The sequence below is a fragment of the Dasypus novemcinctus genome, chromosome 9 (assembly GCF_030445035.2).
Source record: "Dasypus novemcinctus isolate mDasNov1 chromosome 9, mDasNov1.1.hap2, whole genome shotgun sequence".
Classification (NCBI taxonomy): Eukaryota; Metazoa; Chordata; class Mammalia; order Cingulata; family Dasypodidae; genus Dasypus; species Dasypus novemcinctus.
This window is the reverse complement of record NC_080681.1, coordinates 31,939,452-32,083,630: the sequence shown is the minus strand read 5'-3', so window position 1 is coordinate 32,083,630 and position 144,179 is coordinate 31,939,452. Positions and strand designations below refer to the sequence as shown.

Here is a 144,179-nt window from a genome sequence, read left to right as displayed (position 1 = left end):
CCACCCCAAGAGATAGGTATTTTTATTCTCATTTTATAGATGAGAAAATAAGTCTCAGAAAGGTTGAGTGACCTGGCTTTTCCCAAAGCTCAGAAGGGCAAAGGTGGACTTTGAACTCAGGCTGTCTCCAAAGCCTATGCCCTTAGTCCATGAGGTGCTTCAGCCTTCCCTCAGACCCCAGGTCTTCTCTGGCAGCATTCCCATTTTTTCTCCCCTACTATTTTTCTTCCCTATCTGTCTCTGGATTACTTCACCATTTCAAGGTGGTCGTTTATCCATAAGCTATGTTTTATGTTCTCCATTCCTGCTTTCAAAGCCCTCCATAATTTGACCCTACTCCACATTTTAGGGTATCTTTCACCACTCCCGTGCCCAAGCACTCTTCAGCAGCTAGCTGGCTCCATTTACCCTCCAAGCCACTGCCCTGCACCTCTGTAATACTTTCCTTCAGTGGCTGAGGGATTCTCCTCCCTAAATTTCCCTCTTAGCTCCCCCTAAGCCTCTCCAGCCTCCTAACTCTGCCAAGTCCGGCAAAGCCTTACTCTCTCCATAAAGCTTCCCAACCCCCCAAACCTACAGTGACTTCCTCCAAGGTTAAGCACTGGTTCTCTGGCTCCCTGGTATGGCTGTTAGCCATGTGTTGTTTTATGACACCCTTAATATTTCTGCCTTGGTTATTTAATTTTTCATGTGCTAGTGCTTTGTCTCTACAATTAGATTGTAAGCTCCTTGAGTGCCAATTTTTCAATCCTTTGTGATATTTCTGTTAAGACCTAGATAGTGCTTTGCACACAAAAGGGTTTCAGTAAATACATTGGTTTCTGTGTGATTATGTTCATGCCAGGTTGATACCTAGCAACCTTATCCAGGGTCAGACTAAAGCACAAGTGTCAAGGACCTGAAGTTAATCTTTCGTTCCCACCACCTCACTCTTGGGACCTTCCTTTCCCTCCCGTAAGCCACACAAGACACCCAACTCAAGCCAACCCTTGTCTGGTGGGGCATATATCCAGGCTAGCAATGCTCACCCTCCTTTCTACTCATGGGGCTCCTGAGGCAATCTACCACAGTGGTTGTGTATGTTGTCTCCAGAGTCACATTGCCTGGGTTTGTATCCCAGCTCTGCAACTTCCTAGCTGTGACCTGCATAAACTACTTAGCTATTCTGGGCCTCAGTTTCCTCATCTGAAACATGGGGGTAGTAGTACTTTCAATCATTCACCCATGATTTGTTGAGAGCCTATGATGTGCCAGGCTTTGTTCTAGATGCTAGGCATAAAACAAAGATTCACCTTCACAGGAGCTTACACTCTAGTGGAGAGATTTAGACAATAACAAGTCAACAGCATGTCAGAGAGTGGTTGCAGTGGAGAAGGATAAAATGGGTGGGTGAAGCACTGTCGTTTTAAATAGTGTAATAAAGTGACTTCGGAGCACAAACCCATACGGTTACTGAGAAGATTAAATGAATAAACTAATGTAAGCACTTAAAACAGTACCTGGCACAAAGTAAGTGCTGAATAATGTGTCATTAGTTGGTGCAAAAGGAAATGCAGTTTTGGACCGTGAATTTTATATCATTATAACTAGGCTCAAACATATCTTTATTAATCAAAATAGGAACCATTACAATCAATACATTTTTGCCAACAAGAAATAAATTTGTTTATTCCTGTAGCATGAAAATCCATTTTTAGGAGTTGACGAATCCTTGGAAAGCATTTTCTGCATCCTGCTGGAAGCATTTTCTCGGCAAAAAGTTGCCGAGGTGCTTGAAGAAGTGGTAGTGGTTGGCAAGAGGTCAGGTGAATATGGTGGATGAGGCAAAACTTCATAGCCTAATTCATCCAACCTTTGAAGCGTTAGTTGTGCGACGTGCCATTGGGTGTTGTCATGGAGAAGAATTGAATTGGACCCTTTCTGTTGATCAATGGTGGCTGCAGGCATTGCAGTTTTCAGTGCCTCTCATCAATTTATTGAGCATACTTCTCAGATGTAATGGTTTCCCCGGGATTCAGAAACCTGTAGTGGATCATACTGGCAACAAACCACCAAATAGTGGCCATGACCTTTTTTTGGTGCAAGTTTGGCTTTGGGAAGTCTTTTGGAGCTCCTTCTCAGTCCATCCACTGAGGTGGTCATCCCCGATTGTCATATAAAATCCACTTTTCATTGCATGTCACGATCCGATCAAGAAATGGTTCATTGTTGTTGAGTAGAGTAAGAGAAGACGACATTTCAAAACGACGAGTTTTTAAATTTTCATTCAGCTCATGAGGCACCCACTTAGATGGCTTTTTCACCTTTCCAGTTTGCTTCAAAAGTTCAATGACTGTAGAATAGTTGATGCTGAGTTCTCTGAAACTTCTTGAAGCAGGCTAATAAGATAGGGAATCAAAAGACGGATCTGGAACCTGGATATTCCCCAAGGACTTTATCATTGGGCCTTCCTGGGAGATTGATGGGAGGGATTATCAATCAAAATGGTAAACACCTGGAACTCCTCCCCTGCCCTTAGCAAAAGGGTGGAATAGTTAACAGTTCAAAAAGGCAGGCACAGGGCCTATGCTCTCTTTTGTGCACTTTCTTGCCTGTGGACCCCTGTTCCTGCCCTCTGCACACTGCTCTTGCCGTTTTTCCTCTGCCATGTGGCCACGCAAGTAAACCTGGGCATTTATAATCTACAATGGGGAATTGTAGCCTGTAAATCAGCCCACGTTATCACTTTTCAGCCCCTTCCTCTCTACCTGGGACCCCTGATCTGTTCTTTTCTCCCATTTCTCTTCCCTCCCTACCTGAATAAATTACTGGCCTAACTCATCCGACATGCTCTTGAAATTTATTTCTGTAGCATAGTCAAGAACCTAAACAAAATTTGGTAACATTCTTGTGTAGTTTAAGAGAATTAGCTTCAATGATTGCTCTCAGTTGGTTGTTGTCAACTTATAATGGCTGTCCACTATGCTCCTCATCTTCAAGGCTCTCTTCTTTGCAAAACTTGAACCACCACTGCACTGTACATTCATTAGCAGTTCCTGGGCCAAATGTGTTGTTGAAGTTGCAAGTTGTCTCCCCTGCTTTATGACCCATTTTGAACTCAAATAAGAAAATCACTCAAATTTGCTTTTGTCTAACATCATTTCCATAGTCTAAAATAAATGACAAGTAATAAGACATTAGCAAAAAAACATAAAGTGAGAAATGCACATTAAAATAATGTATAACATAACCACAGTTATTTAAGAATGTATGGGAAACGGACTTGACCCAGTGGTTAGGGCGTCCGTCTACCACATGGGAGGTCCGCGGTTCAAACCCCGGGCCTCCTTGACCCGTGTGGAGCTGGCCCATGCGCAGTGCTGATGCGCGCAAGGAGTGCCGTGCCCGCGTAGGGGAGCCCCACACGCAAGGAGTGTGCCCCGTAAGGAAAGCCGCCCAGCGCAAAAGAAAGTGCAGCCTGACCAGGAATGGCGCCGCCCACACTTCCCGTGCCGCTGACGACAACAGAAGCGGACAAAGAAACAAGACGCAGCAAATAGACACAGAGAATAGACAACCGGGGAAGGGGGGGGGGAATTAAAAATAAATAAATAAATCTTAAAAAAAAAAAAAAAGAATGTATGCCGATATCAAACAGCAAATTGCAACAATGCAAAACCGCAATTACTTTTGCACCGACCTAAATTGATATTAGGTATTACTAAGGTATGTGAGATTTTTTCTTTTCTCTTTTTCTCTTTTGGCAAACAGAAAACCATCATTTAAGTGTCTGTTTAATAATTTTTAAACAGAAAAACACCAATTAAATCATTCATATATATAATTATATAATTATAATTATATCCTCCCTGGGTTGTCCATGTTGGGAAGGGTCTGCTCATATTTAAGGAGTCTGTGACTGATTTGGAATAAAGATTGAAATCTCTAAAGATGAATCTGCAATGGTGACACTCAGGCAAGGGCTCAAGCCAGAGAGTAGGAGATACTTTAGGACAGAAAGCACCTTCCCAGATCATTTCTCCTACTGTGCCTGTTACTAAGGCCCACTCTGCATTACCTGTGAAAATATTTGTACCTTAGTGATAGATGCATAGACTGTTTCCTACTCTTGTCTCTTTTCTGGATCTTTTTTTGCAGGAATAGCCTGATTACCGGAAAGAGGTCTAAAATCCTAAATATATAACCTATATTAAGTAATGGGCTTTTGCACCTTATAAAAAATTTACATAGCTGCAGAGAAGTCAGTCTTTGGAAGGTACTTTTTGTGCTGGGCATGAGCATCTTTTCACCCACCACAAATACTGTAATTTCACCAAGTCTTTAAAGGGTCAACCCCAAACCCAGAACACAGCACAAAAATACAGTTGAAGGTTATGCTTGAGCACTCAAAGTCCAGCAGGAACCCCAATTTCTGCAGAAATCAGTCAGGGTACCTACCGATGGGGACCAGCCCGACTTGAACCTTTGACCAACACTGAGGGGTCTGGAGTGGGTGATTCTGCCATCCTCCCTGAGACTCACCACCACCCTACCCCAGGATTCTCCTAACTCAGCACCCTGTGAAGTTCAGGGTTCAGAGGGTCAAGGTCTCCTGCAGGAGCCAGGAACAGAGCTTTCTCTGATCTCCTTATCCAGGAGATAATTGATAAGGGCAGGGTCAAGAGACAGCTCTGTGAAGTCAGGGGCGGGTACCTTGAATTTCTGTTAGAAATAGTCCTTGGATACAAAGAGAATTCAGGGAGGGGATTAAAAAACATATGCTGTGATAGACAGGTAGACCGACAGAGACAGACAGACAGACAGACAGACAGATAGATAGATAGATAGATAGATAGATAGATAGATAGATAGATAGATAGATAGATAGATTTTAAAAGGGAGCTGAGGTGGCTCAGTAGTTGGGCACCTGCTTCCCATGTACAAGGTCCCAGGTTTAATCCCTGGTACCTCCTGAAAAACAAAACAAACAAAAAAGATGTTTATCTCCATGCACAGCAAAACTACTGCCTCAAAGGCTAAAGGGACCCGTCTTTCAAGTTGTAGAAACTGGGTGGTGAAATGTTAGGACCATTTGAAAAACAATAAAATATCACAGAATCACATTCTGGCACTAGGCTGCTACACCTGAGTGTGTCAACAGATGTTTCTCCATGAGGAATGCTAATAGCTACCACTGAATAACAGGAATTAGCATGGGGGAGGGGAGTTAACATGCTTATTAATTTTTTTCCCAGCAAATATTCCTCCTTTCCCTCCCTCCCCTAACCTACTTTCTATCTGCGAATTTGCTATTTCTAGTCATCTCTTAGAAGTGATAGCATACAATGTTTGTCCTTATGTGCCTTCCTTATTTCCCTGAGCATAATGTTTTCAAGGCTTTTCCATGTTGCATGTCTCAGAATTTCATTCTTTCTTATGGCTGAATAATATTCCATTGCGTGGATGAACCACATTTTACTTGTTTTCACCTTCCGGCTATTGTGAATAGTACTATACACATTGGTGTACAAGTATTTGTTTGAGACCCTGTTTTCACTTTCTCTGGCTATATACCCAGAATTGAAATTGCTGGGTCATTTGACAATTCTTTTTAACTTTTTGAGGAACCACTGTATTGCTTTCACGGTGGCTGCACCATTTTACATTCTTACCAACAATGCACTAGAGTTCCTATTTCTCTATATCCTCTCCAATACCTGTTGTTTTCTGTTTGTTTGTTTGTTTGCTTTTTAATAATAGCTTTTGTTGTGGCTTTTTATGTGTAGGTTCTATACTAAGCACTTCACACACCTTATGATTGTCTCAACAACCCAATGAGGTAGGGTACTATTACTAGGTCTATTTGTACCTTTATTAGATCAATTTTACAGAAAAAGGATCAGTCTGTTTCTTCAGACAGTTTAAATATTTTACCTGATGTCATCCCTGTAGTTAAGTGTCAGAGCTAGATCTGGAGTAGGCAGTCTGATTTCAGAGCCTGTGTGTTTAACCACTGTACCAGTCTACTGACATTGAGCCCCCTGCAAAGGAGCAGCTTCTAACTCAAACTGGAGGCAGGGATCAAGGAAGGCTTCTGGTGTACTTAAGCAGAGTGGAAGTGGGAAACTATTGTCTGGGAGAACACAGTGGGAAGGGCCAGGGCCAGGACAGAAAGGCCAGAGGCTCTAGAGACCAAAGAAGGTCCAGGTAATTGCAAGTACTTTGATATGGCTAGAGAAAGGCAGTTGACTGTTGTTGACAAAGATAAGGCTGGAGGAGCAGGCAGGAACCTGTTCCTGAAGGGCCTTTGATGTCCTGCTACAGAGTTTGAGTTTCTTCAGGAAAGTGGAAGTCACCTGTAATTGACACCTGTGGTTACCTAACCATCCACTCACCTCTGCCTCCTTGACAAGCAGAACCCTCTTTTCAGATCAGAAAATCTACCTCTGCATGGCCCTGTACTTTTTGGAGACAACCATGGAAATCCTAGTCCCTTGCCAGTGATTTAGGAAGGGGTGCCAGCTCAATTCTGGCCCATGAGTCATGAGGAGGTGGGGGCCCTGGGATAGGCTTCCTGGTTCTTATAGAGAGACACAGGGAAAAAGAGGGTCTTTTCTGCAGCAGTCATCTTACCAGTCTGAAGAGGCCAGCCTGAGAATAACAGAGGAGAACGAGGGAAGAACTTGGCTCCTGTAAGAGTCATTGTATCACTGAGTCAGCCAACTTGGAGCAACCTTCCCCTGGCTACTTGTTGCATGAGATGATAAATGACCTTCTGGTTGTGCCTGCTGAGCCAGGGCTTTCTATTTCTTGCAAGTGAGAAGCATCCCAATCACCTTCATTATCAAAACATTTTAAGCAGGTAGTCCCATGAAGACATTGGTATGTTATAAATATTTTTCCAGAAGTGTGGGGAGGTGGATTGGAGAAAGAAGCTGGCAGAAGTGATACTGGTAAGGAGAGAGTTGTCTCTCCTCTTGAAGGGAGCCACACAGCTGGGTTTTGTTCCAAGCCGTACCCTTCCTAAGTGCTCCATCAATTCAGCAAGGAACTGGCAAATATGCCCTGAGCCCCCTCAGGTTTAGTCAGCTTGGAATAGATTCTCTGAGACACAAAAGTATATGACACTGTGTCTGCTTCCAAGGAGCCGACAATCAAGCTAGGGAGGCAGTACACACGAAACCCCATCCAGTAACACAAGATAAAACATTTGTGAGCTAAGTCTATGCCTCATAGTATGTCACCTCTGAGCGTCTCCTTAGCCGGCAGCTCCCCTAGCACACACGCAGCCGGCAGCGCACTAACCACAGGAGTCTGTCTTTGACAACTCTCAGTGTAGCTGAGAAACCCAGGCAGGAATATGGCATACTCCTCTTTGCCTGGCTTTCAGGAACACTGAGCAGCTTCCATTGGCATATTCTCCCTCCTGTCTGCAGGGAGATCATGCATTTTGCAGGTGTAATCTCCTCCCCTGTAGAGAAAAGCAACCATGATATTTCAAATTTAGTTTCTGTGGTGCCTTGGACTCAGGTACAACAGAAAAAAAAAAAGGTGTTCTTAATCCATCACTGTAGCTGTGAGCCCACAGTAAACAGGACCTTGTAAAGATGCTATTTTTAGGTGAAGTGTGGACAACTGATTTAGGATGGGTCTCAATCCTATTACTGGAGACTTCTAGAGAAGGCTGCAGGGGAAAAAGCCACAGGGAAAGGAGCTAGAAGTCAAAAGTACCAGGAAGAGAAAGGAGAAGACATGGTCATGTGCATGACCATGTGATGACAAGGCCAATGACCCACTGATTGCCAGCAGCCAGCCCCAGGAGGCCAGTCTTCAGGCAAAAAGTACCACATTGCTGATGCCTGGATTTTGGATTTCTCCCAGCCTCAAAACTGGGAGCCAATAAATTCCCATTGTTAAGCCAACCCACTGTATGGTGTTTGTTTTAGCAGCTAGGAAACTAAGGCAACATCTCTTCATGGAGAAAACCAGAGGTCATCTTGGCAATGGAAAGCAGTATTTCTTCTGTGGAAGGCAAACACGGTCACACTCCCTGCCTTCCTGCGTTTTCCACCTGACCCTTCTCTGGGGAATCCAGGGGCCCCTGTACCTGAGCTCAGCTAGCTGCAGTCCCTCTTTCCCCAGGGCAAATCTGTTGAGTCAGCAACCACTGGCTGGGTACCTGCCTCCTGGCCCCCAAATGATGGAGAGCAGAGGAGAAGGCTTCGTTTAAAGGGCACGCCAGAGGAGAGAGGTTTTTTCCTGCTCTTTCTGTGCCACATTTCCGTTCTGGGCAACCCGACTCTCTAAATCTGTGCCTACTTCAAAATCCAACAAAAGCCCCTTATCTACTGGCAGGCCAGCCCTCACCTGCTTCCCCAAGCACAGTTCCAAGCCAGTGGAACCATTTTTTCCATTTTTTTCCCCCTTGGATTCATCTTCCAAAACAGAGAGTGAGAAGGAAATTCTCTCTCCAACTCTTGACACATAGAAGGAGCTTAATAAATACACAGTGATTTGGGGAAGGAAGAGAGGGAGGGAGGAATGCCGCTTTAGGGACTCCAGAGCAAGGGATTCTGGAAGCTCTGAAGCTAGATGTCCGGGGCTGGAGGAGGGCAGGTGGGGGAAGGCAAAGCATCAGGGAGGAGCTGGCCGGGGCTCTGGGGAGAAGGCAGGCAGATGGCAGGGAGCTCGCAGCTTCTCTGGCCAGTCCTGGACACTGCACATTGGCACCGCTGAACTTCGGTGCTGGCCCTGGACACATCAGAGACGCCCTCTCTCTTGTCTTTATTCATACTGCTTCTCTACCTGGTCTGCTCTTTGCTCCTCTCTTCCACTTTGCTAAATTCACACTCCTCCTTCAAGTCCAGGTACAGATTTCCCCTGAGAGCTCTTCCTACCTTTACCAGTGGACGGGGACCCATTCTCCTGGGCTGCCCATCAGCCTTTGCTCACATTTCTTGGTGTAGAACTTGACAGGGGATATTTGCTTAGGGTCCCTTCCTGTCACAGCTTCACTCGTCAGTGCATTCATTCATTCTTCTTTTCTCAGGGACCTACTGTGTGCCAGGAATTGATCCAGCAGTGATCCGGAGAGACTCAGCTCCTGAGTGCCGTCAGGTAGTTCACAGTCCAGCCAGAGGGAAGAAGACTTCAAAGGCAATTACAAGAGTGGTTTAGGGAGTAGGTGTAGCTCAGTGGTTGAGCACCTGCTTCCCAAGTACGAGGTCCTGGGTTCAATCCCTGGTACCTCCTTTAAAAAAAACCAGTGGTTTATAATTTGAAAAGGAAAGACAGGGTTCTTATTTGGATTTGGAGAGATGGTCAGGGAAGGAAGGAAGGAAGATTTGAGCAAAAACTTGAAGAATGAGGAAGCCAGAGGCAGGGAGAAAGATGTGTGTGTGTGCATGTGTGTGCAAGTATGTACGTAGGGGTGGGAGCAGGGTCTGTGTTCATTCTGAGCATGTGACTGTGCAAAACCTCCAAAGAGAAAGAGACACAAGTCACCCAGGAGCAATGGGGCCGGTGGAGGGAAAGAGGCTGGAGAGTTAGGTGGGCAGGGATCTCGGAACACCAACTCCAGAGAAGGGGGCACTCCTACATATGGACTTTTGTATTCCTGGGGCCCCACAGAGTGCCAGGCACATGTCATATCAGGTGCCCAAAAAGTGTTTATTGAAAAATTAAAGAAAACAATTTAACTAAAGAAACAGAATTTAAATGAGACATGGCATGTGATGAACAAAACAAAACCACCTCTCACGGGCCAGCTGTGCACCATGAGGGCCGTTTCAACCTTTAGTTGGGAGCCCAGGAAGTGCCACCTCCATCTGGCTGGCACAGGGGCAGGCTTTTGATGAAGCACATATGGCGTGATTTGAATTGGTCGGATCTAGGAAGACAAGTGTGTCACTTGTCCAAAGCAGGACTCTCTGGCGCCCGTGGGCGGAATCTAAGCGACATCTGCCTGGCTGGGTCTTTGCCTGGCAAGAGGGCCTGGCTAGACCGAGACTCAGGCAGGGGTCGTCTTGATGCCACTCATCAGAGAGGGGCTCTCTCTGCTACTCCTTCAGAGAACTGAACCTCCAAGAATTGAAGCATTTTAGACCTAGGGAGGACCCCAGAGACAGCTGCTCAGTCCCTAAAATTTTACAGACGTGGACAACTGATGCTCAGAGAGCCTTACCCCAAGTCAGTGGCAGGACCAGGCCAGGTCTTGAGGTCTCTTGAGATTACATGCCCAGGTCTCTTATAAATATATCTTGGGGAGCTGGTGTAGCCCAGTGGTTGAGCACTGGCTTTCCACATACGAGGTCCTGGGTTCAATTCCTGGCCCTGGTACCTCAAAAAAAAAAAGTTAGGGAAGCGGATTTGGCTCAAGCAATTGAGCTCCCACATACCACATGGGAGGTCCCAGGTTCGATTCCTGGTGCCTCCTAAATAAGACGAGCAAGACAGCAAGCTATGTACATTTTTGGGATTCATGGCTTATGTTTGTACTATTGGACACACTCATGGTCCACAACAGGGTTCATTGTGTTATACAGTCCCATGCTTCAGCTTTCCTTCTAGTGACATACACAACCCTTTTAACCACAATCATACCCACATATCAGTGTTCTAAGTTACACTCACTATAATGTGCTACCATCACCTCTATCCATTCCCAAACATTTACAATCAACATGATTACAAATTCTGCACAAAATAAGCATCAGTTTCCCATTCCCTACCTTCATTCTATCCTCTGGTGACCTATAGTCTAGATATTAGCTCCTTGCATTTGCTTATTATATATAGTTCATATTAGTGAGATCATACAATATTTGTCCTTTTGTGTCTGACTTAGTTCACTCAATATAATGTCCTGAAGGTTCATCCATGTTGTCACATGCATTAAGACTTCATTTCTTCTTTCAGCTGACTCATACTCCATCACATGTATGTATATACCACATGTTGTTTCTCCATGCATTGGTTCATAGACACTTGAGTTGTTTCCATCTGTTGGCAATTGTGAATAATGCCACTATGAACATCAGTGTGCAAAAGTCTGTTTGCATCCCTGCTTTCAGTTCTTCTGAGTTATACCTAGTAGCGGGATTGCCGGATCACATGGCAGTTCTATATTTAGCTTCCCAAGAAACCTCCAAACTGCCTTCCACAGTGGCTGTACCATTCTACATTCACAATAGTGAATAAGTGTTCCTATGTTTCCACATCCTCACCAACACTCAGGGTTTTCTACTTTTTTAAATAGTGGCCATTCTAGTAGGTATGCAATGATATCTTACTGTAGTTTTGATTTACATTTCCCTGATAACTAGTGATGCTGAACTTTTTTCATGTGCTTTTTACTCATTTGTATTTCTTCTTTGGAAATGTCAAGTCTTTGGCCTATTTTTAAATTGGGTTGTTTGTATTTTCGTCCTTGAGCTGTAGGATTTCTTTATATATCCTGGGTATTAAACACTTATTAAATATATGATGAATCAGTTTGGTATTGTTTAAGAAATCCAAAAATAGATATTGGATTACATTTGTGGACTGGTCTGTTCCTCTAGGCATATTAGATTTTTTTTCAAAGATTTATTTTTATTTATTTCTCTCCCCTTCCCCGTCCCAGTTGTCTGTTCTCTGTGTCTGTTTGCCGTGTGTTCTTGTCCACTTCTGTTGTTGTCAGCGGCACGGGAATCTGTGTTTCTTTTAGTTGCATCATCTTGCTGTGTCAGCTCTCCATGTGTGCGGCACCATTCCTGGGCAGGCCGCACTTTCTTTCGTGCTGGGTGACTCTCCTTACAGGGAACACTCCTTGCGTGTGGGGCTCCCCTATGCGGGGGACACCCCTGCGTGGCACAGCACTCCTTGTGTGCATCAGCACTGCTCATGGGCCAGCTGCACACAGGTCAAGGAGGACCAGGGTTTGAACTATGGACCTCCCATGTGGTAGACGGACGCCCTATCCACTGGGCCAAGTCCACTTCCCTAGGCATATTAGATTGTACTGGATTCAGAGGTTTCATTTTTACTTGATTAAATTGCTTTGATTGGGCAGGGACTCATAGAGAAAACTACACGGCAGAAGAGTTAGTTGGAGTTTTGATATTGGAACCCTGGGAAGTAAACACACAGAAAAGCAGATATGTGAGGAAAGAGAGAAGGCTCCATCAGACACAGCAGAGGCCCCAGGAAGAGAGAGAGCCTAATAGTCTACAGCTGTCCTTGTGGAACAAGCAGAGCAGCTGAGCCTGGAGAGAAACAAGCCCTGGGAGAGAGACAAGGTTTATCCCAGCCTGCAGCTGATACTGGAAGAAGCTGGGACCACAGAACCTTAAGAGGAAGAGAAAGGCTGAACTCTTGACAGACGTTGGCAACCATCTTGCTTTAACACGTGGCAACAGACTTTGGTGAGGGAAGTAACTTATGCTTTATGGCTTGGTAACTGTAAGCTTCTACCCCAAATAAATACCTTTATAAATGCCAACAGATTTCTCGTATTCTGTATCTGCACCCCTTTGGCTGACTAATACATGTGATTTCAAAACATTTTCTCCCATTAAGTAGGCTGCCTTTTCATCTTCTTGGCTTTGAGACACAAAGTATTCACTTGTGATAAAGTCCCACTTATCTATTTCTTCTTTCACTGCTCATGCTTGGGTTATGGTCTAAGAAACCACCTCTTACCACAAGATCTTGAAGACGCTTCCCTATGTTTTCTTCTAGGAGTTTTATGGGCCTGGTTCTTATATTCAGGCATTGGGAGGCATTATAGGAGGCATTGGGAACCAAATCAGGGACCTCCCGTGTGGTAGGCAAGAGCCCAATTACTTGAGCCACATCTGCTTCACTATAGTTAACTTTTTAAAAACTTTTTTTAAAAAAGAAGTTTTAAAGTACAGAAAACGTACATGGAAAACATATAGGGGATTCCCATATACCCCACCCATTCCCCCTCTCACATTTTCCCCTTTTAATAACATCTTACATGAGTACGGTACATTTGTTACAATTGATGAACAAATATTGAAGCATTGCTACTAACCATGGTCTATAGTTTACATTATGGTTTACATTTTGCACTTTACAATTTTATAGATTTTGACAAAATGCATAATGGCCCGTATCCGTCACTGCAAAATCATGCAGAAAAATTCCAGTGTCCTAAAAAAATACCCTAAGTTCCATCTATTCCCTGCCCCCCACCAGAACCGCTAGTAGCCACTACCTTTTTATCAGTGGTACGAGTTCTTCTGTTACTACAATAATAAGAAGTCTACTTTGGTCCATGGTTGCATTCCTTCCTTACCTTGGTTCATTAGTCAATCTTGAGGATTTTAGGATGGTGATGTCTATTCTGCTTCAGATTGAGAGGGAGTGGTCTTGTTTTCATTTGTCTTGAGATATTTGCTGATGTCCCCTTCAATTTCTTCTTTGACCCATACTCTTCGTTTAAGAGTGTGCTGTTTAACCTCCATAGAGTTGAGAATTTTCCAGTCCTCCATCTGTTATTGATTTCCAGCTTCATTCCATTATGATCAGAGAAAGTTCTATGTATGTTTGCAATCTTTTTAAAATGTTCGAGATCTGTTTTGTGACCCAACACATGGTCTAACCTGGAGAATGATCCATAAGTACTTGAGAAGAATGTATATCCTATTGTTTTGGGGAGCATTGTTCTATATATGTCTGTTAGGTCTAGTTCATTTATCGACTTATTCAAGTTCTCTGTTTGCTTATTGATCCTCTGTCTACATGTCCTGTCTATTGATATGAATGGGGTATTGAGGTCTCCAACTATTATTTTAGAGACCTGTATTTCTCCCTTCAGTTTTGCAGTGTTTATCTCATGTCTCTTTGGGCATTCTGGTAAGTGCATAAATATCTATGATTTTCATTTCTTCTTGGTGGATTACCCCTTTTATTAATATATAATGTCCTTCTTTGTCTCTTGTAACAGATCTGCATTTAAAGTCTATTTTGTTTGACATTAGTATAGCTACACCAGACTCTTTTGGATTACTGTTTGTGTGGAATATCCTTTTCCAGCCTTTCACTTTCAGCCTATTTGCATCCTTGGGTCTAAGGAGAGTCTCTTGTAAACAACATAAAAATGGATCATGTTTTTTTTAATCCATCTTCCAATCTGCATCTTTTGATTGGGGAGTTTAGTCCATTAATACTCAATGTTATTACTTTAAAGGCAGTACTCACTTCAACCATTTTATCCTTCAGCTTTTATATGTCCTATCATACTTTTGTCTCTCTTTTTATCCTTTCAGTTACCTTTACTGATAATCTTCATTTCTACATTCTTCTCTTAGCTTCTCTCTCCTGTCTTTACTTCTCAGCCTGCAGAACTCTCTTTAGGGTAGGTCTCTTGTTAACAAATTCTCTCATTTTTGTTTATCTGTTAATATCTTAAACTCTACCTTATTTTTGAAGGACTGGATACTTGGTTGGCAGGTTTCCTCTTTCAGTGTCTTAGATATATCATACCACTGCCTTCACACCTCCATGGTTTCTGTTGAGAAATTGGTACTCAGTCTTATTGGACATCCTTTGTATGTTATGAATCACTTTCCTCTTGCTGCTGTCAGAATTCTCTATTTTTGGCATTTGACATTCTGATTAGTATGCATCTTGGAGTAGGTCTATTCAGATTTTTTTTGGTTTGGAGTACATTTTGCTGCTTGGACATGTATTTCATAAGAGTTGGGAAATGTTTGGCTATTATTTCCTCTAATATTCTTTATGCCCCTTTTTCCTTTTGTTCTCCTTCTGGTCACCTATGTCATGTATGCTTGTGCTCTTCCTGCTGTCATTCAACTGCCTGCTCAATTTTTTACATTCTTTTTTCAATCTGATCTTCTCTGTTTAATTTCAGATGTTCTGTCTTCTAGCTCACTGATCCCTTCTTCTGCCTCTTCAAATATGCTGTTGTATGCCTTTAGTGTATTTTTTCATTTAAAAAAAATTTATTGAAGTATATCAGTCACACATGAACATACATAAACAATAAGTAAATAGTAAAGTTTCTAAACTTACCAAACAAACAAACAAACATGCATAACATCATACAGGACTCCCATTTATAACCCCACCACCAATACCTTGCATTCTTGTGAAACATTTGTAACAAATTATGAAGGAAAATCATCAAAGTATTACTACTAACTATAGTCCATATCTTACCCTCTAGTGTATTTTTTTTAGGAGGTACCAGGGATTGAACCCAGGACCTCTTATATGCAAAGCAGGTGCTCAATCACTGAGCTACATCTGCTTCCCAATGAGAGTTGGTTTTTTCATTTGTTTTCAGGAGGTACTGGGGTTTGAACCCAGGACTTCATATATGGGAACCAGGCAATCAACCACTTGCTTAAGCCACCTCCGTTTCCTGCTTTGCTGTGTCTCTCATGTGTTTTTCTTCTTGGTCTCTTATTGCATCATCTTGTTGTGTCAGCTTGCTGTACCTGCCTGTTGTGCCAGCTTGCTGTCTTCTTTAGGAGGCACCAGGAACCGAACTATGGACCTCCCATCTGGTAGGCAGGAACCCAACTGCTTGAGCAACATCCACTTCCCTCTAGTGTATTTTAAAGTTCATCTATTATGACTTTGTTCCCATAAAATCTGTTATTTTTCTTTGCATGCTTTCAGATTTGTCTTTATGCTCACCCAGTATCTTCTTAATATCCTTTATTTCTTTAGCCATCTCCTTGAATTGATTTAGGAGATTTGTTTGAACATCTTTGATTAGTTGTTCCAAATTCTGTACCTCCTCCAACTTTTTAAATTTGCTCCTTTGACTGGGGCATATCTTCCCGCTTCTTAGTATGGCTTGTAAAATTTTTTACTGCTGTCTGGGCAGCTGATGATCTTGATGATTTACTTTGAAGGTTTGTTTCTCTCTTTTGTCTAAGATTTTGTTGTTGATTGGCTTTGTGTTAATGCTCTTCTTTGACATGTGGTTCATCAGTATTACCCAGCCAACACAGGGCCAGGAACCCATGAAGGGGTGCATACCAGGTCTAAAAGGCCTGGGGGGTGGGAGGGAAAAGAAAGATGCCCCAAAACCTTTAATTCTGCTGGCTATATTTTCCTGGTCTTCCTAGCAGATGGCACTTTTCAGCAGCCTATTCCCCACAGCCCTCAAGATGGTATCCTCAGTTCTCTTCCAGTTCCACCTGACATGGGCTGAAACAGTGATGCAGTGGCTCTCAACCAAGATGGGTTGAAACTGTGGGATCAAGCAGTCTAAACTCACTGGCCAAAAGTTGGATCAGCAGTGAGCTGTGTCCCTCCCTCTGCCTGTTCCTGGCGAAGTGGACTCTGTGGTGATCTCAGTCTGCAGCTGCCTGTATGACAGAAACCAGATGGCTCTATGCTGTTTGCCCTGAGAATAGGGGATGGGTGCCAGCAGCAGCAGTGGCCCGAGTTACACACAGATCCTCACCTCAGCCTCTCCATCTCTTTATCCTGCTCCTTCCTGGATGCTGCCCAGTACTCCCCTGGCCTCAAGAGCTCCAGAACAGCCATTCTGGATAGTTTCTGTCTGTCCTCTAGCTATTTTTTCTGGAAGAGAAGTGAGACCTGCAATTCCTTAATTCTTCATCTTCCCAATGTCCTTGAGAACTATACATTTAACATTAAAGGTCTCCATAGCCAAGGATGACTAGGAAATACTGTGTTTGCAACAGAATCTTTTTTTTTACTATTTTTACTTTATTTTGTACGTTTAATAACTGAAAATATAAACAATAATTTAAAATAAAAAGAAAACATGTCTTTTTTTATCATACAATATGTTACACAATACATTTGTTTCATAGTAACACAATCATACAGTGTTTGTCCTTTTGCATATAGCTTGCTTCACTCAGCATAATGTCTTCCAGGTTCATCCATGTTGTCATATGCTTTACAACTTCATTTCTTCTTACAGTGGCATAATATTCCTTTGTGTCAATATACCATAGTTTGTTTATCTATTCATTGGTTGATGGACACCTGGGTTGTTTCCAAATTTTGGCAGTTGTGAATAATGCCGCTGTGAACATTGGTGTGCTGATGTCTATTTGTGTCACTGCTCTCAGTTCTTCTGGATATTTACCTGGTAGTGGTATTGCAGGGTCACGTGGCAACTCTATATTCAACTTCTTTAGGAACTGCCAAACAGTCCTCCACAGTGGCTGTACCATTATGTATTCCCACCAACAGTGAATAAGTGTTCCTATCTCTCCACATCCTCTCCAACACTTGTAGTTCTCTGTCTTTTTAATAGTGGCCATTCTGATAGGTGTGAAATGATATCTCACTGTTGTTTTGATTTGCATTTCCCTAATCATTATTGGTGTTGAGCATTTTTTCATGTGCTTTTTGCTGTTTACATTTCTTCTTTGGACAAATGTCTACTCAAGCCTTTTGCACATTTTTAAAATTGGGTCATTTGTCTTTTTATTGTTAAGTTCTAACACCTCTTTATGTATCCTGGATTATTAAACCCTTATCAGACATGTGATTTCCAAATATTTTCTCCCATTGAGTAGTCTGCTTTTCATCTTTTGACAAAGTCCTGTGAGGTGCAAAAGTGTTTATTTTTGAGGAGGTCCCATTTATCTATTTTTTCTTTTGTTGCACGTGCTTTGGGTGTAAGGTCCAAGAAACCACCATCTCCTACAAAATTTTGAAGAAGTTTCCCTACATTTTATTCTGGTAGTTTTAGGTCCTGGTTTTACATTTAGGTCTTTGATCTATTTTGAGTTGATTCTTGTATAGGGAGTGAGATAGGGGTCCTCTTTATTATTTTGGTTATAGATATCCAATTCTACCAGCCCCTTTTGTTGAAGAGACTGTTTTGTTCCACTAACATGGACTTGGTAGGTTTGTAAAAGAACAGTTAGTGGTAGAGATGAGGGTTTATTTCTGGACTCTCAATTCTAATCCACTGATCAATGAGTCTATCTTTATGCCAGTACAATGTGGTTTTTGTTGTTGTTTTGTTTGGTTGGTTTTTTTTTGAGTTAGGCCAGTAATTTATTTAGATAGGGAGGGAAGAGAAATGGGAGAAAATAACAGAGCAGGGGTCCCAGGTAGAGAGGAAGGGGATAAAAAGGGATAAAGAGGGCTGATTTACAAGCTACAATTCCCCATTACAGATTATAAATCCCCAGGTTTATTTGCATGGCCACATGGTAGAGGAAAATTGGCGAGGGCAACACATAGAGGGCAGGATGGGTCCATAGGCAAGAGAGCAGGGCAAGAGCCACCATGTAGTTTTTACCAGTGTGCTTTGTAATATGTTTCCAGGTCAGGCAGAGAAATCCCTCCCATGTTGCTCCTCTGTTTTAGAATGCTTTTGACTATTTGGGTACACATTCCCTTCCAAATAAATTTGGTAATTGCCTTTTATAATTCCATAAAGTAGGTCCCTGGAATTTTGATTAGTATTGCGTTGAATCTAGAAATCAGTTTGGGTAAGACTGACATCTTCATGATATTTATTTTTTCAATCCATGAACATGGAATGTCTTTCCATGTGTTTAGGTCTTTTAAAATTTCTTTTAGCACTGTTTTGTAGTTTTCTGCATATAGGTCCTGTACTTCTTTGGTTAAATTAATCCCTAGGTAATTGAGTCTTTTTGCTGCTATTGTAAATGGAATTTCCCCCTGATTCCTCCTCAGAATGTTCAGTACTAGTGTACAAAAACATTACCGATTTTTTGCATGTTGATATTATATCCTGCCACTTTGCTAAACTCATTTATTAGCTCAAGAGCTTTTTTTGTGGATACTTCAGAATTTTCCAAAAACAAGATCATGTTATCCATAAACAGTGAGAGTTTTATTTCTCTTTTCCTATTTGAATGCCTTTAATCTTTTTTTCTTGTCTAATTGTCCTAGCTAGAACTTCTAGTACAATACTGAATAAGAAAGGTGACAGTGGGCATCCTTGTCCTGTTCAGTATCTTAGAGATAAAGCTTTCAACCTTTCCCCATTGAGTACGATGTTGGTTGTGGGAATTTTTTATATGCCTTTTATCAGATTGGGAAATTTTCCTATCTTTTGAAGTGTTTTTTTAAATCAAAAAAGCATGCTGGATTTTGTTGAATGCCTTTTCTGCATCAATTGAAATGATCATGTGGGTTTTTTCCCTTCAATTTGTTAATGTGGTGTATTACATTGATTTTCTTATGTTGAACCAGCCTTGCACACAAGGAATAAGTCCCACTTGATCATGATGTATAAGTCTTTAGATATGCTGTTGGATTCAATTTGCAAATATTTTGTTGAGAATTTTTGCATCTGCATTCATTAGAGAGATTGGTCTGTAATTTTTTTTCTTGCAGTATCTTTATCTGGCTTTGGAATTTGGGTGATGTTGGCTTCATAAAATGTGTTGGGTAATTTTCTTTCCTCTTCAATTTCTTGGAAGAGTTTAAGCAGGATTGATGTTAATTCTTTTTGAAATGCTTGGTAGAATTCACCTATGAAACCATCTGGTCCTGGAGACTTTCTTTGCTGGGAAATTTTTGATGATGGATTCAATCTCTTTAAATGTGATTGGTTTGTTAAGTTCTTATATTTCTTGTAGCATCAGTCTAGGTTGGTTGTACATTTCTAGGAATTTGTCCATTTCATCTAGGTTGTCTAGTTGGTTGGCATACAGTTTCTTTAATATCCTCTTATGATTTTGAGTGGCCAGTTGTAACTTCCTCCCTTTCATTTCTGATTCTATTTATTTGCATCTTCTCTCTTTTTTTTCTTTGTTAGTCTAGCTAGGGGTTTGTCAATTTTATTGATCTTCTCAAAGAACAGCGTTTGGTTTTGTTGCTTTTCTCTATTTTTTTTTTTCTCAATTTCATGTATTTCTCTTCTAATTTTTATTATTTCTTTCCTTCTGCTTGTTTTGGATTGGTTTGCTGTTTTGTTTTGTTTTTTCCTAGTCTCTCTGGTTTTTCAGTTAAACTTTGAGTTTGGCTCTTTCTTCTTTTTTAAAATAGGCATTTAGGGCTATAAATTTCCCTTTCAAGGCTACCTTTGCTGTATCACATAAGTTTTGATAAGCTATGTTCTCGTTTTCATTTGTCTCAATATATTTACTGACTTCACTTGCAATTTCTTCTTTGACCCACTGATTATTTAGGAGTGTGTTGTTCAGCCTCCACACATTTGCAAATTTACTTTTTTCCTGTTTTTTATTGATTTCCACTTTCATTCCATTATGATCTGAGAAGGTGCTTTGTATAACTTCAGTCTTTTTATATTTATTGAGAAATGCATTGTGCCCTAACATGTAGTCTATCCTGAAGAAAGATCCATGGGCACTTGAGAAGAACGTATAACCACGGAGTTTAGATGCCTTGTTCTGTATATGTCTGTTAGGTCTAATATATCATATTGTTTAAGTTCTCTGTTTCCTTATTGAGCTTCTGTCTAGTTGTTCTATCTAATGATATGAGTGGGGTGTTGAAATCTTCAACAATTATTGTAGAGATGTCTATTTCTCCCTTCAATTTTGCCAGAGTTTGTCTCATTTATTTTGGGACACTTGGATAGGTCCATAGATATTTATGACTGTTATAGATTCCTGGTGGATTGTCCCTTTTATTAATATATAATGGCCTTCTGTTTCTCATAACTTTTTTGCATCTAAAGACTATTTTGCCTGATATTAGCATAGTGACCTCTGCTCTTTTTTTTGGTTACTATTTGAATAGAGTATCTTTTTCCAGACTTTCACTCACAGCTGGCTTGTATCCCTGTGTCTAAGGTGAGTTTCTTGTAAGCAGCATATTGATGGCTCATGTTTTTTTTATCCATTCTGTCAGACTATATCTTTTGATTGGGGAGTTTAATCCATTCATATTCAATGGTATTACTGTAAATTCATTATTTACTTCCACCATTTTGTTCTGGTTTTCATATGTCATATATTTTTATCTGTCATTTTACTCATTTGGTTATCCTTTCTCTATTCTTTCTTCTTTACTCTCTTCTAGGCCTCACTTGCCTGTGTTTTTCTTTCAGGTTCTACAGCTTCCTTTAATATTTCCTGAAAAGGTGGATTCTTTTTTTTGCAAAGTTTCTTTCTTTTTTATTTTTTTAAAGATTTACTTTTATTTATTTAATTCCCCTCCTCTCCCCCTGTTGTCTGTTTTCTGTGTCTTTTTGCTGCATCTTGTTTCTTTGTCTGCTTCTGTTGTCGTCAGTGGCACAGGAAGTGTGGGCGGCACCATTCCTGGGCAGGCTGCACTTTCTTTCACGCTAGGCGGCTCTCCTTACGGGTGCACTCCTTGCGTGTGGGGCTCCCCTACACGGGGGACACCCCTGTGTGGCAGGGCACTCCTTGTGCACATCAGCACTGCGCATGGGCCAGCTCCACACGGGTCAAGGAGGCCCAGGGCTTGAACCGCGGACCTCCCATGTGGTAGACGGATGCCCTAACCACTGGGCCAAAGTCCGTTTCCCGCAAAGTTTCTTAGTTTCTGTTTGTTTGTGAATATTTTGCACTCACCTTCATATTTGAAGGACAATTTTTCTGGATAAAGAATTCTTGACTGGCAGTTTTTCTCTTTCAGTATCCTAATTGTATCATACCACTGTCTTCTTGCCTCTATGGTTTCTGAAGAAAAATCTGTGCTAAGTCTTACTGGGCATTCCTTGTATGTGATGGTTTGCTTTTCTCTTGCTGCTCTGAGGATTTTCTCTTTATTTTTGACATTTGGCATTATGAATAGTATGTGTCTCAGAGTAGTCTATTTGGATTTATTCTGATTGGGGTATGGTATGCTTCTTGGACATGTAATTTCTTTTCTTTTGTGAGATTTGGGAAATTTTCAGCTATTATTTCCTCAACTACTCTTTCTGCCCCTTTTCCCTCTCTTCTTCTGGAACTCCCATGACATGTACGTTGTTGTGTTTTGTGTTGTCATTCAACTCTCTGAGTCCTGGCTCAATTTTTTCCATTCTTTTCTTTCTTCAATTTCAGCTGTTCTGTCTTCTGTATCACTTATTCTTTCTTTTACCATTTTGAACCTGCTATTGTATGCCTCTAATATGTTTTTTTTTAAAGATTTATTTATTTATTTAATTCTGCCCCCTCCCCCGGTTGTCTGTTCGCTGTGTCTATTTGCTGTGTCTTGTTGTCTTGTTTCTTTGTCCGCTTCTGTTGTCGTCAGCAGCATGTCAAGTGTGGGCAGCGCCATTCTTGGGCAGGCTGCACTCTCTTTCGCGCTGGGGGCTCTCCTTAGAGGTGCACTCCTTGCACGTGGGGCTCCCCCACGCGGGGGACACCCCTGCATGGCACGGCACTCCCTGCGGGCATCAGCACTGTGCATGGGCCAGCTCTACACGGGTCAAGGAGGCCCGGGGTTTGAACCGCGGCCCTCCCATGTGGTAGACGGACGCCCTAACCACTGGGCCAAGTCCGTTTCCCTCTAATGTGTTTTTGATCTCATCTATTTTGTCTTTCATTCCCATGAGTTCTGTTATTTTTCTGCTCAGTATTTCAAATTATTCTTTGTGCTTGCTCAATGTCTTCTTGATGTCATTTATTTCTTTAGCCATATTGTCTTTCAACTCATTCATTTGATTTTGAAAATTTGTGCACACCTCACTAATTAGTTCTCTCAAATCCTTTTTCTCTTTGGAGGCTTTGGTATATTCCTTTTCTTGGGCCATGTCTTCCATTTTCTCAGTATGGCTCATAATTTTTTGCTGATGTAGCAAATTCTTGCTGATTTGATTAGGATGTAGTTTACTCGGTTGTTCTTTTGTAGGGATTTATTGGAGAGAGGTTGTGTGCTAACATTTCTGTTTGATTCTTGGTTCAACTGGATTGTTAGGATTGTCCCTGCTAGTTGCTCAAAACTGGGCTCTGGACCCAGTAACTGATTGCAGACCTGCTTCCTAGGGCCTTGGGGAGGGAAGGTATAAAGGCCAGAAAAAACCTTTCTTATTTTTAATTTTCTCATGTACACTTCCTTGGTCTGCCAGCAAATGGCGCTCTGTGACAGCTCAGTTCAGTGCCTGGTTGGATTGTACCTGTTGCAATACAGTCTGGATCAATGTGATTGAGCTTCCTGTCTGGAGGTTAAGAGCCTTGTAATTCAAGTTTTCTCAGAAACAGTTCTTAGCCTTCTCTGGCAGCCCCCTCCCTTTTCTTGGGTAGGAAGTAATTCCACTCCCCTCTGAGTCCTCAACATTCACTCCCAGTTAGTAGAGAAGGGGATTGGGAGGGTCATCTTTAACCCCTTGCTAATTCCTGAGACAAAAAATGGCAAGGCCCCATCTGGCCTGGAAGGGCTCCTGGGACACAGCAGACCAAATTCGTGGGTCAGAAGTGCGGTAAGCCTTCAGCTGTGTCCCTTTCTCTCCCCTTTCCTGGGGTGATGGGTCCCTGGAGCCCTCTTTGTCTGTAGCTGCAGGCCCAGCGGCCTGTGAATTCTAACAAGTCTTTAGTGTGGGGGATGGTGTCAGCAGCAGCAGCCGCTGGTTTCAACTCACAGTTCCGTCTTCACGATTCCCCTCCTTTGTCCCTCTCTCCTCTGGGCAGTGTCCAGCCTTTGCCTGGCGTCCTAAACCCTAGAAGATCTTTTTCTAGGCTGTTTCAGCCTGTCCTCTAGCTATTTTTCTGGAGGAGAAGAGTCCCATATCTTTCTAGTCCACCATCTTCCCGGACGTCCATAATCTTAATCTGAGTTAAAACCACATGTTTAAAGGCAACCAAGGACTGAGAACAAAATGCCCATCTTTCTCAGCTGAAGTCTCTGGGACATCTTTCTCAGCTGAAGTCACTGGGAGAAGAATCCCTGCTTCATTGATCTCAGATGCCATTGACTGTAGTTGGGACCCCACAGCCTCCTACTTAAGACTCTTCCACTCTCAACCAGTATCTAGAATCTGAGATGTGACTCTTGGAATTGCCGCCAACAAAACAACTAGTTTGTCTGAGTCCTTGCATTTACATTATTTTCCCATATCTCTTCTTACCTTCTTTCTCATAAAGAACTCCTAACTTTTAACTGGGTACATAGTTGTCTGGAAGAAAAATCATATTTCCCAGCCTCCCTGTAGGTAGGAGTTGCCTCTGTGTCTAAGTTCTGATCAATAGCAGGTAAGCAGAGGGCTCGTGAGTGTAACCCTAGGGAAATAACTGAAAGCAGTGGTTCTCAACCTGGGGTGATTTTGTCCCCTGGGATATTAGCAGTGTCTGGAAACATTTTGGGTTTCCATACTGTTTTGGAAGGTCTAGAATTTTGAGTGCTACCTTGACATTTTTGAGTCTCACAGAGCCCAAAGGCCTAACCATGAGCTCCTCTGTCCTCTGTTCTCACCCACCCTAGGGGGAAAGGGTTCCCACCCAGCAAGTCACCCTACTAGCCAGATCAGCTGCACAATATCTGGTCTTCAACCTAATGGATTTCACTCCCTACCAGCCTGTGGAATTATTCAAACAAACCAATCACATTCTCCCACAGGAACCAGGAGTCATCTTGCCTCTTTTTTTAAAAAAAGGATTTATTTTATTTAGTTATTTCTCCCTATCCCCTCATTGTTTTCACTTGCTGTGTTGGTTCATCCTACTTGTTTCTTTAGGAGGCCCTGGGAACCGAACTCAGGACCTCTGATATGGGAGGCGGGTGCCTAATTTCTTGAGCCACTTTGTTCCCTGCTTGCTTTCATTGTGTTTTTTCTTCTTGTGTCTCTTGTTGCCTCATCTTGTTGCATCAGCTTGCCATGCCTGCCTGTCATGCCAGTTTGCTGTCTTGCTGGTCCTCTTTAGGAGGTACCAGGAAACTCTGCTCTCTGCTTTGTTGTGTCTCTCATTATGTTTTTCTATTTGTGTCTCTTGTTGTGTCAGCTTGTCGCACCTGCCTGTCACACCAGTTTGCTCTTTTTTTCGGGAGGCACTGGGAACTGAACCAGGAACCTCCCACGTGGTATGTGAGCCACATCTGCTTTCCCCCCACCTCTTGTTACTATAAAGCCTGCCTCCCACAACCCCTTCTTACTCTACTCCTGAGTGCAGTCACCTTGGGGCCCTGCATGGCAGGGTGCCAGGTGGAGTCTTTGTAACTAATAAACCTCTATCTCATCTGTCCAGTGTCAGATATCATATGATCAGGCATCTCACACCATTTAGGGCAAGGGATCCCTTCTTCACCAACAGCGTGAATAGGAGGTGGTCAGAACACATACCTGGAGAGGTTACACTGGCATCTAGTGGACAGAGGCCAGGGACGCTGCTAAACATCTTACAATGCATAAGACAGCCTCTAGACCAAGCATTATGTGACCCAAATTGTCAATGGTACCAAGACTGAGAAACCTTGCCTTAGAGGAACATGTTTATCCTGATACTTCCTCTTTACTGCTGACTGGAGTGTTGACACGATGGCTGGAGGCTGAACATTCAACCTCATGCTTTGACCACGAGGTGAAAACCGCATGTCGAGAATGATGGAACAAGACAGAGGGAGTGTGGGCCCCTGATGATCCTGGAACTGCCAGACCAGCTATGGAAAACTTAACATCCAGGCTTTGTTTCTTGAAAGAGAATAAAGTTCTAATTCATCTAAGCCTCTGTTATTTTGGGTTTTCTAGTACTTGCAGCTGAACCTAATTCTAATCGATAGACCTTCACTCCTCTTCCTCCATCTGTACTCCCACCAACTTCCAGTCTCTGCCCACCGAGTTCCTTTCTGGACTCCTCTCTTTGCACTCCTCTGTTGCACTTAGCTACCAAGTAGGCCTTCCCAGAGAAACAGGGTGAAGGGCTGGATCCTCCCTTCATCTCCTCATTCCTTCTGATTGTTAGTATTAGAGAACTGGATATTAACTGGCCCTTTCCTTTCTGGGCATTTTAAAGTCTGCTTTTGGAGAGCTGAGGAAAAAGTCATGGGGACCCTGACCATTAAAGTAAATTCAGTTATACAATCACACTGTTAGGGATACAAGAGTAAATCATTTGCATTCGAGGGCATGCATTCCAGAACAAGCAGGAGCCAGCATATTTCCTTCCGCTTTGCTATTGCTTACCTGGCATCTTGAAGATACAATAAAACTCATAGAATGGCTCATATCAAGGGACAGTTGGGCAAGGACCAAAGAAGAGTAAAACAAGGAGCATCCCAGTGGGTCTCTGGGTCCTTTAAATGAACTGGGATAAATTCTGAATCTAGTCTTAAATATCTGAGTCACAAGCATGCCTAATGTGAAGAGGAAAGTTTCCAATTCAGCTAAAGTAAGTTAAGTGTGAGAAGAACAAAGTTGAATCACTTCTACTGTCCTCCTTTTCAGAGAGTATTTGTTGATTGGGGGTGGGGGACCAGGGGAAGATATGGCCATCATATTAAGAGAGGACAGGAACTGATAATAAAGAATTTGGAAGCCAGTATCCAAGGTGGCCCCCCAAATCCCCACCTCCTGGCATTCCCACGATTGTGTGGCTCCCTCTCAGGGTTGGTCTGTGCAACAATAGAATATGGTAGAAGCGATGGTATGTGACTCCCAAGTTTAGGTCATAAAAGACTTTGCGGCTTCTGCCTTGCTCTCTCTCTCGCACCACTCCGGGGAAAGCCAGCTGCCGTGAAATGAAGACACTCATGCAGAGTCTCTCTGGCCTTTTGGAAAGGTCTACACAAGAGGAACTGAGGCCCCTTGCCAACAGCCACGTGTGAGTCATCTTGGAAGTATTTCCTCCAGCCCCCGTCAAGCCTTCAGATGACTGCAGCCTCAGCCAGCCTCATGAGGGAACCCAAGCCAGAACCACTGAGCTAAGCTGCTTTCTGACCCACAGAAACTGTGGAACAATAAATTTTGTTTCAAGATGCTAAATTCTGGGTTAATTTGAAAATGTAACAATAAGTAACTAATACAGATACTTTATTGGCATGTCAGTGTATGCCATCAGCTCGCTTAATCCTCATGACAACTTGTGAAATAAGAATGATTTTCTCCATTTTAGAGGGTATGAAAACAGGTTCAGAAAGGTTAAGTTATTTCCCAGAGTCACATAGCTGCTCTCAACGCCCACTAAATCATGTTGCCTCACCTCCGGCTGGAGGATTTTCTCTGCATCAATTAGTCTGGGAGCCCACATTTGGTCATCTCCTAACTCAGGTCCTATGTCCTGCCCCTCAGTCTGACTCAGGAGGAAAGTAGGCTGAAGACTTTCTTCTACCTTTCTGGAATGGAGTAACAAATGATGTTGGACATCATTAGCAATATAACTTCTCTTCTCCTGTTCCCTAGTCACTGAGAAATAAAAAGGCATAGTTTTCTTTTGAGGTCATTTTTTGAATCAATAAATTATATTGGTTCTGAGCTTTCTGATGGAGTTCTGAAGGCTTAATTTATCAATTTAAAAAACATTAATAACAGAACCCTGAATACTCAGAAGGAGAGTACAAACACCTAAACCTTAAACCAGCACTTCTCAAACTACACTGCCCCTGAATCACCCAAGGGTTCTACTAGGAGTGCAATTCTGAATTAGCAGGTCTGGAGTGGGGCCTGCGGTCCTGCATTTCCTATAAGCTCCCAGGTCATGCTGATGCTCCTGGCCCATGGTTTGCACTTTAGTGGGAAGGGCTGAAAGCACTGTTTCCCAAACTTAGTTGTACATGGAATCATGAAGGATTAAAAAAAATACTAAGTGGGAAGCGGACTTGGCCAGTGGTTAGGGCGTCCGTCTACCACATGGGAGGTCCATGGTTCAAACCCCGGGCCTCCTTGACCCGTGTGGAGCTGGCCCATGTGCATTGCTGATGCGCATAAGGAGTGCCTTGCCATGCAGGGGTGTCCCCCGCGTAGGGGAGCCCCACGCGCAAGGAGTGCGCCCCGTAAGGAGAGCCGCCCAGCGCAAAAGAAAGTGCAGCCTGCCTAAGAATGGCGCCGCACACACGGAGAGCTGACACGACAAGATGGCCAACGGAAAGAAACACAGATTCCCAGTGCCGCTGATAAGGATAGAAGCAGTCACAGAAGAACACACAGTGAGTGGACACAGAGAGCAGACAACTGGGGCGGGGGGAAGGGGAGAGGAAAAAAGTACTGAGAGAGCAGATGTGGCTCAAGCGACTGAGTGCCCGCCTCCCACATGGGAGGTCCTGGGTTCTGTTCCCGGTGCCTCCTGAAAACAAAGAAAAACAATAAGCAAAACAAATGAAAACAACAACAACAATAACAAAAAACCAACTCAGGGAGGCCAATGTGGCTCAGTGGTTGAGCACTGGCTTCCCACATATTAGGTCCTGGGTTCAATCTCTAGGCCCTGGTACTTCAAGAACAAAACAAAACAAAAAAACCCCAAACAAAAAAAAAAAAACTGATGTCAGAGTTCCATGCCCAGAAATTCTGATTTAATTGGTCTCGGGTTTCATCTTGAGCACCAGAACTCTAACGTGCAGCAGAACTTAGGACCACTGGCTTCACAAGCCCATTTCTAGTTGCTCATTGGTTTTCTCCTAAAGTCTTCCCTCAGAGAAGCAGCTGCAGTGTAGGGTAACTGTGAACTTGAGGACAGGTGCCCAGATTCAATCCTGCTGCTCTTCCTGGAGTTTACCTCCCCATCTGGGGTCTGACACTATGATTCCGCCTAGCTCAGAGGTCATTCTGAGGGTTGAGTTCACATACATATGGAGAACTCAGAATAATGCCTGGTACAACGTGTTATGTCATTATTATTCTCAAGTCTTAAAGAATTAAGGCTGGTTGAATTGACTAGATGCTTATCCGTTGTGAGGCCAGGAGTGGGTTCCAGACACCTTTCCCTGTAACGCACTAGTCAGGAGTCATCCTAGTAGTTTGTTGACAACTTAAAAGGAAGAGAGATGCGTCTGAGCAGGTGGAAATTAAGACAACCTGTAGCAGTTTGATATTGTTTATGAATTCCAAAACTAGATATTGGATGATGTTTGTAAACTGGTCTGGGCATATTAGAGTGTATTGACTTCAGAGGTTTCACTTTTACTTGATTAAATTTTTTTTTTTTTTAAAGCTTTATTTAATTCCCCCCCACCCCCACCCCGGTTGTCTGTTCTCTGTGTCTATTTGCTGTGTCTTGTTTCGTTGTCTGCTTCTGTTGTCATCAGCGGCACGGGAAGTGTGGGCGGCGCCATTCCTGGGCAGGCTTCACTTTCTTTCCCGCTGGGCGGCTCTCCTTATGGGGCGCACTCCTTGTGCGTGGGGCTCCCCTACGTGGGGCACACCCCTGCATGGCAAGGCACTCCTTGCGCGCATCAGCACTGCGCATGGGCCAGCTCCACACCGGTCAAGGAGGCCCGGGGTTTGAACCGCGGACCTCCCATGTGGTAGACAGATGCCCTAACCACTGGGCCAAGTCCGTTTCCCCACTTGATTAAATTATAATTAGGGCTTTGATTAGGGCCACCAAGGGGGCGGTGACTCACAGAGAAAACCCCACGGCAGAGGAGACAGTGGGAGTTTTGACACTGGAGCCCTGGGAAGTAAACACACAGGAGAACACAGAGGCATAGAGACGGCTCCACAGACATGGCAGAGGCCCCAGTTAGAGAGAGAGCCTGATAGTCTATAGCTGACCTAGTGGAGAGAACAGAGCAGCTGAGCCCAGAGAGAAAGGAACGGGGCGAGATGAGACTTATCCCAGCTTACAGCTGATATCTGAAGAAGCTGGGACCACGGAGCCATAAGAGGAAGAGGAAGGCTGAACTCTCATGGACATCACCCGCCATCTTGCTCACCGCGTGGCAAATGACTTTGGGTGAGAAAGTACCTCCTATGGTATCTTAAGTTGGACTGTTTCTAGGGCCTGGTAGTTGTAAGCTTCTATCCCAAATAAATATTTTTTATAAAACCCAATAGATTTCTGGTACTTTGCATCAGCATCCCTTTGGCTGACTAATATACAACCCATCCCCAAATGGGCCACTGAAAGCAGGAATTAGGGCACTAAAGATCAACTTCTACTTTCACCAAATCATGCAGGCAACATTCACGGAGTTCCCACTGTTTACAAGGCATTGTTGCTAAGCCTTGGGGAGAATTACAAAAGAACTAGAAAGCAAAGATGTTTAGCTTTGGAGCGCTTCCAGTCTAATGCAGATGAGAAACCAGGCATGTGGTCAAAGAGTTTCCTTGTTTCCTATGGGACTCATTCATTCATTCATCAAGCACAATATAAAGGAGCTTGCTATGAGCTAGCCACAATACTAGGGACTGAAGTTGTAAAGATGAAGAAAAAGGAGAAGATATGGTTTCTTCTCCCTAGATGCTTATAGCCTAGGAGAGGAACTAGAAAATCTAACAGAAAATTAAAGAGCTTCAAAGGTGCTTTGGGGACCCAGAAGAGGGACATTCTTCTATTTGCCCACCAGACTAAGCTAGAAAAGGATGCCCGGAAGTTCTTGCAGAAGGCAGCAAGCCTGATCAATCCTGAGGTCCTTAGCCTTGCAATTGAAGTGCTTGGGACCCTTGGCTCATCAACTTGCTCAGCCTTATCTCCTAACATGCCTCTTCCTGCCTCTGGGATCAGTAAAACTCATTTCTTGTACCCACCCCAGCCTCTCCTGTCCCTGGGATTTTCCTCAAGATTATAAGGTATATGAGAGCAAGGACAATGTTTGTCTTCTTCACCACTGTGTCCCCAGAGACTGGCAGAGTGCCTGGCATTTAGCCATGCTCAGTGATTAAATGTGCTCTGTGCTGGCTCAAAACCTACTCAGCCTTGGAGACCTAGGTCAGGCCTGGCCTGGGTCCAGCCGTCATGGCAGCAGAGAAGGGTGACTGCCACCTAGAGGACAGCCCTTTCTCTTTCCTGAGCCCTACTAGACTTGGAAGTCTGGTCAGCAGCCCCCGCCAGCCAGTCACAGGGCCTGGAAGGGGTGCTGCTGCCTGCCTCAGACATGACATAGCAGCTTCTGCCTCAGTTTCCCTTGGTGACTAGACCCCTTTCCCTGAAAACCAGCCTACTAGTCTGAGACTTTCAACCAGCCCAGCTCTTCCCAAGCCCTCCTCAGGCTGGATTGTGCTCCCTTTATCCTCAGCTGTGACACTTGATCTCTTGTGACTGGGTTGATGGCAGAGAACCATGCGACCAAGTGATGTCCGACTGGCTTTGTCACTACTGTCCTGGACCCAGTGACCTACTCCAGTGGCATCTGTTGGCAACAAGGCCAAGCTTGCCACACTCTTTTTTAAATTTTTTATCATCTTTTTAAGAAAAAGATATATAGATCGCACAAAATGTTACATTAAAAATATAAGAGGTTCCCATATACCCCCACTCCCCACCCCCCACCTCTACTCCTCCCACATCAACAACCTCTTTCATCAGTGTGGCACATTCACTGTATTTGATGAATACATTTTGGAGCAGTGCTATACTGCATGGATTATAGTTTACATTGTAGTTTATACTCTCTCCTAGTCCATTCAGTGGGTTATGGCAGGATAAAAATATGGAACGCTTCATGAATTTGCATGTCATCCTTGTGCAGGGGACATGCTAATCTCTGTATTGTTCCAGTTTCAGTATATGTGCTGCCAAAGTGAGCAGAGCTACACTCTTTAAGACAATGTGCATTGGATTGCTCAACCTCCACCATTTTCCCAGCCTTATCCTACCTTCTTCCTCTCATTGTTCCAGGCTGTTTGACCTCCGAGCAGTCCTTGCATATAAATCTGTCCTCAGTTAGTTTTAGCCCATTTCAAAATGCAGTTTCCCCCCCTAACTCCCTCCCTCAGGATGTAATGACTCTCTCTCCCCTGAAGTCCCATCCCATGGTAGCTGTACCTCATTAGAGACCTTTTTACCTTGCATCACAGTAATATGTGTATTTGTCATTATTTCTATTAGGCTATAAGTCAGGCACTTGTCTTTTTCATCTTTGTATGTCCCTAAGGTCACAGTGGACCTGAGACCCTCAATCACTGCTTGCAGAAGAGATGCAGAAGTCATAGGAAAACACAAAGTACAAATTAAATGAATATCGTCATCTCCCTGACCCTGAGGCCCCATTCCATTCAGCCTGCTTGTCATCTCCTATATTAATCATTCTAAAGCACAGCCTTTCTCATGCCTAAAGAAACTAGTAGCTTCCCAATGCCTGCCCCATGAAATCCAAGTCCTTATCCTGAATCAAGCTTGCCCCCATCCCCTCTGCCACATCTGACCTCAATCCACCCTGCCCAACATTAGCTCCTGCCACTTCCTGCCCCTGCCCTCAGCTGTGCTTCCATCAGGACCTGTTTATCTCTCTTTTCTGCTTTTGTCCTGCACATTTTTCTTTTTCTTCTCCTATTCCCATCTTGCCACCTAGAGTAGTGTGGTTAGTGACCTGGCTGAAACTCAGCACGAAGACTTTTTAGGATAAGAAATGCCATCATTTAAATGTTGTGAGCAGATTTGGTCTGGCAAGAGATGTGTTTCCAAGAGTCCTTTGGGGGTGGATTGCACCCTTGTTTTGGGAAAACCAAGTGGTTGAACAAATGAAAGCAAGAATCTACCCAAGAATCTTGATGAACCATGAACCTGATCATGTATGTTTTCAGTCTGAGAAGCTAAGTGTTCTGTTTGATAAGGTTCTCCATGTGCACAGTTGAGTAGAGTGGGCTAGAGAGGTAGAGAATATTTCTTGGGTTACAACAACTTTAATTGATGCTGTCTCTGAACTTTGGGCTGTTCCTGTCAGATGTGGGGGTTCCTTTTTTGTTGTTGTTGAGAGCTACTTGCTAATAATTTTATTAAACCATTAAAGACTTACCCTGTGCCAGGACTGAGATGAATCCTTGCAAGGATGAAATCCTGCAATCTTCACAACAACTTCACAACTCTCTAGATGAGGAAAAGAAGACTCAGAGAAGTTAATAATCCTCTCCAGCAAATAAGAGGAGCCAGGATTTGAATACTAGAAGTCTGAATCCACAGCCTGTGCTCTGAACATCTACTACCAGAGGATTTTTGTTTGTTTCTAAATGTCATTCTTTTAAAATTTCTTTTAGGGGTATGTTTTATAATTAGTACGGTAGTGAGTGCTTATTATTTGAGGGTGCATACTAAAAACATTTTACTGGTAGGAATATCCAATCACTTTTTTTTTTTTTTAAGATTTATTTATTTATTTTTCTCCCCTTCCCCACCACCCCTCCCCCGCCCCGGTTGTCTGTTCTCTGTGTCTATTTGCTGCATCTTCTTCTTTGTCCGCTTCTGTTGTTGTCAGTGGCATGGGAATCTGTGTTTCTTTTTGTTGCATCATCTTGTTGTGTCAGCTCTCCATGTGGGTGGCACCGTTCTTAGGCAGGCTGCATTTTCTTTCGCGCTGGGCGGCTCTCCTTACAGGGCACACTCCTTGCACGTGGGGGTCCCCTACATGGGGGATACCCCTGCGTGGCAGGGCACTTCTTGCACACATCAGCACTGCGCATGGGCCAGCACCACACGGGTCAAGGAGGCCCTGGGTTTGAACCTTGGACCTCCCATGTGGTAGACGGACGCCCTAACCACTGGGCCAAGTCCGCTTCCCTCCAATCATGTTTTGTCACTTTTTCATATGTGTCTTGCATTATTTGCTTCATATTCATAGGTTGGATTTCCCCTAGTAATTTAGTCTCTGGGCAGGTAGGGATTGTATCTTAAATGTTCACTCTATCTCTCAGAAGGCCTAACTTTTACTCACTGAATTGAAGTGTTACTTCACCAGCCTTATCCCTCTGGTGTATAGAAAAACTAGTGAAAATATAGTGGCCTGGCAGATTTCTAGAGCGTCTGTGGAAGGCTGAAACTACTCCCAAGCACTGGGAATAGAATAACATAATAACTATCACTAAAAAAAAAAAGTTAAAAAAAATTCTACTGTACAAACACAAAAATGTTATCACAGATTCCCAAAGGTGTATAATGGATTTGAACTCTGGAACACCAAACTGAAGTAGTGTTTAATTTAGGGCTTTGCTGTCCAGGGAAATCGAATTCCGTTTGGGAAGAGATTGCTGGCAGGTGGTTATAGTCCCTACTTTGGCTCCCTCTGTTGGTAGGATGAAAGCGGGAAGGAAGAGGTCACATTTAATCAGAATTCTTGGTTCAGGTTGTATAATGGCTGCTGTTTACCGCTTGTGCTGTTTCTCTTGAGAAGAGGGGAGGCAAATCCCACTGGATCTTTCTTTGCAGACAGTAACCAAATACACATTTCCATTCCTTTTACATACTAACATTGCTGCCTCTAAAACCCGATTCGCTATAAACTGCCTATTAATTATCAGAGAACCATTAATTACAAATAGTGGGCTTGTTCTGCAGTGACTTCCCAATCTCTTAATTGTAGAAGGTAAAACGTACAACCTTTATTGCTCACAGCGTGATTCATACAAGCCTGGCTTTCCCATACTGGCCATTAATCCTGTGTCTTGGTTATGTATTCATGTCTTTGGTTTCAACTCATGGAAAGATCAAATATCTCGATTTTTTGGTCTGGCTCAATAAAATTTCCTAAAGGACAGGCACATTTTCCCTTACCATGTAGTTTCTTTCCCAACTTTCTCTTCCCAGAACTTTTATATATGAGGCTGTATTATGTAATCATGTCAGTGACTCATCATTTGAGATTTGGCTCCAGTGTCCCCATCTAGAATTGCTCTGGATGGTATTCCCACACAGGTGTTGAGCATCTCTCTTTTTCCATTTGGTTGTGAGCAACTCCAGGAACCAGAAGAGATGCAACCAGTGTCTGGTACATTGCAGAGTTCAAAAAAGGTTTTGTTTAAATAAATATGATTTAAAACCTTATCCTATTTTAAGGGCTTTTTTTTTTTTTTTTTTTTTTTTGCGTAGGAGAATTCCTCTTGCGTGCAAGGTTTTATTTCATTTCATTTATTTCATTAATTTCAAAGAAGGCAAAACAATGTTATAGATAAAATGCTTGTGGCCAAGGAACTTCATTTACATTACGGTGGAATGAAACAGACAGACCTGGCATTAGTCAGGGATCTGCCACGTACTGTTTGGAGAGATGCTCATCCATGGTGGTCATTAGGGTTCCTGCGTGCTCTTGTTGAGTGTTCCAAGGACGCAAGGCCGTGACCACACTTTACTTTGGCCATTTCTAAGTGTTCAGTTTGCAGTATGCAACCTTGAGGGATGAGGTAGTGTCTCCCTACAGGACTAAGAGCAGACTTGCTTACTGCTCACTATAAAATAATGGGTTTCCCAGGCCCGGTGATCCTCTCCTGTAACGCAGCCCATTTTGTGGGCAAGCATCCATTTGGACTCATTTGCTTCATCCCTGTGAGAACTGGGTTCAGGGAACTAATAGGAACATGCTGACACTCTGCATACTGCTTTTGCTGTAAGTCTTTCAGATCTGACCCAGGAGTCTTGTGTGCTCTGTCAGTACCCAAGAAATTATGACAAGCTGTTAGTTTGTGAGAAGGGTAAAATATCAGACTCTTCACAGTTTGTGACACTAGAAATTCAACCCACACAAGTTAACCTCTCAGCTGCAGCTTCCATTCTTTATATAAGATATAGCTTTTTTTTTTAAAGATTTATTTTATTTCTCCCCCCCCCCCCCCCCACTGCCCCCCGTTGTTTGCTCTCTCTGTCATTCACTGTGTGTTCTTCTGTGTCTGCTTGTACTCTGATTAAACCGCTCCAGGAACCGATCCTGAGACCTTCTGGAGTGGGAGAGAGATTACTCTCTTGCGCCACCTCTTGTGTTTCCATTCTTTATAAATGGAAGGATAATACCTACCTCCTAGGACTGCTGTAGGGGTTAAACGGAAATGTGAAAATCTCTACCATGATTGACTTCCTTTTCCCTCTTTAGAAACAGTGGCAGAAACGACTTTGCTTTCCTGTCTGATCATGTTGGACAGGGAGGAAAGGAGTGGACCAGAGTGAGCTGCAGCTGACCCGGGTTGTGGAAGAGCCTAAAACATAAGCACAAAGGCAGCTCCGCAATTGCTCCTTGGGTGGGGTTCAGAAAACCAAAGGCCGATTGGAGCGGGGGCCACGGGTTCTGTATTACAGTGGCGGTTGCATAGCAACTATACCGGGTTTAGATCGTCTATTTCGAGTGGCTTCCAGGTCGCGCCGATGGGCATTAGTGGGGTCCCGAAGAACCCCGGGCCAGCCATCCGCTGCACCTTGTCGGCCGCACCCTTCCGGACTCAGCAGCCTCCCTCCGCCACCAGGGAGCGCCGCCGCGCTCGGGCGCGCGCTCTCCGGCCGCACGCGCTCCGCACACGCATGCTCCCTGCGCTACCACGCGCGCTGCCACCCTCGCGGGCTCAGCCGCCCACGCAGCCGCGTGCCCGGGGCGCGCGGGATCGGGCCGGCTGCGCGGCACCCGCGGACGCAGCTGCCGGCCCTCCTTCGAGCTCCCGGAGAATGCTGCGTTACGGGGCGGGTCGCCCCCCTCAGTCCACCAGAGCCCGGATACCTCACAAATTCGGCTCTGGGTCTGTGGGGAGCGAAATGCAACCCAAACCCCGTTTTACCGAACCCCTCGCAAATAAACACGCACTAGCGCACACACACGTCGCCGGGGCCCGCGCTCGCAGCTGCTGCCCGACCCTGGCAGCGAGGGAAGCGCCCGCGGCCAAACAGGTCCCAAGGGGCCGCGGCTCGGGATCAGCCGCTAAATGTGCGACGCGAGTGCGCGGCGTCACCAGCCAGTCTCAACTGCACAACGGCCGGCCTGGGGACTGCGTCCTGCAGCGCCAGGGTCCGGGCAGGGCGCGACCGGCCGCGGGAGAGACCCGGTAGGCGGGGGCGCGAGCGGCCGGAAGGGAGCCGGGGAGGCGGGCGGCCGTGATTTATTTATCTGGCGCAGTCGAATGCCGCTGCTGCCCTTGACCGAGACCGACCAGTCAGGACCCGGCGGGCCCGCAGCCGCCCTTAGCTCGTGGGGTCGCTGACCTCCTTAAGAGGCGGGAGCAGGGCGAGGACGGGTGTCAGCTGCACGTGCCAAGCGGCGGCGGCTCAGGCCCGCGGTGCTGTAAGCTCGGCGCCCCGGCCTCGGCGGTGCAGGCAGCGGAACAGGCGGTAATAAGGGCGCGGGCAGTCGCCTCTGGCTTAATATGGCAGATGCGCGAAAGCTCCAACAGGTGGCTCCGTGGCGCAATGGATAGCGCATTGGACTTCTAGAGGCTGAAGGCATTCAAAGGTTCCGGGTTCGAGTCCCGGCGGAGTCGCATCTTCCTTTTCCTTTCCTCTGTTTTCTACCCACGCCGTTTCTCCCCTTCATTTCATTTATCCTAAACGCTATAAATTGGCTTCATTCCCTCCTCCTTCCCCGCCGCTGCACTCGGTCTCCGCGGCTCTTTTGCAGTTGGCGCCTCGCGTAGCTCCCTCGCTGTCTTAGCTTCCCCAGACTCCATCATTGCGGGACTGGGCCTGGGCCCCGTCGACTCCAGAACTGCAGCCCGGTCCTGCGGCGAGCGGCCTGGGCGGCGGGGGCGACGAGCCGAAAGGAAAGGAGGCGACCTCCGTGCGACGCCTCGCCCTCTCGGTGTCGGGCGGGGATCTCGTTCCACAGCGCCTTCGGTTTCGGCTTAGAGGTGAGCGCTGCGGAGGCCCGAGTCTCGGGTATCAGGGAAGCGTCGCCCCCGCGTCCCGGGGCAGAAACCTCCACGCTCCGAACGCGGCGGTGCACAAAGGAGGGATGAGAAAGGCGCCCGCGCCCCGCAGCGCGCTGTGCGGGCCGACTGCCGCAGCAGCGCGCTGTGCGGGCCGACTGCCGCAGCAGCTCCGAGGCTCTCATTGTTAGCACGCACCGGAACGCCCGGTGGGATTCTGTCAAAAATGCAGATTTCTGGGCATCACCCTGGGACTCTTAATTCAGTCGATCTGGGGTGGGGCCCAGGAATCTACATTTCTGATAAGCAAGCTCCCCTCCCCCTTGATCACTGTGCAAAAGAGGTCCGAGGTCCGCTGTGTAACACGCTCTGCCAGCCACTTCCTGGAGGGCAGGAGTTACTACCTATCTATCTTGCACGTCTAACAACTCATATCTTTACACAAGGTTGGGTTTTGAACTCACTAAACAAATAAATTAATGAATGTAATTTTTAAAAAATTCTTTGCAAGAAGGAAAAAAGCGTAATATACGCGTTAGAAAATCCAAATGGTCGAAAAAGGTACAAGGAAAAGGGTCCCTTCCTGTGTCCCAGGTTCACATTTCCCTCCCATAAGCCATTCGTGATAATGGTTTCTTGGATTTATTTTCAGATTTATTTTATACACGCGTCTGCATTTTATATCTGTATCCTTAAAAAAGACAATTGGTAGTATGCTAAACTTGCTTATTTCACTTATTAGTACATGTAGAGCTACCTTGTTCCTTTGGACATTTAGATGTCCTGTATTTTCCTATTATGAAAAATGCTTCAGTGAATATCCTAGTTCTTATATTATTGTACGTAAGTACAAGTGTATCTGAAGGATAGATTCCTAGGACGTTGAATTACTGGGTCAGAGGTTTGTGCATTCTTTGACAGACATTGCCAAACAGCCCTAATAAATGATTGTATCTACAAGTACTCTCACCAGCAGTATGTGAGAATGCTTGTTTCCCCACAGCTCACATATTATCAGACAGGTGAAAAACGGTTTCTAGTTATTTTAATTCATGTCTTTTCCTATAAATGATGTTGAGTATCTTTTTATATATAGGACTATTTGTTTCCTCTTCCTTTCTGTCTGTTCTTGATTTTTGCTCATTTTTTAATTGTGTTGGTCAATTTCTTAACAGTTTGTAGTTCTTTACATTTTAAAGAAACCAGCTCTTGATAATATGTCACAATTATTCTTTCCCAGTTTATTTGTCCTCTGATTTTTGTTTATGGCATTTTGTTTTTTCTTACAGAAATTCATTTATTTGAATTTTTCAATCTTTTCTTTTATGGCTTCGAAGTATGGGATCATACTGCAATCAGATTATTAAATAATTTTCTCATCTTCTATTTCAGTGCTCTTATGGCTCTATCTTTGCATCATCTGGAATGTAATTTTGTATAGGTAATGGAGTGGGAGTTTTGTCCCAGAATCGTTGACAGAGAATAATTTTCCTTTTCTTTAGTAATTTGAAATGGTACCCATTATCAATTACTAAGGTCCCATTTGCATTTGGGTTTCTGGATTTTCTCTTCTGTCCCGTAGAATTGTTTTAATTCTCATTCTCCAGAATTGTGCTGTTGTAATATCTAGTAGGGTCAGTATTTCCTTCATAACTTTTTTTTTAAAAGGTTTTTTTCTGTCTATTCTTGCATCATTATTTTTACCATATAATGATAATGGCACTTGTTAAATACTAAGTACTATTCTAAACAAATAAATAAAATAAATCTTTAAAAATTATATATAGCCCTTCAGTTCAAAACCACAGTGAGACATTACTTTACACCCACTAGGATGGCTATAATAAAAAAAGACAAACAAATGTTGGCAAGGATGTGGAGAAATTAGAACTGCCATACAATGCTAGTGGGAATGTAAAACAGTGCGGCCTCTTTAGAAAATAGTTTGGCAGCTCCTCAAAAAGTTAAACATAGGACCTCTAGGAGAGTGGATGTAGCTCAGTGGTTGAGCTCCTGCTTCCCATGTATGAGGTCCCGGGTTCAATCTCCAGTACCTCCTAAAAAAAATTAATTATAACAATTGAAAAAAGCTAGACATAGGGTTACTATATGACCCAACAGTTCTACTCGTAGGTTGAAAACATACGTCCATAGAAAAACTTGTACACTAATTATTTTCATAGCAGCAATATTCATAATATTTGCACTTGCGAAGTGAAAATTGATGAATGGATAAACAAAATGTGGTATATCCATACCATTTAAGTGGAATGTTACTTGGCATTAAAGAGGAATGAAGTACTGATTCATGCTGCAACATGGATGAACCTGAAAACAATATGCCAGATGAAAGAATCCAGACACAGAAGGCCACATATTATATGATTGCATTTTTGTATGAAATGTCCAGAATAAGCAGATCTCTAGAGACAGAAAATAGATTGGTGGTTCCAGGTGCTGAGGGCAGGGAGGAATGGAGAGTGACTGCTAATGAATACAGAGTTTCTTTTGGGGGTGATGAAAATGTTCTGGAATTAGTGGTGGGGGTTGCACAATTCCATGAATACACTAGAAACCACTAAATTGTACACTTTACAAGGTGAATTTTATGATATGTGAATTATATCTCAATTTTAAAAAAGAAAGAGTTTTTCCATTAACTTTGTTTTGTCTAGAAATATATCATCCACAAATAATGATAATTTTACCTTCTCCTTTCTAATTTATATGTCTCACATTGTTTCTCTTGTCTAATAGCATTAGCCAGTACCTCCAGGAAATGTTAAATAATTTTTCATGGTAGTGGTGATGGCAGACATCCTTGTCTTGTGCCTGACTGTTACAGGAATGCTTCCCCACTAAGCATGATTCTGGCTTTTGGGTTGGCATACACACACTCTCACTTGTTTTATCACTTTAAGATAATAACTATTTATTCCTATTTTTCAATAATGTATGGAGATTTTCCCCTTTGATCCATTAATATTGTGCATTATAGTGATAGATTTCTGAGTTTTCTACCCTTCTTGCTTTCCTGAAATGAATCTCACTTGGTTGTGTTGTATATTTACCTTAATTTTTGAATATCTTATCTGTGATTTTTGCATATTTAAAAAGACTGCCATATAATTATATGTTATCAGTTATAATGATCAGGTCTCATAAAATGAATTGCAAAATGCAGTGTTGTGTGTAATGGCTCCAAACTGGAAATAACCAAGATACCTATCAATAATGGTCTTTTGAATAAGGTTTTATAGAGCCATATAAATGCAAACTTTAAAAAATGAGGAAGAGCCATATAGAAGAAAGTCCAAGATTTTTTATATGAAAAAAACTGAAATGCAAGTGACTATGTTTAATATGATTCCATTTGTGTTAAATAATAATTACCATAGTAATACCATGTTTACTACTATGATTGTGTATGCAGAAAAGATATCTGCAAATGGTTAACTGTGGTGGTTTCAGGGCCGTTCTGGTGTGGGAAGGAGTTGTGCCTTGAAGGGAAGGGGCTTTCCTTTTTACTTCATACTTATTTATAATACTTGCTGGTTTTTTTCCCATAATAAGCCCATCTTAACCTAGTAATAAAAAATTAATTCAAAAAAAGGTAAAGCAAAAAAAAAATCCTAGTGCTAATGAGGAAACAGTATCTGTACCTCTTCCTTAGGTCACATTCAGGTCAGCAGCCCTGCTGACACTGCTCACCCATAAAGATTTTCTGAACTCGATTTAACTAACATTTATGGACCTCTTACACTCTGCTATATGCTGGGTCTCAGTGATAAGCCCTCTAAGGAGTCCACCTGTTAAGCACCTCTAAGACCTCTTCCTGTTAAGGTGGAGTAATGTATAAATGTAAACAAAACATTTCTTTGCCGGGTGATTCAAGCAAGGACCTGAAGGTCTTGTATGCCAAGTTAAGGAGGGTGGACTTTAAAGGCAATGGAAAGCCACTGAATAGTTTTTAGCTGGGAAGCAGTATGATTAGATGTGTGTTTTGTTATCACCCCTCTGGCTGCAGTGTGGATAACAGGCTGAAATAGGACAAGACTGGACCAGAAGACAGTTGGAGTCAAAAAGGTAGGAAATGATGAATCCTGGCTCTCCGGAGGTAGTTTGGGGTGAGGGACAAGTATACGGACTGGAGAGATTTTAAGGGAGGCAGAATTGGGGAGACTTGGTGAATTAAGAGATATATGGGGAGAGGGAGGGAGGAATTAGGCATGACTTCCATTTCTGCTTAAGGCAGATGGGTGGATGCTAGCATAGTCACTGAGACAGCAGATGGAGGAGAGAGGAGTGGGGGGGGGGGAGCCATTCAGATTCACACATGTTGAGTTTGAGGTCTCTGTGGGACATCTGGAGATGAGTAGTTGGCCAGTGGATGTACAATGCCAGTCACATAGCAGGTACTCAATAAATATTTGTTGAACAAAAGAATGCAGGATGGAAGGGAACTATAGTGTTGTAGAATTTGAGAGAGGCTCAATTATTTGTGTATAGAGAGGCCAGGACTCAGGAATGATTTTGAGAAGGAAAAATGGTTTATTGACGGCCGGCCAGACTCGGGAGCTTTCTGTTTGAATCCCGAGCCCTGAACAAGATTTTCAAATGTTTTTTATACAGAGAGGAAAGGCCAAATGGTCCCTTTGTTTCAGTTCTCAATAGGCTTGAATTAGCATATATATCTTCCACATCTTAGGTAAGCTTTTAGCATGGACTCCAGACATTCTAGATAAGCTTTTAGCATATTTGGTTTGCATTTCCCCTGAATACTTAAAGTTTATAGACCTTGCATTGTTAAACTGTTTCCTGCTCACCAAGGGCAGGACTGCAGCCTTTTATCATCCCACACCCAGAAGTCACAGATAGTTTAGGTTATCTCTGAAGAGACAAAGAGCCTTCCACCCATAGCCCACATCAATAGGTAGGTAGATACAGAGAGAAGGAAAAGAAGAGGAGGTCTGGAGTTCAGGAGACAGATGCAGGCTTGAGCTTTTAAGATTCGTTAACTTACAGGTGGCACATAAAATGCTGGAGTAGATGAGATCATGCAAGGAGAGTGTAGCGTGAGAAGAGATGAGGACTGAGGAAAGATACCCAGAGCATGGACATTTGAAAGATAGAGGAAGAATGAACAGCCCTTCAGAGATAACAAGAAACAGTAGCCAGAGAGGTAGGAAGAAAACCAGGAGATGTTATTCCCAAGGATAGAAGATCCAAGAACAGATAGAGCAAGTTTCTGCAAGGAAAGGAGTTGACCGGAACACGTGCTTTATGCCAGCAACTTTATTTAACCCTTGCCATTTCATTATTACTCCAAATCCTATGAAGTATGAATTACTTTTTTTTATAAATGAAAAAAATTTAGATCAAAGATAGTCTGGGAGTGAGGTGAAAGAATTAGCTTAGGAATGACAGAAAAATGATTTGTCCCCTGAGGCGAGTGGGGGAGGGCAGAGATAAGGAAAACCGTGAGAGTGGAGAAGGGAAAATGGAAGGATTCATGCCTGAGGACCTATTTTCTTTGTGTTTTCTTTTACAGCTCTACCTCGGGTATGTACCCAGGACTGCAGAAAGGTATTGACAAAGTGGGAGTTGCCTGGAAGGGTAGAGAACACTCTCATCCCAAGGTAGCATGTTGCTGCCTGTGGCCAGCAGATTCTAAAGGACTGGGGGCCAGGAGTGGTTTCATTTCAGCTTCCTCCTGACACTGCCACCGTCTCAGTCTCTCAGCATGTCTTCTATATTTTATAGCCTTATTCACCTTCAACTCAGTATACAGTTGGTCCTCGTTATTCACGGACTCTGTATTTGTGAACTTGCCTCCTTTCTAAAATTTGTGTGTAACCCCTAAATCAATATTCATAGTACTTTTGCCATCAATCGCCGACAGGTGCAGAGTGGTGAAAACTTTGAGTCACCTGATGTGCGTATTCCCAGTTGAGGTTGAACAAGGCAATGCTTCACCTTTTTTTTTTTTTTTTGGCTAATACAGTAAACACGTGTCCTTTTTGCAGTCTGTTTAGTGTCATGGTTTTTGGATTTTTGAGCTTTTTGTTGGTGATTTCTCTATTTAAAATGGCTCCTAAGCGTAGTGCTGAAATGCTCTCTGGTGTTCCTAAGCGCAAGAAGGCTGTGATGTGCCTTACAGAGAAAATACGTGTGTTAGACAAGCTTCGTTCAGGCATGAGTTACAGTGCCGTTGGCCGCGAATTCAATGTTAATGAATCAACAATACGGTACATACAGAAAAGAGAAGAAGAAATTCGTCGATCTGTACGCGAAGCTGCTCCGGAAAGTGCTAAAGTAACATCTATAGTACGCGCAGAAGCTATGGAAAAGATGGAAAAGCGGCTAAATTTGTGGATTCATGAGATGACGGCTGATAAAAGGAGTGTAGTGGACAGCATTGTTGTGAGGCTGAAAGCCAAAGAAATTTATGGTCATGTTACCCAGGGTCAGGAAAATGTTAAACCCTTCTCAGCAAGTGCTGGCTGGCTTGCACGTTTCAAAAGGCGATATGGTGTGAAAAATGTTAAACTTCCAGGTGAGGCAGGTTCTGCAGATCAGGAGGCTATGGAAGAATTTAAAAAATACCTAGTAAGTATAATACAGGAAAAGGGTTATGTGGAAGAGCAGGTGTTCAATGCTGATGAGACAAGCTTGTTTTACAAGGACGTAGGCAAGCGAACCTATGTAACACAAATGGCCTCCAAAGCCCCTGGCTTTAAATCATTCAAAGACCGTGCCACTTTACTATTATGTGCCAATGCCAAGGGTGACTTTAAGTGCAAACCTCTGATGGTGTACAGAGCCCAAAATCCACGAGCGCTTAAAGGGAAAAACCTCAATTGTATGCCAGTCCATTGGAGGTGGAACAGAAAAGCCTGGATGACATCTGACATATTCTGGGACTGGTTCCACAACTGCTTCATCCCAGAAGTTAAACGCTATCTCCAAGGCAAAAACTTTGCCTTCAAGGTTTTATTAATTTTGGATAATGCCCCAGCCCATTGCCGTGAAGAACTCGAAAACGCTCACCCCAGTGTAGAAGTTCTTTTCATGCCCCCAAGCACAGCGTCTCTCATCCAGCCCCTTGATCAGGGCATAATAAAAGCTTTCAAGGCATACTACATGGGGGAGCTTTATGGCAAGGCTTGCGAGGCTCTCAATGCCAACAAGGAAATCACCATGATGGAATACTGGAAGGCTGTCACTATACGCAATGTTATTGATTATGCTGGCACAGCCTGGGACAGCATCAATCAGGCTATTATCAATAATTGTTGGAAAAATATTTGGCCAGACTGTGTAAAAAATTTTGAAGGCTTTGAAGGTGTTACGGAAAATATAAAGAACAGTGTCAAAAACATAATGCGCCTTGCATGGCAAATAAGTGGAGAAGGCTTTGATGACATGAAGGAAGATGATGTGGAGGAAATTTTGGCAGAGAAGGCAGTAGAACCCACCAATGAAGACCTGGATGATATGGCAAAACAAGGCATGAGAGTCAGTGATGTTGAAGATGGCGATGAAAATTGGTATAAGACTCCAAGAATTGTCCCTCTCACAGCAGCCAAAATATCAGAATGGAATTCAGCCTTGGAAAAAATTTGCAATGACATGGAAGAATGTGACCCTATACTTGAACGCAGCCTCAAATTTAAGCACCTAGCTTCCAGTGCATTTGTCCCTTATGCAGAGATGCTTAAAGATTTGAGGCGAAAAGCCAGGCAGACAAAGCTGATGCAATTTTTTAAGCCAGTTCTGGAGGGAAAATCACCGATGCCATCCACAAGTCGTGAGAGTCAGACTCCTGAGGTAGAACTGCCAGATGTCTGTATACCACCCTCACTGATATCTTCCTCTTCTGCAGAATAATCCCTCCCTTGGTTTTTGTGGGCAAGCCAAGTTTGAGAGGTTTAACCACAGTGCACATCCTGCAGCTCCATCAAAAGTAAGATTTTAGTTAATGCTTTTATAAAATTTGAAATGTTCACTCTGCTAAGTTTTTCAGGACTTTATTTGCATTACTGTAGTATGCAGTATGCATTTACTGTGAGCACTGTGTATATGGACCATGTATGTGTGTACAACTGAGTAAAAGAGTAGGATCACAATTGATTGCATTAAGACAAAAATGCTGTAATTGAAATAGTTTATCAGGAATATTGCATGTGATTATTTCTAAGAAATATATATTAAGGTGTCTTTAAACAGAATGTACATAAAACAAGGCTATGTATTGATTGGTTGACAAAATGTGACCTGGAAGCTCACAGGAACTCACAGGAACTTAACCCTGTATTTCTCCAAGGATCAAAGGTTTAGTATTCACTAATTCATTGTTTTCAGAGACTTTATAAAACATAACTACTGAAGATAACAGATGTCAACTATATGTTCTCCTCATCTCCATCCAACATCTCCCACCCTTAATAAAGAAGGCCTGCCTTCAGGGAAGCTGAGTCCAATTTCCCACCTTGCTTGGAAGAGAGGATTACAGGCCTGCCCCTAAATGAAAAGCTCTACTAGGTTTAGTGGCAGTAGCTAGAAAAGCAGAAGTGATTGTGCATGGTTTCTGACCTGTTATTACAGCAACAGTGTCCATTTGTAAATATACGGCCCCAGGAATATCTGGGCTCATGTCAATTTGTTTAGCAACTCCTCTTTCCTTAGGAGAGGTGACTAGGAAGGAGGCAGGTGGAGATAGAACTTCCCAAACACGCATCGAGCCCTTTTAACCATGCTAGAGCTTTCAGGGCCACACAGATGCACAAGTGTGAAGGCCATATTTTGGTTTTATAGTAATTCCTGTGCTAAACTATTAAACTGAGGAGAAATTTCAACTGACATGATGCTTCTAAAAGAAAGTGTTACAAGGCAACAGGCATATGAGGGAAGTGTCTTAGACCATTCAGACCAGCTCAGCCGTCAACTGAATGTGGCCGAGTGATCCCTGATGCCACATGGAGCCCAAGAATCGCCAAGCCTGAATTCTGGCTAAATTCAGCCCGAATCTCCTGCCTGAATTCTTGACCCTCAAAATTGTGAGATAATAATAAAAGTGGTGGTTTTAAGTAATTAAGTTTTGGGGTAATTTGTTATGCAAGTGATAATTGCCATATACTATACACCACCTGTGTTATCACCTATACCTAGAATAGTTATGCCGTTCTGTTCTTACAGTTTGTGTTCAGCACTTACTGATAGCACTTTCCATTTCAGAACCTCTCCCTTGTTATCTAATTTCACATTTCATACTACATTTTCAGGTAGTTAGTGGATTCAGATAGAGCCTATATCTATCAACTGTAGTTTCCCATCTATTGTTTCTTACCCTGGCTTCATCTAACTTTTCCATTCTCGTTTTCCTGTTCTAATCTCCTCATTTAAAAGAACAAGACAAAGAATTAGTTGTAGGTGGTTTTTTAGAAGCTGTCATAAAAGCTTTTTGGAATGAGGTATATATAATAGAATATTTAATCATCTTTCAGGAACTTCCTAGGGTATTTAAGGGCCCTTCTTCATTAGCATACCCTAATATAGCAGCACTTGGTATGTTTTATGCTTTTCAGTTGAGGAATAAATTTCCTTTTAAAATAGTTCCAGTAAGTGAACCAAGTTTAGTGACACAGGCCAGTCACTAAAATCTGCTTTTCAACAGTTGCTGTGCTTTTAAGCACTATAAACACATATTGATCTGTTAACTCAAATAATTTGAGAAATGATTTGTAGGCTAGGAACATTGAGCTAAAGTCTTAAATAGACTTCTTTCTGGCTAATTTTCTACCTTCTGACCTTTATTTACATTTTTAGATACTATTTATTGTTGAGGATTTGAAAATAAGATCACATTTGAGATGAAAAAGCATTATTTCTAAGGGTTTTAACTCCTTATAATAAATGTTAATACAGGTGACTTTAGATACTTTTTAGTTATCAGTTGATTTCACTGAATGAGGGAAATACTTCACTGTGAGGATCTCTCAGGTGGTTTTTTAAAAAAGACTTGTTTTCCCCCACCCCCTTGTTGTCTGCATTTGCAGTGTCTCTTGTTCTGTGCTGGTCTTCCTTTCAGGAGGCACCCGGGACCTCTGACGTGGGAGGGAGGCGCCTAATCGCCTGAGGCACCTTTGCTCTATGCTTTGTTGTGTCATTGTTTTTTCCCTCAAGTCTTGTTCCATCATTTTATTGCCTCAGCTTGCTATCTTGGGGCTTCCTGTGTGGTAGGCAGGAGCTCAGTTGCTTGAGCCACATTCACTTCCCTCAGGTGAGTTATTAACGAGAACTAGATATAAAATTTAGGTTCAGTGCTCTTTCCCCATCACTGTCTTATAATCCAGAAAGCTCTAACTGCTGCTTTGCATGGAAAATATTAAAAATTACTAACCATGTTTTCCCTGGGAAAAGCACTATAATATTAAAATCATTTTAAAAATTTCTTCTAAATATAAGAATAACTGCTTTGGCAGCTATTACTTCATGAACTGATTTTACACCCAAAAATAAACTGCAAAACTTTGTCCTAACTGTAGGCTTTGAAAAAGTAATTCAACTTGTTCCTGCTTTAATGAGCCAGAAAAGTGAAAATTATACAATAGATAAGAAGCTAACTCACACTTGAAGCCTCAGAATAACTGAGCCACCTCTCAGTTGTCTATGCAGGGAAGCATTATACAGAATGATTTACAACTTTGAAGAAATGTTCTATTGACAGTGTTTCCTGGAAGAATGTGTAAAGGGTGAATTACTTCACTTTATAATTTTCCTGTTTTGATATTTAATTCTCATACTGGTCTTATTTTACCCCGTAGAAGGCAAAGCATCATATTCTTGAAATAAAAGCAGCTTTTCTATAAAAGGAACGAGCAGACCCAGATGCTTCCGTAATTCCACCTATAAATGTCATTATCAGTTAGGCTATTTCTAGATTGCTTATGATTCCAAGCAGTATCTATAAAATATGAGATTTCATATGACATCTCAACAGTAATATGTTGGGAAAATAGAAGTCCAATAAATAATGAAATAAAGGAGACTACAATTAACCAAGAAGCATTCATGACCAAGTATATTTCTTTGGTACCAGAAAGGCAGCTTGATGGATACATAATCCTTGTACTATGGAGACAAGCTGTCCAAATCAAAATTATATTTTCTCTTGGAACATGACACTGAATCTGAATCAAATCAATTATTCTATTTTATAGTTGCCAAGGAAGAAAAATAGCTCTTCTGCTGCTGCTACCTTTGGCCCAAACTTTCTAGGTGGTTTATTTTTTAAGTCCTATTTATATCCTCCCCCAGACTTCATTTAGTCCTTTGATCTTTAGCTAAAATACATTTGTTCTGAGAACACTTTTTGTAATTCCTTTGCTTTCAACGATCACTTCTATGAGAAACAAATCTCTATATTCCAAGTTTACCAACTTTGCAGTCAAATATGGGGCATTTCTTGTCTATCAATCGCCCCTATACATGTTCACACACACAAACTACACATTAATTACAATATTATTTATGTATTATGATTGTTTTAAATGTTATTTGAACATACTAGCAATGTTTATACTTTCTAAATATCTTTTAATTCAATTTTCTTTACCAAAAATTGAAAACTTTACAAAAATGTTAAGGTTTCTTTACTTTTTTTCCCCCCTTAAAGCGCTAAAGCCTGGGTGATGATCTCTCAAATCAGCTTTTTCCAAACAGAAATCCCTATATGAACAGGGCCAGTCTTCTTTAAATTAACTTATGTAAAGGTGTTAGTTTTAAAAACATCTTTAGTAAATAAATAAAAAGGAGATGTAAAATATTGTGGTTTGCTTGGTGAATCTTAGTTGCGAAATTTCTTCTTCTTTCGGAATTTCTTTCCTGCTGCATTTGCTGCTCTTTCAGCCATGATTTCTGAGTACTTCCTTCGGTTATACCTGGAAAAAGAAAAATCAAACCTTGAAATTCTAAAGTACAACACATAGACATTTTAAGTTGCCAAAATTACCTTTTTTGAGGCTTATAAATCTCAAAAATTTTAATATTTTTACTACCCATTTATTCTTCATACTAAGTTGTCACCATTAGTCAGGTGACTAATATACTACTAACATACTAGTTGCAGATAGCAGTAGATGAGACTGCTGTAGTCCTTACAGTGGGTGGACTTTTGAAAATTTTCAGCCATCAGAGGCCCATGCACTATATCTACTATACAGGAGAGCTATCAGACGTCAGATGCTTTGAACATTTTTGTGAGATAAAATATAAAAATGAGGACTAAGCAAAATAAATAAAAACAAAAGTCTACATTTACCTTAGAACCTTAAAAAATGTAACATACTATACAGAGCAGTGGTTTTCAAAGTGTGGTCCTATGATGAGACCCTTTCAAGGACCTATCAGGTAAAATCTATTTGCATAATAATATTAAGGCATTAGTTGCTTTTTCACCCTCATTTGCTCTTAATCCTTGAGTGTTTTCCAGAGGCTACTAGATGTATTACAGCACACAGAAGGCAGAAGCAAATATAAGGCTTCAACTATCCTTAATAAACCAGACATTAAAGAGATTTTCACTTATTTGTTCTAAAGTATCTGTTAATATGAAATTGGGTTATTGCTTTTAAATGAATTGGTTTTAATTTCCATGTGGTAAATACTGATAGATATATAAACTATGAAAACCAAAGTTCTTTAGGTCTTCAATATTTAAATGTGTAAAGGATCCTAAGACAAGAGGATTGCTGTTATGGACTTTATTTCCAGCGACATAGTAGCTAGGAATGTCAACAAAAGCAGGGTTGTCAGTATACAATAATTAAGAATTAAACCTCTAAGGATGAGGATTAACTATTATTAGCAGCTCACTCAAACCCACAAGAAGTCAGCTACACAGCAACAACCCTAATGTTAAATTAAAAATGAATACTAAAATCCACACACAACACAGAAACACATTTTCTCCTTGTGTATTACATGTACTACTTCTGTACATGTACACTTACACTCACAAACATATGATGCCTTAAGTATGTTTAGTCAAATTCCCTGTCTCAAAGTACTGAGACCATAAAATTTCTTGAGGAGAATGTTGCAGAGGGGATTAAAATATTCCACAGGCAAACTAGTAGTGTTTCACAGTGTGGTACATGAATTTAAGGCAACTGACTATTCAAGTAATGAGTTTAATGTACATTAGGAAAAAATTATGAAATGGTATTCAAATGACTAAAATACAGGAAACAATCCACTGATAGACAACCTCTAACATGTAATTTTGACTTTCATTCTACTAAATTTCTAGTCTCCTGTCCCAACTTCCTTATTCTAGGATGATTTTTCAGTGAAAACACTATCAACATGGCTGTAATTTCTGAGACTGATAATCAACAAAGATTAGAAGATGTAGATCAATTTTTATTTACAACAAATAGTCAACACTGAGGTAAGCAAAGACTCAGCTTGCACCATTCCACTGTGGGGATGGTGAGATAGGCTTGAGAAATATTCAGGAAAATTGAAGAAACCATGTTACACTCAGAATATGGGATTCAAGAGGAAAGGAAATGTGAAGGACTTGTCCTAATGGATGGGTGGGGGTGCTGTTCATTCACTGAGATACAAAAGCACTGCGAGAGAACTAAGTTTCACAGGAAGGGTAAGGTCAGGAGAGACCACAAGTTAATTCTTAGACATACTAACTTTGAGGTTCCTTTGGAAGCAGTTAGGTGTACGGGTCTGGACTAGGTAAACATTTAAAGATCTGGACTAGATATACATTTGGAATTCAACAGTATGCAGACTAATTCAAACTCTGTAGGGATGAGCTTTCCAAGCAGGGAATGAGTGAGAAAAGAACATTGTTTATTTCTAAGTTTTTTTTTTTTAGAAAATTACTTAGAACCATTAAATACTTACATAATACTTTAAATTTGTTTTCCATGTTATGGAACTACATTTTCTTAAATCCTTTACGTATTTTCACCTTTGCTATTAGAACAGTCCTGAAGTTCAGGAGATGTTTCTATGTGACATATGCTTTTAATTTCTCCCCTCATATATATATTCAGCTACTTTATAGGCACTTAAACATACTCAGATTGCTCTCATAGTAAAAATCCTCTAAGTCTACACTTACTTCTAGGCCTACCACTCTCTTTCCCTTCAAAATCAATCTTCAAAGAACCACCTCCAGTGGTCTCAACTGAGAGAGCTTTGATTTGGCCTTGTAGGGTGTATATCTGGAAATAGCTGGAGATATTTTGGTTATCTGAATGGGGGAAAGGGGTACTGCTACCATATAGCGGGCTAAGCACCATGCAATGCACAGGACAGTCGCCCCCAACAGAGAATTATCCAGTTCAAAATGTGATAGTGCTGCTGTTGAGAAACTCTACCATAACACATTTACAATTATCTGAAATTCTGAAAAGTTGATGCATATTTTTAAAGGAAACATACATATTACATAGTGAAAAATAAATTCCTTTACCTTCTGAACTCAGAATCAGCCAACAGTTCTTCCACAATAGTTCTTTTCCTTTGCTTCTTGGGAATTCTTGAATGGTAGAAGTCAGCTGGATTGTCAACAATGGTTCCAATCTACGAACAATTGATCGAAATAATTCACGCAATACCTGAATGCCAAGTTGCTTTCATATTTCACAGTAGCTTTTAACAAAGTATATTTACGGAACAGAATGGAAAACAAGCTTGCTTTATATCAATATCAAAACTGGTTTTGCTGTATTTTTAAGCAAAAATAAATCCACCAATCAACCAGCACACTGGTTCTCCTAATGACAGTTTAAGAGTTTACAATAGATCCAAGACTCCTTTTTATGCAATTTAATGCTTTTTCTTAAATTATTCTTTTTCTTAAATTATTTTTTTTAAAGAAGCTTTAGATTACATAACTGTTACACCAAATATAGGAGCTTCCCATATACCTCTCCTCCTCCCCTTCCCACACTTTTTTGCTATTAACATCTTTCATTAGTGCGGTACATTTATTACAAATGACAAACACATATTGAAGCATTGCTACTAACCACGGGTTATAGTTTATGTTATGGTTTATACTTTGCACTGCACAATTTTATGGGTTTTGACAGAATGTATAATGGCCTGTATCCATCATTGCAATGTCATGCAGAACAATTCCAATGACCCCAAAATGCTCCATCTCACACCTATTTTTCCCTCTTTCTCCCCTTAGAACCTCTGGCGACCACTGCGCCATTATATCAATGTTACAAGTTCTTTCCTTTACTAAAATAAGTCTACTTTAATCCGGTTACATTCCCCCCCTTATATTCATTCCTCAATCCTGAGGATTTGGGGATGGTCATGCCCACTCTGCTTCCAGATGAGAAGGGGAAGACCAGTAATTCTTGATGAATAATGTAGCCAGAGAAGAAAAGTGGGACAGATAAAGACACTCTTTTTGCCTAGTTCCCCAATTCAATGAAATCAATATAGAAATTCTACTACACATATATTTGATCATCTAGATTATCATAAATTCTGCCAATTTAGAACCTACTCAGTCATCCCTCTGCATTTGTTCATTCAATTCAACCAACTAAAACTTAGGGAATGCATACTATGTGCCAGGCACTGTGCCATGTGTTACAGAAACAAAGACAGAATATCTGGCTCTTGGTTCATACTAGTGAAGAATCCATAGTCTTAAGATCAACAGACAGGCAACCAGAAAATTAGAGCACAACCTAATATATCCTGAGCAAAGTACTTGTTCAGAAGACTAAGTGACCCAAACTCTACCTAAGGGAAGCAGGAAAGGTTTCACAATGGATGATGTTTGAGGTTGGATTTGAATGGGTAAAATTTCACCAAGCAAACAAGATGAGAAAGGCAGAATAAAGGACATGCGAAGTCAAAGAATGCAAGGACTGGTATGTGCACATTCAGAGAAGGCAACAGCTGGGTGCCTTGAAACTTAAAAGGGATATATATTAAAAAAAAAAAAAAAAAAAGGATATATGACAATAGAAGGGCTGGTGAACTGGGTTTTATACAGATTATGTGAAGGGTGACAGAAAGAGACATAGACTATATCCTATAGACCATAAAGAATCATTAAAGGTTTCTAAGCAGTGGTGTAATATGGACAGATTTAAGAATAGAGGACGAGCTACAATGAAGCGGATGGATCAGGAGAGGGCACACCTGGAGGCAAAGGACTATTCCAGTAATCCTAATGAGTGACAAAAAGTAGTCCAGAAGAACGAAATGGCTTTCAGAGGTAACAGATGATGACTCAACTGGGCTTTCTTCTGGAAACAATGAAAACCAACTTTTAAATGATGTGTGGAAGCCGCCTAGGTAAGTTTCTCTACCTTGAAAAGAGGAACGGATTGGTGCAAATGACTGCTGCTTGCCTTTTCCATCCTGCATGGATTCTTGCTCCTAGGCTAGTACTATTTACATATGATATTTTATAGGTTCAGTAAATTTTAGAGTTGACCTGGAAACCCAGGTAGCCTTTGTAATAATGACTCTCTATGAAAATCCCTTACCAGCTGGTGGCTGTCTGAATGGGAATCTGGCATTATATGGCCTAAGTAGATATGATCCATACCTTAGGTATATACATTGTAAAAATCAATCTATTTCAAAAACAAACAAAAATACTACTATAATGCTTTCCAAACTAAAACATCACCACCATTATGCTGCTTGCTTCATACCTGGAAATACTTGGGGAAGCCGTCTCTATCATTTTTCTTGTAAAATCTTTTTGGGTCCATGCTAGCTCTCATCTTCAGTGCTTTGAGATCATTTTTAAGTTCATCTGTCAATTCTGGAGCTTTCATACCAAACCAGCCACCACCTGCTGTTTTTTGTCGCTCTTTCTGAAATTCAGATTTCAAAAGTAAACATTTTATCTTTATTCAGCAAAGATTATAAATTAGACCTCATTTCTCCCAAAATCATACATAAAGAAAATTTTGTGAATTCAAAACAAATGATGTTACTTTACAGACAGGATTAGTCTCCAGATTCCTCATCTTTTCATAAGAGTAATTATGTAAGGAAATTCTCTTGTAAATTAAATATAGCATTATTTCATAATAAGGGTTCCTTATTTTATAGGCAAATTGCTGACTTGCTGGGGAGAATAACCCACAGTTCCAATGTTTATTGTCTAAAATAGCCCATATTTAGATAATGGATAATGGATTTTACATAAACATTAATGGTTTTACTCAAACCATTTACTTTGTTCAGAAACTTGCATTATTGCTAAAATAAAACAAAAATTACTTTTCTTTTGAAAACTTCTAGCACGTTGACCTCCTAAGTCCTCGTGATCAGTACCTCTAAGACAAGCCTGTATGTATCCTGGATATCAAGTGTTTTTAAAATAGAAAAAAAAAAAGCAACCCCTCTGTATACTGTTTTGATGCAAAGATGTAAATAAAAGTCCATATAAAATATGTTTATGGAATATCTTATGGGCCCTTAGACATCTATGATAATTTTCTTTGGAAATTCATATATATAAATATATATTAATATGTTTAAGTGACATTTTAACTGCAACCTGAAAAAATACAAACACATCTTAACATTCTAAATAGTTACTATACTTACTTTCCGTTTTTTCTGAAGTTGAAGCTTGGATTCACTATATGGTGGGACACAGTAGTTTTTTTCAAAATCAGGTGTAATAACGGTTTTCTGGAGAAGCTATAAAATATTAAATTGGTTTTTAAATATCAGAATATTAATAATTTTTCAACATTTGACTTAGATGGGAAATACCCTCCATACTAAAGACTACTCCAAATATATTAACCTTGGGAAGCAGACTTGGCCCAATGGATAGGGCATCCGCCTACCACATGGGAGATCCATGGTTCAAACCCCGGGCCTCCTTGACCTGTGTGGAGCTGGCCCATGCGCAGCGCTGATGCGCGCAAGGAGTGCCCTGCCATGCAGGGGTGTCCCCCGCGTAGGGGAGCCCCATGCATATGGAGTGTGCCCCATAAGGAGAGCCGCCCAGTGTGAAAGAAAGTGCAGTTTGCCCAAGAATGGCACTGCACACATGGAGAGCTGACACAACAAGATAACACAACAAAAATAAACAGAGATTCCTGGAGCTGCTGGTAAGGACAGGAGCGGTCACAGAAGTCACAGAAGAACACACAGTGAATGGACACAGAGAGCAGACAACTGGCGGGGGGAGGGAAGGGGAGAGAAGTAAATAAAAATAAATCTAAAAAAAAATATATATATATAAACCTATTTTATACTACACTCATACTACTGCAAGGTTGTCCCTGTCCTTAAATTTGTAAATTTTATCAATTAAAAATGTTTTAGGGAAGCGGATATGATCAAGGGATTGAGCTTCTGCCTACCACATGGAAGGTTCTGGGCAATTCCTGGTGCTTCTGGGAAGGTGAGCTGGTACAATGGGCAGGCACGGCAAGCTCATGCAACAAGATGACGTAACAAAGAGACACAAAGAGGAAAGACGATGAGAGACATAACAATCCAGGGAGCTGAGGTAGCTCAAGCGACTGGGTGCCTCTCTCCCACATGGGAGGTGGTCCCTGGTTTGGTACCTGGTTCCTCCTAAAGAGAAGATGAGCAGACATGGAGAGCACATAGCAAATGGACACAGAGAGCAGTCACTGCAAACAACTGGGGGGGGAGGGTAGATTAAATAAATAAAAATAAAATCTTAAAAAAAAAAAAGTTTTAGGAAACAAACTGAAGGATTATTTTAGGGAATCTATAAAGTACAGGTGATTCATCTCAAATTTCTTTTTCTAATCTGAATCTACACATATCAAATTTACATCAGTGTTCACTGGTATTTAATGGTTTACAACTGGAAAATAAAGACAACAGAAACAATGTCTTAATTACCACAGAAATTCCTGAAAAAGTCCTGACTAGTGTTTGAAAGTTCTTTCACGGTTGGTAAGATAGCTTCTTCTGGTCTGAAAACTCCAGGGAAATAATAGAATAAAAGCAATATAAATTTTGATTAAACTACGTATTTTTTATGTTGTGTAAGATCATCTTTTCCATACTCTCCATACTCATCTGCACCTATCTTTTGCAAACATTATCTTAGATGCTCTTTCAAAATCAATTCATATATAAACTTCATTGTTTAATAGCTAAATGGCAGTGTATTTTAGTTATATGCAATTTTTCTTTTGACATTTAGTCTTAACAGTTTATTTTTCCCATTAAATATTATAAGCATCATTTGCACAATGATTATTTCTATAAAATGGATCCTAAAAGATACCATTTAAATTCTGATAGATACTGCTAAATTGCCTTGCATTCAAGTAATACAGTTTAAACTCCTACCAATAGATCAGTGCCCCTTTCTGTACACCTCCACCTGCACTGATATTTTCTTTTTGTATATTGTTAGTGGTGCCTAATGACTGTTTTAATTAACTTGCATTGATCTTTTCATGTATTTATTAAGTGCATGACCTCTTCTCTTAAATACTTGTACTGTTTTTGTTCTTTTTCATTTTTCTATAGGGTTGTTTTCTTATTAATTTGTAGGAATTTATTTTCTTAGTGGTATTAACCTATGGTCTTTTACCTGTCTTTGTTGTTGAGGTGTTTACTTTTGGTCATATATGTTTTTAAGTTTTAGATCTGTTATATCTTTTCCTAAATGATTTCTGCATCTTTATTTTTACTTGCCTACGATGATTAATATTGTTTGGGTGATGAAAAGGAGCGTCAGAGTATTTTCCCAGTACAAGCAGCAAATAATACTGCTTCTTAGCCATCAAAATAGTTGACAGGACAACAGCTTAAGTGTTAGTTTGGCCTACAACACTTGAAATGATGAATTTCAGAAACTAATAGCCAGGCACCCACTTCAGGTTTAGGTCTAGAAATTTCTGGGTAATAGGATAGCAGCCTAGGCTTTCCTATCAATCATAAAAGGTAACATGACATTTATTTTACCAATAGTTAGTAATTATGAACTTGCTGTGTGTCAAGTATTAAACTAGGCTCTAGGACAGGGGTTCTCAGTTGAGAGCAATTTGGCACTGTCTGGAAACATTTTGATCTGGAAATGCGGACAAAGGGCTACTGGCCAGAGATGCTGCTCAGTACCCTACAAAACACTGGGCATGTCCCACGACAAAGAACTGTTTGGCCTAAAATGAGAAACTCTGTTTTAGGGATATAAAGATAAAAGATGGTCCATCAACAATTCTATCAAACCACCTATAAATCAGATCATATTGGGGGTTAAGATGTACAGAGGAGGTGGGGGGAAAGGCTTGGGGTCAAGGTATGTTTCCCAAAGAGCAGGGTGCTATAGTAGTATGCAATTGCAGGAACACAGCGGGTGGACAGATGGGGCTAGAGGTACAGCGGCACTCTGAAGGCTCTGAAGACTTAAGTAGAAGAAGAGTATGGTCAAATTTGTGTTTTCAGAATTCTAACAGGTACGGAGGATGGTTTGAAGAACAAAGAAAGTGGAGGTAAGATCAATAAAAAGCCTAAATGAGAAATAAAGCTTTATTTGCACTATCCAGTGACAGTGGGGATGAAAAGACAGGAACAGAGCAGAAAGATATGTAACAGGTATAGTTCTTGAGGCTTGGTGACTTGACTGCAAAAGGAAGACAGAATTTGGTATCATTAGCCTGCTAGAGAATACAAGAAGAGTAGTTCGTTCAGTTAGGAAAGAGAAGGGGAATCAGTGAGGTCAAGTGCCTGAGGCCATCAAAAATGAACAGATAATAGGCACCTAGACCTAAGGTTAAGAGTCATCAAGGCTAGAAAATATAGATTTAGGAGCAAACCATAAAGGTGATTGATAAGGCTGGGTCTGGATAAGGCTATCCTGACAGTGATTCCTTCTGAAATTATATGTAAATTTTTTGTCTGTGCACATGTGCATTTTTATCTAATGGTGGGGGAAAAGGGTGAACATTCACAGCTTTCAGATCTGCAAAAAGGGTTGAGAACAGTTAAGATCTACAAATATAGAAAGAAAAGAAAATGGGAGTAGCTGTAGCTCAAGTGGTTGAGCACCTGCTTCCCATGTACAAGGTCCTGGGTTCAATTCCTGCTACCCCCCTTAAAAAAAAGGGAAGAAAACAATTCCTGTCATCATTGGTAAGTGCAAGAACAGAAACAAGAATTCTTTATTGCCTTGTTTTCAAACATTTTTTATAGATAGGACTTTCTTTTTTTAAAAAAATGAGCAACAATGTTGTGGAGAGGGGGGGAAATAAGGGAACTTGTTAGCCTAATATGGTTCCACTCTAGGGGAATTAAACTTCTAGAAGTACCTGATTAGTTCATGTAACTTACCTCATTTTTCTTTTTCTCCTTAATCTGTGTTAGGGTTCTTTTAGACTGTAGTTTGTCTGCATTGAAATTAATATACAAACCACCCAATTGCTTGATACTCAGACCAGGGTCTATGTTGCTGCTTGTCAACTTCAGACTGAAAGAGAAATTATGATCAAGTAATGAAATCAAAATGGAAACATGCAAGATGTTTTTAAAATTACTTTTTCTTCTCTCCTCTTTTACCATCAGTGACAAAAATGCATCTTATTTTTACAGTGGATAACTCCTAAAAAAACTGTGAACAAATCTATTTAAAATCTGCTAAGGAAGTCATTTAGAAGAAACTTTTCGAGAAGCACATCCAAATGTATTTCCAGATTTTTTAAAGAAGTTTTTGCTTAAAGGTCATGTAATATGCCAATAAATTCATAAAAAATTACAGAAAATAAAAAGTATCTGGTAATTCAACTCAACAGTGAGTTAATAAACATACAAATCTATCTCTAAAATTAATGAGAAAGACTTCTACTTTGACCTTTCAATTTATCCCATTTAGAACATTTCTCTGGACAACTAAGCATTTGGTAGTGCCTCTAAGTCAGTGAGTCTTAAACAGAAATAAGCATCCATATTTCCCACTGGAGTCTTCTTAAACACCTATGTTATACCCCAGATCTACCAAATTAGAATATTCTGCAATTGGCCTGGTCCCCTCTATTTATGTAGTGAGAATTTCTAATTTATATTACCTAAAGGTCCTTCTAAATGCAATTCTTTCTATAAGTATCCTTAGACTTATCATCACCTTCCCTAATTATTCTTACAAACTGAGCAGCTGAAAATGTAATCAACCACTATGGGAAAGTGAAAAATCATTTTTTTGCAGTGCCTGGCAGTGATTCTCAACCCTGAATGTACATTAGTATTAACCTGGTGATGAGTGAAAACTGGCTGTTAAAGTACAGTTCCTTAAATACCCTATATTTCCAGAGGAAATATTGTCCCAGGGGCGCTGTGCCCAGGAGAAACAAATTTAAAACAGGAAAACTAAAAAAAAAACTCCATCAGCCCCCAATATTAGAGCGTGCCAGTGGTTAATGGAATTATAGTTGATTTTTCTAAATATTTTCTATATTGTCCAATTTCTTTACAATCAACACGTAGGAAATAAAAAACTAGTTTTCTCTCCCTTTTATGTTGCTTTTAAGAATCATGCAGGAAAACCTCATTATCAGCTGATTTCTAATATATCACCGAAAGAAGCAGATTTAGCTATCACTGGTGGGAAAAAATATGACTAACAATGGCACCCACCTACAAAGAAAATGCTTGATAAATAGCTCTTCGTAAAGACCACGAGGCAATCATTTTGCCCTCAGTTCCCATAGCTTTCTGATATTTTATATTTCCACAGTGAATTAGCTACTTGAAATATGTATCAAAAGCTTACTTTTAAAAATAAGGGAGAAACTTACAGTTTAGACTTTGTGTTATTTAGTAAATCTTCATCACTGAGCTCATCTTTATTTTTGTCATTGTCTGATAGATCTTCTTCACTATCTTCATCCTCTTCTTCCTCCTGCTCATTTTCTTCCTCAGTGGTAACCTCACCTGCCTTGTCTTTCTCTTCCAAGTAAAAATTTTTATCAGAACTCAATCCAGGAGTTGTGTCAATCACAAACAATGCATTGTCACATGATGTATTTCCTGAGTCTTGATCACTCAGGGACTCCTTTTGACCACCATTTTCAACAAAACATACAGTGTCCTCTTCATTGTCACTGTTTGTAGACTGCTGGCTTTCATCACTGCTGAGAACTAATAAAACAGAATCACCCTTGTCCTGAGATGTGTAGGACTCAGGTATGTATGATTTGGTACCACACTCAAAATCGACATTCTTTTCATTGTTCATGTCTTTATCCACACCTATAATTGTGCACTCTTCTCTAGCATCACTATCATCACTATCACCACCAACAAACGGGGTCAAGGCACTTCTTTTTATGGTATACTGTCTGTCTTCATCCCATCTGTCCACTTCCACAACTGCAAATGTTTGTGCTAATGATTTCATTATAGCCTCAGAGTTTGGATGTGAGGACTCTGATGAGGTTTTGCTAGTCTCAGGAGTTGAATGCCTTTGAGAAGCTAATTGCTGAAGACCAGTAGTATCATGAGGTTCAGAAAGACTCTTCAACTGAGAATTTTCTTCATTAATTTCTTTTCCCTCATCTATTATTCCTTTGGCCTCTTCATCTAAACTTTTAGAATTCTGCTTTGTCATTTCTTTCAGAGATGTAACTTTGGTCTTTCCCCCATCTCTTACATTAAAACTTGGACTTTTTTGCATTTTTAGTATTTTTTCTGAAATTCCACTGAAGGAATCATTATCAAAGTCATTGTATGTTTCATTATTACAGACATCTGGCTTGTTTATTTGAGCATGAGGTCTTGCTAATAACTGAGAAGTTTGTATGGTACTTGAATCCTCTGAATTGACAGGTATAGCTATGATTTGCTTTTCATTTTCTGATACACTCATAGAATCTTTCTCCTTAGTTTGTGCCCGTAATTTCCTCTGCATACTCCTAGTTGTTCTCGTAGTTGCAATTCCTGTAAAAGAAGAAGCATCTGAGCATGATGACTCAGCATCAGAAATATCTTCTGCATGTGATTCTTGGCTTGCATCTGTTAGGAAACTAGACTTACATTTTCTGGTTCTTGTAGTTATTACTGTGGAAGGCACAATTCTAGAAATACCTGAAACATGAGATTCTGCTTCAGAGACTTCTTCTTCAGTATGAGACTCACTTATTGGAGTTATTTTCGGTCTTTTCCTAACACTGGACAGAGGGGTGCATGGAACTAAAATCTGCCTTCTCCTAGTTACTCTTAAAATAGTATCCTGGAGCTCAGACACAGAACAATTTGACTCTGCTTCAGAGATATCTCCGTCAGTAGATGTTTCAATCTTCTCTGGTAATGAGCCCCTGGTTCTGCTTTTCCTTCCAGTTTTAGGAGTTCTAGGAATTGGACTCTGTTTCTGATTAGTCAGTGATTTAGCAGTCCTTTGGTCATCAGATTGGGATTCCTTCTTGCTTTCTGGATGCTCTTTATTTTTACTCCTGGTAATTCCCCTACCAGCAGACTCCTGCAATATGGAAAAAATATATAATTTAGGTAGGGTTGAGACTAAGGCAAAGTGAACGAGGCACTTCCCTCAGAAGCAAAATTTAAAAGGGTACTAAAAACTCAGTAATCAATATAAATAATGTTATATTTTTGAAAGTTAAAATTAATGAAAAAAAAAAACCCCGACAAAAAAAATAAACAAGACTGGATCCGACGTTGCAATTTCAGAGTCTTGTTCTTACTATCCTCGCCCGAGTTCTGGTCGATTTTTTGTGGCAAAACAAGTACTTCATAAAGAAGGACTTACATCTCGACCCACATATATAAGGGAGAACACTAATTCTGTCTAAGCAAAAATGTGCTTAGTTACCTACGGTATTGCTCGCTAGGCTTGCTTTTACTTACCTACGAGAGAGATGACATTCCGTTCCCCTCCCCGGATCAATCAGAGGCGGCAGACGGCTAGCGCCCCCGATGCCACCAGGCGGCGGCATCGCAGCGGTAATAAACTATAAAAAAAGTGGTGCGGCCTTCCCCATGCGAAAACGGTGCCCTTCTAGTCAACCCCGGTTAATAAGGCTCGCGTATGGTGGCCGAAATTATCCCTCCTCAGTACGATACTAACTGTAGAGTTAAAAGGTCTGAGTTCTCCGTCCGTATCCCGGAGCTGGACGATCCGAAGCAATTCCCCTGTTTCTTAGTAAGATCTGCTTTAAAAGGCCGTAGCGAGGACTAAACAGGACGCTACCGGTAAGGCGATTAGCGCGGGGACCTGGTACACAGCAGCGCGCGGCCTCTCCGCCGTCTTCCCTCACCACCCGCGGGACCCATGCGACTTCTTGGGCGGCTCCATCCCCAGGAGAGACGCTCTACAAAGGGGCAAGGAGAAATGGGGGAGACTTGGACCTCCTACCTTCTGCAGGGAGCTTTCAGCTGCCAAGGTTGAGATCCCGGCCTGAGACCTCGCCGATCTGGTGACCACCATCTTCCCGGCTCCAAATTCCCCGGCACCCACTGCGGTTTCCCTCTGCTTCGGCGTCCCGGAAACGCGTCAAAGAAGTGCTCCGCTCGAGTTTACGCATGATGCTCGCGAGAATCTCTACTTCCGCGTAGCCGGCTGAGTAGCAGCCGTAGACTTGGAGTTATAGGTTCAGCCAGGCTTTGCGTTTGATTTAGTGCTGTAGAAGAAATACGAACTTTTTGTTGGGAGAGATCTTCGTGAGGCTGCTAAACCTGTAGTGACAGAGGGTCATCAATCCTCGTTCCACGTGGACGAATTAAAAAATCACATCTGCCTACTGTCTTTCCGTCCTCGCATTTGTTCATTAATTCCGAAGCCATGGGTGTGGCCGACGGAGATTTTTTGCATTATAAGTATTTTACAAGAATACTTTTGTATTTTTTACGTAATTAAATATAAATATAAACCGAAGGTTGGGATAAAATGTTAAGTGCCCTAGGAACCGGGAGACTAGATAGGAAGGTGTAGTCTAAATTTATGAGTAGAGGTTGGGAATAAGAAGAAAAAAGAAATGTGAAAAATTGTAAAGGAGAGCAAGAGAAGTTTTGCAGTGAAAGGAAGAAAATGTCCATAATCAAGAGAATCTTTGCTTTTCTTATAGGATGAAGGATGGAAGGGTGAAACAAGGCTGAGGGGAATGAAGAGAGACAGAAGAACCAAGTAAATGGTACTGTTGTTGGAGGTGAGAAAGAAGGATAAGTGCCTCACCAAACATTTTCTCCCCAATTTCTTTAGTAAATGAAGTCCATTTTCCCCCCTTAAACTAACAAAATACAGATTTTTATTTTTAGGTGGGTGCTTTGCCATCCAGTGAAATAGCTCCTTTCATGGCATCCCTTGCAGCCACATGTGGTTAAATGGCTAAGTTTTGGCCAATTACATAAGAATGAAGTCTTCAGGGTAGTTCCCTTAAAAAGGAGAGTCCTTTCCCCCCTCCCCAATGCTTATTTAACCTGGAAAATTGTTTCAGCTGCTTTTCAGGCACCTGTTTTGGGCCTTGAGGAGGAAGGCTGTAGATTAGGGTTGGCAGAGCAGGGATAAAAAGAAATATAGGTCTTTGACAGTGCTGTCGAGCTGCCATATCAGCTCCAAATAGCCTTCTTACAAATTTGTTTTCCTGAGAGAAATTTTATTTTTTTTAAGGTAGTGGGGACCTGGAACTTTGTATGTGGGAAGCCGTCACTCAACCATTGAGCTACATTGACTTCCCTGAGTGGGTTTTTTTGTTTTTTGCTTATTGTTTTTTTCAGGAGACAGTGGGAACTGAACCCAGGACCTCCCATGTAGGAGGCAGTTATTCAGCTGCTTGAGCCATATCCACTCCCCCCACCCCTTTTAAGTCCCACTATTATTTGGGGATTTTTTGTGGTTTGTAGTGAAGCCTAATCCCAATGGAAGAATGGAGTAAAAATTAGAGATAGAGGGATTAGCAACAGAAAATGTCCTTTCTTTTGAAGCAGAAGGGACGAGAGGATACTTGAAGTAGAAGAGAGAATGTGAATATAAGGAAATTAAAGTGGAGTGGAAAGGGAGATTTTGGCTAGATAACCTAAATTTTCTCAGTAAATAGAAGGTGAGTCTTCTGCTGAGAAGAATGGAGAAAGCTTTGACTCAAGTGGCAGGGGAAAAAAAGAAGGAATTTTATTAGGGCCAAGTAGCAGTGAAATTATGTAAGGAGATGAAGAGAAGAGAAAACAAGCTATATTTGAAGAGGAAGTATAATAGGGCTGAGGAGGAAGGTGAACCAGCTGGAGGTGGGTAGCAGGAATGAACAGAGAACAACAGCATCAACCACAATAATAGTGTTGAGCACTTGGATGCTCACTATTCTAAGTGCTTTAAATATATTAGTTCATTATTCCCTGCAACTTTAACACAGAAAATTCATGACAATAGAAATTAAGGTAACAAGTGTTAGTATAGGAAATTGAGAGAATGTTAGAGTGGACCTGGCACACTTGTTAAAAAGCAGTTGGCCATAAATGTGAGGTTGATTACTGAGCTCTCAATCCTATTCCATTGGTCTGTACGTCTGTCCTTGTGCCAGTACCATGCTGTTTTGATTACTATGGCTTTGTAATAAGTTTTAATATAGGGAAGTGTGAGTCCTCCAACTTCATTCTTTTTCAGGATGGCTTTAGCGCTTCAGGGCTCCTTACCCTTCCATACATTAGGTTGGTGCAAAAGTAATTGTGGGGAAATGGAAGTGGCTCAAGTGATTGGGCTTCCATCTACCATATAGGAGATACAGGGTTAAATTCCTGGGGTTACCAGGTGAAAGACAAGCTGGCCTGTGTGGCAAACTGGCCCACACAGAGTGCTGGCCTGCACAGAGAGCTGGCGCAGCAAGATAATGCAACAAATAGACACAGCAGAGAGACAATGAGAGGCATAGCAGACCAGGGAGCTGAGGTGGCACAAGAGATTAAGCACCTCTCTCCCACTCTGGAAGGTCCCAGGATCAGTTCCTGGTGCCACTAAAGAGAAGACACATACACAGAGAGCAGACAGTGAGTGCAAAAACAATGATGGTGGGGAGAAATGAAAAAAATCTTTTAAAGTAATTACAGTTCTGCATTGTTGAAATTTGCCATTTGGTATTGGCATACATTCTTAAATAAATGTGATTATGTTGTACATCATTTTAATGTGCATTTCTCTTTTATGTTTTTTTGCTAGTGACTTCTTATTTCCTGTTTTATGTTTATTTTAGACTATGGAAATGATAATAGACAAAGAGCACATTTGAGGGATTTTCTTATATGAGTTCAAAATGGCTCATAAAGCAGCAGAGATAACTTGCAACATGAACAATGAATTTGGCCCAGGAACTGCTAATGGCCATACAGTGTAGTGGTGGTTCAAGAAGTTTTGCAAAGGAGACAAAAGCCTTGAAGGTGAGCGTAGTGGCCAGCCATTGGAAGTTGATAACAACCAATTGAGAGCATTCATCAAAATTGATCTTTTTAAACTACATGAGAAGTTGCTGAAGAACTCAACATCAACCATTCTGTGGTCATTTGGCATTTGAAGCAAATTAGGGATGTGAAAAAGCAATAAGTGCGTGCCTCATAAGCTGACCAAAAATTTTAAAAATCATAATTTTGAAGTGTCTTGTTCTCATTCTACACAACAAAAACAAACCATTTCTCAATTGGGTTGTGATGTGTGACAAAAAGATTTTTTTTTAAGATTTATTTTATTTATTTTCCCCTGCCACCATTGTCTGCTCTCTGTGTCCATTTGCTGTATGTTCTTCTGTGTCTGCTTGTATTCTCATTAGGCGGCTCTGGAAACTGATCCTGGAACCTTCCAGAGTGGGAGAGAGGTGATTACTCTCTTGTGCCACCTCAGCTCCCATGTTCTGCTCCATCTTCTTATTTTCCCTCATCTGTGTCTCTTGTTGAATCATCTTGCTGTGCCAGCTCTCCGCGTTGGCCGGCACACCTGCACAGGGTGGCTTTCCCGTGTGAGGTGGAATTCCCATTCAGGGCAGCTCTCCTGTGTGGGGTTGCATTCCTGCATGGGCCAGCACTCCGTATGGGCCAGCTCACCTTGTGGGCCAGCTTGCCCTCACCAAGAGGCCCTGGGTATCAAACCCTGGACTACCTATATGGTAAATGGGAGCCCAATTTCTTGAGTCACATCTGTTTCCTGAAAAGTGGATTTTATATGACAACCAGCGATGACCAGCTCAGTGGTTGGACCAAGAAGAAGCTCCAAAGCACTTCCAAAGAACTTGCACCAAAAAAGGACTCCTGGTCTGATCCTCTACAGCTTTCTGAATCCCAGAGAAACCATTGAGAAACCATAAGAGAAGTATGCTCAGCAAGTCAATGAGATGTGCCAAAAACTGCAATGCCTGCAACAGGCATTGGTCAACAGAAAGGGCCCAGTTCTTCTCCGTGACAACACCTAACCGCACATTGCACAACCAGTGCTTCAAAAGTTGAATGAATTAGGTTATGAAGTTTTGCCTCATCTGCCATACTCACCTGACCTCTTGCTAACCACTACCACTTCTTCAAGCATCTCGACAACTTTTTGCAGGGAAAACGCTTCCACAACCAGCAGGGTGCAAAAAATGCTTTCCAAGAGTTCATTGAATCTTGAAGCATGTATTTTTACGCTACAGGAATAAACCTTTCTCATTTGCAAAAATGTGTTGATTGTAGTGGTTCCTATTTTGATAAAGATATGTTTGACCCTAGTTACAATGATTTAAAATTCACAGTCTGAAACCACAAATCCTTTTGCACCACCTAGTAAATTTGAAGATTAGCTTTTCCATTTCTGCAAAGAAGGTTGTTAGAATTTTGAGTGGGCTTGCATTAAATCTATAAATTGCTTTGGGTAGTATTGACATCTTAAAAGATATTTAGGGGAAGTGGATGTGGCTCAAGTGATTGGGCTCCTGTCTACCATATAGGAGGTCCAGGTTTCAATTCCCAGGATGACCTGGTGAAGACAAGCTGGCCCACATGGTGACCTGGCCCATGCAGGAGTGCTGGCCTGCATGGAGTGCTGGTTCACATGAGAGCTGGTGCAGCAAGATGATGCAATAAAAGGAGACAGGAGAAATGATAAGAGACACAGCAGATCAGGGAGCTGAGGTAGTGCAAGAGACTGAGCACCTCTCTCCCACTCTGGAAGGTCCCCAGATCCATTCCCAGTGCTGCCTAAAGAAAAGATGAGCAGACATAGAAGAACACACAGTGAATGGACACAGAAAGCAGACAAGTGCAAAACGGGGGGAGGAGGAAGGGAATAAATAAATCTTAAAAGATATTTAGTCTTCCAATCCATGACCACAGAACATTCTTCCATTTACTTAGGTGTTTATTTTAGCAGTGTTTTGTAGTTTTCTGTGTATAACTCCTTTAAATTGCTGGTTAGTTTTATTGTTAGATAGTTCATTATTTTAGTTACTATTGTGAATGGAATTTTTTTTCTTGATTTCTTCTGATTGCTCATTGTGTATGGAAGTTCTAGAAGCTGTGATTATGTGATATAGGATATAGGATCATATTATCTGCAAATAGAGAAGTTTTACTTCTTCCCAATATGAATGCTTTTTATTTATTTTTCACCTAATTGTTCAGGCAAGAACTTCCAGTACAATGTTGAGTAACAGGGGTGACTATTCCTGATCTTACTTTCCTTCATCTACATAAGCTTTTTTTTTTTGAAGCCAATATTCAACCACTGACCTACACCAGATCCTCGAGTTACTTCTTTTCTTTTTTTTTTTTTTTTTTACAGGGTGCTGGAACGTGAACCCAGGACCTCATACATGGGAAGCAGGCGCTCAACAATTTGAGCTACCTTCACTCCTGTTTCTTTTTTCTTATACTCTTGTTGCACACAGTACAGTTTAATATATAAAAATATTAGCTCAGTTAAAGATATGGCCTCTGAAAGCAAACATACGAAAGAACAGATGGAGAAAAGAATGGAAAAAATTGAGCAAGTTCTCAGGGAACTAAATGGCAGCAAGAGACATGCAAACATACATGTCATGGGTGTCCCAGAAGGAGAAGAGAAAGGAAAAGGGGCAATAGGAATATTTGAAGAAATAATGGTAGAAAATTTCCCAACCCTACTGAAGGACATAGATGTTCAAGAAGCACAATGTACTCCCATCTGAATAAATGCAAATACCAACTCTGAGACATATATTAATTAGAATGTCCAATATCAAAGATAATTCTGAGAGCAGCAAGAGAATAGCAATGTATAACATATAAGGGATACCCAATAAAATTAAGTGCTGATTTCTCATTGGAAACTGTGGAGGCAAGAAGACAGTGCTTTGATATACTTAAGATACTGCAAGCCCTGGGCCTCCTTGACCCGTGTACAGCTGGCCCATGCGCAGTGCTGATGCGCACAAGGAGTGCCATGCCACGCAGGGGTGTCCCCAGGTAGGGGAGCCCCATGCGCAAGGAGTGTGCCCCGTAAGGAGAGCTGCCCAGCACGAAAGAAAGTGCAGCCTGCCCAGGAATGGCGCCGCATATACAGAGAGCTGACACAACAAGATGACGCAATAAAAAGAAACAGATTCCCGTGCCGCTCACAACAACAGAAGCGGACAAAGAAGAACACACAGCAAATGGACACAGAGAACAGCCAACTGGGGTGGGGAGGAAGGGGAGAGAAGTAAATAAATAAATCTTAAAAAAAAAAAGAGAGGCTTGGAAGAATGTCTAGATAGGAAGATTATATCAGTAACAGGAACTAAAAGGGTCGAAAGAGTGGTGAAAATAAAGTCTGACAGATAAAACCCAGATATTTAGCAATAAATTTAACCAATGAGGTAAAGTACTTGTATTCAGAAAACTACAACTCATTGTTAAAAGAAATTTAAAATAAGACCTAAATAGTTGGAAGAACATTCCATGCTTATGGATTGGAAGACTGAATATCATTAAGATGTCAATTCTACTCAAATTGATATACAGAATTCAGTACAATCCTGAGAAAAATTCCACCAGCATTTTAAAAATAAGTGGAAATTATCATAATCAAATTTATTTGGAAGGACAAGGGTCCTGAATAGCCAGAAACATCTAAAAAAGGAAAAGCAAAGTTGTTGGACTCTCAATTCCAGACTTCAAATCATATTACCTAGCTAGAGTGGTAAAAACAGCATGGTACTGGCATAAAGACAGACACATAGACCAGTGGAATGGAATTGATGGTTCAGAAACAGACCCTCACATCTATGGTCAAGTGATTTTTTGACAAGCCTGTCAAAACCACCCAGCTTAGGCAGAATAGTCCATTCAACAAATGGTGCTGAGAGAACTGGATATCCATAGTCAAAAGGAAAGAGGGCCCCTATCTCACACCTTATACAAAATTAACCCAAAATGGAACAAAAACCTAAATAATAAAAGCAAGAACCTTAAAGCTTCTTGAAGAAAATGTAGGAAAATATCTTCAAGATCTGGTGGTAGGTGATGGATTCTTTTTTTATTTTTATTTTATTTATTTCTCCCCCCCCCCCCCCCCCGCCCTGCTGATTCCGCCATGTCCATTCACTGTGTGATCTTCTGTGTTCTATTTCTCTTTTTGTCTTCTCTTTTCATCTTTCTCCTCTAGGATTCGCTGGGCTTCAATCCTGGAGACTCTGATGTGGAGAGAAGTTCCCTGTCAATTGAGCCATCTCAGTTCCTGGTCTCGGCTGTGCTTCACCTTAACTGTCCCCTTTGTCTCTCTTTTGTTGCATTATCATCTTGCTGTGTGACTCATTTGCGCAGGCACTGGCTCCACATGTGGGCACTCAGCTTGCTGTGTGGGCATGCAGCTCACCACACAGGCACTGGCTCACCATACAGGCACTCACATGGGCAGTTGGCTTGCCACATGGGCACTTGATTGGGCACTTGGCTCACTGTGTGGGCATTCAGCTTGCCATGCAGGCACTTGGCTTGCCATGCAAGCACTCATGTGTACATTGGGGTGACCATGTGGGCACTTGCTTGCCACGTGGTACTGGCTTGCCCACAGGCATGCTTTCTCTTCTTCTTTTTCACCAGGAGGCCCCAGGGATCAAAACTGGGTCCTCCCATATGGTAGATGGAGGCCTTATCACTTGAGCCACATCCAATTCGTGGTGATGGATTCTTAAAGTAGATAGGAGGAGAACTGAGATGGACTACTGATGTTTAATGTATGTAGAAATTTTACTTAGTTTTACTGTAAAAGTGGGGAAATGTATAAAGTTGATGGTAACACATAATAGTGAATAACAGCTGGTTTATAAAGGGGAATGTGGCTGAAGGGTAGTCTAGGGATGTAAATGCCTGTTGACAGAAAACTAGAGATCTATGGACTGAGTAACACAGTAAACCCAGAGGTGGATGAGAATTGTGATTGATGATAAAGATGCAGGAGTGTCCTTTGTGAGTTGGAGCTTTGTACATCTCTTTTGCAGGGTGGTGGGAATGTGGAGCAGCATGGGAAAAATACAACTGGAGTGCCTGTGGACTGTAGTTAACAGTAATAATGTATTCATGCATCTATGCCGAAGATGTACTGTGTTTATAATGGGAGAGTATGGAAAAAGTGTGCCGAAGTGTAATAATCTGGTGATATTATCTCATAATCTGTAACAAATGTTTCATCATGGTGTGGTGTGTTGATAGCGGGATGTTGTATGTGAATTCTGTACATGTGCATGATTGTTTTGTAAGTTTACAACTTCTGTCATAAAAATATATTTTAAAAATAATAATAGGGTAAGTTGGGGCAAAAATATACACCAAATGTAAGATATGGACTATAGTTATTAGTAAGATTTTGAGGATATTCTTTCATAATCGTAACAAATGTCTTACAGCAATGCAAAGTGTTGGTGGTGGGTTGATGTATAGGACCCCTGTATGACGTTATACATGTTTGCTTTGTAAGTTCACAACTTTTACTATACACTTATTATTTATGTGTGTGTTCATGTATAAATGATATCTAAAAAATAAAAGTAGGATGGGTTAAGGGGAAAATATAGCAAATGTAAGATACTTTGGTTAGTAGTAAAATTTTGAGTATGCTCTTTAATCATTAGTTAAAAATGTTTCAGCAATTGCAAGGCATTGGTGGTAGGGTGAGGTATGAGAGCCCTATATGATGTATGTTTATGTATGCATGATATACTTCAATAAATGAAAATACAGAAGAGTAAAAATAAGTAAATAAAATGTTAGCTCAGGGATTTACTGCCTGGGATGTCTGTTTCCTGGTTTTATTTATTTATTTTTATAAGAATGCTTTTTTTTTAGATTTATTATTTTTATTTATTTCTCTCCCCTTCCCCCTGCCCCCCATTGTCTGCACTCTGTGTCCGTTGCTGTGTGTTCTTCTGTGTCCGCTCACATTCTTGTCAGCAGCACCACAAATTTGTGTCTTTTCGTTGCATCATCTTGCTGCTTCAACTCTCTGTGTGTATGGCGCCACTCCTGGGCAGGCTGTGCTTTTTTCATGCAGGGCAGCTCCCCTTGCAGGGCGCACTCCTTGCATGTGGGGCTTCCCTATGAGGGGGACACCCCTGCATGGCACAGCACTCCTTGCGTGTGTAAGCACTTCACGTGGGCCAGCTCACCACATAGGTCTGGAGGCCCTGGGTTTGAACCCTGAACTTTTCTGTATGGTAGATGGATGCTCTATCAGTTGAGTCACATCTGCTTCCCTGTTTGCTGGTTTTATTATCAGCGATTTTCGTGAGCTTAAGCCCTCTTATCAGGAAGGTCTGGCCAAGGGGTATGCACTGTGCAGGGTTTTCCCATCCTCCTGAGCCTCTGTCTTGTCCTAAGCTTTTGTTTGTTAACTGTTTTGGAGTTCCCCAGTTTCCAGAAGTTTGGTTGTCCCCTCCATTTTGCAGGGGACAAACCTCCCCCTCCCGGGTATCTGAAGTCTGCAAGCCTTTGTCCTAGATTGTACATCTCTGTAGTTTTTTATACTCCTTTCATTGTCTCACACTGCTTTTGATTGGAGGGTAGATTGTGAGAGGAGGGTCACCCCAGGGTCTCTTCCTCATTTTTGTAAGACATTTTTGCCAGATACAGAATTTTTGGATGGCATTTTAAAAATCACTTTAATATATCATTACACTGCCTTCTTGCTCCCATGGATTGCAATGGGAAATAGGTAATTACTCTCCTTGAAGCTCTCTTGCACATGAATTGTTTCATGCGGCTTTCAGGATTCTCTCTTTATCTTTAACATTTTATAGTTTGTTCTGTGTATTGGTGTTTGTCTGTTTGCGTTTATCTTGTTTGGAGTTTTTTGAGCTACTTGTATGTGTATATTCATGTTTTTCATTAAGTTTGGGAAGTTTTCAGCAATTATTTATTTGAATATTCTTTCTGTCCCTTTCTCTCTCTCTCCTTCCTTGGGGACTCCAGCGATGCATATACTGGTACGCTTGATGGTGGCTCACAGCTTCTCAGGCTCTGTTCACTTTTCTTCATTCTTCTTTCTGTTCCTCAGATTGAATGATTTCACTTGTCTTGTCTTCAAGTTCACTGATTCTTTTTTCTGCTGGCTCCAATTCACTGTTGAACCCCTGTAGGGAAATTTAAATTTCTGTTACTGTGGTTTTCAGCTCTGTTTGGTTCCCTTTTTGTGATTTCTTTCTTTCTATTGATATTCTCTTTTTGCATTCATCTAACATTTTCCTGATGTCTGTTCATTTGTCCATGTTTTCCTTTGCTGCTTTGAACATATTTAGGACTATAATTTTAAAAAAATTTCCCCTCCCCCCTTGCTGCTTGCTTGCTGTCTGTTCTCTGTGTCCATTCGCTGTGGGCTCTTCTATTTTCTTGCTTGTCTCCCTTCTTTTTTTGTTGTGTCACCTTGTTAAGTCGACTCTCCGTGGCATCTGCAGGCCAGGCAGTGCTTCACAGCGTGCAGGTGAGCCTGCTTTCACAAGGAGGCCCCAGGACACAAACTGAGCACCTCCCATATGGTAAGACGGGAGCTCATCTGACTGAGCCACATCTGCTTCCCTAGGACTATAATTTTTAAGAAGTTTTTATCTCATATGTTCAAGGTCTGGTCTTCTCTGGATGTTTTCTAATGCTTTAATCTTCTTTGCATGGGGCATCATTTCTTGTTTCTTTGTGAGTTGTAATATGAACATTTTGATATTTTAATATGGCACCTCTATTTTAGAAACTGAGGCATTGTTCATGAAGCTTGTATGCAGCTCATGTTGAGAGAGAATTCCTTGAATAACAGAAGCTAACAACAACAAACAAAATAAAGCAGAAGGAAAAAGGAAAACATCTTCTGAGTGTTTTCAGGCTGGCCTGTGTGAGTGCTACCTTTCAGAGCATAGTCTTCCTGATAATGAGTTTAGAGAACAGCCCAAGGTAAACACATATGGTGCTCTCAGGTTTTTTTCTGTGCATGTCTTGAGCATGTGTGTGTAGATCTAGGAATTCCTTCATTTGCACACATGAATATTCTCATTCCCCTAGGAAACATGGTTTTCTTACAGTCCCAGATGCTATTGTATGTCAGTACACCTCAGCCCCATGCAGCTGTGATTTGATTGTTCTCCTACGGTATTGTGTTGGAGAACTCTGTGAGCTGGCAATACATGTCCTGGCTTAGTTCTTCAAGATGCCAACAGCCATAATGGCACAGATGTAAATGCACCGAGTATGGCATGAGGTTTACTCTGCTCCCTCCAGAACTGGAACTAGGAATGCTCACTCAAAGTGTGGGCTGGCTCCGCAGCAAGCTGGAAGGGTATGAGGGATGGGCTAGCAAGGGTTCCCTGAAATCCTATCACCCTGAAGTTTTCTTCTTGATTTAGCACTTCCTGTTACTGCAACCCTTTGTTTTTTTGGAGCTTTGAGAAAGATGTTTCAGGGGACAGAGCTGTGGAGCATCTCACATTGGGCCAGGGTCTAAAATAGCTAAAATTTCACAAGACTGAATACCGAGTGTTGGTGAGGATGTGTGGAGCAAGCAAACTCTCACATATTGCTGGTAGGGATGTAAAGTGGTACAATCACTATGGAAAACAACTTGGTAGTTCCTTAGAAAATTAAATATATACTTCTCATATGACCCAGTAATTCCATTCCTAGGTATATACTTGAGAAATAAAAAGATGTATCCAAAAGACTTTCATATGAATTTTATAGTAGCTTTATTCATAATAGCTGAAAACTGGAAACAACCCAAATGTCTATTAGCAATTGAATGGATCAGTTAATTGCAGAATAGCCATACAATGGAGTACAACTCAGCAATTAAAAAAGTACTACTGATCTACACAGTAATGGGTAAATTATAGAAACATGCTGAGTTAAGAGTCTAGAAACAAAGCGTGTATACTGTATTATTTCCTTTACGTGAAATTTTAGAACAAAATCTATAGTGACTGTATTATTTATTGCTGAATAATAATTGTGTTGTCATAAAACTTAGTGGCTTAATACAACCAACATTTATTATCTCACAGTTTCTTTGGGCCAGAAATATGGGCCTGGCTTAGCTGTGTGCCTCTGCCTCAAGATTTCTCATAAGGCTGTGAAGAAGGTGTCAGCTGGGACTACAGTCTCCCTGAAGGCTTGACTAGGGGGAAGCTGCTCCCAAGCTCATTCATGCAGTTTTTGGGAGGATTTAGCTCCTCACAGGTGGTTAGACTGAGGACCTCAGTTCCTTGCTGGCAGGACAGTTTACAATACACACCTAGCTTCCCACAGAGTGAATGAGCAAGAGAGCGAGAATAAGTGAGCAAGACATGGAAACCAAAGTGCTTTTTGTAACAAAATCTTCAAAGTAACATCCACCACTTTTGCCAGAATCTTTTCAATAGAAGCAAATTACTAGGTCCAACCCACACTTGAGGGGAGGAGATTACGGAAGGGTGTGAAGGCCAGGAGGCGGGGGTCATTGGGGACTAGTTTAGAGGTGGTCCACCTCAGTGATGGAAAGCACATCAGTAATTGGGGTGGGACTGGGGAGGATTGACAGCAGAGTATGAAAGAATTAGGGGAGTTATTACAAATGTTCTATAGCTTAATGGGGTGGTGTTTACTTTTGCTAAACTGATCAAATTCTGTATTTAAAATGGATGCATTTTTATATTTAAATTATACCCGAATGAAGTTGATTTTAAGAATCAAAATCTCAGTGAGACCTTCCCTGGTCACGTATTAAAAACTGCATCCCCTTCTCCTAACAATCCCTTTTCTACTTGGATTTCTCAGTAGCTTTTTCTCACCATCCATTATCTATATATTTTCTTTTATTTATTATTGATCTTTCCCCACTGGCATAAATGATCCATGGGGCAAGTGCTTTTGACTGTTTTATTTACTACTATCTACATGTTAGGAACTATGAAGGGGATGAGATTTTACCCTATTTGTCAGCTAAGAAGTTAGCCTGCCAGTTTCACGGATGCTGGCAAAAGACACAGACTCCTGAGTCCTAGCAATCACAGTAGTCAGGAGAATTATCATCTTGCACTAGTTCCCTAATCCCCAATTCTCACGGAATGACACAGTGAGAGCCAGATGATGTCTGCCCATGCAGGGGGTTACATTACAGGAGAGAAACCATGTTTAGGAAACCTGAATCTTTTCTGACTGAACTGCTAGCAAACTTGTCCCTGGAGGAAAACATAATAGAAAATTTAAAAATCTGGCCTTTGCTTCAGATGGAGATGCTATATCTATCTCTAAGGCTCTTTGCTAGACAAACACACTTAAGAGACTAGAAATAAAAGCTGTCAGTGCCTCTGCTTCTAAGACATACTGCAATGGAAGACCTGTGGCAAACTTATTCCCAATACAACGTTGCTTAAAATACTGCTTTGGCACACAGAGTCTAAATAAAATGTTTAGAATGAATGAATCAATGAATAATGACCATTTATTTCAGTGTCTAAATGATGAAAATGCAGACTTTATTCACCAAAGTAAATAACACATTAGCTCACAGCCACAAAATTTTAGAAAATATTTAGAAAATATTTTTTATTCATGCCATTGAAAAATTAGTAACAATTTACTTCTAGATTTCTGTGAATTTGTATTTTCAGTAATGATGGCTTCATTTGAAAAATTATAAAAAACATTTCTTTCTACCTTATAATTTTGGCATTATTTTCACAACCACATATACTGGCACAGGTTTCACATATGTATTGAACACATTTATTTCACTACATATTTCGTTGTGATAATTATGGCCTGTTAGTAATATCAACAGTGTGCTTTCTGCTGCCCTAAGGTTTTTTTTTTTAAATGAAAAAGACAATTGTCTAATCCTAGAGTATAAAAAAATCTTTGAAGTGGTTTCTTGTTCAAATATAATTGTTTTAAAATTAAAAACTTTGGTCATCATTTTCAAAGGATGTATGGTTTGGGATGTTTCTAAAATGAATTCTAATGGGTACTTGCTCTTTTTTTTAAACAAATTTTATTGATACATAGTAATAAAGCATACAATTCATCCAAAGTGTACAGTCAATTGTATTTGGTATAATCACATAGTTGTGCATTCATCACTTCAATCATAATTAGAGCATTTTCATTATTTCAATAATAAACAAAAAACAGACACCCAAGAAAATTTCTCACCTGTCATTCTCTGTATGCTTCCCTCACTGTACAATGATGCTATTCAAAGTGTATAATCAATGGCTTTTAGTATAATCAGTGTTGCACATTCATCACCTCAAAAATTTTAGCACAATTTCATTACTCCAAAAAGAGACTCAGCACCCCTAAGATTTATTTTTAAAGTTTCTTACCATTCTTCCTCACTGAGCTATTTTGCAAACTGCGTAAAACATGAACTAAGAACTATGGGTTAGCTATCTGGCATCCTGAATCTCACATAGGAAATATGAATACAACAACCTATACCTCTGGAAAATAGAAGGTGTTGTACTACAGTTGGGGTAGAATGGTGGTTTGCAACTTGTTAAAATATTAAGTTCTCTAATAAGAAAAGATAAGCACGGCCCCTGTGCAAGGATGACACGCAAATTCGTTAAGTATTTTCTCTTTTTAGTGACAAAAAACAAACTTCTACAGAACAGTTAAAAATCTGGATATTAAGAAAATGTTATGTTGACAGTTTCCTATAAACAGTTACAATGTGAAGTTGCCCTAAGTAATCATAACACCAACTGCAAGTTTAAAAATATTACATCATATTTGCTAACAACTTACTATGGGTTTACTATGCAGCAGATACTGTGCTAAACCTGTTATATATCTTGGTTCATGTACAGATGAGGAAACTGAGGTTGCCTAGCCCAAGGTCACTATTCAGGTGGTCATTGGGGAATCAAGATACGAATCTGAGTCGGATTCCAAAGCAATGGCTTTTAAGAATCTAATGAATAATTTTTCAGTAAACTATTTATTCAGACTTCGGTTAATTCCTGGTGCCCATATGTATATTTTATGCTCAATATAGTAGCTCTGTTCTCTGCTACACTTTTAGGTAACTACTCTTGGAGGGAGAAGGCACTAGGAGTCAGAAAAATCAGATTCCAGTCCAAATCCTGTTACCACTTACATGACCTTCAACAAGTCACTGTTATAACCTCTGTGAACTCTAGATCCGTATCTGGAATTAGGGATAATATTGCCAGCTTTGCCTATTACACAGGTCAAATTAAGATTTAAATTAAAAGAAGTACTTTTGATAGTATAGTAAGGCCATATAATTGTTAAGACTACTATAAAGTAACAGGCATGCTCTATTTGTTAACTCTTATTAGTCTTGGCTTGGTGGTAGATGTAGTTCTATATGGTTAAATATAAGTAGCAGTTTTCTCACTTTCAAATTTACAGAATAAAATGAGTCTCAGAAAATGTGTGTTTTCTCAAAATAGGTACAGTAAAAATGTACTACAGTTTTTATTGCTGTGTTCTAATTCCATACACAGCAAAATAAATGGAACTTTACTGAAAAAAAAAAAAAAAAAGCAACCAGGGTAAAAGGGCATATCAAGTCAAAGAAAGAAACCCAGATTTTCATCAGTAAAAGTATATATGCTGACATCAACAGAACTACAGAATATGATCTCTAAGATGGTGAGGGGAAGTATTTGGGAAATTAGAATTCTATAATGTCAAATGATCATTTAAGAGTGAAAACAGAATGAAGAAATTTTCAGACAAATGGGACTTAGAAAATTTACTGCCCCAAAGACCTTTGGTGAAATAATCACCAAGGACATATTTAAACAAGAAAAAAATGAAAATGAGAAATGAGGAGGAAGAGCAGTAGGCAAAGTGAGCAAAGAAACAAGGAAAACAGAGCTGAATCAAAATAAGTAATGCTTACTGAAAAAGATTAACTTTCTTAAAATAGTGGACTAACAGACATACCAAATCTTGTATACTTTATACATTTAGTCATTGCTGAGGAATACCAAAAAAGGTTTTAACTACTCTGGTAGTGGAACTATATATATATTGCCATATCTTAATGTATTTAGTAGTATATGACTTTTCCAACTTTACTGACTCTTGTCTGAGATGCCATTGCTTTGTATCTGCCAAGAAGGGCCACTCAACGCCTTGTCCTGGTATTCAACTCTAAGAGGGTCATTTTCTCAGGAAAGTCTTTCTTGTCTTTGCCCTGCTCCCCAAAACCACTTCCTTCTACATGTTCCCAAGTCCTCTTGACCACCTCCATCAACATATGCAGCCTTTTACTGCTCTCATTCATGTATACATCTTTCTCTTTCCCCAGATTACGTTCTGTGTAGATAGGTTGTTTTTCATCTGTGTATTGCAGTGCCTTGCATATCACAGGAAATAAATGTTTGTTGAATGAATGAATGTATGATTAGCTTGGGTTTTTAAAAATTACAATTTATTTTAAAATCATAATCAATTTGAGCTCTAAGAGTTCAAAATCAATTTAATACTGCAGGATGTTTCCAACTATTGAAACAACTAAAAATATACAACTCATACTTTATTTTAATTAAACTCATAGGTAAAATTAAACTGCTATAAATATTTTATTAATAATGCTTTATATTTTGTTTTTATTTTATAGTACATCACTAGAGATACATAAGAAAAAGCAGAATTATCTAGTTCCCTAAGTGTACTTTTAATTCTAGAAACTATAAAAATATTAATGAAAGCTATATTACATATATTTCAAAAATAAAATTAACATCCTATCACCAACTTTACGGGAATGATAGGTACAAGTTCTGGTAAATTGGGAAGTTAACTGAAAAAAATATAGGTTCAGATTCATAAGTTGTTATATTTCAGTATAAAAACATGAATGACACAAATGGTTTTAATTCTCATTAAAATAGCTTCACATTTTTCTAAAAGTACATTTGGCAAAAATATGAATTGTTTGCTGATATACAATAAATATGTCAACACATTCTCAAATATGGAAAATACTAGGTGGAAAAGTTACAAAGAAAATCTGTTTTAAAGATACAATTAAATGAGCCTTAGACCTGAAAAACGATTTATTTCATTTACTACTTGGCTCTGGAATTGGAAAGGTTTGAACCATCCAAGCAAAACAGACAAAATAACATTTTATTTTCCATTTTATGCATGGCTCACCAAGTGATCTTTTTTGAGAACTGAAAAATTACTAGCTATTATCTGTGATTCAAGTTCTAGTATTGGCCATCCCTAAATAGATACTCTATTAGTGTACTGACGCAATGTAGTCTTTGGAGTTTACAGCATGTGAGTATATTTTATAAGACACCTTGGTCCTTTTGGTGGCTACAATTTCTTGGATGAGAATCCATGAAAGACTCATCATAGAACAAATTCCAAAATACAATACACTGTGTTAAAGTAAGGCGCCAGGGTATTTTGAAAATGTAATAACAAGCTGCACCTGCTTTTCATGTTTACTGAGGAAAAAACCAATTGTATTAATTATTTCTACTTTGGATCACTGGATACACATCTTCCCTTTTGAAAACAAATCTGTCATATACTATTGATAATTAGCTTTCAGTTTTAAGCAATTATTTGGTAACATTATGCTCTTTATTTTTATTGCTTTTTAAACATTAAGTCCTTAAATATTTGAAAAGTAATCACTATACTCTGAAAGTTCATGAAAAAGGGTCATCTGAACATCAATCTGGAAATTTATAAAACCTTTAAAAAATTAATAAGGTTATTCAATAATAGAAATTCAGAGTACAGAAGGGATACAAAAAAAACATTACAAAATTCCATATATGATCCCTTCCACAAAATGAATCTATAATCTTGTTTTGTTGTTTTTTGTCAAGTGTAGGGGGAAAAAACATAAAAATGCTTCTGCCTTAGTTTGGATACATTAACAATGTAAGTTTTTTAAAATTTAAAAATAACCTCATATTTTTCATAATGTAATTAAAATAAATAAATAATTAATTAATTAAAAAAATTTAAAAATAAACCTTCAGACAATCCATTTCTAAAATCCAGGGTTTAAAGAAAAATCAGTAAATGTGATATTAAAGTTCTGTCCTAAAATATCTCAATCACTTCTCTGTAAGGCTTAAAATAAAACAAACATTTGTTTAAAACTCATGTATGAAAAAAGGTGGTGTGTTTCCAAATAAAAAAATTAACTATATATACTTAACATTACATATAATTACTATAAAGCCCATTTAGGAAGCTCACTGTCTAAAGTTTCTGCAGATAAGTCAGAAGAGCTTGCATTATAATTTTAATGCTCAAAACCTTAGTTAAGAAAAGGGTTTGTTGTATTTATTTTGAATATGGGATGCTCGTCTCTCATTCTTTTCCCTAAGTTGAAAAAACGAGCAAAATTTAAAGGTATTGATTGAGATACAAGAGATCTTTAAAGATTTTTTTCAAACTAATTTGGTTATAGACAAAGATTTATAGCATTAAGGAGACGTATCATACATACCAAAGGTAGCCATTTATTTATTTGCTATATTCTGATTCTTAAAGTGAGGAATGGTACTAAATGATCTATAGTCTTTTCTAGCTCTAGAATTCTGATTTTACTGTTTTACTTCTAAAGACATAGTTAAGACCCTATCTCAAAGTTGTCTAGACAACTTTGGCCCTCAGTGATTTTTTTACCTCTACTCTGGCTTTTAGTCCCTCTTAGTTTTAAGAATGGAACAAATATCACATATTTTATACAACTGATTTTTAATCCCTGGTTCTCTACTGACTGTGCCCCTCCTATCTCCAGAGATGACAGTGCCCAGCAAGAGTAAGCATCAATACTTCTTGAATATTCTTCAGTGAGTAGCAAAATAGTAAGGGTGGAACAAGAATGAAAAAGAATCTGAAGCTGATAGTAGTTGCTTTTATAAAACCCCCAAACAATAATGTCAAATGTTTCCAGTTTCCTTTTCAGCTTTACTTTGGTTTATCTTTATAGATAATAGCAAGAGAAAATATAGCACAAGAATACCAGGTTAAGTCATTATAGCTAAACTATAAGCAAGGACACATAAAAATTTTTTAAATTTCCATTCATGTATTGAAATGAATTTTATTTACACTAATAGATAATAGATCCTAGCTATTCCAGTTACTCTGAAATATAATTATTAATGACAGAAAAATATCTTCCAGAATTTCAGTTTTAACAACTGTTATTAAATTGCTTATATTAGAAAGTAAGAAGCATTAATGAATTTTTTTTTTTTTGAAATAAAAAATATGTATATACATTACCCTGATGCCTAGGCCAAAATATATCTACCAACAATTTTCTTGATTTCTGTTAGTCATAAAAATAAAGGAAAAATATATTGCAAGTATTTTCTTTATAGACTATTTCAATTAGAAAACAATAGTTTAATGAAAACAATACAGTGGCTCATGTGATAGAAATGGTAACTGATATTTGACAGACAAAATATTGTCAAATATGACTAAAGGGTATCTGCCTCAAATGACACCATTTATAGGTGGTAACTAGATTTTTACACATCTCAAATTTATCTTATATGCAAGGAAAACACAAAGTCAGCAGCTTATAATCATAGATCCTAATTATGAACCCCTTCTTTTAGCTTGTATAATGTAGCCTTTTGATTTGATAATTCCTCTACTTTTAACAATCACCGAATATCGCAGAAGCCACAGTGGTACCCACTCATGTGCCTGAATATCAGGGATGCTTTCTTGAAGAGCTTCTTGGAAACTTGCTTCAGAAAGCAGTTCTAAAAAAAATGACAAAATTCAAAGCGTTAAATCCAATAACGAGAGTACTTTATAATGTAGGCAAATATTTATAAATGACAAAAAAAAACCCAATTAAAAAATAGGCAAGGGATTTGAATAGACATTTCTTCCAAAAAAGATAAACAAATGGCCAATAAAAACATGAAAAGATGCTCAACATCATTAGTCATTAGGGAAATGCAAATTCAAACCACAATAAGTTACCACTTTACACACACTGGAATGGCTATTATCCAGAAAACTCCCACACAAAACAAAACAAAAATAAGTGCTGGCAAGGAGGTGGAGAAATAGGAACTCTTGTGCATTGGTTGGTGGAAACGTAAAATGGCACAGTCACTATGGAAAACAGTTTGGCAGTTCCTCAAAAAGTAAACATCAAAGTATATGATCCAGCAATTCCCCTCCTCTACCCAAAAGAATTGAAACTGACTCAAACAGATACTGTACACCAACATTCAAAACAGCATTATTCACAATAGCCAAAAAGTGGAAACAACCCTAGTGTCCATCAATAGATGACTGGATAAACAAAATGTGGTATATACATACAATGGAGTAATTTTCAGACAAAAAGGGAAAGTTCTGCTTCAACATGGATGAACCTTGAAAACACTGTGTTAAGTGAAATAAGTCAGACACAAATGGACATATTGAAATATGGTATGATTCCACTTATATGAAATATCTAGAATAAGCAAATTCACAGAATTATAGATCAGAGATTACCAGGAACTGGGGCAAGGCAGTAATAAGTTAATGTTTAACTTCCTATTACACAGTTTCTGTTTGTGATGAGAAAAAGTTCTGGTCATGGATGGTAGTGACAGTAGAACAGATTGTAAATGAATGTCACTGAGCTGTACACTAAAAATGTTCAAAATGGCAAATTTTATATTATACATGTGTTACCACATAAGCAATTTTTAAAAAGGCAAAAAAGAGCAAATACCGAGAAAACAACAAAAAAATCACCACCACCACCAATAATGAAAGAAACACTTCAAAATTGAATATAAAATATGTTTAGCCTTAAAGTGTGCCAAGATTCTGTCCAGGCTCTATTCACCAAAAGTTATTCATTGATTAGTACAGGTACATATACCTTTTAAAGAACTACCTGTATGTTTCTAATATGCAGCCAGGGTTAATAACTCCTAATCGATAGTCTAACCATTTGGAAAACATCAGTTTAGACATCAGTTTTTCATTTTTCTAGCACAGTGGTTCTCAGCTGGGATCGATTTTGGTCCCCAGGGGACATGTTCAATGCCTTGAGACATTTCTGGTTGTCACATCTTAGGGGTGTGTGCTACTGGCATCTAGTGGGTAGAGGCCAGGGAAGCTGCTAAACATCTTAAAATACACAGGACAGACCCCACGACAAAGAATAATGTCAAAAGAGCCAACGTTTAAAAAATGCTCTTGAATACAACATTTACAAGGAATAAAAAAGAATCTTTTAATCCCGTATCAAATATGATACATGCATTATAACTTGTAATATGTAATACATCTTACGAATTTTTTGTTTTTGGAGATACCTGGGAACTTGTATATGTGAAGCTTGCACTCAATCAGAGTTACACCTGCTGTTATGAATTTCTTTTGATCTATTCAGTAGTTAATAAAAAGTTAAAAGAACGCAGATACAATCAAACTGTACCAAAAATGCTCACAATGAAGAGCAACAGTCCTCTCACTACCCTGATATTTTTAATTGTTCTTCTGGTGGTGACTTCTGTATCTCTAACGAATATGCCAATGCATATTAATTTAGGTATTTTTGATTTATTAATTTACAGTACCTTTAATTGTTATATTACTATTTTAGTTGCTCTACTGACTATCTTTGTAACTAAAGTTGTATCCTCCCATCTTAATTTCTCATTCCATCAGTCATGGGCAGCATCTACTGACTCACTAACCTGCACGGTAAGGATAGAAGTATCTCCCTCCCTTCTCCTTGTATCTCTCCATGTGTCAAGTGTATTTCCTTCATCTATACTATCAAAAATGATTAAATACATATTCTCTTCTGAAATTGTATTCAGCTTTTATCTGCAGGCTGATTCCCCAAGCTGAAAATCAAGCAGTTTCTTCTTTGTAAATGTTCATTGAAGTGCAAAGTAATAGACTAAGATTCCTTTCATTTCTTATACAGTCATTTGTTTTTCCTGAAATTTCTAACCCTTTCCCCTGCCTCCCCACCTCCCCCCAAACTATTTGCTTTTTTCCTAGTCCTCATTTTCCCTCCAAAAATTTTATCCAAATCTGGTATGGCCCTGTTTTCTTGGAGATATTCTTCACAAAGGCTCCAGTACTCCCGTTTCAACCTAGCCTGGCTGTTCCCTTGGTCAATGGCACAGCATTTGGGGAACAGGGATGCAGGCAAGGAGGATTATGCTTTATTGTTCTTTTAGGACTGGACCCACCACCATTTTCTGGATCTCATGGCTTGCTCTTTCTTTCAAATAACTTCCTTAAAAAAAGGATGTAAGGGAAGAAAATATCCTTCATCCTTGTCAAGTTGAAATTTTCTTTACTTTGCATACACACTTGTTTGATAGTTTGACTTGGTTCAAAATTTGAGGCTGAAAATCAATAACCTCAGAAATTTTAAGATGTGACCCCAGGCTTCTATTATCATTACTGATGAGAAGTCTGAAATCAGCATAAATTACTCCCTTTTATCATGACTTTTAGACATGATTACTTTCTTTTTTTCCTATTAGCAATTTGTTTTTTCTCCTATTAGCAATTTGTTTTTTCTCCTGGATGCTTTTTAGGACCTACTATTTCTGTTGAGGACCTGAAAATTTTAATGTGTGTGTTCTTAAATCTCTCTGAGAATACTTTTCCCCCTGAACTATCTATCCCTATATCTTTATTTTGGTCCTGGCCCAAGGCTCTTCCTGTCTTTCTTCTGTTGACTCCACTTAATTATTGTTTTATTTTTGTTTTTTAGATGGTACCAGGAATTGAACATGGGAAGTAGGCACTCAATCACTTGAGCTACATTCGCTCCCATTATTGATTGTATTTTGAAAAATTTATTATTTTCTTCCCCTCCCCTTCCCCTACCCTGCTGTTTTTGCTGTCTGTGTTCATTTGCTGTGTGATCTTCTGTATCTATTTCTCTTTTTGTCTTCTCTTCTCGTCTTACTCCTCTGGGATTCACCGGAATTCGATCCTGGGACCTCTGATGTGGAGAGAGTTTCCCTGTCAATTGCACCACCTCAGTTCCTGGTCTCTGCTGCGCTTCACCTTGACTCTCCCCTTTGTCTCTCTTTTTTGTTGCATCAGCACCTTGCTGTGTGACTCACTTGCGCAGGCACTCAGCTCACCACGAAGGCACTTGGTTCACCATGTGGGCACTCGGCTCGCCGCACGGGCACTTGGGTTGCCGCATGGGCACTAGCTTGCTGCACAGGCACGCTTTCTCTTTTTTTTTCACTAGGAGGCCCCAGGGATTGAACCCAGGTCCTCCCCTATGGTAGGTGGAGGCCTTATCACTTGAGCCACATCCCCTTCTCTGTTTTTTTAAAAAAGTTTTTCTTATGATGATGGTACTTGATATCTAGTAAACAAGTGTAACAAAATCTATTAACAAAGATACAAAGAAATAACAATGTAACAACTGACCATCTTGGTTCCAATATACAGGGAAAAAAACAAAAACAAACTAATAATAAAGAGTAAAAGATATAAAGCCCCAAAATCTGGAATATTTTGCAACATGGAAGAAAAGAAGGGGAATGGATATAAAAGATTTTAAAAGGTGGGCATTCTAATAGAAGTGTTGATAAATTAAAACTACAATAATCTTATTATGACAGCAAAAGAAAAAAAAATCCAGATAATCTTGACTGGCATTTTTCTCTGAGAATTAAGAAAATCCTACATTTTAATAAAACTAGTACTTGATTACAGAGTATGAGGGAAAAATTCATATTGATACCCTGCAGTAGAAGTCAGCCAATTTTCTCTTAAAGGGCCAGATGTAAATAGTTCAGGTTTTGCAGGTCATTGGTTGTCTATTGCAATTACTCACCTCTGTTGTTGTAGTGCAAAAGCAGTCATTGACAATATAGAAAGGAATGGGCATGCTGCATTGCAATAAAATTTTATTAAAAGAACAGGCAGGGGAAGTGGATGTGGCTCAAGCAATTGAACTCCTGCCTACTACATGGGAGGTCCCTGGTTCAGTTCCCAGTGCCTCCTAAAGAAGACAGCGAGCTGGTGCAATGGGCAGACATGGCAAGCTGACACAACAAGAGACACAAGAAGAAAAACATAATGAGAGACACAACAAAGCATGGAGCAGAGGTTCCTGGCTGGTGTCCCCTAAAGATGACGAGCAGATAGCGAGCTGACATGATGGACAGACACAGCAAGCTGACACAAAAAGATGATGTGACAAGAGAAACAAGAAGAAAAACATAATGAGAGACACAACAAAGCACAGAATGGAGGTGGCTCAAGTGATTAGTCACCTCCTTCCCACATTGGTGGTCCTGGGTTCAAATCCTGGTGCCTCCTAAAGAAACAAGGGGGAAGCGGATGTGGCTCAGGTGATAGGACATCTGTCTATCATATAGGAGGACCTGGGTTGATCCCTGGGGCCTTCTGGTGAAAAAGAAGAATAGAAAGCGTGACCATGGCAAGCCAGTGCCCACACGGCAAGCCCAGAGTCTGCATGGTGAGCTGAGTGCCCATGCAGTGAGCCAAGTGCCTGTGTGGCGAACCAAATGCCCACACAAGAGCCCAAGTGGCAAGCTGAGTGCCTGTGCAGCGAGCCAGTGCCCACGCAGCAAGCCGAGTGCCCGCACTGTTAGCTAGTGCCTGTGCAAGTGAATCATGCAGTAAGATGATGACGCAATAAAAGAAAGATGAAGGGGAGAGTCAAGGCGAAGCACAGTAGAGACCAGGAACTGAGGTGGCACAATTCACAGGGAAACTCTCCACATTAGAGGTCCCCAGGATCAAATCCTGGTGAATCTTAGAGGAGAAAGACAAGAAGAGAAGACAAAAAGAGAAATAGATACAGAAGATCACACAGTGAATAAACACAGCAAAAACAGCAGGGTGGGGGAGGGGAAAAAAAAAGAAACAAGACAAAAACAAGTGCAAACAATGATGGGGTGGGGAGAAATAAATAAATAAATTTTTATGGAAAAGAACAGGCAGTCTGTCTATAGCCCTTAGTTTGCTGACTCCTGACCTAGAATTTATATTTAACTGTCTGATGTGATTTATTTTGTAGTAAATTAACCAAATTAGACTTTGCTTAGGGTAAAATATGCTTGTATTTCCTTGGTACATACCAACCATTAATTGTCAAAGGAGAGAAAAGCATTCTATTCTGATATGTGCGTTTTCTTCTACATTTTAACATTTCAAATCAGAATGCATCTCACATTTCATAATCCTGTCAGTCAGCAGGTAGCTCTGACCAAGTTGTGTAAAATTCCTTTCACTGACACTTTTGGTAAGAGCAGGAATAGCCAACATCAAAGTCTCTCGAATTCTATGGAAATACAGTGATGATATGAAATGATAATTAACATCTGAATGCTTTTTTGGTGCCACATACTGTTCCAGCACTTTCTTTGAATTATCTCATTTAGTCATTGTAGTTTCACATGACTTTTAGAGATGATTACTCTTTGCAAGAACTTAGAAGTAAATGAAGAAATGGAGACTCAAAATAAGCAAATGCCCCAAATCACATACTTAGTGTAGCAGTTTGATATTGTTTATGAATTCCAATAATAGATACTGGATTATGTTTGTAAACTGGTCCATTCCCTCTGGACATATTAGATTGTATTAACTTCAGAGGTTTCACTTTTACTTGATTAAATTATGATTAGGGCTTTGACTGGACCCTGTCAATAGGTCAGGGCAGGGAAGAGAGGGGGTTTTTTGATGCTGGAGTCCCAGGAAGCAACACAAAGAAGAACACAGAGGAATAGAGATGGCTCCACAGACATGGCAAAGGCCCAGGGAAGAGAGAGAGCCTGACAGTCTATAGCTGACCTTGAGGTGAGAACAGAGCAGCTGAGCCTGGAGAGAAATAGCTGGGAGAGAAATGAGCCTTATCCCAGCCTACAGCTGATATTGGAAGAAGCTGGGACCATGGAGCCTTAAGAGGAAGAGGAAGGCTGAACCCTTGCAGATATCAGCAGGCATCTTGCTCCAACAAGTGGCAACAGACTTTGGTGAGGGAAGTAACTTATACTTTATGGCCTTGTGACTGTAAGCTTCTACCCCAAATAAACACCCTTTATAAATGCCAACAGATGTCTGGTATTTTGCATCAGCACCCTTTGGCTGACTAATACACTTAGTAATCAATTTTGAAAATAAAATAGTTTAAGTTCTATCTTTCAGGAAGATAAAATATGAAATAGAATAATTCTAAGGGAATCAGCTCAAATTAAAAGGACATTGTTAAGCAAGACTTTCTTAGATATAAAAGTAATTTTTATTACTCTGTTTCTATATCATGTTCCAAATTCTTCCTAAATATTTTGCTTCTAAGAAAAGCTAAAAGATATAAAATATTTACCAAACAGGGAGCTGATCAGGGTATCTATTTACAATTATCCCTCAAGTATGTCTATGGTCCCCCAAGCATGATTAAATCAAATACCACTTTGTTTACTATCATAAATGCAAAAACATTAAAAATTAAAAGTATCAAATATTAATATAAAAAATGTCTTTTTGTTTATTTCATTCAATGTGAAAGAGAAAAGAAGTCACTTGCTATAAAATGTTTTATTATTACTCACATAAAAGGTAAAGTTCTGTGTTTTTCAGCAACTATTTTTTAGATAATTATGAGAAGTTAAAAAGCATCCCTAGAGAAGTGGACGTGGCCCAGTGGTTAGGGCGTCTGCCTACCACATGGGAGGCCCGCGGTTCAAACCCAGGGCCTCCTTGACCCGTGTGGAGCTGGCCACGCGCAGTGCTGATGCGCGCAAGGAGTGCCGAGCCACGCAGGGGTGCCTTCCGCGAAGGGGAGCCCCACGCGCAAGGAGTGTGCCCTGTAAGGAGAGCTGCCCAGCATGAAAGAAAGTGCAGCCTGCCAAGAATGGTGCCACACACACGGAGAGCTGACACAACAAGATGGCGCAACAAAAAGAAATACAGATTCCTGGTGCCACTGATAAGGACAGAAGTGGTTACAGAGGAACACACAGTGAATGGACACAGCCAGCAGACAACTGGGGGGGAAGGGGAGAGAAAGAAATAAAAAAATAAATCTTTAAAAAAAAAAAAGCATCCCTAGTACAGTACTAATGTTCACTGAAGGATATTTGGAAAATAAAGTATAAGGGAAAAAAAATCATCCATAATCCTAGTAATTGGAGATAATAGCATTTACATGGCCATGTATTTCCTTCCAACTTGTGTGCGTGTGTCCATATCTTACAAAACTAGAAATCATATTTTTTTCTTTTTTTTGTTTTTATTTTTTTAATGTTACATTAAAAAAAATGAGGTCCCCATATAACCCCCATCCCCCCAACCCACCTCCTCCCCCTATAACAACCACCTCCTCCATCATCATGAGACATTCATTGCACTTGGTGAATACATCTCTGAGCACCACTGCACCTCATGGTCAATGGTCCACATCATAGCCCACACTCTCCCACAGTCCACCTAGTGGGCCATGGGAGGACATACAATGTCTGGTAACTGTCCCTGCAGCACCACCCAGGACAACTCCAACTCCCGAAAATGCCCCCACATCACATCTCTTCCTCCTACTCCCTACCCCCAGCAGCCCCCATGGCCACTTTCTCCATACCAATGGCACATTTTCTTTGATTACTAATCACAATAGTTCATGAATAGAATATCAGTAAGTCCACTCTAATCCATACTCTATTCCTTCATCCTGGGGACCTTGGAATGGTTGGGTCCACTCCATATCTATATCAAGAGGGGGCTTAGATTCCACATGGATGATGGATGCAATTTTCCTGCTTTCAGTTGTAGGCACTCTTGGCTCCCTGGTAGAAATTATATTGTAGCTGCATTTTAATTTACTCATTTTTCCCACTAATTCCATGAATATTATCCCATGTAATTATTCTATGAAAACATTTAGATTTTTTCCCATTATTTTTCTAATAAAAATAATGTTATGATAAACATCCTTAAGAAGCATGCCTGGATATAGAACAGGGACAAAGTACAAGTACAGTCTTATAGCTTGATATTTATTTTATTCTGATTGCTCTCCAGAAAGGCTGTACTTTTCCACTAACAGCTGACAATGTGAGAGTGCCAATTTCACTATATCTTCTTCATCAGCACCAGCTATCATTTAAAAAACCTTTGCCAGTGGTTATCCCTTAGTTTGCATTTCTCTGATGAAATCAGTACTTTCTATTTCCATGTTTATATCCAAGCCCTCTACTACTGCTTGGAACCATCTATCACTCCCTCTTCATTTTCTCTTCTCCAGCCACTCTGGCTTCCTTGCTATATCCTGAAAACCTAAAGCACATTCACTCTTCGGGGCCCCTAAATCTGCTATTCCTTCTTTCCAGAAAACTCTTCTCCCAGATATTCCAGAAGTCGACTCTCTCCTCTACATCTTTCAGGTCTCTCATTAATATCACCCCTGTCCACCCTATATAAAAGAATGACCCCGAACCTAAGCATTCTCACCTCCCTCAACCAACTTAATTTCTCTTCACAGCTACTACTACTTAATACATTTAACATTATTTTGTCTGTCTCTTTTCATTAGAAATATAATTTCCATGAGGGATGGTTTTGTCTGACTTGACCTTACATCTCTAATACTATGTATCTGTTGACTCAATCAGTCAGTATGGAAGGACTGCACTGGATTCAGAACCAACTACACTGATGGGGATTAAGTGGCCAGCTATATAGTCTGATTTGGGAGGCTAAAGGGCAGGTCTGCCCCAGATGACCTGCTGTGATACTCAATAGTGTTAATAGGAAACTCTCAGTAACTGTTACCTATTTTCATGTGCCAGGCACTTTTCTGAGTACATGTATTAATTCATTTAATCTTCTACATGTAAACCCTATGAGATATGGGCACTATTATTATTCTTTATATGGGAAAACTAAGATGGACAGGTAATTTGCCAAGGTCACACATGCTGCAAGTGGTAGTTTTCATAAATAGAATGCAAATCTTTCCTTGGAAAAGTAACACTAACGTGGATTTGTCTCTCAGATTGTCTAACAGAGACCAGGAACCTGGAAGACTGAAGCATAATAGAGATTAGATTCAAAGGGACTGAGGGGAGGGAGAAGGCAAATAAAATGGGGGAAGTTCTAAATTCAGAAACACAGATTCCCGTGCCACTGATGACAACAGAAGCAAATAAGGAACACGCAGCAAATGGACAGAAGAACAGACAACTGTGGGCGGGAGGGGGGGGACGGGGAGAGAAATTAAAAAAAAAAAAAGAAGTAAAAGCTGAATGCTTTTTTCTCCCAGAATCATCTGTGAAATATAATTCCCCCCAATACTGTCATCAAGATTTTGGATCCATCAAGATAAAAAACTTTCATAAGATATTCCTATGAAACATTTACCTTTGCAAGTCAATTTCAACATACTCTTCCCAGTTATCTTTTAAAATGTTGATAAAAAATTATTCTAGAGAAGGCTGATGAGTCATTCTCATTAGTCACATAATGTTTCTGATTAACACCAAACATATGTATTGATATTAGTGATTAATAAAATACTTAATTATCACTATCCTACTATGCTTATTATGTTTTGAATTGAATTTTATCTTCATCTTTTTCTAGACAGTCATTCTTTTTTAATTAAGTGGTTCTTTAGTCCAATCTTTTCTGTACTAGACAAGATTATATATGAAACTATTTGGAATGTCTTAAAATATTTTTTCTATGTGGCTTAGTATTTGCAAACCTCAGGAACAGAATGTTATGGAAATTTTTCCTTCACTTTTCCCCCATTGGTACAAAAACAAAAATAAAGATTTTGAAAATAAAACACAGTCATATAAGTTTTAAAGGAACCATTAAGAATAGGTCTAGATAATAGCATTGTATATTTATCACTGCACACAATTAAAAATTAAATTTTTACATGTAGCTTTTTGTAAGACAAAAAACTCATGATTTATAAATTCTTACCTTTTGGATCATTATGAGTCAATAGCTGTATGTCAAATTGTTTAGCAAATGCAGTCAAATCAGGTGGCATCACACAGCAGGAGGCCAGATTAACTTGGTTACTATTTGGTTTTACCTAGAAGTAAACAACAAAACAAAACAAAACATGACTTACGTTGACTAAAATGAGTAATACCAAAAATTGAAAGCAATAATAAAATAACTCAATTTTAGAACATAGAAAAAAATCACATTCTATAGAGCTTAAAGCTTATAAAATATTTTTACATGGATATATTAATTTATGCTTTTCTAACCCATGTTAGTGGTAACGAAGACAAGAAAAAGAGCTTTAGGATGGGGGAAAAAGCCAACATAGTACTACATTACAAAAACGTTTCCCCTGGAACCATTTAGCAATATAATACATCTGCCTTGCAAGCAAACATGATTCTAAGTGTGATGGCTCCTGCCACAGAGGAAGTGTATATTAAAGGCAGAGGATCAAATATGTATGTTTAATATTATAAAATATGGCTATTAATCAGATATATGTTTAAAAAGAAGAATTAAATAACTTCCAATAGCTGCACTGATTAATTCAGATATACAGTCTACACCATCCAAGTCTTTCCAGTATTCTGGCCACATTCTGGATATCACCAAGTCAAAGGAGAAGAAGCAACATTTTTTCTAGAATCTTCCTGTCCATAACAAACTCTGAAAGCTCTGAAAAGGAGAAGGCTGAGGCTGAAGTGAAAACAAATAAGAAAAATACAGAGTAAAGGCAAAATACTAATATGCAACTCCCTTAATAATTTTGTAGGTTATTAGATTAGGTTATGATTAGACTAATTAAATTATTGTACCCATTCTACATCAAATTGTATGAACTGAGAGTTTTAAGTCTTTAAATACACGTCAGCAAAATATTTACTATATGTGATACTTCCTTACTTAGGAAATAAGAGTCATGGCCTAGTAATACCTGAAGAAAAATGTAATATTTTTTATCACATAAGTAAAACTGAAGGAAACAGCTCAATCATTTTGGATACAAATGCTTCAACACACATTTTCTAGTGTTTTTGTTCACTCATTTTAAATAGGACTAATATTAAGTTCACTTAGACATACATTTAAAAAGAAAAACAAAATACTTTAGACAAAGCATGCTTCAAAATTCCCACATTTGGAATCGTCACCCCACAGTGAGTGACCACAGTGTGCCTGACACTCAACAGTATGCAGCAAAGCCTAAAAGCAGGCTCCTTCCCTAGAGTGCTGAGGAGCTAACTGTTCTTTACCTGTGCCCACTGATACAGCTGCTCCAACTGTGTTTTATCTAGATCAGAGGTACCAATAGCAACAATCTTTTTGCTCTGAACTAAGTTTTCCAATTCTTCCCAGTAAGGCTGTAAATGCTCCAAGGAAAGATTAACTCCATCTTCAATAGGAGGTGAAGCAATGATCACGGAATCTAGCTGTGCAACTCCAAGGACTGAACAGGCTGATGTGAAAAAAAAACAAAAAACCTTAAAGAAGATAAACTCTTGTTACATAATCAAAACAAGTATTTCTGATGTCTTCAAAGTATCCCACCAAATATCTTCAAAGGACACCACTGAATTCTATCCACATTGTTCACTAGTTTTCTATGTAACAGATTATTTTGCTCAGTTTCATAATTTAAAACACTTCCTTCTTTAAAAAAAATTGTTAAGTACTCATTCATCTGCTTGCTCTGTGTGGCAGACAAGTGGGTTTCTTTGACCTGCCTTCTCCCCAAGAAACTAGTTCAGGCTCTTCTTTCTGGGGAACAGCCTTTCTTCATGTTTCATAGGTACCAGGATTTTTTGGTGGCTTCCTAAAACTTACTTTTCTGATTTTCCTTGTTCATTAGTATTAGTATTCTGACCAGAATTAATAGTAAAAAAATAAGCTTCAGACTCTGAAGAAACTGAATTTATATTTATAGAGGCAGATAATTTCTTAACTTCTATAAAATAATTGAATAGCTAATTTTAAATAATTATTGTTCCCTCCACAGTTAAAGAACCAATTATTTTAGTTTTAACATATATAAATACTGAAAGAATGCTTTAAAAGAAAAAGTTATTACTACAATATTAGCTATAATACCACAATATCACAACAGACTGTTGAAAATAGATGTAAAGTATATCTTTTGTTTTTGATATCTCACCTATAGTGCTAAACAAGGGGGAGAGAGAAGCTAAGAAATGTTTAGGGAGAACTTCCGTCCCCAAACATACAATTAACATTTAATTATATTTTATATTTCTTATATATCAAAATATGATCTATATAAGTCAAACATGATTCCATAGAAAGTAGAAAGAAATTAGGCTAGAGGTTTAAATGGTAAAACTGAAATCAACTCATCTTATTTCTTGCCTGGACACGAATAAAAGTTGTAATTGATATATCTACACTAATTTAACATCCACTATAAAATAAAAAGTTAAATTTTTGCTTACCCATGTCAACTGCATTTCTAGTTGATGATGAAGAGTTTGATCCTACAATGAACAGTTTTGCTGTGTAAAAAGAAAACAAAACCAATCAGTACATATGGGTACAAGATCTATGACAAATATAGTATTAATATGTCTAAAATACTAAAAAAGATGACAGATAATCCTGAATGAATTCAGTTTTCTCTTTATTCAAGTAATTTTAAAAATTGTTTTCGTATTAGGATATACAAGCATATATCATATATCCATTAATTATATGACAGTTGTCAACAAATATCTGGCAAACCAAAAAAGCAAATATTAACTTCCCATTTATTAGAAGAGATATCAGATAAACATAGAAGTTTAAATTCCCTGAAATGTATGTTTTTTAAAAAATTAAACATTAATGGAGCATAGTAGCTATTTGCATTCTCCAATAAATTAAAATCTATAGAAAGACTAAATTAAAATTGTTTATATTGAGAAGAAAAATTTTTAAAAAGCCAAATTTCATCTTCCTAATAAAATCATTTTCATTTTCACACATTATCTTCTAGTCCTGGATCATATGAAGCAGAATATAACATTTTTTCTACTTCTTTTTTGTTTAACTTATGTAATAAATATTTTTTATATTTCTATACAGTATTTAGTTATCTTTCTTTTTTAATCATAGTAATATGCTCATTCTTGAAATGAGAAAATCCTATAAATGTATAAAGACCAAAAAGAACTATAGTCTCACCACCCAATGCAGTGACTGTTTAGATTTTATGTATTTTTGTGTTTTTTATTTTACTCTTTTTTTTTTTTAGAGGCACCTGGGATTGAACCTCGTACATGGGAAGCAGGCACTCAAACAAATGAGTTACACCTGCTCCCCTCATACTCATTTTTAATGGATGAATGTTATTCTGTAATTCTGCTAGTAAATTATTTACTAAATAATTTCCTGCTTACTGAATATCCAGATTTTTCCTATCACATATAATGCTAAAAAAAAATCTTCATAATTTTTCTTCAACTTTGTATTGAGCCATTTTCCAAGAATAAATTGTGATGATGAGTCTAAAGATAAGACTTTTTTGGGTGAATCTTGTTCTATTTTATTCATCATTCTACTTTATAAAAGATCTGTGCCAGTTTTTCAAGCCACCAACATTCAAGTGTAGCACTTCTAGCAATATTGGGTGCTATTATTAAAAATATATATATTTTTGCTAATTTAGTAGGTATATTATATACCTGTGCAGGACCCCATTAACTGTCATTTCTTTGATTACCTGGGAAGTTGAATAGCTTTTTTTTTTTTAGATTTAAAAGACTGAGGTTTTATCTTGATTTTAACTAAACTTTATTTGTATATATTCACTTTATGCAAACTCACTGTTCAAAAATCATTCTAGACCAATGGGCTGGGGTAGTAGGAGAGCAAAAAGAGAAAAATCAGAAAAGGGTATGAGAAGAAACAGGTAATGGCGTATCTTTATATAAAGTACCTGGCATTCAATGATATTTATTTGTCCCTTTCTTCTACTGTTAGATAATCTTTCTAAAACACTGTCTTCCTTACATTACTCCCCCAGTTAAAAATCATCACAGCTTAAAACTGGGTCAAAACTTTGCTCCCATAATTACCCTCTATGAAAACTCTCTCTATTACGATTCCTCTGGCCATGTACTCAGGCTTTCTAAAACTGCCTCCTCTCTCTAAAAGATGAGGAATTTTTAGATAGGTAGAGGAAAACTTTTTAGGTAGGGTGAATTTTTATGCCAATTAAAAATCTTAAGCCCTACTGGAACTGCAGGAAAACTTTGAGATGTTAAAGATGGATCTATATCATGATGAATTACACCTGATGACAAGAAGAATGTTGCTTTAACCTTCAGTTCTGAAATAATAGAAACAAATGGGTTTTGAAGTCAGGCATAATTAGGTTATTTTCCTGGATCATCTACTTACTGGCTTTATGATAACTTTCGAGATATTTAATGTTACCTGTGCAATGGGGCTAATATATTTACCTTGCAGAGGTGTTTTGAGAACAGTGCCTGGCACAAAGCATGGCTCAATAGCTATTAGTATTAGCATTAAAGCCAATTCCCTCCCTGGGAGCAGATGTAGCGCAAGCAGTTGAGCGCCTGCTTCCCACATGGGAGGTCCCGGGTTTGGTTCCCGATGCCTCCTAAAAACAAAACAAAACAAAAAAAACAAACAACATGCAAAACAAATGAAAAACCATCTCAGGGGAACCAATGTGGCTCAGTGGCTGAGTGCCAGCTTCCCACATATGAGGTCTTGAGTTCAATTCCTGGTCCTGGTACCTCAAAACAAATGAACAAACAAACAAAAACCAATTCCCTATCTTTTTTTATATGTCCATTCCAATAATAATAAAATAGCAACAACCACAACAATAACAAATGGTAATAAATAATAGCTACCTAGCACTTATTATGTGTCAGGTACTGTGTTAAGTACTTACCTTTTTTTTTTCCTCTCCCCTTACCCCCCCACCCCGGCTGTCTGTTCTCTGTGTCTATTTGCTGCGTTGTCATCTGTGTCTGCTTCTGTTGTTGTCAGTGGCACAGGAATCTGTGTTTCTTTTTGTCGCATCATCTTGTTGTGTCAGCTCTCTGTGTGGACGGCGCCCCTTAGGCAGGCTGCACTTTCTTTCGCGCTGGGCAGCTATTCTTATGGGGTGCACTCCTTGTGCGTGGGGCTCCCCTACACGGGGGACACCCCTGTGTGGCACAGCACTCCTTGCGTGCATCAGCACTGCACGTGGGCCAGCTCCACATGGGTCAAGGAGGCCTGGGGTTTGAACCGCGGACCTCCCATGTGGTAGACGGATGCCCTAACCACTGGGCCAAGTCCGCTGCCTAAAGTGCTTATCTTGAATTCTCTCATCCAACTTATAAGGAAGTTTGTGAAACAGATGCAGCCTCATTTTATAAATGAGGAAACTGAGACTCAGAGAGGTTAAATAACTTGTTAGCCCAAGATTATACTCGTCAGTAATCTGCACACCCAGTTTTGTCAATCTAAATCCAGAGCTCAAAGTTGTACCGACTATGCTGTGCTCACTGTAAGCAGTATGTTGCATCTTTTCATTTTTGTATTCCTTGAGTCTAGCAGAGTTTCTGGAATGTAGCAGTCTCTTAATATATTTGTTTGGTGGTAGTAATATGTGTTTTATTTCTGGGCGTACAGCTTGTTACTCAGGCTTCTTTCTCTACTCCCAAGTGACCTCAGTCATTGGTTACCAGTAACTTTCCAGGAAGGGAGGGCTTAAGTTCGCTTTGGGCAGATGCTGCTTTTAAGGCTTACCCTTATCCTTTCCATTCCCCCCATTTTTTTTTTTTTTTACTACTCTGAAGTCTGACACATAAGCTAATATGAAAATCATGGAGAATAGCAAGTTGAAATTCTAATCTGACTTCACTAAAGTAGCTAATACCGACCTCCTAAAACTCCCTCTTAGAGTTAACATTAACATTACATTAAAAAAAGAATTTTCAGTCATCTATTTCCACATCTAGTGACTGAGTCATTCATTACTCTTGGAGGAGATTTATTCCCATGCCTGACGAAGCCTCACTATCATTTCCATTATAAGAAAATTAATTATAAAGGCCGGACTTTACCAGAAACTTTCATTTCTTCTCTCTCATCAGGATTTATCTTTTCTATTGCATGAGATACAGTACATTCCAAGACATCTGGAAACTCCTATAATAAACACATTTAGAATAAATATTTTAAAATGAGTATTTCTGATTAACTATAGTATCTTTATTATTCATAAAGCTCTTTACTTTAGAAGCAGAGAACCCATTAAACAGGATTCTTTACCTGACGTCTGGGTGAGCTTCACAAGGTCTGTAAAGCTCTGAAATTAAAGGTAAAATGTTGTGTGCATGTGTGTGTGTTGTGTCTATTTTTGGAAAAAAGTGTCTTGTTCTGGGCAGATATTCAGAGGGATGAATAATTTTTTAAAAAGAGGGAGGGAGATAAGTTTTCTAAACTTTTTAGAAAAGAAATCAATGAAAAACTTTTTACATTAATCACAAAAATTTTAAACCAAAAAAAATTTTTTTTCTATATGCAACAAAATAAAGTGAAGGCCACTTCATTCCAATACATTTTAAAGAACAATTAAGAAACATATTATGAGGATAATGGTAAAATGTTAGTACACATAAAATCAGAAACATTGACTCACATTTGGAAGACTAAAAACAAAGTAAACAGTGAGGCCTTTCCTGTGAATCCTGAGCACATTACAGTACCCTGCATGCACATAACAGAGATTCAGTAAGTGTTATAAACTATGCATAAATAAATGGTTATTTCAGAGAAAGAGATTACTAGAATGCATCAATGTTCTGCATAGCAGCTATAGAATTATAAACTTGCAGTATGTCCAGTGGACAAGTAAGTATTTCTAATACATGCCTTCTTCCACACTACGTAATTTGTTAAATGCCTTTGGCTGTGCTGGATTCCCAAGAGTGGTTTGCAGAAAGGTTTTTGTATATTGAAATTTATGATAATAGCCACATATGGGCATTTAATGAAACACAGTTCCTTATTATTCAATCAGAAACTTGACATTTTAAAATTTATTTCTTGTGACTATATATTATTGGGGTGATATTCTACCAAAGCAGTCTACAAACCAAAAATGTTTGATAATCATTGCCCTATAACACCAAATATAAACTGGAATAAAACACTGATGGCAGGGAAACTATAGAAGGAATAGCACAGAGAATCCTCATATCTTGTCAAGTTGAAGAGTGGTAAAGCTGAAGTATGAAGCCGACATTTTGTTTTATGCCTAAGTCAAATGGTCAGCCTGCCACCTCAGCAAATCATCCACTGGGAGTTTTATGTCAATTGCTTCTTTGACTTCCCTATCAAAACCGAGAAATTTCTTGCTTACTTTACTTCCCTTTTGACCTACATGATTTCTACATTTGCATGTCACTTACCCTGACCAAATCTGGGCTGATTTGGGAACTCCACTCATTCAAAGTCTTCTGGATACAATCTCGGAGCTGTAGAAGGAATTCATTTTGAAACAATTAATCAAACTCTTTATACTTATCTATACTTCTATAATAAGAAAGTATTAGTTTGATAATTAGGAAAAAAGGAGATTTCAATAGGAAATAATCGTATAAACCAAAATTGTAATTCTACATAGCTATTTCCTTCAATATAAAGCCAGACATGTTTTATCCTGTTCTCAATTCTCAAAGCTTCTTGATCTGAAGCAGTAGCCTAATTTTAAAGAGTTTTTGTATCAATGAAAATCTAAAATAAGAAAACTTTTGAGGCAAAAAAGTATTCATGAAAAAGCAAAAATTTTTCAAGAATAAGTTTTTTGTCTTGTAAAAACAAAGTAAATAATAACACACTTAGAATTTTGAGCCGACAGGGTCATGAACAAATCCTCACATCAACTCTATGAGGTAAATACTATTTTTTTTTTAAAGATTTATGTATTTATTATTTATTTCTCTCCCCTTCCCCCCCGGTTGTCTGTTCTCTGTCTATTTGCTGTGTCGTCTTCTTTGTCCGCTTCTGTTGTTGTCAGCGGCATGGGAATCTGTGTTTCTTTTGTTGTGTCATCTTGTTATGTCAGCTCTCCGTGTGTGCAGCACCATTTCTCGGCAGGCTGCACTTTCTTTCACGCTGGGCGGCTCTCTTTATGGGGCACACTCCTTGTGCGTGGGGCTCCCCTACGTGGGGGACACCCCTGCGTGGCGGACACCCCTGCGTGGCAGGGCACTCCTTGCGCGCATCAGCACTGCGAATGGGCCAGCTCCACACGGGTCAAGGAGGCCCAGGGTTTGAACCGCAGACCTCCCGTGTGGTAGGCAGGCACCCTAACCACTGGGCCAAGTCCACTTCCCTGAGTAAGTACTATTTTTTGATGAGGAGAGTGATGCCCAGAGGGGTTAAATAATTTTCTTAAGGGTACAGAGTTTATAAACGAGTGCAATGAATGTCCCATGATGATGGAGGAGGCTGTGGTTTTGGGAAGAGTGGGGTGAGGGAGGTGGGAGGTATATGGGGACCTCATATTTAATGTAACATTAAAAATTAATTAATTAATTTAAAAAAACAACAGAGTTTATAAATGGAGGAACCTGGGTTCAACTCAGGAAGCCTGACTAGAACTCATATTAATCACTATGCTATATTCTTCAAAGACAAACAAACGAATGGGTCTCTAAAGTATAGCCAGAGGAACTCCGACATCAGATTCACCTGAGCCCTGCCCTAGACCTGTTCAATCACTCTCTAACGGCAGCCAGAACTCTGCCTTTTAACAAGCAGCCCAAGTGACTGTGCTGTACTCTAGAGCCCAAAAAACTGCTGGTATACATGCAGGTTGCTGAAGTCAACTTGAAGTCAATTCGTAAGTCATTTCCTAACCCTTAGGTACACCTCAAACCTGTCTTCAGTGTTTTCTTATCTAAACAAAAAAGTTTTTTTACACTAACTTTATAGTAGTTGTAAATTCATTAAAGTGCTTACTCATCTTTTTATCTTTTTTTTCTTTTCATCTTTATATCTCTTATTAACTATGTATTTCGAACTTATTTGATAGTGGTCCAAAGGAAGACATACATTTACATTGTGAATGAGAACATACACCTACGTATTATGCAACAAAAATTTCACAAAATGATACTGACGTTCACTACATATCCAGCACTCTGATGGTTAATTAGAAAAAAATATGCTGCTCCGTGATTCATTAAACTGATTAATGAACACTAATGGACCAACATTAGATGTCTGAACTGACTGTCTTATAAATATCCAACGATATAGTGTTTTACATTCTGTGGGCAATGAAATAAAAAATATATATCTAAAAGCAGGTCCCTGAATGACAAAAGCACTTTCCTCATGGGAACAACAGAGACCAAACTTCTGAACTCACTATCTGAAATATGATTGCTTTTGATGAAAACTGATACAAGCACTTTACTGCTTATATTTTGGTACTGATAATTACAAGGGAAAACTGATCTATCAATTTAAGGGCACATGGCATTTTTGTTAAGACACAATTTGCAATAGTAATTTATGTACTACCCACAAAATCTCACTTGAATTGAAGTGATAAAGTCTATATTTTTTCAAAGTATGTATGAAATAAAATTTAAATCAGTAGACAAAAATTAGTTAATAATCATTACAGATAATAAGTCAACACTCTTTTAAAAAGCAGCAAAAATTGAGGCAGCAATTAACCAAAAGTTAATTCTATCAGGATTGCTTTGGCTCACATCTTGGGAGAATTCTAAGAAATTTTATTCTGGAAGGAAGGAAAGAATATTTGCATACTTAAAGTCTTTCCTGATGAATTCCTCAATTCAGGAAGCTAAGTATATTTTCAGAGTATTCACCCCCTTTTTGAAACCACTTAATTAATCTTGGATTCTGTAAAATGCAGGACAAACCATAGAACAGCCATTTTGCAATCAATATGCAGTAGTCATGTAATTGTAACATGTAATAGTCATGTTAAATTGCAAGAGAAATCATTGACTATCCTAAGTCTAATGATTTTTAATCTTTTACATGTTATCTGTATTTACTGAACATTAACCTTGTACTTTTTTGGTCTTTTATCTTTTCATTCTTATCTCACACAGATAATATTACTGAAGATAAGTACAATATTGCTACAATTTAAAGCATCCTTAGATCAGAGCTGTAAAACAGTTTTAAAAATACCACATGATTCAACTGGTCAAATTCCCTTACAACAAAGAATTGGGGAAAAATATTATTTCATGAGTCCTTTAATGGCCCATTTAAAAAACAATATTTGACTTCATAAAATTCCAGGGAAACAAAAAAAAATCTGGGCAGATTTCAAAGAATCATAAAATGAACTAATGCAAATATTTTATCAATAATAAGTGATTCCTTAGTTTCTTTAATATCTCCAATGAGGTTGAAATGTTTCAAGCAACACTTCCCAATTTGGGGCTCTGGTTGTTAGAAAGTTCTTCTTTACATAGAATGTAAATATACTTCTATTGTAACAAAGCTGTCACATTTTCCACCCACAAAATACTGCTATTCCTTCAAGTTTTCCTTAAAAGTTTTCTAGTTTCTTTAGTTGTGATCCTCTTATGCATTCGCCCAAAACACTATAAAACAGAATTAGTCCTTTGAAAAATGTTCTTCAGATTGTGAGATTTGACTCAATTATGCATTATTAAATAAAAAATAAAAGTTTAAAATAGAATATTAAAAAACTGAAAACTACAACTTTAGAGTGTGTTGTAGTGAGACATGAGAGATAAAATTTCACCCAATATTATTAAAATGCATGCAAAATACTATATTGAACCATCAGCAGCCTCACTGGAAGAAATGAAGCATCTGCGTACCAAATACAGAAATAAATATTTATCTTCGGTCAAAGCAGGGTGGTTTTAAAAACACACAAAAAATGTACAGACTGAGTTGGAACCTGGACACAGAAAATGGAATGAATTATGGTTCCTATTAGAGTAACCCCCAAGCTCATCTTCAGATGGCGCTGACTCCGAACACCAGGAGGGGGCACAGGTTCAGGGCAGGTGCAGGGGATGCTAAGTGCTGCAGCTTAGCCTAGCACCATCATCTTCTAAGAAAGGCCAGAAAGCACCTAGAAACACAGCAGGTAGCATCTTACTATGAAATCGTGGTGGAAATTTTCTTCTTTCAACCAAAATTTATTTTCTTTTTGACTGAACCAGGTGGTCAGGGAAACCAGTGCCTTTCCATAGAATATCACTTTGAATCCTCACAATCTGACCAGGAAGGCATTATCATCCAACTTCAAAGCTAAGGAAACAGACTCAGAGGAGATAAATGAACTCTCCCAAAGTCACAGAGCCTCACCGACTAAAGGTTCCTTCAAAAATTTTTAAAATTTTAATTCTAAGAGTCTCACCTACCACCAATGTGCCTCGGCAATTATTTGTGCACAGTGGTTGATTATCCACTGACTAATGATCAGCAATAAATATATAAAGTGTTAATCTCTGCCAATCCAAACTGTATATTAGTCTTTAGACAAATAAAATTAGGCTGATTAATATTAGACCAGAAAAAAATATATACTTTATTCCAAAGCAAACTTAAGCATTTAGTAGTTGACCACACAGCAACAGAGAAACTACTGTCATTATTCTGAAAGTTATTATTAAGGCTACTTCATCCGAACCCACCAAAAGCTAACCTCCAAATTATTTCTTTAACTGGACCAGTGTTGGGGGGGAAAGGGCGAGTGGCGGGGAGAGGAATGGAGCGATCTACAGCCCTCTTGGAGCCCACTGCGTAACACAAGCCCTTTGAGAGTTTTGATATCGGCCGTGAGCACTGTTCGAGGTGGAGCTGCACCTGCCAAGTTCTACCGCTAGCAGCAGCTTTGGATCGGTTGTTGCTTCCACCCAGCCCCAGCCTGCTGATCCCAGGTGCGCGCCTCTCTGGGTCGCCCACTGCCCGGCCACCCGCCCGCGCCTCCGGGAGCTTCCTCTCCTCTCGGACCCTTCCCGCCCGGCCCGCGCCGCGGCCTGCCCCGGGAGCCCCGCAGCTCGGCAGGCGACGCCGCCGGCCCTCACCTCCTCGCTGTGCGTGGACGGGCACTTCTTCCGCAGGCGGCCCCAGTTGAGCAGGTTCCCCGTCTGCAGGTGCAAGGTGCTGGCCCGCGCCAGGAGCGCCCCAGCCGCGCGGCTGTCGGTACCCATGGCAGCGGCCGTCCGAGCCCGCGAAGCAGCGACAGGGCCGCGGGCGAGCGGGGGAAGGCGGCCGCCCGGCAGGACGCGATGCCCGAGGCCGGGGCGCCGAGCGCGCGGCTCCCGGCCCCGCGCGGCTGGACGGCGGCCTGCGCACGGGTCCCAGGGAGGCCGGGCGGCAGCGGCGGAGCGACGGCCCGGGAGGGAGGCGCGGGCGGCTGCGGCTCCTGCTCCTGCGGCTGCCGCAGGAGAGTTGGCTCCCAACTGAGGGAGCTGTTTCCTGGAAGGCAATGACTAAGCAGAAATCGCGGCGGAGAAAGTGCTTTGTAACCGTTACCCGTCCCGCGGCAGGACAGGGGCGGGGCGGCGAGGGGCTGCGGGACACTGGCCCGCGGGTGAGTGGCCCTCGGCCTGCGGCGGGCGTGGCGCCTGGCGAGCCGGCGGGCGGGCGGGCGGAGAGAGCGCCCGGCGCGCGGGGCGGGGCGCACGGAGCCGGCGCTCGGTAGAGCGCCCCCTGCGGGTGAGAGGATGGAGTGCCGGCCGCGCAGCCTCCACCTAAGCAGGTCAGCCAAGGGGCGGGCCCGCCGCCGACTTCCTCACACACCTCTTAAAAAGCACAGCGAAGGCGCCTGCCCGGGCTCACACTGGTTTCAGTTTCCAAAGGCAGGTGGGATTCCTCAAGCACCGCATTCTACTTCTCCCTTGCTGCCCTCTTAGTTTATTTCTTCCCCCAAGGAATTTCCCTGAGGCTACTAGTTTTTCTTCGTGTATATTAATTAAATGCCTACTGATTTTCTCTATTTGCTGGACAAGGTGTGAAGTCAAAGAATAACACTTAACTTTGCCCTTGAGAATCTTCAACTCTGGTGCCAGAGACAAGGCCTGAAGCCATGAAAAGCTAAGTGCTGTGTAAGATTATCAGGGTGGTTAGTTTCCAGAGAAGTTCAGATTCAATAGAAACGTTTCATCTGGTGAGATCAGAGGACGATTTATTGGCTCTCTAGAAGTGGTTGTGATTCTTTACTCCTATTAAATTTCATGTGGTAGACTTGGTATGAACATCAGACTGAACATGTATTGAGCTTTTCCTCAAGAAACCTTCCGTTTTGCTGGGGGGAGGGGAGGATCAGATATGTTGAAAGATGAAATGGAATTCTCATTATAAGGTATACAAAATGCTATTGAAAAGAGGGAATTCCATTTGATAAATTGGTTAGAACTAGGGCAGGAATGAAAAGAAGATCCTTCTAGTAGGAGATTAGCAATTGAGCCTGATCTTGAGTGAATAATTGTTAGATGAATGAAAGATAAGAGTTCATTGAAGGGAAAGGTAATCCCAGTAGCAAGAGCAAACATGGGCTATTTTAATTAATGTAAATATGGGATTCTTACGCTCAATTTGCTGGAGCATTATTTCTTGATTTTTTTGTGTCCTTTCTAATACCATGCAACTAATATTTGATTGGGCTTTCGAGAGTATACCTCTTAAACTATTGGACCTGCTAATTTGCTGTGAATCTATATAGCATATAGGTAAAAGTGTTGGCACTGAATTTAGCTTTTATGACTTGCAAACTGACTACACCAGGTACTGGCTGTTTCATTTTAGACACGTCACATAGTCTCTTTGTGTTTCACTTTCTCCAAATTAGGAAAATAATAGTTTAAATAATATGAATTTGCTGGTAATTGACTATTTTTGATCTACAATAATGGCAAATTTCCATGGTTTCATCTAATAATATAGTATCTACCGCATTGGATAGGTGTGAGGAGTTAATGAAAAAATTCAGGAAATGCCCTTCATTATATTTGGTATAATCACAGAATTGTGTGTTTATCACTTTAATCAATGTTAGAGCATTTTCATTACTCCTATAATAATAATAAAGGCAAACAAAAACACTCTACCCCTTAATCACCTCTCAGCCTTCCCCTGCTGTATATAGCTCCTATTCTGTTTCCATCTTTCTAATCTATATTTTTATTTTGTATAGATGGAGTCAAACCATATGTAGTACCTTTTGTCTAGTTTCTTTCACTTAGTCTATTTCCTTTTTTTTTCATTAATGGAAGATTGTTAATATATTACTATCCACTACTGTTGATTGTTGGCTTTGGTTGTATTTTTGTGTGATGTTATTAATAACGTCTTTTATCATTAATATACATTTGATCTGTTTCAAAGAAAAACAGTTTTATATATGCAATATCACCCATATTCATATTTCACATGATGGTTAGCTATCTATACAGTCCCATGTTACATTTTTAAGCTTTCCTTCTAGTAATATACATAACCTTAGGGCAGCAGTTCTAAACCAGGAGTCCGTGTAAAGACTTCATGGGGTCTGTGAGCTTGAAAGGAAAATTCAAAAAAACATTGTTCTCGTGGGGACATGCTGATGTGGGTGTGATATATTTATTAAATAATAAACAGGATAGTGTGGATTTAATAAGGGGTCTGTGTTTTCACCTGACTGGTAAAGGGGTCAGGGGAAAATAAAGGTTAAGAACCCCTGCCTTAGACTTTCCTTTGCCCATGCCCTTAAAAACCACTTTTCTTATGAAGTTCTGATACATGCTACAAAATGGATGGATCCATAAATCATTATGTTGAGTGAAATAAGCCAGACACAAAAGGACAATTATTGTATGATTTCACTTACATGAAATATCTAAAATAGGCAAATTCGTAGGGACTGAAAGTAGGTAGAGGGTACCAGGGACTGGGGGGAAGTTGAATGGAGTTATTGTTGAATGGGCGCAGAGCTTCTGTTTGGGGTGATAAAGTTTTGGTATTGAATGGTGGTAATGGTATCGCAATATTGTGAATTAATTAGTACCATTGAAGTATACATTTAAAAATGGTCAAAATGGGAAATTTTGTGTTATGTCTATATTACCACAATTAAACAACAACAGCAATGAACAAATAAACAAAACCCATTCCCCTTGCTTGGCTTGTAATGCACCATACCAGAGTTTCCCTAATAAATTTGATCACAGAATGCTTTGAAAATTATAATGTATTATTGGATGCCCAACAGGAGCTCAAGAGCTGTAAGTGTTTAGGTTAAAGCAGACAGCAAAAATAGACTCGTGGACCATGAGACTAGGCCCCGAGTCTCAACAGAGTTGCAACACCTATTCTCTGGTTCGTTGGACTTACCCAGGTCAGCTGATGAGTTGGTGAGAAGGATCAACAACCACACCATGGAACCAAGAGTGTCTACAACTGCAAACAGGAGAATCACATCCATCAGTCATGTGGGATCTAAGCCCCCTCTCAATTTAGAGATGGAGTGGACATCACCATCCCAGGGTCCACAGAATGGAGGAATGTAATATGGATTGCAGTGGACTTGCTGGTATTTTACTATAGAAATGTTGTGACTCTAGCAATGGAAGAAATTGTATCATTGTTGTGGAGACGGTGACCACGGGAGCTGCTGAGGGCAGGGAGAGGGAGGAAGAGGTGTGTGATATGGGGCATTTTCGGGATTTGGAGTTGTCCTGAATGATATTGCAGGGGCAGATGCAGGGCATTGTATATCCTGCCATAACCCACTGGGTGGACTGGGGAGGGTGTGAACTACAGTGTAAACTATGGTCCATGTGGCAGTGCTCCAGGGTGTGTTCACCAAATGCAATGAATGTGCCTTACCGGTGAAAAGGGGTGTTGATGTGGGAGGAGCAGGGGTGGGGGATGGGGTGTATGGGAACCTCTTATGTTTTTTAATGTAACATATTGTATGATCTATTTATCTTTTTTTTAAAAAGACAAATCTTCCCCCCTAAAAAATTAAAATTAAAAAAAATTTAAAAATGGGCTCATGGGTGAATTAATTGTTGTAGGAAATGATCACATTTAATTCATAGTGTATTTTTTTGCTTTATATAAGAACAAACAAAATTTGGGAGTTTATTTTACCTTATTTTACCTGATGCATTTTATTCTTAATAAGTTTGAATAGATTTAAATTCACAAATTTTGTTTTAATTCCTGAAATTACTGTAAAAACTATGTTTGCACTAACATTTTCAGTAGTCACTAGTTGGTTGCATGATTATAGTGAGGAATTTTAAAAGGACTTCTTTATAGTTTTCCTGACATCCAAATTCTTTGGAAATTACACAGCTATCATGACTCGCAGCTTCTTAAGGATTTGCAAGAACAGACCTGTGGTTTGGTACTTCCGAGGCCTGGAGATAACCACAGTCTATTCTGAAGACAGGAAAGAGGGCACTTCACCTGAGCAGAGGGCACTCCCTAAAGCTGAAGGGAATGAAGGCATGCATGATTAATGGAGGAGCATGACCACCAGCGTCAGCCTTTTGGGTTTGGGCTCAGAGGTACTGGGAACCCTCTTGAACTTGAGTAAAGCAGAGTCTTAATTCAAAGCATAAACTGGCCAAGAAATTATATGTAAAATACAATTTATTCAATAGATATTTCCCAAGTGTCCAATAGTTGCCCGGTACTGGACTAGGCACCTGCAGATTCACAGTGAACAGATTTTGTCCCTGCCAGTGTGATGTAAACTTGTAGTGGGGAATGACTCAGTGCTAATAGACCAGTGAGAAAACTCTGGTTGTAACCTAGATGTAGCTGAGTGAGAACCAGGCCCATGGCTACACAGATGCATCAAGATGGAGTGCATGTTCCTCAAAAAGTTAAATATAGAATTACCATATGACTCGGCAATTCCACCTCTAGGTAGATACCCAGTGAAAGTGTAAACAGGGCCTTAAACATATTTGTACACCAGTTTATAGCAGCATTATTCACAATAGTGAAAAGGTGGAAACAACCCATGTGTCCAATAAATGAATGGATAGATGAAATGTGGTCCATACGCACAATGGAATATTACTCAGCCATAAGAAAAAACAAACTTATGAGGCATGGTGCATCAAGGAAGAGCCTTGAAATTATTATCAGTGAAACAAGTAAGGCACATGAGGACAAATGTTCCATGACATTTCTTATAAGAGAGGACTAGAAATAGCAAATTTGTAGAGGCAGAAAATAGACGAGAGGTTACCAGGGGCTAGGAGGAGGGGGAAAGGAGACGAGTTTGTTTGGAAAAGATTAAATATTAAAAACCAGGCTTAAAAAAGTAAGCTCATGTACCTTCATTTTGCCCTGGTTAGTAGAAAGGACAAAAATCAGATTACCATTATGGGGTTAGAAAAAGTGATAAGATTTACTTTAAACCAAGCAAAGTAGAAAACAGGGTGCAAAGAAAAGTCAAGGAGCCAAAACATAGTTATAAGACTTTTAATGTTAACTTTTTCATAATTGTAAAAGCATAGCAAAACTGATGAAGTCCTAACATAGTTTATCCATTATTTTTCATGTTGTTTTCAGGTTTGTGCAGCTGGCTGAAGTTGAAATATGATACTTCTCTATTACTCATTAGAAGATTGAGGATTATGGGATGCATTCAAAAGAGTGCCTTCTTTCTTTATACAGGCAGTATTCCTGTTAGCACAAATAAAGTTCCTGGCACATGGTAGGTTTTTGTTAATATTTGTTAAATGAACGAATGACTGTGTGCTGTTCCCGATGATTTGTTTCAGACCTGGAAAGAATATCCACCAACTACTGGTCATCCAGCTCAGCCATCCTCATTCAATCAATGCTAAACAAGTGCAGCAGGTGCCTAAGGGGAGAAAAGGAGCCCAAGCAACACTTCTTCCTCTTTTCTCCTACTTTGGCCTCACCTCTCTCTGCCTCTCACTGTGGAGTCTATCAAAGAAGAGGGAGGCAGAAAGCCTGTGCTAAGAAAGCAGGCAGGATGGGCAACCCCATACTGGTTCTGCCTGTTAGGAAAAGGATGTGGCATCAGTCATTTACAGGCCTTATCATGCACTGGGCTACTAAGTCTCTGGAAAATAAATTGAATGAGTAGAATTTATTCAATCATTCAGCATATGTTATTGAACATCAAATGTGTCGTTCTAAGGACTGTTCGTATGGATTTGGGCTGGCTTTTCAAAACAAAGTCCTTGCCCTCGTGTTACTTACATCTCGGCAGAGACATACTATAAATAAATAATAAGATTTCAATTAGTGTTTAAGGCTATGAAGAAAAGGAATGTGTTTGATGGAGTGTATGGGAAGCTGGCAATCCTAATAGCAATACCTATAATCTGTTCATTGCTATGCCAGGCATTGTACCCTTGGATTTTGCCATTGAAAACCTCAACTGTTAAGGTTTTCCATTACTGGGAAGGGAAGAGCTAGGGTTGAGTTACTTCTACCTAGGTGGATAAGCAAATGCTAAATGAAGCCACGGTGAGTTATTTTTCAGGAGGCAGTACTTCCCTGATGCTCCTTCTGGCTCTCAGGCAGGCCTGACTCACCTTCACAGAGCAGGTTGGACACATTCTTGTGCTACCAGATAATTTGACAAGGATTTTGGGTATCAGATTCCAGAAATTTCAACATCTCACCCTAGATTACCTGCAGGCCATCCAGGTAATATGATCAGCCATCACTTGGAAAATCCAACTACAATGTTATCTAAAAATGAGTAGTAAATGAAACTGAGCTTTGAGTCATTTGGGATTAGTCTTGATTACTAGTTTCATCACATCCCTGTAAGCCTATGGACGTATAGAGCCAGAATGCCTGCATTTGAATCTTACTTCCACCACTTTGACCTTGCTCAAGTTACTGAATGCTCTGTACCTCAGTTTCCTTCTCTGTAAAATGGAAACAATTATACTACTTTTCTCATGATGGTGTTGTGAGAATGACATGAGTTAAAACCTATAAGGGAAACGGATGTGGCTCAAGTGATAAGGCCTCTGTCTACCATATAGGAGGGTCCAGGTTTGATCCCTGCGACCTCCTGATTAAAAAGAAGAAGCGAAAGCATGGCTGCACAACAAGCCAGCGTCCACATCGTGAGCTGAGTGCCCATGTGAGTGCCCACGTGGTGATCCAGTGCCCACACGGTGAGCCGAAATGCCCGTGCGAGTGCCCGCATGATGAGCCAAGTGCCCACGAATGCCCACATGGTGAACCAGTGCCTGTGCGGTGACCCAGTGCCCGCATAAGTGAGTCACGCAGCAAGATGATAATGCAACAAAAAAGAGATGAAGGGGAGAGTCAAGGTGAAGCACAGCAGGAACTGAGGTGACGCAATTGACAGGAAACCTCTCTCCACATCAGAGGTCCCCAGGATTGAATTTCTCTGAATCCTAGAGGAGAAAGATGAGAAGAGAAAACAAGAAAGAGAAATAGGTACAGAAGATTACACAGTAAATGGACACAGACAGAAAAAATAGCAGGGTGGGAGAGGGGAAGGGTGATGGGGAAGGGGAGGGAAAAAAATCTTTTTAAAAAAACCTATAAAATTCTTAGAACATGAACAAACTATTTTATGCAGTTTTTTTTTAGAGAAGTTGTAGGTATAAATAAAAATCATTCATAAAACAGTTCTCATATACCAACCCTCATACACTCAGTTTTCCTTATTATTAACACTTTACATTCATGTGGTACCTTTGCTACAATTAATAAAACAACATTATTATACTTTATAGTCTACAGTTTATAGTAGGGTTTATTGTCAGTGTTGTACAATTCTATGGTTTTCTAAAAAATGTTATTCTGGTAATACATACAATAAAAATTTCCCTTTTGAACCACATTTAGTGGTTTAACCAGTCTAAAGTTTCCCCTTTGAACAATTCAGTGATGTTAATTATATTCACAATGTTGTGCTACTATCACCACTATCCATTACCAAAATGATTCCATCACATCAAACAGAAATCTATACCACTTAAGCATTAATTCACCTGTATTCTAGTAGCTGATACTATGAATTTGCATAGTCTAATTATTTCATACAAGTGAGATCAGACAATATTTGTCCTTCTGTGACTGGCTGATTTCACTCAACATGGTATCTTCAAGGTTCATCCATATAATAGCATGTATCAGAGCTTTATTCCTTTTTATATACCATATTTTGTTTATTCATTTATCAGTTGATGGGCACGTGGGTGGCTTCCATTATTTGACAATTATGAATAATGCTGCTGTGAACAGTGTTGTGCAAATATCTGTTTAAGTCCCTACTTTCAAATCTTTTTGGTCTATCCCTACAAGTGAAATTGCTGGGTCATATAGGAATTCTAAACTTAATTATCTGATGAACTGCCAAACTTTTTCACAATGGCAGCATCATTTTATATTCCCACCAATAGTAAATGAGTGTTTCTATTTCTCTATATCCTCTCCAACCCTTGTTATTTTCTGTTTTTTTTTTTAAAGTCGTAGTCATTTAATTGGTGTGAAATGGTATCTCATTGTGATTTAGATTTGTATTTCTTGATGGCTAATGATGCGGAACATCTTTTCATGGACTATTTTTTCTCTCTCTCCCCTTCGCCCACCCCCCGCAGTTGTCTGCTCTCTGTGTCCACTCACTGTGTGTTCTTCTGTGACTACTTCTATCCTTATCAGTGGCACCGGGAATCTGTGTTTCTTTTTGTTGTGTTATCTCAATTATATTCCATTGGTCTATATTTCTGTCCTAATGCCAGTACCATGCTGTTTTGATTACTGTGGCTTTGTAATACGTTTTGAGATTGTGAAGTGTGAGTCCTCCAATTTCATTCTTCTTTTTCAAGATGGCTTATAAATTTTATGATTGGCTTTTCTGTTTCTGTAAAGAAGGATGTTGAAATTTTTATTGGGTTTACATTGACTTTGTAAATCACTTTGGGTAGAATTGACATCTTAACAGTTTTTAGTCTTCCAGTCCATGAACACAGAATGTCCTTCCATTTATTTCTGTCTTCTTTGATTTCTTTTAACAATATTTTGTAGTTTTCTGTGTATAAGTCCTTTACATCCTTGGTTAGATTTTTGCCTAGATATCTGATTCTTTTGGTTGCTTTTATGTATAGAAATTTTTCTTGATTTCTTCTTCTAAGTGTTCATTGCTTGTGTGTAGAAACACTACTGGTTTTTTGGTGTTGATCTTGTACCCAGTCACTTTGCTCAATTCATTCATTAGCTCTAGGAGCTTTGTTGTGGATTTTTCAGGATTTTCGATATATAGGATCATATCATCTGCAAACAGGGAAAATTTACTTCTAATTTGGATGACTTTCATTTCCTCTTCTTGCCTAATTGCTCAAGCTAGGAATTCCAGTACAGTGTTAAATAACAGTGCTGATAGTGGGCATCCCTGTCCTGTTCTTGATCTTAGAGTAAAAGCTTTGAGTCTTTCACCATTGATTGTGATGTTAGCTGTTGGTTTTTCAAATATGCTCTTTATCAAGTTAAGAAGTTTCCTTCCATTCCTAATTTTGTGAGTCTTTTTAGTAAAGAAGGATGTTAGATTTTGTCAAAAACCTTTTCTGTATCAATTGAGATGATCATGCAGTTTTTTCCTTTGTTCTACTGATGTGGTGTATTACATTAATTTATTTCCTTATGTTTTCCACCCTGTATACCAGGGATAAACCCCACTGGATCATGATGTATAATTATTTTAATTTGCCATGGGATTTGGCCTTCTAGTGTTTTGTTGAGGATTTTTGCATCTATATTAATCAGAAATACTGGTCTGTAATTTTCTTTTCTTGTGATATTTTTATCTAGGTTTAGTATGAGGGTGATGTTGGCTTCATAGAATTCGTTAGGAAGTATTCCCTCCTCTTCAATTTTTTGGAATAGGTTGAGCAGGATTGGTATTAATTCTTCTTGGAATGTTTGCTAAAATTGATCAGTGAAGCTGTCTGATGCTGCGCTTTTCTTTGTTGGAAAGTTTTTGATTAATGATTCAATCTCTTGTTATTGGTCGTTGAGGTCTTCTATTTCTTTTTCTTTTAATATATTTTTATTTATTTTTAAAAGATGCTTAGAGTACATAAAATGTTACATTAAAAAATATAAGAGGGAAATGGACTTGACCCAATGGATAGGGCATCCACCTACCACATGGGAGGTCTGCAGTTCAAACCCCAGTCCTCCTTGACCCGTGTAGAGCTGGCCCATGCGCATTGCTGATATGTGCAAGGAGTGCCCTGCCATGCTGGGGTGTCCCCCACATAGGGGAGACCCATGTGCAAGGGGTGTGCCCCAATAAGAAGAGCTGCCCAGCGTGAAACAAAGTGCAGCCTGCCCAGGAATGGTGCCGCACACATGGAGAGCTGACACAATAAGATGATGCAATGAAAAGAAACACAGATTCCCGGTGCTGCTGATAAGGATAGAAGCGGTCACAGAAGAACACACAGCAAATGGACACATAGAACAGACAATTGGGGGGGAGGTGGTAAGGGGAGAGAAATAAATCTTAAAATATATATAAGGGATTCTCATATGCCGTACTCCCCACACCTCCCACTTTTTCTCACATTAACAACTTCTTCATTAGTGTGGTACATTCATTGCAATTGATGAACACATTTTTGAACATTGCCACACAGTGTGGATTATAGTTTACATTGTAGTTTACACTCTCTCCCACTCCATTCTGTAGGTTATGGCAGTATATGTAATGGCCTCTCTCTCTTGTTGAAATGTCATTCAGGATAATTCCAAATCCTGAAAATGCCCCTATATTATACCTCTTTTTCCACTCTCCCTGACTTCAGCACCTCCAGTGGCCACTGACTCCACATCAATGATACAGTTTCTTCCATTGCTAGAATCACAATAAGTCTATAGTAGAATACCAGTAAGTCCACTCTAGTCCATATTTTATTCCCCAAACCTGAGGATTCTAGGGTGGTGATGCTTTGAGAGGGGGCTTTGAACCTATATGGTTCATGGATGGGACTCTCTTGCTTGCAGTTGTAGACTCTCTTGGTTCCTTGGTGTGGTTGTTGTCCATCCTTACCTCCTTGTTCGTTGTCTTGGATGAGTGCAGTAGACTGGAAAGTAGATGTTGCAACTCCACTGAGGCTCAGGACCCAGCTGGTACATGGACAACCCAGAGATGCAAGTCTCTTGGACATACACCTACCAACTTTAGCACCAAGTACAGGTTCAAATAAAAGGGACAGAAGAGGCATGTGTAGAGAAGTCACATCTGAGTCCAACTCTATCACACTCAGGAGCATAAACTCCAAAGTAGGGCCCACTGGCAAGGACACCAAACTCCACAGCTATCTACCATGACCGTAGGACCTGGGTGTCTTTGGAGCCCTCAGGAACCCCACTATTTGGGGTAATATCTATTTTGGCTGTCTCTGAGATCCTGCTGAGATGTACAAAGGCATTACCTCTTTGATGACCTCCCGACTCACTTTGAAGTCTCTTAGTCATATAAACTCATTTGTCTTTACCCTTTCCTTTTTTCAGTTGCATCACCAACCAGTACTTGGTAGTAATCCCTCAGTGCCAGAGAAGCTCATCCCCAGGAGTCATGTCCCATGCCAGGGGGAAGGTAGTGCATTTATATGCTGAGTTTGGCTTAGAGAGAGGCCACATTTGAGCAAAATGGAGGCTCTAAGGAGGTAACTCTTAGGTACCCTACAACATTAGGCTAAATTGCAATTTCAAGAGCAAAAGGCTCATAAGCATAGTTGTCAATATCAAGGGCCCATCAATGGACTGTCCTTCTTCACTAGTCATTGCCCCTGTACTTGGGGTATTGTTGCTCTTCCATTAGAGAACGTGGCAGAGCTCCCCAGGATGGGAATTTCAGTGTTGTGTGAATTTCTACCCACTGTGGCAATGCCCCATAAACATTTGAACATATTTTTATATACCTTATATGTATGCCCAGGTGAACTTCCTCACATATATCCCCCATCACTGATACCTCACACCAATGGTCCTCCCCTGCCATAGTTGTAACCCTTCTGTGATCCAAACCTTCTTCAAAAATGAAGCCAAGAATATTGCCAAATTAAATTAATAGGAAAATGAGATAGTAATGATAGGTTTAAACATAGGAAATAAAATACATAATAAATTAGAAAAACTAAAATGAAAATAAAGTAAAAAAATTGGGGTACTGAAAAAATGAAAAATATTTAAAAAAATTTTTTACATTTTGCCTTTAATCACTGTAATAACTGTTGTTCTGTATGTACAGTGGTATTTTCTTCCATTTCTTCCCTAGTGCCTTATTTTTTTTTTCATTTTGTCTTCAAAGAAGTTTTAGGTCACAGTAAAGCACATACAGAATATAGGGGATTCCCATATACCCAACATCCTCCCCCTTTGCTTACTTCCCTATTAAAAACCTTTTTACATGTGGATGTTGCATTTTTACAACTGATGTACAGATATTAAAACATAGCTACTAACCATGGTGAGTGGTTTATGTTATGGTTTACATTTTAGGCCATACACTTTTATAAATTTTTGATGAAATTAACATGGCCAGTATCCATCATTGCAAGACCATGCAGAACAGTTCCATTATCTCCTAACTACCCCCTCTTCCATCTATTCTATACTTCCTTCCCCTCCCCTCAGAGCCCACAGTGACCACCAGGCTTCACTCCTTGGAGGACAAGATTCATAGATACTTGCAACAATGTTGAGGACTTGACATACTAGTCTGTCCTCCCCTATTAGGAACTGCCCATACTCCTGAGAGACATCCCGCCCCTGTGTGAGAACATATTGGGCCTCCCCAGTATGGAAGTCCAACTCCTTCTCATTATGTGGGTCTCCCCCCACTGATACAACACATTATGACAAAATGATCACTCGTGCATTCTCCAGAAGACTGCCCCACATGTGCCCTGGCCCAAATGCCCCCTCATCCAACACCCTAAACCTGTAATCCTTCCTTGTCATATTACCAAAAGAGCTCTCCCAATGATGTAGTTTCAATCACATACCAACAAATCCTCAGTGTTCACCTGCTCCCTCCCCCAACTGTCCCCCCAGTTCCATGGATGTCCGAACAATCCTCCCCACCATAGGCCCCTGTCAAGCTTGCACTGCCCAACCCAATAATATCCCTACACCCCTGTAATATACCTTTACTGCACAACTACTTACTTCCACCCTATCATAGATGTCACTCAGTGGGCGTTGGCTCACAACCTTTTCCTTTTCTATTTCCTGTAAACCTATCTTCCAGACTCTAGCTCTCTGAGTCAACTCAATTTGCTTAATTCATGTCAGAAAGGTCATATAATATTTGTCTTTCAATGCCTGGCCTGCTTCACTCGACATAAAGTCCTCAAAATTCATCCATGTTATCTCGTGTATTAGTCCTGTATTCCTTCTTACAGCTGAGTGATATTCCATTGTATGTAAATACCACATTTTGTTTATCTGTTCACCTGTTGATGGGCACATGGATTGATTCCAACTTTTGGCAATAGTGAATAATGCCACTATGAGCACTGGTGTGCATATATCTGTTTGTGTCTCTGCTTTCATTTCTTCTGGGTATATACCCAGCAGTGGAATTGCTGGGCCATATGGCAGATCTATACTTAGTGTTTTGAGGAACCACCAAACTGTCCTCCACAATGGCTGGACCATTCTACTTTTCCACCAGCAATGGATGAGTGTTCCCATTCTACTACATCCTCTCCAACACTTGTAGTCCACTGTTCTTTTAATGGCCGCCAGTCTAACAGGTGTAAGATGGTATCTCATTGTAGTTTTGATTTGCATTTCCCTAATAGCTAGTGAAGTTGAGCATCTTTTCATGTGCTTTTTAGCCATTTGAATTTCTTCTTTGGAGAAGGGTCTGTTCAAATGGGCTGTTTGTCTTTTTATTTTTGAGATATAGGATTTCTTTATATATGCTGGCTATTAGGCTCCTATCAGATACATGGTTACCAAATATTTTCTCCCATTGGGTAGGCTGTCTTTTCACTTCTTGACAAACTCCTTTGAGGTGCAAAAGGTTTTAATTTTGAGGAGGTCCAATTTATCTATTTTTTCTTTTCCTGCTTATACTTTGGGTGTGAAGTTCATGAAGACATTTCCTATTACGAGGTCCTGTACATGCTTCCTTACATTATCTTCCAAGGTCTTTATGGTGTTCGCTCTTATATTTAGATGTTGATCCCTCTTGAGTTGATTTTTATATAAGGTGTGAGATGGTGTTCCTCTCTCTCATTATATGGATATGGATATTCAGTTCTCCAAGCACCATTTGTTGAAGAGACCATTCTCTCCCAGTTAAGTGGGCTTGGTGGCCTTGTCAAATATCAGATGACTGTATATGTGAGGATCTATATCAGAACTCTAAATTTGGTTCAATTGGTCACTATATCTATCTTTGTGCCAATACCATGCAATTTTGACCACTGGCTTTGTAGTATGTTTTAAAGTCAGATAGTGTGATTCCTCCAATTTCAATTTTCTATTTCAATATGTCTTTGACTATTTGGGGCTTCTGGCCCTTCCAAGTAAATTTCATAGTTAATTTTTCCAATTCAGTAAAAAATGCTGGGTTGATTTTTATTGGGATTGCATTAAATCTGTAGATTAGTTTGAATAGTATAGACATCTTAATGATATTTAGGCTTCCTATCCATGAACAGGGAATATTTTTCCATTTATTTAAGTCTTCTTTGATTTCCTTTAACAGTGTTGTGTAGTTTTCTGTGTATAAGTCATTTACATCTTTAGTTAAATTTATTTCCAGGTATTTGATATTTTTTAGTTACTATTATAAATGGTATTTTTCCCCTTGATTTCCCCCTCAGATTGTTCATTATTGGTGTACAGAAATGCTACTGATTTTTGTGCATTGACCTAATAACCTGTGACTTTACTGAACTCATTTATAAGTTCTAGAAGCTTTGTTGTAGATTTCTATATATAGGATCATGTCGTCTGCAAATAGTGAAATTTTTACTTCTCCCTTTCCAATGTGGATGCCTTTTATATCTTTTCCTTGCCTCAGTGCTCAAGCAAGTATTTCTAACACAATGTTAAATAGGAGTGGTGATAGTGGGCATCGTTGTCTTGTTCCCAATCTTAGAGGGAAAACTTTTAGGATTTCACCATTGTATATGATGTTGGCTGTGGGATTTTCATATATACACCTTATCATGTTCAGAAAGTTTCCTTCTATTTTTATCATTTGCAGTGTTTTTATCAGGAAAGGGTGCTGTATTTTGTTGAATGCTTTTTCTGCATCTACGGAGATGATAATGTGATTTTTTTTCTTTCCATCTATTAATGTGGCATATTACATTGATTAATTTTCTTATGTTGAACCATCCTTGCATACCTGGGATGAAATCCCCTTAGTCATAGTGGTAGAATTTGTTTGATGTGTTGTTGGATATGATTAGTTTGTAATTCTCCTTTCTTCTGGTGTCTTTGTTTGGCTTTGATATTAAGGTAATGTTGGCATCATGAAATGAGTTAGGTAATGTTCCTTCTCTTCTATTTTTTTGGAAGAATTTAAGGAGGACTGGTGTTAGTTCTTTCTGGAATGTTTGGTAGAGTTCACCTGTGAAGCCATCTGGTCCTGGGCTCTTTTTAGTTGGGAGGTTTTTAATGACTGATTCTGTCTCTTTACATGTGATAGGTCTGTTGAGTTCATCAATTTTTTCTTTTGTCAATATAAGATGCTTGTGCATTTCTAGAAATTTGTCCATTTCCTCTAAATTGTCCCTGCTGGCATATAATTTTTCAAAGTATCCATTTATAATACTCTTTATTTCTGTAGGGTCAATGGTGATATCCCCTTCCTCATTTCTAATTTTGTGTATTTGCATCTTTTCTCCTTTTTTCTTTGTTAGTCTAGCTAAGGGTTTGTCAATTTTATTGATCTTCTCATAGAACCAGCTTTTGGTTTTGTTTATTTTTTCTCATGCTTTCTTATTTTCTATTTCATTTAGTTCTGCTCTAATCTTTGTTATTCCTTCTTTCTACTTCCTTTGGGATTAGTTTGTTGTTCTTTTTCTAATTCCTACAGGTGTGTGGTTAGGTCTTCAATATTAGCTCTTTCTTTTTTTTTGATATAAGCATTTATGGCTATGAATTTTCCTCTCAGGACAGCTTTTGCTGCAACCCATAGGTTTTGATGTATTGTGTTGTCATTTTCATTCATTTCAGGGTAGTTACCGATTTCTTTTGAAATTTCCTCCTTCACTCACTGTTTATCTAAGAGTGTGTTGTTTAACTCCCATATCTTTGTGTCTAATCTGGCTCTCTGGCCCTTATTGATTTCCAACTACATTCCATTGTGGTCAGAGAAATTTGTAAAATTTCAGTCTTTCTGAGTTCATTGAGAATTTTTCTGTGGCCTTGCCTGTGGTCTATCTTGGAGAATGATCCATATGCCCTCGAGAAGAACGTATCTCCTGCTGTATTTTGATGTACTGTTCCATATATGTCTATTAGGTCCAGATCCTCTAATGTATTATTCTAAGTATTTGTTTCTTTATTGATTCTCTGTCAAAATGTTCTGTCTAATGGTGATAATGGTGTATTAAAGTCCCCCACTATAATTGTAGAGGCCTCTATTTCTCCACTTAGTTTTTCCAGTGTTTGCCTCATGTATTTTGAGGTACACTGGTGAGGTACACAAATGTTTATGATAGTTCTTTCTTCTTGAAAGATTACCCCTTTTACTAATATATAGTCTGTCTTTGTCTCTTACAACAGTTTTGCATTTAAAGTCTATTTTGTCTGACATCAGTATAGCTACTTTTGCCATTTTTTTGTTTGTTTGCTTGTGATTATTTTCCAACCATTCACTTTCAGCCTACTTGGAAGACTCCCTGGGTCTAAGGTGGGTTTCTTGTAGAAAGCATATAGATGGGTCATATTTCCTTATCCATTCTGCCAATCTATGCCTCTTGACTGGTGAGTTTAATGCATTAATATTCAGTATTATTACTCTCAAGGAATTCCTTACAGTAACCATGTTTTCTTTGGGTTTATATATGTCATCTGTTGTTTTTATTTCTCTTTTTGTCTTTTTAGTTGTTCTTATACTTTCCTCCAACTCACGCTCTCCTTTTTTTTTCCTTTCAATCTGCAGACTGCCTTTTAGTATTTCCTTTTAGGTGTCTTATAGGCATTCTCTCTTAATTTCTGTTTATCTGTGAATATTTTGAACTTTCCAACACTTTTTGTTTGTTTGATTTTAGTATTCTTTTTAAATATTATTATCTTTTTTTAAAGATACATGGATCACACAAAATGTTACATTAAAAATATAAAAGGTTCCCATATATCCCACTCCCCACACCCCCCACACCTCCCACATCGACAACTTCTTTCATTAGTGTGGTACATTCATTGCATTTGATGAGTACATTTTGGAGCATTGTTTCACAGCATGGATTATAGTTTATGTTGTAGTTTACACTCTCTCCAGTCCATTCAATGGGTTGTGGCAAGATATATAGTGTCCTGCATCTGTCCCTGCAATATCATTGAGAGCAACTCCAAGTCCTGAAAATGTGTCCCAATATCACACCTTTTTCCCTTTCCCTGCCTTCAGCAACTGTCTCCACATCAATGGTATAATTCCTTCCATTGCTAGAGTGACAATATTTCTATAGTGTGCCAGCTTTGCTAGATAGGGAATTCTTGGCTGAAAGTTATTCTGTTAATACCTTAACTATGTCATACCACTGCCTTCTTGCCGCCATGGTTTCAGATGAGAAATCAACACTTAATCTTATTGCATTTCCCTTGTATGTGATGGTTCATTTTTCTCTTGCTGTCTTTGGTATTTTCTCTTTGTCTGGAGCATTGGAGAATTTGACAAGTATTGTAGTAGACCTGTTGAGGTTTATACTGTTTGGGGTGTGCTGTGCTTCCTGGACATGTATATCCATCTCTCTCGATAGGTTTGGGAAGTTTTCAGCCATTACTTCCTCCAACACTCCTTCTGTCCCCTTTACCTTCTCTTCTCCCTCTGGGATGCCTGTAATGTGTATATTTGTGCATTTTGTATTGTCATTCAAATTCCTAAATCCCTGCTATATTTTTTCTCTCTTTTTGCCTATATGTTCTACTATCTGTTTGATTTCAGATATATTGTCTTCCACATTACTAATTCTTTCCTCTGCCTGGTTAAATCTCCTGTTATGTGTTTCCAGTGTCTTTTTGATTCCTTGGATTGTGCCATTCAGCACCATCATATCCATTATCTTTTTATGTATGTTTACAATTTCTCGTAACATACAAGAAATATTATATATGTTTACAATGTTCTTCCAGTGTCTTCTTTATATCCTTAACTCTTCCTTCACTTCATTAAGTTGGTCCATTATATTTGCTTGGACAGCTTTGATTAGTTGTTTGATGTTCTGCATCTCTTCCTGGTTTTTAGTTTGTTTATTGGACTGGGCCATGTCTTCCTGTTTCTTGGTATGGTTTGTAGTTTTTTGTTGCTGTTGGGCCATCATATTACCTTGATGGGTTTATTCAGTTGATTAGCTTCTCTCTCTACTTTAAGGTTTTATTTACCTGCTGTTTTTGTTTTCGTATTAAGTTTTCTCTTTGACACTTTGTTCTTTCTGCTATATTTCATTGCTGTTTTCTATGTTCTCTTGAAGGAAAAAGATTAGGGCCAGAGAAAGTGAAAGATGTAAGAAAAGAAAAAGGATAATAATAATAGTATCAGTTAGAAGAGGAACAATATATGACCTAGAAAAATGAATATTTAACTCATGTAAGCAGCTAGAGTAATAGGAGTAAAAAATGGAGTACCTACAATGAAATGGGAAACCAAATAGAGAAAAATGTATAGAATGAATAAAAGGCCAGAATAGTGAGAGAAGGAAAGAAAAAAGAAAGGACAAAAAGAAAAAAAGTTGATAAAAGAAAGAAAACAGAATAGATGAGATAGAAATAAAAACCAGAAAAATTGAGGACTAAACAAAGAGAGGTGGAATGTAAGAACAACAACAGAGAGTTGAAGATAGAAAGATAAAGGAAGGAAAAGAGATAGCATTGGTAAACAAAATTGGTATACACAGAAAAGGGGAAATCAAGGAAGAGGAAACACAGCAAACAAGAAACAAGCCAGCAGCACCTAATTGAAAAGGAAAAAAGGGAGGGTGGGGGGAGAAAGAAGGGATAAAAACAAGAAAACAATGCAAACAAACACAAGCAAGCAGTCCAACAAAAACTAAGGAAGAACAGCCTTCCCTCTTAGGCCCCTGTTGAACTTCTCAGGCTGCTGGTATTCTTGATCAGTTACCCTGCAGCCTTCCCTCTGCAAGTTTTGAAGTGGGTTTTAGCAAGTAAACTAAGTTAATTTTTTAAAAAAAGTAATCTTTTTTTTTAGGAAAAATAAGAGACCTAAGAGAAGCTAATACAAAAATAATGTCTACGTTTTTCCCTGTCTTAAAGTATCAGGTGGCTGTTTGGTATCCTGGTGGATCACTACTCTAAGAGGAGCTGGGAATCAAACTAGGGACCTAGTATATTCAAGGTGGAAACTCCTCCACTGAGCTAAACTTTCTTGTTGAGTCAGTTAGCTCTTCAGAAAGCTATCTAATCACTTTCCCTCAAGCAGGTTTGACTCTTTGCAGTTGGATAAATTCCTGTTGATTACATATCTTTTCCTGCCCCCTTTCTATTCTTACTGTTTTCTCTCCCAGGGCAACAGGACACAATAGCCTGTGTGAGTGATTCCCACCTCACCTCTCCCAGTCAGGCTGAGTTCCCTTTTGAAAGTCAAATGGGACCCTAGTGACTGAACTCACTGCAGAAAAACATGTCTATCAACCCTCTTCCAGACCACCCCCTCTTCCCAGGGGATGCTAAATAGGCTCTTGGAAGCTAATGGAGCACTTCTTACTGCCTGCCTCCCTTAGGGGAGTTGGAATTTTGATAGTTTTCAGTATGGGACTAGTCAATTGCCTGACTCTGCCCTCTCCTAGGCTATGTTCCTTTCTCCCAGGGAAGTTAGGTAAATCAGGATGCCTCAGCAGATTTGCCTCTCCCCTCTTCCTGGTGCCACCTCAAGCTAGCTGGTATGCTCCTCAAAGCTCAAAGGGGCCCAGGCAACCAAACCCACAGAAAGGAAATCCTGCTCTACCCTTTGCCAGAACCCTCCCACCTTGGAGAATGCTTCCTCCTACTGCGAGGGCAGCAGGAGTCAGGGCTCACTGTGGCTTTTTGCCTTGAGGGTGGGGATTAGCTGTCCTGCAGTTTCCAACCTCAAGGACAAGAAACCACAATTTTACCTTGAGCAAGTTGTCTTTTTGTCCAGCTCTCTCCAGATTGGTACCCTGAAGCCTCCTATTCTGTGGGTTCCCAAAACAGCTCACTTGGGCAGGATCTTGCCCTCACTCAGCCACTTTTTGTAAGAGAGATCGTGAGTGTGCACTTAAACCACTGCCATCTTGCCCCTCTTCCTCTTCTATTTCTTTTTGAGTCAGTGTGGGTTGTTTGAGTGTTTCTAGGAATTTTTCCAGTTCATCTAGGTTATCTAATTTGTTGGCATACAGTTACTCATAGTATACTGTTATAATCCTTTCCATTTCTATGGGGTCAGTAGTAATGTCTTCCCTTTCATTTCTGATTTTGGGTCTTTTTTTCTTTGATAGTATAGCTTAAAGTTTGTTTATTTTATTGATATTTTTTGAAGAACTAACTTGTAGTTTTGTTGATTCTCTCTATTGTTTTTTGTTTGTTTGTTTTTTGCTTTCTGTTTCATTTATCTTCATGCTAATTTTATTTTCTTCCTTCCACTCTGCTTGAATGTCATGTCTCTTCTAGGTCCTCCAGTTTTGAGGTTAGATCTCAGATTTGAAATCTTCCTTCTTTTTTAATGTTATAACTTAGAGCCATAAATTTCCCTGTCACCATTGCCTTTGCTGCATCCCTTACCTTTTGGTATGCTGTGTTTTCATTTTTCATTCACCTCAAGATATTTCCTAACTTCCCTTGTCTTTTCTTTTTTGACCCATTGCTTGAGAGTGCATTGTTAATTTCTGCATATTTGTGAGTTTTCCAGTTCTCTCTTTGTTACTGATTTCTAGCTTCACTTTGTTGTGGTCAGAGAAGATATATGATTTCAATACTTTTGAATTTATTGAGACTTCTTTTGTGATGTAACACATGTTCTATCCTAGAGAATGATCCATGTGCACTAGAGAAGAATGTACTTTCTGATGCTGTTGGATGAAATGTTTTATACATATCTGTTATGTCTAGTTCATTTATAGTATCATTCAAGTCTTCTATTCCCTTATTGATCTTCTATATAGCTATTCTATGCATTATTGAAAGTGGTGTTTTGAAGTCTTCTACTCTTAATGTAGAACTATATCCCCCTTCAATCTGTCATAATTTGTTTCATGTATTTTGGGACTCTGTCATTAGATGCATATATTATAACTGTTATGTATTCTTGGTGAATTGACCCCTTTATCACTGTGTGGTGCACTTTTTTGTCCCTTTCAACAGTTTTGACTTCAAGTCTATTTTATTTAATGTTAGTTTAGCTACCCCAGCTTTTTTGTGGTTATTACTTCCATGGTAGATGCTTTTTCCTTTCACTTACAACCTACTTGTGCCTTTGAATTTAAGGCAGGTCTCCTGTAAATTGCATAGTTGGTTCGTGCTTTTTTTCCCCTTTATCTATTTTGCAATCTCTGCCTTTTGACTGGAGAGTTTAGCCCATTTACATTTAAAGTGGCTACTGATAATGCAGGACTTTTTTCCTGTCATTTTGCTATTTGATCTTTGTTAGCCTTACACCTTTTATTATTTTTTATTTCTCTCCTCTCCCCTCCCCCCCCCATTGTCTGCTCTCTGTGTCCATTCACTGTGGGTTCTTCTGTGTCTGCTTGCATTCTTGTCAGGCTGCACCAGGAATCTATGTCTCTTTTTGTTGCATCATCTTGCCGTGTCAGCTCTCTGTCTGTGTGGCACCACTCCTGGGTGACCTGCACTTTTTCATGTGGGGTGGCTCTCCTTGTGGGGTGCACTCCTTGTGCATGTGGCACCCCTACGTGGGTGCACCCCTGCATGGCATGGCACTCCTTGTGTACAGCAGCACTACGTGTGGGCCAGCTCACCACATGGGCCAGGAGGCCCTGTGTACCCATCCCTGGACCTCCTATATGGTAGGCAGATGCTCTTTCAGTTGTGCTACATCTGCTTCCCCTAGGCTTGTACCTTTTATATCTCCTAATTCTTTCATTAACATCTACTTTCATATACATTTGATTTTTTTTGTATTGTACATTTTGAGTCACTTCATATTTTTAGTAACTCTTTTTAAAAATATTTATTTATTTCCTCCCCCCTCCACCCTTCTGTTTTCACTGTCTGTGTCCATTTGCTGTGTGATCTTCTGTATCTATTTCTTTTTTTGTCTTCTCTTCTATTTTTTTTTCTCCTCTAGGATTCACCAGGATTTGATCCTGGTGACCTCTGATATGGAGAGTTTCCCTGTCACATGCACAACCTTGGTTCCTGATTTCTGCCGTGCTTCACCTTGACTCTCCCCTTCATCTCTCCTTTTCTGATGCATCATCATTTTGCTGCATAACTCACTTGCGTGGGCACTGGCTCACTGTGCAGGCACTCAGCTCACCGCACAGGCACTGGCTCGCCACACAGGCATGCTTTCTCTTCTTTTTTTTTACCAGGAGGTCCCAGGGATTGAACCTGGGTCGTCCCATATGGTAGGTGGAAGCCCGATCGCTTGAGCCACATCTACTTCCCTCATTTATTTTTGTGTTTATTTTTCATACATTTTCTTTGTCATTACTATGGGATTAAAATTTAACATCCTAAATCTATAACAATCCTGTTTGACTTGATACCAACTTAACTTCAGTGGCATACACATACACTGCTTTTATAACCTTCATTCCCATACCTTCCTGTTGTGCTTACTGCAAATTTTATCTTTATATATTGTATATCCAAAACCATAGATTTATCATTACCTTTTTTTTAAAGATTTATTTTATTTATTCCTCCCCTCCCCCTTTGTGCTCACTGTCTACTCTCTGTGTCCATTCATTGTGCACTCTCTGTGTCTGCTCATCTTCTCTTTAGGAGGCACTGGGAACCAAACACAGGACCTTCCATGTAGGAGAGAGGCTCAATCACTTGAGCCACCTCCGCTCCCTGCTTTGTTATGTCTCTCATTGTGTTTCCTCTTTGTGTCTCCTTGTTTCAACATCTTGTGTCAGCTTGCCACGTCAGCCTGATTGTGCCAGCCTATCATGTCAGCTTGCTGTCTTGCTCATCTTTTCTAGGGGGTACCGGGAACCAAACTTGGGACCTCCCATGTGGTAGGCGGGTGTCCAAATGCTTGAGCCACATCTGCTTCCCTCATTACTTTTTTTCCAACATGGCAAGGAATCAATCATATTCTATTTTCCTTTCAGGTCTTAATAAAACTATCAAGATAGCACCTTTGTATGTGCCAAACAATTAACCGAACTAAAGTTAATACGTGAAGATTAACATTCAAAATTATGGTTTAAAAGTTAACATCACTCAATTTTTCATTGAGGCTATGGTAATGATATACATTTTGCAAAGAGCCTAGGAAATGTTTTAAAGAATAATCTTTTCCAGGTGACATAACATAAAAATTACAAGGAGCAATTAGCCCCTTCAATCTTATTTCTGAAGACAAGTCAACTTTTAATGCAGATCACTTGAAAACATGATGTGCTTTGCTTACCGTTTGTGTCACATGACCATGAAAACATCTTAGTTTAACTACCATTCTTAAATGTTGTAGTCCCTCTAAGACGTGATTGTAAAACAGTCCATGACTCAGTTTTATCATGTAAGAATGACCATATTGTCTTGATATGATCCCAATACAGTGAAAGAATGAGTTCTTATCAATATATATTAGTAAATCTAGCAAAAATACTGTTGCTGTCTATTTTTAAATTTGTCCTTAAAAAAAAAGACATCTCCTTTCACTTAATTCCAGAACCCTAAAGTGATAGATACAAGTACTGGTAATAAATAAACAAATAAATATCTGAATATTAACAGACAGACTCCACATTCTCCACTTCTTCCCCATCTTGATATTAAGTGGCTGGGAGTTTTAAAATGCCATTTTGTAAAACCAATTTTGGTAGTTGTTATGAAAGCAATTTGTGAGTTAAGAATTACTATGCATAACCTGGTTAAGGATTACTGTACTGATCACCAGTGTACTTCAATGAAATATTAATAAATATTACTTTCAAGTAAAAGTCAGCACAAGTTTAAAAGCTTTGGAGTACTTTTCTGAGGTGTATGTAAAATTGCCACCCCACCACATGGGCTTATTTTGGAACTGTAAATAGACTGGGTCTGTTAGAAGAAGGATGACTGGACTGTTCTGCAGAACAGACTGATGACATTCCATCACAATCCTGCTGGTAGCTAGGTTTTCCATTACTCATTAATTACAATGAGAAAAAGTCAGGCAGCTTGTGTGATTCCCATGTTAATGGCACCATAAAAAATTTTTGTCCTCAGAGCACATTTGGGGGAAAGGGCAGATGGTGGACTACTTTGGTTATTACAGAAATTTCACAACTAACCTAGTAACACCTAAAAAGGTGCACTCATGGCATATTGGTCAGGAAGAGAAATAACTGAAGTGAGCCAAAGACTAGGTACAGATTCGGGCACTTCCTGAAGAGAACAGATATCATTGAAAAGGTTATCAATAACTAAGTATAGAGAATATTCACATACTGCCAGCAGATAAAAGAGAGATTTGGTTTCTTTAATTCCTATTGCCACCCCTCAAGAAAGAAAGAACAAATCCTCCTTCCCCTAATTCCTGCTTCAACCACAGATCACCACAAGTTGTCCTCCAAAACTAGCCAGTCTGAGTAGAAGTGCGTTTGAACTTGGAACTGCTTTGAGAAAGTTCTAAGCCATTAACTTTTGCTCATTTTTCCCCCTCTAAAACTCTCATGTGCTAGATTATTCCTTCAATACATATCAGCTCACTATTCACAAGGAAATTATATTGAAGTAATTTCATTCCTCAGGGAGCTATTACAGATAAATCTTTTCCTCATTAGTCTCATTTCCGGGTGTTTTCTTTTTAAAGATGATTGATTTGTTTTTAAGTGGCTACTATCCATTCGCATGACAGTGACTGTGGTGCTACTTGGGAAGGATTTCATTGGTGAAGACTGCGCTTTGTAAAGTGTTGATACAGCTCCTGGATCAATGTGGAGGAAATCCACTTGCCAGATTGCAACCAACAATGGGCATCACGTCCCATATCTTTACAACACGATTGGTCCCATAGGTCACCATTAGTTCCCTAGCAACATCCGTGGACATGTGGGAAATATTATATTTTTCTTCCTAAAAGGTTGCCAGAGAAGTTTGATCTTCATCTTTGATGGAGTCATAACAGGAGTCTCAAACACAGACTTGGAACTTGAAGTCAATGACAGGGTAACTTGAGCTCTTGCTGCTGCACTTCCCATAGACAGCCTGCCTGCATTTCTTGCAGTGATGCCGTCTTAACCCCAGTATCTTAGTGCCCCACATCTGCGTTACATTCCAGAAAAAGGGCTGTTCAGATTGCTGACAAGAATCACTTTCCAACCGCTGAGGAAGCTCTTCTCTGCTAACATGCATGTTCCACACTGCAGTTCCACCTTCTGAGGAACAAGAAAAAAAATGCCTCATCAACAGAAGGTAACAAAGTGACTGTACCCTGTCACGATGGCCCTGAAGTAGGAGTGCCTGGACTTCCCTCCCTCTGATGTCCCACATGATGATGCAGTTGTCAGATGCTCCTGAGAAGAGCAAACACTGATTAGGGTCCCTCCAGAGGCAAGTGACAATACCCTCATGTTCTTTGAGATATTCTGTTCAAGCTTCAGCAGGGTGATCTGTCCCTGGGGAGGACTTTCCCAATTCGTTCTTTCCCCATCAAAACAGGCCCAGGGACTTATGAAGCAGGCACAGACTGGCTCCAAAGTGCCATTAGAGGGAGTTAGGAAGGACACCAATACCTTCTCCAATGGCTCCCCAAAGCTGAGCTTTCCTCACCTGCCCAGCAAGTGCAGTTCTTAGCTAACTGGTCACCACAGCCTTGAGGAAGTGTTGTGTCTTTATTATTATTTTTTAAGATTTTTAAAAAAAATTTCTGTCCTCTCCCTCCACCCCCCACACCAGTTGTCTGCCCTCTGTGTCCATTCGCTGTGTGTTCTTCTGTGTCTGCTTGTATTCTTGTCAGCAGCACTGGGAATCTGTGTCTCTTTTTGTTGCGTCATCTTGCTGCATCAGCTCTCCTTGTGTGTGGCCCCACTCCTGGGCAGGCTGCACATTTTTTTGTGTGGGGTGGCTCTCCTTACGGGGCACACTCCTTGTGCGTGGGTCTCTCCTATGCAGAGGACACCCCTGCATGGCACAGCACTCCTTGTGCACATCAGCACTGTGCATGGGCCCGCTCATCACACAGGTCAGGAGGCCCTGCATTTGAACCCTGGACCTCCCATGTGGTAGGTGGATGCTCTATTCCTTGAGCCAAATCTGCTTCCCTGCTATGTCTTTAAATCTCCACATCTCTGCCCCTATCTAGGGAGAATAAAATAATGTCTGCTGCTGCCTTTTCCAGGGTGGGTTGAAACAATAGCTGCCTTCAGAGTAGGAACCCAGATGGAAATCCCTAATCAAAAACCTTGATCAGGGATTGCTTATGAACACCTCTTCTCTTGGGGAAGAGGACTTTTATGTCCCTTTATGTCAATAGCAAGCTAGCCATGGACTGGACCCCTTGGCAGTCTGCCTCGAGAGTGGGGGATGGGTGTTGGTAGCCATCACATGGAGAGAGCAACTTATAGTTTTTTACTGTAATTTTTCATCCTCTTCCACTCTTACCTGCATGCTGTACAGTGTTCTTCTGCCTCTGATGTTTCAAAATAGTTATTTCAAACAGTTCTTGCCTGTTTAATAATTGTTTTAATTGAGCAACTAAGTCCCAGAACTCCTTACTCTGCCATCTTTGCTGAAAATTCCTTTCTCTCTCATTTTTGAAAGACAGTCTCCCTGGATATAAAATTCTTGGTTTTCAGTTGTTTCCTTACAGAATTTTAATATTTCCTCTCCTTGCCTTCTTGCCTCCATGGTTTCTGATGAGAAATTGGCACTTAATCTTTTTTTTTTATTTAAGGTTTTTATTTTATTTATTTCTTTCCCCTTCCCCCCTGTTGTCTGCTCTCTGTGTCCATTTGCTGTGTGTTCTTCTGTAGCTGCTGGCATTCTTGTCATGTGACACCGGGAGACTGTGTCACTTCTTTTGTTGTGTTATCTTGCTGCATCAACTCTCCATGTGTGCGGTGCCACTCCTGGGCAGGCTGCGCTTTTTTTGTGTGAGGCGGCTCTCCTTGCAGGGTGCGCTCATTTTGTGTGGGGCACCCCTACATGGGGGACACCACTTCATTGCTCGGCACTCCCTGCTGGCAGCACTGTGCATGGGCCAGCCCATCACACAGGTCAGGAGGTCCTGAGTATTGAACCCTGGACCCTCTATATGGTAGGTGGATGCTCTATCAGTTGAGCCACAGCTGTTTCCCTGGCACTTAATCTTATTTGGACTCACTTTTATATAACATCTTTTAGATGCATCTTTTATATTGCATCTTTTAGAATCCTCTTATTTTCCTTAGCATTTGATAATTTATTATGTGATTGGGTATGGCTCTCTTTGAGTTTATCTTGTTTGTGGTTTGCTGAGCTTCTTGAATGTGCATATTCATCTCTTTCATTAAATTTGGTAAGTTTTCTGCCATTATTTATTTAAATAGTCCTTCTGCCCCTTTCTTTCTTCTCCTTCTGGTGCTCCTATGATGTGTATATTGGTATGTTTCATGGTGTGTCACAGGTCTCTTAGATTCTGTTTGCTCTTTTAAATTATTTTTTCTTTTTGCTTCTCAATCTGAATAATTTCAATTCTCTTGTCTTTGAGTTCACTGATTCATTCTTCTGCCAGGTCCAATCTACTGTTGAATCCCGTTAGGGAATTTCACATTTTTCATTTTTGTCTTCAGAATTTTTGTTTGTTTCCTTTTTAGAATTTCTATCTCTACATTGATATTCTCATATTGTTCATCATTATTTTCCAAGTTTTCTTTGGTTCCTTCTCTGTGTGTTCCTTTATCTCCTTGAGCTTATTGGGGATCATTTTTTAAGAAGTCTTCATCAGGAATGTACAAAATCTGCTGTTCTTCATTGATGGTTTCTGGATTTTTAGCCTCTTCCTTTGGATAGGCCACCATTTCTTGTTACTTCATGTGTTTTATAATGTCTTGTTGCACACTCTACATTTAATATTTTAAAAGTGTTAATACTGGGATTTATTCTCTGAATTTTATGTTCTTTATGTTTGTGTCCACCTAGTGATATGACAGAGATTTCCTTGACTGCCAGGAGCTATAAAGAATAAAAAAATCTATGCAAAAAACACCTTCCACAGTCTTTGCAAATATTTCTCCTTTTGCTGATATGCTCCTTCAGAATTTAGCCCTCTTTTAGATTAGCCTGAGGCAAATATAAAGTACAAGGTCATTTCATTCTTTTCTGAGATTGCCTCTGCCCTGGGCTTGTGTTCCTGGCTTTAGGAATTCCTTCATAAATAGGAATTCAAATGCCCTTTTTACTTATGAAATAGACATTCTCTCCCTCCTGGGTGTGCTATTGTGTGACTTAAAACAGGTAATCCTTTGCTTCAGGTCACTTAGATTTAATTGTTTCTTATACTGCTTTAGCTGTCTGCAAGCTGCTTCAATGTGTAGGGCAAGTTCTGGGAATGTGAATCAAGACAAGTTTCCTCCTTTAGTCTTTCATGCTGCCACCTGATAGATTGGTACCAACATACAGTCACCCCAGTCCGTACGTAGGGGTTACTTTGCTCCTTCTGGGGAAGGGTCAAGAAACCATAATGGGAGTGCAAGCTAGCTCCACACTGTGCTGGGAGCATTATGGGATGGGTGGGCAATGGCACTGTTTTAGTTTTCTTGTTGGTAAAGCAAATACAATGGGTTGGTTTAACCAATATGAATTTATTGGCTCACACTTATGAGAATAGGAGAAGTCCAAACCAAGACATCATTAGGGTGATACTTTCTTCCTGAAGACTGGCATTCTGGGTCTGGCTACTGGTGATCCTTGGCCCTTGGCTCCTTTGTCACATGGTGATGCACATGATGACCACTCCTGGCCTCTCCCTTCTCTTCCAGGTTTTGTTGACCTTCAGCTTCTTACTTCCTGTGGCTTTCTCTCTATCTTTCTGAATTTCATTCTTTTTTTTTTTTTTTAAAGATTTATTTTTTTAAAAATTTATTTAATTCCCCTCCCCTCCCCCGGTTGTCTGTTTTTTTCTGTGTCTTTTTGCTGCGTCTTGTTTCTTTGTCCGCTTCTGTTGTCGTCAGCGGCACAGGAAGTGTGGGCAGCGCCATTCCTCGGCAGGCTGCTCCCTCCTTCGCGCTGGGCGGCTCTCCTTATGGGTGCACTCCTTGCGCGTGGGGCTCCCCTACGCAGGGGACACCCCTGTGTGGCAGGGCACTCCTTGCGCGCATCAGCACTGCGCATGGGCCAGCTCCACACGGGTCAAGGAGGCCCGGGGCTTGAACCGCGGGCCTCCCATATGGTAGACGGATGCCCTAACCACTGGGCCAAAGTCCATTTCCCCTGAATTTCATTCTTATAAAGGACTCCAGTAATGGAATTAAGACCCACCCTGATTGAGTTGGGTCACATCTTAACTGAAGTATCTTCATCAAAAGGTCCTACTTACAATGGGTTCATACCCACAGGAATGGATTAAATTAAAAAACATGTGTTTCTGGAGTAGATAGCTGAAAATGACCGCAAGCTCCATGAACTTCACCTACATTGTAAAACTGTGTTTTCTTCATTAAGCATTTGCCCATTTCCTGTAACCATTAAGTTTGAGGAGGATGGTTCTTCCAGTTTTTGCTATTTGTTCAAAGATTCTCTGGGGGAATGGGACCCTGGAGTGTCTTATGCTGCCATTGTGATCTACTGGAAGCCTCTGCAGTGTACATTTTAATATTTTAATGTGTTAACTCTGTAATTTATTCCCTGAGTTGTCTGTTTCTTATATTTGTACCCAGCTAGTGATATGACAGAGATTTCTCTGACCACTAGGAGCTAACAGAAACAAACAAACCAATGCAAAAAGCACTTTTCACAGTCTTTGCAGATTGGCTCTGCATTGACTGGTGCTCTCTTTCAGGGTTTAACCTTCTTATCGAGAAGATCAGTGTGAGATGAAAGTGTGACGTGTTCTCTGTCTTATCTGAGCCTGACTCTCCTCCTGGGCTTGTACTGATGCCCTTAGGAATTCCCCCTTTTAAGGAATTTGAATGCCCTCTCTACTCCAAATAGACTTTCCTCCCTCTTGGGTGTTCTATTGTATGTCTTAAAGCAAGTAATCCTTTGCTGCAGGCTGCTTTAATTTAATTGTTTCTTACATTGCTTTAGCTGTCTGTAAGCTGCTTCTACCTGCAGGGCAACTTCTGGGGGTGTGAGTTTCCTGGTTCAATCTTTCAGGATGCTGTCTATATTGATAGTTGACACTGACATGCAGAAACCCCAGTAAGTGAATAGGAATTACTCTGCTCCCTCTTGAACAGGGCCAGGAGCCCACAATGGGAGCACAGTTTGGCTCCATACTTCACCAGGGAGAGAGTGGAGAAGAAGCCAGCACAGGTGCTATGAGCTTCTCTTACTGTTTTTTTTTTTTTTTTTTTTAAGTTGCCATTTTCTTGATTTGGCGCTTGCCCAATTACTGCAACTTTTTAATTCCTTGTTCTTGTTCTTGTTTTGTTTGGATTGGGGGGAAGATGGCTTTCCCCATTTTCACTTATTTTCAGAGAACACCAAACCCTAGAGTGTCTTATGCTGACATCATGGTGGACCAGAAGTCCTTATGCAATTTAATAATATAGTATTTATAGTTTTCCTTGTAAATATATAGATGTTTACTTCATTTGTGTTAATAACTGTGGAGTATTCTATTATATGAATATACTATAACATTTATTCTCCATATTGATGACCATGTAGGTTGTTTCCAGGCTTGTGCTAGAATAAACACTGCAGCAGTGAATACTCTTCATACTTGCCTCATTGTACATGGGGAATTATTTTTGTTAGATACCTAAGGGTAGAATTGCTATCCTGAAGAGTATGCTGAATCCATTACACTCAAACTTAAATTGCACAAGGCTACCCATTTCTTCTTACAATCACCAAAAGTAGATTTTATCTACCTTCAATTTTTGCCAATCTGATGGGTGATATGAGATATCCCATTATTCCTTCATGACTAGTGAAATTTTGTTGTTTTATGGTATGTCATAACTATACTCCATATAATTGTGCATCCTTTAAAAATTAAGGACTTTCCCAATGTTATTATACTGAATTATTTTCTAATCTGTTACACACACACACAGGAACACTGTCAATTCTTGCTATTTTTTTTAGTCTAAAAACATGGTTTATCAAGGTGGCTATCGTATGTCCTGTTGGTAGTATATAAGCTTTGGAGACAAACAAGCTTTTACTAAGTGATTTAGACACATTAAAAAAATTGCACGAGCCCAGCAAGTTTCCTCTCTTGGTTCCTGTTTCTATAGCAACTCCAGTGGAGCATCCTAGACAGCATTGCATACCTCTTCATGAAGCACTGGAGGCTGCTGTCCAATTACTGTGTTGGTAGATTATCAATGGTTCTCAGACCACATTGCCTTATACTTGGTGGAATCCCATGTCACATTATGTGCTCTGGGTAGAGATCTTAAATTGCCCCTCCATCCCAAAATTTCTTCTCCTGTGCCTTCATGTACTGTAGAGCCTGGAAAGTTTCAAACCATAATTCTCAGCATCCCTTACAGCTCTGGTTCTGGGTACAAATTATACCAATATCATGCACTAGCTTTAAGTTTCAAAGGCACTAGGGTGATGGAAGGCATCTTCCTGAATCTTCAGCTGTTGAGTTTTACTGCCATCGGGGTCTGATGTCCTATTCCCAGTTTCACAGGTGTCTGGGACAGTTTGGGCTGCTTTTCCATCCTTGGATCACAGTGACAGTAATGAGTTCCCAGGCTAAGCAGATTCAATGGTAACCTCCTGAGTGCTTCTTATTGTGGCAATGGAGCAGCTCCCCTGGAAGGAGACAGTTATCAGTGTCATTCTGGGAGTTACTCCTGAAGGCCTAAGCAGGATTGTCTAATCTTTGAACAATTTTATAAGCACCTAATTCCCTGTATTAAATACCTTCCCCTAAAACTAGACTGGTTTCTCTTCCCTGCAACTGAACCCTGACTGATACCATTACTGTTTGTAAAACTACATTTAGTATATACTAATACACTGAAAATGTAAATTTTTTTCTTCTATCTGACAAACATGATACTTTATAATTTTAAAGTATACTTTGGTACAAGTATATACTTTGATAAACATTTTAAATTTATTATATAAAAGTATAATAGAGTTCTAGAAAGACTGAAAATAGGGGAAACTTCATGATTCTGATGTTTATCTTTGCGGATTATATTCACAGATCTATATATAGATAGATAGATTGAGAGATAAATAGCTAGATATATTATAGATAGAAATAACTGATAGATTAAGCTAGAGAAGCATATAGTAGAATGGTTTAGAAGAGCAAGAATATTGTGTCAGCTAGGCTTAGTTCTAGCCCTGGCTTTGATGTTGCTAGCCACATGTGCTTGGGTAAGTTTTTTATTCACTCTATATCCCAGTTTCCTCATTTATAAAATGGGGGTAATCCTAGTGCCCAGCTCATACATTTGTTATGTAAATAAGATAATATATGTAATGCTCCTAGCATAATGCTTGGCATATAGCTCAGAATATGTTAATTGTTATAGGAACAGATGTATTAGTTTTTTTTGATGTGATTTACTCAGAAAAATACAAGACTATTAGGACAAACATTCTAGAACTTTCTGGTGAGGAAACATTTATTTCTAGTTTTAGTTATTTCTACATATTATTCATGTACTTTATGGTATGTCAGTGCCTTCTTCAAAGACTCAGCCAACATCTGGGAGGAAATACTAGATGATAAAAGAAATTTTCTTGAGACGTATTCAGAATTTGCTATAACCTGGTAATTCTGGACAAGTTTAATTTAAAATCTGATTAGTGCGAAGCCAACTTTGGGCTTTCATTAAGTTGTCAGTTGATTTGGGGACAGTGGAGTTTAGAACCAAGTATAAGTTGTCAGTGTACAGTGAAAGGGGGTCACCTGGATTCCATTCTTAACTGTCCCTAATCATGGCTCCATCTAAAGGTGAATGTGGACTGAAGGCAGAATAACATGTTTGTCATGAATTGAAATATGAAGAAGCCCTGAGATCTAGCACGAGCTCAGGCAGTAAGTAGTGGAGGCCCTAAGGCAAGCCATGACTTTTCTCTGATGTAAAAATCTCATTTGTAAAATGAAGCAACTGAATTGGACGATATATTTCCCAAAGGCTAATGTTTGACAAAAGGAAAGCACCTGAATATTTGGCACCTGAGGAAGCAAAGTTGTAAAAGGTTTATAATCCTAAGGGTTGTAAATTCAGAGATAAAATAAGGAGCAATACTATGTTTATAAATACAATGAAAACTTTGTCAATATTAAAAGATATTGAGGGAAGTGGATGTGGCTCAAGTAAGAAGGCCTCCACTTACCATATGGGAGGACCCAGATTCAATCCCTGGGGCCTCCTGGTGAAAAAGAAGAGAAAGCGTGCCCGCGTGGTGAGCCAAGTGCCCTTGTGGTGAGCTGAGTGCCTGCGTGGCAAGCCAAGTGCCCGTGTGGGTGCCCGCGTGGCAAGCTGAGTGCCCACGCAGTGAACCAGTGCCCGCACGAGCAAGTCATGCAGCAGGATGATGACGCACCGAAAGAGAGACAAAGGGGACGGTCAAGGTGAAGTGCAGCACAGACCAGGAACTGAGGTGGCGCAATTGATAGGGAACCTCTCTCCACATCAGAGGTCCCCGGGATCGAATCCTGGTGAATCCTAGAGGAGAAAGACGAAGAAAGAAGACAAAAAAGAGAAATAGATATAGAAGATCACACAGCGAATGGGCACAGACAGCAAGGACAGCAGGGTGGGGGAGGGGAGGAGGAAAAAAAAAACGCCGAGTAAAAATAAATAAATAAATAAAAGATACTGAGTTGGGAGGTGGATGTGGCTTAAGCGATTGAGCACCTGCTTCCCACATGGGAGGTCCCGGGTTCGGTCCCTAGTGCCTCCTAAAAACAATAAAACAAACAAACAACAAGCAAACAAACAAAGACACCATCTCAGGGGAGCTAATGTGGCTTGGTGGTTGAGTGCTGGCTTCCCACTTACCAGGTCCTGGTTCAATCCCTGGCTCTGGTACCTCAAGAAAGAAGAAAGAGAGAGAGAGAGAGGGCGGGAGGGAGGGAGAGTGGGAGAGAGGAAAGATATTGAGCTGAGATATTCTTATTCATCATCTAATATGCTATTTTGGCTATTGCATTGTCAGTTTCAATTCATATAGTAAGAAAGTCTGGCCGCTGTGTACCAACCCCACTGTGATTATCTTGGCTTTGTGAATGGGGACTGGAAATCTGCTTTCTAAACAAGTTTTCTAGGCATGTCCTATAGTCACTAGCATTTGAGAACCGTTGGTCTTCTGGTATGTTTTCTTTGACTCCTAACCACAGAGAAAGTTCAGTTTGTTGAGGGATCCTAATTATCTTGCCCAATATTTCTCTTTAAAAATTTTTAATTATTGAAAGGATGTAATTTCATTGCAGAAAAGTAGAAAGAAGAAAAATCATCCATTCATACTATTCAAAGACAACTAAAATATGCTTAATTACATTAAAATGTCTTTTTAAATATTATTTTGACAGGACTATTATTCATACTGTCTCAAAAACTGTGTTTCTTGCTTTTTCAACTTATCATAGCAAAATTTCATCTTGTAACTGAAAACTATTTTAAGCATCATTAACACTTCTAAATATGCACTTTCCTTATGACAGAATTAATGCATATTTTCATAGAAAAATATAATATACAGATAAATAAAAAAAGAAAGTAAAGTCGATAATGCTACCATTCTATGATGTACTATGATGAGTCTCTTTCTACATTTTTTTACAATATGTACAATATGTATATTTATTTTTAAAACAAAACATGATCATGCTGTTTGAACCATTTTGTAAGCTATTTTTATTTACTATATTGTGAATATTTTTTATCTTAATAAGCATTCATCTATATATTTATAATGGATGGTTAGTATAACAGATGTAGCATAATTTATTTAAACAGGCCTTATACATTTTGTGATTGTGTTGATGAACATTCTTGTAACCAAACCTTTGTACAATTAACTCAATCCTGACAACACTGGTTATTGTCATTTCTTTGATCATCCTCAATTTGAAAATGATCTCTTAATTCTTGCTTTTGTTCACATAATATTATATTCTATTAATGTCCCTTCATGTTGAACCTTAAGACTGTTACTGTGTTTTTGTTTTTGTTTTGCTATTACAGACTACTTTGTATTGAATATTATTGTAGCTCATCTTTAGACAGTCATACTATCAAATCAGTAGACTAGTTTTTTAAGAGAAAGATATTGGCAAATTACACTCCAAAAGATTATTCCAATTTACAGTTTTACCAGGGTTTATTGAGTATCCATTTCCCCACTTACTTACCAACACCAGATACTGTCAATTTGTTATTGCCAATCTAATAGGCTCAAAGTGATAATTTGTATTTTTTGTTTTAATTTTGTATTTTTTTTTTTTTTTTACTATTAACTTTATTTCATGTCCTCATTGGTCATTTGTTTATGTTTTGTGAATAGCCTGCTGGTATTGGTCTTATTACAATAGCATATTAACTTTCTTTCATGTCTTCATTGGTCATTTGTCTATGTTTTGTGAATAGCCTGCTGATGCTGGTGATGATCTGGATTATTTGGCAAGTTCCTGCCCCTAGGCAGTTTTCTTATTGATTTGTAAGAAATAAAGAAAGCTTTGTTAGCCTTATATCACATATAATTTTCCATTTGGCATTTTCATTTTCATATTGGTTCTGTGTATATTGATGTACAGAATTAAAAAAAAATTTTAATATAGGCAAATCTGCCTTTCTTTTCCTTGATGGCTTCAGCCTTTGGTGTTATGCTTAGAACGGCTTTTCTACTTCAAGATAACTTAGGCCACTGCACATTTATCTTCTTCAGATCTTACTTTTCTGGCTTGCAAAATGGTGATAATTTTATCTTATAAAAGGATGGGATAAAGCTAAATTGCATAACTGCTCTATAGTTTTCAATATTGTGTATTTTTTTTATTGCTTAAAATAAATTTATTTCCTGACGCAGACATAACAGAGAAAGCCAGTTTTTCTGGGGTGTGGTTGCATTCACCAGCTAACTTGTTGTAAAAGCTGATAGGGTTTGGAGTCTACTAGATAACTCAGGGGAAAAGAAAACATCCAGTACACACCTTTGGAAAATTTTACTTATTAAACACCCTCAGAGCAGAGAGCAAAAAAAAATAAAAAGCTCTTTACCCAAAAGGGGAAACAGGCTGCGCCTTTTCCCTTAGATGTTAAAGCAGTGACACAGATCCAGTCCTATGCTGTGTACCATCCTGACCCCAACACCCATCTTTGTGCTGGACTTCTCCACCTGGAGATCCCACAGGCACCTCGGACCCTTTGACATTTAACCAGCTCCTTATTTTCCCTCATAAACTATTTTGTATCTGAGTTGGTAGCATCAGCTTCCGGCAGTTCCACAGGTGTGCCTTGGCTGCCCTCCTGTTCTCCTTTACCCTCTACTCTCCATGTGGATTTTCCTTCTAAGTTTCTCTGAAAACCCCCTTCACCCCCTCCCCTCCCCTCCCCTCCCCTCCCCTCCCCTCCCTTCCCTTCCCTTCCCTTCCCTTCCCTTCCCTTCCCTTCCCTTCCCTTCCCTTCCCTTCTTTTTTCTTTTCTTTTCTTCCCCGCCTTGCGGCTTATTTTTTGCTGTCTGTTCTCTGTGTCCACTCACTGCATGTTTTTTCTGTGACTGCTTGTCTCCCTTTGTTGTGTCATCTTGCTGCATCAGCTCTCTGCAGCGCATGGGCCGTCACCTCTCCGCAGTGCATGGGTCAGCTTGCCTTCACAAGGAGGCCCTGGGACATGAACCCAGGGCCTCCCATATGGTAGACGGGAGCCTAACTGATTGAGCTGCTTCTTGAGAAAATCACCATCTTTACCCATCACCACAAGTAGATCCTTTTGTCCAACTCTTACAGAAACCTTTTAATGCTGTGGAATTTCTTCAGGGCCAACTTGGTGATCTTTCTAAACTGCAAATGAGCATCTTTTCTCTCTGTTTAAGATCTGTGCTTATACTTGCTGGACAGAATTCTCTCTTCTCCTGTCTGCCAGGTTGAAAAGCCTGTCTTTGGAACTCCAGCACAGATGTCTTTTCTCCTGGGTGCCTTGTATTTTCCCAGTGAATCCGCTCTCCCTCTATTTGCCTACCTACCTTGCAGGTCCAGAACTGCAGTGTCACACACACTTTAGTTAGTGGTCCCCAGTTTCTCTTCTCTACTAGGTGGAGAGTGCCTGGATGGAGGGCTGGGGGTTGCTCATTTGGTTTTTCTTTCTTTTCCCTTTATTCTTTATTAGAGGAGTTTTGGGTTTACAGAACAATAGTGCATAAAATACAGGATTCCCATGCACCACCCCACCACCAACACCTTGCATCAGTGTGGAACATTTGTTACAAATGATGATAGCACATATTTATAATTTTACAACTAACAAAAGCCCATGGTTTAACTTAAGGTCCTCTCTTTGTATAGTGTGGTTCCATGGATTTTTTTAAAAAATTAAAATTCTGTTACCATATATACAATCTAATATTTCCCCTCTTAATTACATTCAGATATATATATTTCAGTGCTCTTAATTTCATTCACAATGTTGTGCTACCATCACCACCATCCACATTTTCATTATTCCAAATAGGAACACTGTGCATTTTAATCCTTAACTTCCCTTTCCTTATCCCCACCCCATCTCCTGGTAACCTGTATTCTAGATTTGACTTAATGAGTTTGCTTATTCTAATTGTACTTGTGCATCTGGCTTATTTTGCTCAGCATTATGTCTTCAAGGTTCATTCATGTAACATGTATCAGGACTTAATTCCTTTTTACAGCTGAATATTATTCCATTATATGTATATACCACATTTTGTTTATCCATTCATCACTTGATGGACACTTGGGTTACTTCCATCTTTTGTCAATTGTGAATAGTGCCGCTATGAACATCAGTGTGAAAATATCTGTTTGAGTCCTTGCTTTCAATTCTTTTTGGTATATAGCGAGCATTGGAATTGCCTGGTCATGTGGTATTTCTATACTTAGCTTCCTGAAGAACTGCCAAACTGTCTTTCACAGCAGCTACACTATTTTACATTAACGCTAGCAATGAGTGAATGTTCTTATTTTTCCATATATTCTCCAACACTTGCTATTTTCCTTTTCTTTAATAGCAGCCATTCTAATGGGCATGAATTGGTATCTCATTGTGTTTTTTATTTGCATTTCCCTGAAAAGATGTTGAGCATCTTTTCATGTGATTTCTGGCCATTTATATACCTTTTTTTGGAGAGATGTCTGTTCAAGTCTTTTACCCATTTTTAAATTGGGTTGTTTGTCTTTTTGTTGCTAAGCTGAAAGATATCTTTATATATTCTGCATGTTAAAACTTTATCAGATATGTAGTTTTCATATTTTCTCCAATTGTGTAGGTTGTTATTTTACTTTCATGATAAAGTCATTTGAAGCACAAAACTTTAAAATTTTGATGAGGTCCCTTTTATCTATTTTTTCTTTTGTTGTTTGTGCTTTCACTGTAGGCTAAGAAACCATTGCCTAAAACAAGGTCCTGAAGGTGCTCCCCTATGATTTCCTCTAAGAATTTGGTAATCCTAGCTCTTATATTTAGGTCTTTAATCCATTTTAGGTTGATTTTTATATATGGTGTGAGGTAGGGATCCTCCTTCCTTTAAAAAAAATTTTTTTTTACAACTGGAG

The 144,179-nt window shown here is 39.7% G+C and overlaps 3 protein-coding genes, 1 long non-coding RNA gene, 3 other non-coding genes and 1 pseudogene across 9 annotated transcripts; 4 read left to right on the top strand and 4 right to left on the bottom strand.

The window, feature by feature from the left end:
- Positions 1-31,413: 31,413 nt before the first annotated feature.
- Positions 31,414-31,517, bottom strand: LOC111762473 (U6 spliceosomal RNA). The gene has a single exon (XR_002795577.1). It is a non-coding gene; the product is annotated as a U6 spliceosomal RNA (small nuclear RNA).
- Positions 31,518-36,232: 4,715 nt separating this feature from the next.
- LOC101423369 (tigger transposable element-derived protein 1) lies at positions 36,233-46,627 on the top strand. 3 transcript variants are annotated; one of them, XM_012522392.3, is made up of 4 exons: positions 36,272-36,718; positions 37,288-37,516; positions 41,562-41,620; positions 43,086-46,627. In XM_012522392.3, exon 4 carries the CDS (start codon positions 43,502-43,504, stop codon positions 45,422-45,424), a length of 1,923 nt encoding a protein of 640 aa, XP_012377846.1. In that variant the 5' UTR covers positions 36,272-36,718; positions 37,288-37,516; positions 41,562-41,620; positions 43,086-43,501; the 3' UTR covers positions 45,425-46,627. The 3 variants fall into 3 exon arrangements, with proteins under 3 accessions (XP_004451066.1, XP_012377846.1, XP_058159140.1); XM_058303157.2 differs by having other exon boundaries at positions 36,352-36,718; positions 37,321-37,516; XM_004451009.5 differs by lacking the exon at positions 37,288-37,516 and having other exon boundaries at positions 36,233-36,718.
- TRNAR-UCU (transfer RNA arginine (anticodon UCU)) lies at positions 37,066-37,150 on the top strand. The gene is given in 2 exon segments: positions 37,066-37,102; positions 37,115-37,150. It is a non-coding gene; the product is annotated as a tRNA-Arg (tRNA).
- A 1,963-nt stretch (positions 46,628-48,590) lies between the features above and the next one.
- DNTTIP2 (deoxynucleotidyltransferase terminal interacting protein 2) lies at positions 48,591-63,053 on the bottom strand. The gene is made up of 7 exons (XM_004451010.3): positions 62,919-63,053; positions 60,346-62,024; positions 58,889-59,024; positions 55,163-55,258; positions 54,256-54,420; positions 52,035-52,144; positions 48,591-49,476 (listed from the first exon to the last, which is right to left on the bottom strand). Exons 1-7 carry the CDS (start codon positions 62,988-62,990, stop codon positions 49,383-49,385), a joined length of 2,352 nt encoding a protein of 783 aa, XP_004451067.1. The 5' UTR covers positions 62,991-63,053; the 3' UTR covers positions 48,591-49,382.
- A 13,381-nt stretch (positions 63,054-76,434) lies between these two features.
- GCLM (glutamate-cysteine ligase modifier subunit) lies at positions 76,435-105,569 on the bottom strand. Its single transcript, XM_058303158.2, has 7 exons — positions 105,025-105,569; positions 100,375-100,440; positions 99,025-99,109; positions 95,395-95,454; positions 94,201-94,403; positions 92,915-93,029; positions 76,435-82,716 (listed from the first exon to the last, which is right to left on the bottom strand). Exons 1-7 carry the CDS (start codon positions 105,148-105,150, stop codon positions 82,547-82,549), a joined length of 825 nt encoding a protein of 274 aa, XP_058159141.1. The 5' UTR covers positions 105,151-105,569; the 3' UTR covers positions 76,435-82,546.
- Positions 77,462-77,565, top strand: LOC111762475 (U6 spliceosomal RNA). Its single transcript, XR_002795579.1, has one exon. It is a non-coding gene; the product is annotated as a U6 spliceosomal RNA (small nuclear RNA).
- Positions 105,570-105,725: 156 nt separating the features above from the next.
- Positions 105,726-111,030, top strand: LOC139439657 (uncharacterized). The gene is made up of 3 exons (XR_011649632.1): positions 105,726-108,509; positions 109,280-109,494; positions 110,513-111,030. It is a non-coding gene; the product is annotated as an uncharacterized lncRNA (long non-coding RNA).
- Positions 111,031-130,240: 19,210 nt separating this feature from the next.
- Positions 130,241-131,917, bottom strand: LOC101428378 (WD repeat and FYVE domain-containing protein 1 pseudogene; annotated as a pseudogene).
- Positions 131,918-144,179: the final 12,262 nt, after the last annotated feature.

Coding starts and splice junctions, on each gene's coding strand:
- LOC101423369 (XM_004451009.5), top strand. CDS start 43,502: ATGCTTCACCTTTTTTTTTTTTTTTTGGCTAATACAGTAAACACGTGT.
- DNTTIP2 (XM_004451010.3), bottom strand. CDS start 62,990: ATGGTGGTCACCAGATCGGCGAGGTCTCAGGCCGGGATCTCAACCTTG. Junction 59,025..60,345: donor AATAACACAAAGTCTAAACT/GTAAGTTTCTCC, acceptor TTTCTCTTTCAG/TCTGAAGTTGACAAGCAGCA. Junction 55,259..58,888: donor AGGAGAAAAAGAAAAATGAG/GTAAGTTACATG, acceptor AATATTTTATAG/CTTCTCCAGAAAACCGTTAT.
- GCLM (XM_058303158.2), bottom strand. CDS start 105,150: ATGGGTACCGACAGCCGCGCGGCTGGGGCGCTCCTGGCGCGGGCCAGC. Junction 99,110..100,374: donor TCAGCCCAGATTTGGTCAGG/GTAAGTGACATG, acceptor TGTTTATTATAG/GAGTTTCCAGATGTCTTGGA. Junction 94,404..95,394: donor TAGAAATGCAGTTGACATGG/GTAAGCAAAAAT, acceptor TTTTCACATCAG/CCTGTTCAGTCCTTGGAGTT.